The sequence below is a fragment of the Anolis sagrei genome, chromosome X (genome assembly GCF_037176765.1).
Source record: "Anolis sagrei isolate rAnoSag1 chromosome X, rAnoSag1.mat, whole genome shotgun sequence".
Classification (NCBI taxonomy): Eukaryota; Metazoa; Chordata; class Lepidosauria; order Squamata; family Dactyloidae; genus Anolis; species Anolis sagrei.
The window spans coordinates 26,567,602-26,711,780 of NC_090034.1; the positions used below are offsets into that span (position 1 = coordinate 26,567,602).

General features: G+C 41.9%; 3 protein-coding genes across 4 annotated transcripts; 1 reads left to right on the plus strand and 2 right to left on the minus strand.

The window, feature by feature from the left end:
* The first annotated feature begins 14,956 nt into the window (after nt 1–14,956).
* Nucleotides 14,957–53,399, plus strand: NLRC3 (NLR family CARD domain containing 3). The gene is made up of 17 exons (XM_060786250.2): nt 14,957–15,166; nt 16,722–18,465; nt 20,888–20,974; nt 23,139–23,222; nt 34,194–34,277; nt 35,080–35,163; nt 35,449–35,532; nt 38,244–38,327; nt 40,839–40,922; nt 42,312–42,395; nt 43,293–43,376; nt 44,905–44,988; nt 48,473–48,556; nt 49,897–49,980; nt 50,642–50,725; nt 51,965–52,048; nt 52,983–53,399. Exons 1-17 carry the CDS (start codon nt 15,160–15,162, stop codon nt 53,071–53,073), a joined length of 3,021 nt encoding a protein of 1,006 aa, XP_060642233.2. The 5' UTR covers nt 14,957–15,159; the 3' UTR covers nt 53,074–53,399.
* Nucleotides 53,400–53,481: 82 nt separating this feature from the next.
* On the minus strand, nt 53,482–108,825 carry CLUAP1 (clusterin associated protein 1). 2 transcript variants are annotated; one of them, XM_060786251.2, is made up of 13 exons: nt 108,682–108,825; nt 104,201–104,312; nt 102,677–102,761; nt 98,809–98,988; nt 96,836–96,931; nt 83,516–83,599; nt 80,666–80,799; nt 79,489–79,630; nt 72,172–72,244; nt 66,520–66,627; nt 59,316–59,371; nt 56,301–56,357; nt 53,482–54,868 (listed from the first exon to the last, which is right to left on the minus strand). In XM_060786251.2, the coding sequence occupies exons 1-13, from the start codon at nt 108,701–108,703 to the stop codon at nt 54,713–54,715; spliced, it is 1,305 nt and encodes a 434-aa protein (XP_060642234.1). In that variant the 5' UTR covers nt 108,704–108,825; the 3' UTR covers nt 53,482–54,712. The 2 variants fall into 2 exon arrangements, with proteins under 2 accessions (XP_060642234.1, XP_060642236.1); XM_060786253.2 differs by lacking the exon at nt 56,301–56,357 and having other exon boundaries at nt 108,682–108,823.
* Nucleotides 108,826–134,694: 25,869 nt separating this feature from the next.
* LOC137097968 (golgin subfamily A member 6-like protein 25) lies at nt 134,695–135,882 on the minus strand. Its single transcript, XM_067473480.1, has one exon. The coding sequence runs from the start codon at nt 135,880–135,882 to the stop codon at nt 134,695–134,697; it is 1,188 nt and encodes a 395-aa protein (XP_067329581.1).
* Between the last annotated feature and the right edge of the window lie 8,297 nt (nt 135,883–144,179).

The following is a 144,179-nucleotide window of genomic DNA, read 5'->3' on the forward strand; positions in this document are numbered from 1 at the left end:
GGCTCCTTCTCTAGAGGCCGGAGGGCCATCTGTCAGGATTGCTTTGGTTGTTCTTTTCCTGCATGGCAGAAGGCTTGGACTGAATGGCCCTTGGGGCCCCTTCAACTCTAGGATTCAATGACTTGACTGCCTCTGAAGGAATGTGGAATGGGACATTCCAGCAGTCTATCAATGCAGTAAGTATCCTGGACAGCTTGAAGTCCGTGCTTAGCATGATTGCGGCACCCCTCCTGCATGTTCACACACTGGTTTTGACAACAATGGTGCAGAAATAGGGCCTGTATTCTGGTCCATAGGTAAGACCTATGGACCAGAATACAGGCCCTATTTCTGCACCATTGTATTCTGGTCCATAAACTGGCATATCCACTGCATTCTGGTCCATAAACTGGCATATCCTTTCCACCTAGTTAGCCAGTCATGCCCTTTCCCCAGGGTAACTACAAGTAAATAGGGGCTTGAATCGATCAGTTCAACCCTTGTATCCCAGCTTAAGTTGTCAGTCTTTTTTCAAGTGAACCCCAGGAGGTCACTGCTCATGCTCAGTTCTCCTTGGGCTGTTTTCATAGCCTGTTTAGGATGTTTTATATTTTGCCATAGCGTGGGCAACACCCACATATGCTGATCCTTCTCCTTGTTTCCCATTTTTCCCCTTTGGCTTCGGTCCTCTTGTCAGGTAAACCATTTGAGTTCAGTATCGTATTTCTTCCATGTCAGATAATAATAACTTAATTTTTATACCCTGCCACCATCTACCCAAAGGGACTCGGGGCGGCTTACATACGGAACCAAATGCAGAGCAAACAATAGAGCTTACATCTAAAACACAGTTTAAAACATAACATATAACAATATAATTAATTAAAAACAGGGTGTAAAACAACATTAAATGTATCAAAAGCAAACTTCAACAACTAGTAACTAGGACTATAATGGACATGATCAGAATTAGAGAGGGCCAGGCAGGGACTTGTGGAAAAAGCAAACTATAGAACAAGGGCTGGGAGTAAAGTGCTGAGTACAATCTAGCGGTCAATTAGGGCTGGGTGTTCATGAACAGGGCTAATTATCATCAAATGCACACTGGAACAACCAGGTTTTTGGGTCCTTGCAGAAGATGGACAGAGTAGGAGTTAACCTAATTTCCCTGGGGAGAGAGTTCCAGATGCTGTTGACCATAAGACACCCCCCTCATTTCAGCACCTCCCACCAGCACCAAAAATACGTATGATACACATGAATTTTATGACGTATCCCATTTTTGATATTTTCTGGTGTATAAGACTACTTTTTAACCCAAGAAAATCTTCTCAAAAGTCAGGGGTTGTCTTATACTCAGGAATAGTCTTATACGCTGGAGTAGCCTTATGCATGGGAGTCGTCTTATATGCCGGAGTAGTCTTATAGAGGGGTGCTGAAACTTCCAATCCAGATTGGAGAATCTGTGGTTGCTGCATATTGTGGGCAGAGCTCAAAAATGGCAGTGGCCGTGTCCCTGCTGTATGCAGCGACTATGAAAGCATTCAGGGTGATGCTGTACAAGTACGGTAGAAGAAAATCCATTCATCAGGATTCATGGACAATGCGGTCCCGATGGTGCGGTGAAGGGGCGCCTCACTGGGAAAGGGGAAGTGAAAGGTGGAGAAAGCTGCAGGTATCCGGGGCACCCAGGGTATGGAAAAAAGAGAGTGGCTCTGGGCCCAGAAAAACACCTTTTACCTGTCTGGCCCACACTTGTATCTTATTACCGTACCTCCTTTGCCTCTCAGATCTTGCTCCTGAAGACTGCAGTGAAGCGGTGCAGGTGCGCATATGCGAGATGTGAGAGGCAGAGAAGGAGGTACAGTAATAGGAAAACTACCATATTGAAATCAAATCTGATGCTTTTTAAATTTTTATTTGGTGTGCGTTGGAAGAGGTGTAGTCTTATATGGCAAGTATATCCCAAACTACATTTTAACTGAAAAAGTTGGGGGTCGTCTTATACGCCCAGTTGTCTTATATGCGGGAATATATGGTATATATATATATATATATATATATACATACACACACACACACACACACGAAAAAAATGTGTCTTAGAATTGAAGAAATACACATTGACATTACTTGCAGTGTTGTAGCTCAGGCATGGGCAAACTTGGACCTTCCAAGTTCTGGTTCAGTAGCAGAAACAAAACTTGTCAATCACCATGTTTCTTTTGATTTTTTTTTTTAAATAGTCAATAGATTTCAAATGTTGCTATGGTTTTGAGTATTTAGTTGCTGTGAGTTATCCGGGCTGTATGGCCATGTTCCAGAAGCATTCTCTCTTGACATTCCCCCACATCTATGGCAGGCATCCTCAGAGGTTGCGAACTTTTGAGTATTGACTTTCATTTTGAATATTTTGGTCATTATTCATGTTGCCCTTATTCACTTGTATCCAATCAAGATAGCCACAAAAAGAGCCAGAAAATCATCCAGACACTGCTGAGCATCCATTGCATTGAAATCACTTTGTACAGAAATTGCCCATAATCTTCCCCCTATTTTTTTGCGGGCTCTCAAGTCCCTGCCCTTCCTTTTTTTGCGCATTGTGACAACCTGCTCCTGGAAGCCTGAAGAAATAGCAGTTTCCTTCTATCGAGTATGCCCTCCTATGCTGTGTCCCAGCAGAAAATCCCAAATGCTCCTCCGCATCCCAACACATGAAGAGAAATGATCCTCCTTTTCCCAGATTGGGAATAACTGAATTTATAGGACTTGGGAGACCCATGGAAAGGTCTGTCGCTGGACACAAAGCATTCTCAGCTTGCAGTGCAAATAATGACAATAAATAGGACAAAGGTAAAGGTTTCCCCTTGACATTAAGCCTAATCGTGTCCGACTCTGAGGGTTGGTGCTCATCTCTCTTTCTAAGCCAAAGAGCTAGCATTGTCCATGGATGTCTCCAAGGTCATGTGGCCGGCATGACTGCATGGAGCACCACTACTTTTCTGTTGAAGCGGGACCTATTGATCTACTCAATAGGTACCTGATCAAGTTTAGACTTACTGCACCCTTCACCTTCTGCAGGGGTGGGTGGAGGACCCATTAAGATGGTCCGCCCCAGGAGGCTTATGGATCCGAATGGATTCCTGATGGCTCCTGGGGATATTCCCGCCTCCCTGGTTAGTGATCCTGTCAATGCTCTTGTCACTCACTGGAATAGGGAAATGACTAGGGCAGCAGACACGATAGCTCTAGAACGTCCCCTCTCAAGTAGCCAGAGGGGGTTTGGCAGGGTGGGTGAAGGTGGTGGTTAATGCCTCCTTATGGGAGGTCAAGTTTCCAGCAAGCCTAAAGAGGCTGTTATAAAACCGCTTTTGAAGAAACCATCATTAGACCCCACCCAATTTGACAGCTTTCGGCCAGTTTCCAATCTCCCCTTTTGGGGCAAAGTCCTGGAATGTGTGGTGGCCTCGCAATTCCAGGGATTCTTGGTAGACACTGATTATCTAGATCCGGCACAGTCTGGCTTTAGGCCGGGAAATTGTGCCAAAACAACCTTGGTCACCTTAGTAGATGATCTACGCTAGGAACTAGACAGGAGGAGTGTGTCCCTGTTGGTTCTGCTGGACCTCTCAGCGGCCTTCGATACCATCGACCACGGCATCCTTCTGGGATGCCTCTGGGATATGTGACTTGGGGATACTGTTCTGCAGTGGCTCCAGTCCTTCCTTGAGGGTCGTTCCCAGAAGGTGTTGCTGGGGGACATCTGCTCATCCTCACAACCATTGACTTGTGCGGTCCCGCAGGGTTCTATACTGTCCCCCATGCTGTTTAACATTTACATTAAGCCACTGGGGGAGATCATCCGGAGTTTTGGGGTCAGATGTCATCTGTACGCAGATGATGTTCAGCTCTATCACTCCTTTCCACCTGTCACTAAGGAGGCTGTACAGGTCCTGAACCAATGTTTGGCTGCTGTGTCGGCCTGGATGAGGGCGAACAGATTGAAACTCAATACAGACAAGACAGAGGTACTCCTGGTCATTCGAAAGGCTGAACAGAGGATAGGGTTACAGCATGTGTTAGACAGGGTTACACTCCCCCTGAAGACACAGGTTCGCAGTTTGGGAGTGATCCTGGACTCATCGCTGAGCCTGGAACCCCAGATCTCGGCGGTGGCTGGGAGAGCTTCTGCACAATTAAAACTTGTGTACCAGCTGTGCCCGTTCCTTGGGAAGTCTGACTTGGCCACAGTGGTCCACACTCTGGTTACATCCTGAATAGACTATCGCAATGCTCTTTACATGGGGCTGCCTTTGAAAATTTCTCGGAAGCTTCAATTAGTCCAACGGTCAGCAGCCAGGTTGTTAACCGGAGCGGCGTAAAGGGAGCATACTACACCTTTGCGGCGCCAGCTCCACTTGCTACTGATCAGCTTCAAAGTGCTGGTTTTAGCATTTAAAGCCCTGAATGGTTCTGGCTCAGATTATGTGTCTGAACGCATCTCCTGCTATGAACCATCATGAAGCTTAAGATCGTCAGGAGAGGCCCTGCTCTTGATCCCACCACTTTCGCAAACGCAGTTGGTGGGGATGAGAGACAGGGCCTTCTCGGAAGTGGCCCCTCATCTGTGGAACTCCCTCCCTAAGGACATCAGGTTGGTCACCTCCCTCCTGTCCTTTAGAAGACAACTGAAGACTTGGCTTTGGAACCAGGCGTTCAATCAGAGGACAGCGGCAATTGGAAAGGAAATTTTGGACATTTGCAACATTGGATTTACCTGATCTTGGTTTTAAATGGCATGTTAATTTATTGTTGAATGAATTTATTAATGAATTTATATAATGTTTTTAAATGATTTTTATTGTTTTAATTGTAATTCTTGTGGTGTATGTGTTGATAGCAACATATGATCCCCCTTTGTGGGGAGAAGGGCGGGGTAGAAATGTATGAAATAAATAAATAAAGTAAATTCTCACCTGTGCATGTTTTCAAACTGCTAGGTTGGCAGACGCTGGGGAAAATCACGAGAGCTCAACCTATCCACAGATTCGAACCACCAATCTTCTGATCAGCAAATTCTGCAACTTAACCCGCTGCACCACCAGGGCCCCAAAATAGGACCAAACACATCTTTCAAAGCCCCTTTGAGAGGTATATGCTTTGGCAAAGCTGGCAGCGAATAAGCATGGCCATTAAGGCTGCAATCTCCAGCATTCCAGACAGTGGCGCTAAAGCCTGTGCGTAAAATCCAAATGTGTGTCAAGAGCAAAGAATTTCCCCTTTCAGGCACAGATTGCACTTCATTTTTAAATTTCCCCCTGTGTTCTAAGCAAAGTTTTTTAAGCTGTGCATTAAGACAAAAAATGATGAATCCCCAAACGCTTTAGACCAGTTCCAAGAATCATGTATCTCTTGGGGTAATCTTTCCTAGCAAACTTTCATCCTTTGGGTGTTGTTTTCCAAACTTTGGTCCAAACTTTCCTAGTCAGGAATTCTGGGAATTGATGTCCAAAATGACTGGAGCATTATAGGATGCTAATAGGGCTCCCATGCTTCTTTAATGGTTGCTATGGAATCTGGGATCTGTAGTTTGGCAGGGCCCTGGGTCACCGGCTTTGGCTGAAATGTTCATTGCCCTTCCCTCAAATGACAACCCCAGGATTCCATAGAATGGGCCATTAAAATGGAATCGAAGGGCTATAACAGGCATGGGCAAACTTGGGCCCTCCCGATGTTTTGAACTTTAACTCCTAACAGCCTCAGGCCTCTTCCTTTTCTTCTCCTTTTCCGCTTAAGTGGCTGAGGGGGAAAGGAAAGGGCCTGAGGCTGTATTGTGGGAGTTGAAGTCCAAAATACCTGGAGGGCCCAAGTTTGCCCAACCATCTCAATACTTGTTGTTGCTGTGTGCCTTCAAATTGTTTCCAGGTTACAGTTGCATAGAGGTGGACCTATCTCTGGGTTTTCATACAAACATACAGGGCTATTTTCTCTCTCTTTTACTGTTACAGCTAATAACATACCAAGAAACATTACCTTCCTTCCTTTGCTCCAAACATGTGGTTTCTGGCATCCTGTCTGCAGGTTGATCTGTCATGCAACCGTCTGCATGCAGAGCGCAACAGAAATTATTTAGATTTCTCTGTCCAGAAAGTATACTTGTGAGCCCGCAATTGTAGTTCTTCACAAAATATGGAAACCGGTATTGGGTTGCTATGAGTTTTCCAGGCTGTCTGATGGCCATGTTCCAGTAGCATTCTCTCCTGACATTTCACCTGCAGCTGTAACTAGTGGCATCTTCTGAGATAAGCATACCACTTGCCTCACTAGCAATAGAACCTCTGAGGATGCCATTAGCCACAGATGCAGGTGAAAAGTCAGGCGAGAATGCTGCTGGAACATGGCCAGGCAACCCCAAAAACTCACAGCAACCCAGTGATTTCAGCCATGAAAGCCTTTGACAACACAATAGATAACATAGGTTCAGCTTTGGTTGGCTCACCTTTTTAAAAGGTCTCTGTATCTCTCTCCTCTCACTTTCCCCCGTTGTCATCAGCTTACTTCAATTACGGCAAATCATGTTTCAAGTGCAAAAGTATTTTGTATTCAAGGGGTCAAATCTTGCCCTTCCCAGGAGGCTTCAGCAAAAGCAAACTGCTGCAGCCTTTCCTACTTTGGATGTTCAATAATTTTGTCTTCTTGACCATACTCTGATGTTGTTTGGGTCCTAGTTTTCACCTGGAACAATGTTCCCCAAATGGGTCTTCTGGGTGATTTGGCTCCCAGGATGCCCAGTCATTGGCCAAGGCGGCTAAGTCTTCTAGAAGACAAAGTCCATATTAACACCTTGAGTTTAAGAATCACTGTTCCAGGAGAGTCTGGTTTAAATACACAATGCAAGTGCCTAACAGCAGGAGAGAACAGCCCTTTCTTCCCAGCAAAGGATAGATGAGAAATGCTTAAACTAACCAATGTGTAAATGCTTCAGAAAAATGGCAGCCAGAGTACTAGCACACCTCCTCTGTCTCATATCTCTGAAGCAGAAGTTCTGCAGGCCTCTCAACTTTAGTCAGCAGCACTGCTGATGTTGTGGGTCGATAAGAGTTACAGCAACAGCAAAAGTGAAACAAATCCTCCAAATTAAGAAACTCAACAAGCCGTGATCTTTGACTTTGGGGTTAGATGTTTTGAAACTGGCACTTGATTCACAACGCTAGGACTCCAAGGCTGTGCCTGGAGGGTTACAAGTTGTCCAGCTCGGGTTTCGGTTTGCTTTTCCCTCCATAAGAAAGACGATCCATTATTTCCTAAGAAACATAGCAGCATATTCCAAATCACCTCTTTTCTGTTCTCCAATGTACATTTCCCACTTCTCCCTTCTGTCTGTGATGATTAACTTTGCAAAACTCAGAAGGCATCATTCACATGATAGGCCACCTGATCCAGAGTCATGTTTCCAGTTCCACCATCACCTCATTTCACCTTTCTGTGTCCTTTATCAGCAAAACACAATTATGTGAAATTGGGGGCTGAGGCAAGGAAATCGTTAAGTATGAAGTTGTTTGGATTTAATGATTTAACAGGGATTAGAGGGGAGGGAAGCTTCTTTGGGTGGCAATGCATACATATCTCTTCACTGTCTCCAAAAGGCAGTAATCCATCCATCAGATGGAGGAAACAGAACGACCTGCCTCAGGGGAGCGTGCTTGCGCCAACAATGTTTAACATTTACATAAATGATCAGCCACTGCCAGAAGAGACAGAGAGTTTCATCTGTGCTGATGATCGTGCCATCACTGCTCAAGCAGGGAGCTTTGAAATGGTTGAACAGAAGCTCTCCAAAGCTATAGGTGCTCTTACTGCCCATTACAGGGAAAACCAGCTGATTCCCCAATCCATCTAAAATGCAGACGTGTGCTTTTCATCTTAAGAACAGGTCAGCATCTCAAGCATTGCAGCACACCAAAATACCTGGACCGTGCTCTGACCTACAAGAAGTACTGCTTGACTATAAGCAAAAAGTGGGTGCTAGAAATAACATCATACTAAAGCTGAGTGGCACAACCTGGAGATCACAACCAGACACAGTGAGGACATCTGCTCTTGCGCTTGGCTACTATGCTGCTAAATATGCATGCCCAGTGTGGAATACATCTCACCATGTTAAAACAGTGGATGTGGCTCTTAATGAGACCTGCTGCCTTATCACAGGATATCTACGCCCTACATCACTGAAGGAATTATACTGTTTAGCCGGTATTGCACCACCTAATATCTGTCAGGAAGTAGCAGTCAGGATTCTCCCCTATGAACCATCAAGGTTGTTAAGATCTTCTGGAGGGGCCCTGCTCTCGGTCCCACCACCTTCGCAATCACGTCTGGTGGGGACGAGGGACAGGGCCTTCTCGATGGTGGCCCCTCGGTTCTGGAACTCTCTCCCGTTGGAGATTAGATCTGCCTCTTCCCTCCTGACTTTCAGAAAGCTGGTAAAAACCTGGCTTTGGAATATAGCATTTGCAGAATGATGATAGAGTCAATAACGGCTGATTACACTGGTGGATGGTGATGAATTTGTGATTTTATTCTGACGACCTGGTTTTTGTAATTGTATGATATTGTGTGATCTGTATTTCAATGTATTTTGTATTAATGTATTATGATGCTATTATGTTTACTATATTTGTGTTGAATTTTCTGCTGTTAGCCGGCCTGAGTCCCTCTTCGGAGGTCGAGAAGACCGGGTTATAAAAGCTCTAATTAATTAATTAATTAATTAATTATTAAATAATAATAAATAATGAAAGGACCAAGGCATTGACATCTCTGGCCCATCCTCTGTTCAAATATCAGCCAGCAAGCCAATGCCTTAAATCAAGAAACAGCTTTCTAAGATCTACAGAGACACTCACAGGAACACCTCAGCAAGCAAGAGTCTAAATTGGCAGACTAAAACCAGGAAACTCAATCAGTGGCTGAGACTGGATGATTAATTCCCTCCTGGGCATACAGAACTCTGGTTGACCTGAAAAGTGCTGAACAGCATGAGATGCAGAGCCAACCTTAAGAAATGGTGCTACAAAGTGTAGTCCACGACATGTGAGCACAGAGAAGAGCAAACCACAGAAGTTACATAAATCCTGAATTAATAGCTAAAATTGATAAAACTCAATGGGGGGAATGTTGGAGATGCAAAGCTCAGAAAGGAGCCTTTTTCCATGTTTGGTGGACCTGTAAGGAGATAAAAAATTCTGGGGAAAGGTGACGAAAGAAACCAAGAAAATGATCTCTAAAAAGATCAAGAAACACTCAGAAAGATGCCTATTGGGATTGTTTCAAGAGAAAATCAGTAAAGATGATATAGAAATTTGTCAATATTTGTGACAACGAGAACTACAATAGCAAAGTTGTGGAAAGGGGGAAAAGAACTACTCATTAAGGACTAGAGAAGAAAATAGGTAGAGTATCTCCAAATGGCCAAGCTCTCCAATGATTCAAGGGGAAGGAACAATGATGAGTTTGTTAAAAATGGGTCACAAAGCAAAACCCTGAATTTTCCCAAAATGGTGTGGATGCCTGGGTTAAACAATGGTGTCCAAGGTGATGGTGACTATGTTGAACTGTAGTTTTGTGAAGAGGGCAGTTCAGGTTATGACCTGGAGCAATTTCTGCTTTTATATGTATAAATATATACATTTTTATGACACAGGAGGCAAAACGTTTTGACTCACCCTAGTATTATCTTTATTTATATTTTTGTTAGATACTGGTTCCATAGGTTGTGCTATCGGTAGTTCATGGGTGGGAATGAGGAGGTGGCGGAATTGGGGGAATAATGTGTGTGTTTTGATTGATGAAATTTGGAAAATTGTATGTTTTTTTCTTCATATAATACAATAAAAATTTTATACCATAAATATATTGGTGGATCCCTTTTCCTGATATGTACTTCCACGAAGCTGAGCAATTCTAGGAAAGATATTGGCAAGCAGTAGGTCCATGGAGAGATGGATCTACTAAGAAGAAAGAGAGATGCCCGATTCTTGTGGCGGATTCGGCTTGCACTTGCCATGTGTGCCGCTTCGCTTCTCCATTTTAGGCACCCAAACTGTTGGAAATAGCAACCATCTCAAGTCTCCACTAGTGTTTGTTATGTATATAATTCAGATTGCTTACTGTATTGTATATGTGTGTATTGGTCTGCAGTTTTTCCTTAGCTCTATGTTGTGGGAGGGGGCTGCAAACCATGTGATCAGGTCTGGGCTTGCTCAGGACTCAGACTCCATTTTAGAACAGTTTGCTTTCAGATGCCAGCAGGAGCAGTATGCTTTAGATCTCAGTACGGGCAGTATGCTTAGAGACTCCATTGGACTTTCAGACAAGGCAGAGACTCTACTAGACTCGCAGAACAAAGAGATGCTTTTGATCAGGCATCCTCAAACTGCAGCCCTCCAGCTGTTTGGGCCTTCAACTCCCAGAATTCCTGACAATTGAACAAGCTCATTAGGGCATCTGGGATTTGGAGGCCCATACAGCTGGAGGGCCGCAGTTTGAGGATGCCTGATTTAGATTATGGACTGTTGTTTCTAAGAAAGATGCCCTGTGTTATCTACACAGAGAAACTACTTCAAATCCTATCTGTAACTGGACTGATAAGCAAAGTACCTGTATGCCGAATACATGAAATTTGTGAGTAAACCAACTATGTTATTTTTAAAGAAGTCTACTTATTTTTGTCTCTTGAGAGCATGATATAAAGGCAATTATATTTTAAGGGAGAGTAGATGTTTTTGGGCAAATAAAAAAAACACAATAACCCAGTAAAAAAAAAACACTTCTGAAACTCTGCTGAATGTATATACAGTATATGTTTGTGCATTGGCATATCTTTGTCCCTAACAGTTCAAAGACGTACCTAGGCACATCAGTTTAACAACTGAGAAACCTAGTTGCCTTGCATGGATTATTACTGTTGTTGTTCTTATGTTTTTATGATGTCTGTTGTTTGGTTTTACAGTTTTAATTATTGAAATATAATATATTTTAATTGTGCTTTATTTTATTCTGTTTTTGTTGGGCTTGGTCCTCATGTAAGCCGCCCTGAGTCATTTCGGGGAGAAGGTGGTGGGATGCAAGAATAAAGTAGTAGTAGTAGTAGTAGTAGTAGTAGTAGTTGTCATCACCCCTTCTGGCATCACTGCTGCAGTGTTCAAACCAGACAGGCGGTCTTGGGGCCTCCTCCACCATTGCCCCCTTGACTGTTGTGTTCCACCACTGGCTTATTTAACCACCATTGTTATTGCTGCTCATGGAGGAGATGCTGTGGCTTACCATTGCTCAGTGTTTGAACTTTTATTAGCATGCCACCCCCTTGCCCCCCTCCCTGGACCAAATGGACTGGTCTGGGCTAAAGAGACTGGACCAGCTGGATGCCTTTTGGGAATCTTTCATCAGGACAATTGGGTGCGGGGTAGATTGGACTAATTTTAGGTGGGGGTGGGTGGTGTGTGACAATGTTTTGGGGATTCTAAGCTGTTATTTTTCAGAGTTTTGCTTGTTTAAGCCACTGGACTGTAAAACCTGTATCGTGCTTCAATGTAATGTAAGTTTGATATGTTTGAAATGTTTTAGTATGTTTAAATAATTTGAAAGACTATCTTAATTGATATGTATGTGTTTTTACAGTTTTATAATATTGTATTCTAATGATATTGTTGTTATCTGAATCTGGCATTGAATTGTTGCCATCGTTTGTAAGCCGCCCTGTGTATCCCTTTGGGGTGCGAAGGGTGGGGTAGAAGTACAATAAAAAAAAGAAATAACAAGGTCATGCCTTTCCAAAGATCATAACATCTCCAAAAGGTTAAAGAGAGTTCCATTTTCCAAAACAAACAACCTGGTGAATCAGAATGGGTTTTTTTCTTTTCTCCCCCCCCCCCCCCGATGTCTAGCGGCACAAGGCAAGACATCGCCCAGGGCCAGCCATTTCTTGCAAGTGTGGGCTGTGATTGTCTTTCAGAGGTGACGATGCCTCATACTTCTGTCTTGCAGCTCCTGAAACTCACAGGAAGGAAGACCAGAAGGGACCCACAGCACAGGAAGAGGTGAGCGGCAAAACGTGAAGAAGTCAAGAAGAAAGCAAAGTGACTGGAAACAGTATTAGCAACCAAGTGTAGACAAGGAAACCGGCCACTGATGTCTACGTGGTTCAGTTTTCTCACTTCCTGTGGATTGAAAGATTCGAGTGAGGCTCCAACTTTGTAGAGGCTGCTTTAGCTTTCTCGGGTGACCTGCTTACAAAGTCCTCATGAAAGCTTCCATCTTTTTTCTTTCTTTGTTTGTTTCTGCCTAGACACGTCCATTCAAGATCCTCGAGAGACTGCATCCCCAAAAGCCACAGGTCATTAAGTGCTAGGAAACAGATTCCGGAGAAAAGGAATGGGCTATTTTCAAGCACCGCAGGGACAGCTCCAAATGTGAGACCCACTGAAGTGAGAACTTTGAGGATGCCACCAAAAAGTGGGTTTATGGAGAAGGTAGGAGGAAGGAAATGTGTGTGTTGTTGTGGGCCTTTCTGAGCTGAGCCTAGCCTTTTGTTGCATTTTCTTGACAAGATTCAGAACAATTGGATCCCATGGAAAGCAATGCTTTAAAGCAGCATCCCTGCCAAAAGGACCCAATGGGGTTGCCTTTGCCTTCCTCTGGGAGAATGTGACTTCCCAAGATCTCCTAGTGTATTTTCATGACTGATTTGTATATAGATACAGATAAAGCTTATGGAGCCCCCGGTGGTGCAGTAGGTTAAACCACTGAGCTGCTGAGCTTATTGACTGAAAGGTCACAGGTTCAAATCCGGGGAGTGGTGTGAGCTTCTGCTGTCAGCCCCAGCTTCTGCCAACCTAGCAGTTCGAAAACATGCAATTGTGAGTAGATCAATAGGTACCATTCCGGCGGGAAGATAATGGCACTCCATGTAGTCATGCTGGCCACATGACCTTGGAGGTGTCTACGGACAACGCCAGCTCTTCAGCTTGGAAATGGAGATGAGCACCACACCCCACAGTCTGACACAACTGGACTTAATGTCAGAGGGAAACCTTTACCTAAAATGGAAGTGGGTCTCAAACTTCCTAATGCCGCGACCCCTTAATACAGTTCCTCATGTTGTGGTGATCCCCAACCATAACATTATTTCTGTTGCTACTTCATTTTGCAACTGTTATGAATCGTAATGTAAATATTTGATATGCAGGATGTATTTTCATTCACTGGACCAAATTTGGCACAAATACCTGATACGCCCAAATATGAATATTGGTGGAGTTGGGGGGGGGGGGGGGGCGTGATTTTATAATTTGGGAGTTGTTGTTGCTGGGATTTATAGTCCATCTACAATCAAAGAGTATTCTGAATTCCACCAGTGATGGAATTGAACCAAACTTGGCACACAGAACTCCCATGACCAACAGAACATACTGGAAGGGTTTGGTGGGCATTGACCTTGAGTTTTGGAGTTGTAGTACACCTACATCCAGAGAGCACTGTGGACTAAAACAATGATGGATCTGGACCAAACTTGGCACAAATAATCAATATGCCCAAATGTGAACAGTGGTGGAGTTTGGGGAAAATAGACCTTGACATTTGGAAGTCGTAGTTTCTGGGATTTATAGATCATATACAATTACAGCAGCAGGAGGGATTTTGGTGGGAGGATTCGCCGTCTTGTTTCCAAAAGACGACGAGAGGCAGAGAAATCTTCAGCCTTTTCTGCCAAAGGGGTTCCTAAGACCATCAGAAATAGGTGTTTTCTGATGGCCTTTGGCGACCCCTCTGAAACCCCCTTGGGACCCCCCCCCCCTCCAGTTTGAGAAAAGCTGGCCTATGGTCCAGCACTACATAGCAGTAGCTTTTATACAGGACTGTATTTCTGTAGAATTCTTTTTTTGTAAAGGGAAAAAGAAAAGGAAATGCATTCTCTGCTGCTTGGTTCGTCAAGTTTGGAAGAAGACAGTGCTCGCATACTTCTTGGTGATTGCGCGAAAGCCATGCCGCTTGTAAAGCAAGAGGTTAAAAGCATTATCTGGTGTATTATCCTCTTTGGCACAGCCACATCACAGAGGCCTGATTTGCCTCCACCCGCTAGATTTCCTGGGTGTGTCACAGTTGTGATACAGGGTCAGTGTTTATATAGAGTCAACTTCTGATCCTTCTGTTTTGTGTGCATGCAACTGTTTGAGATCTTGATTTATGACACATACACACCAATGGTTTGGAGAATGGCTTTACTGTGGGAACTCCATTTCTTTGGAGGCTTTTAAATAGAGGCTGGATGGCCATCTGTCAGGGGTGATTGTGCTTTCCCTGCATGAAGGCAGAATAAAGGGGGTTGAACTGGATGTCCCTTGGGGGTCTCTTCAAACTCAATAATTTTTTATGACAGGAAAGTTATTCAAACCAAGCTGAATCTTGGAATGCTGAGAGAGAGCTTTTATTACACTATTTTCTAGGTTATATTCTAATATGGACCTATAGAATTTGGGAACTGATCCCTTCTTTCTTTTCTCTAAAATATTATCCAGTTCCAAGCTATGCAATAGCATCCGGGGATGAAGTAATGAAGACTTTGTTAAGGAACGGAGGCTTGCATTTGGATATCTAGAAAAGAAGACAAAATGTGTTGTCTAATTTATACATTCGTTTTATACTTGGTGGTGTTGGAAGTTATGGGTGGTAGAATGGCGTACCTGTATTTTGGGTATTCTATTATCATTCTCATAATCTATATTCCACTAAGTCAGTATGCATATATATATATATATATATTTCAACAGTTCCAGCTGTTGAAATGCCAGTGATTGAAACTCATAGAATGATCAAGTTGGCAGACATCCCCAAGGTCATCATCCTCCAGTCCAATGCCCTGGCAAACAGGAATCATCAAAGCCAGAAAATGAACTGATGGAGTGCTAAGCAACTGGGATATATACCGCTGATCCTTCAAGTCAATGCTATTTTCTCTCTTTCAGTTGGACACTCCTACCAAGAACAATGGATAAAGACTAGTCTAGAGGTCCTCCTCGTGCAAGATGCGGATGACAACAAAGAGGGAACAGTGGAGTCTTTCCTGGATCCAGAGCCTGTGATTGATACGGCACTTTTCCATCTGACTATAGCAAACCTCTGATGGATGGTGAGTGGAGTGGCAGGTGATCCTGATAACCTATGCTTACCTCCCCCTTTTAATTGAAAACGTCTAGGGGTGCATCTTCACTGCAGAGTAGGGTTGTGTATTCAGGGTAAACCTTGACTCGTTTCGTGTCCCAGCTTTCAGTGGGAGTCCCAATCCATTTTTGGGGAGCCTCCCGAAATCTCCTTGGAAAGAGAGTGTACGTGTGGTCTGGAGTGCATGAGTAAGAGTAAGAGGTGTTCAGCTGCAGGCACTGCAAGTGCGCACACTTTCTGTGCCTGCATGCCACGCCACACACACACTTTCTTTATAAAGAGAGGGCACGTGTGGCATGCAGGCCCATAAAGTACCCCGCACCTGCCAGTGCCTTCATGCCACATATGCTTTACTTAGTTACTTAGGCAATCCCTGGTTGTCCAAGTAGGATCATCTTCCAAGATCGGTGTACTGGCGGTGGGTCCGTAGGTGACTGTGGAGCCCGATTCTTGACCTGCATCTTTTCCAGCAGTGAGGGCATTGGTTTCCAGGTGGAAGGCGGTCCCGGTCAGGGTTGGCTTTCTCTCTTTCGCCCTCCATTCATGCCTCTTCACATTCTACAGCACTGCTGGTCACCACTGACCTCCAGCTGGAGCACTCAAGGATCAAGGCTTCCCAGTTCTCAGTGTATATACAAGAGTTCTTAAGATTGGCTTTGAGCCCATCTTTAAATCTCTTTTCCTGCCCACCAACATTCTGTTTTCCATTCTTGAGTTTGGAGTACAGCAACTGCTTTGGGAGACAGTGGTCAGGCATCCGGACACTCTCTTTCCAAAGCAAGGAGGCAAGTTCTGGGAGACACTCAGCTGCAGGTGAAAGCAGGCTTGGAGATGGAATCGGCTCCAGCTTGCTTTCAGGTCGAGCTGATTTTCATGTGGGGAGGTGGCTTACCGTTTCGTGCTCCTGATGAAATGAAAGAAACGGGAGAAATGAATTCAGTACACAACTCTACTGCAGAGTAAATACAGTTTGACAATACTTTCACTGCCAAAACTCAATACTTTGCAATCACAGAAGTTGCAGTTTTTCAAGGTTTTTAGCTTTCTCTGCCAAAGGGTTCTGGTGTCCCAATAACTACAACTCTTGTGATTCCATGCTGCAGGGAGACCATATCATTGTGCTGGAGAACCTAGACTCCTAGCAAGGTTTGTTCTTGGGTGCGGAAAGTTTGGATGGAAAACTCAGCACATTGTTGCAAACAGAAATCTTTTCCTGTTGCCAAATCTTTTGTGACACCAGCATTGATGTAAGGGGACCCCATTTGAGTTAGGGCCCACAGTTTAAGAAGCAATAATCTAGAAGGGTTGGAGGTTGCCCATTTTCTACTTGAGCCATAGGACCACTCTGATTTCCATTTCCCAGTGAACCCAAGGAATGATCCTTGAGTAGATTTCTTGTGAACCTTGTCTATTAGAAGTCATGAGAATGGGGAAAATAGTGACAAGAAAATTCTAGGATGTCCAAATAAGGTCCTTCTCTCTCTTGCCAATGTCTTCTTCTCTTCTGATTCTTTTCTTTGCAGAGGCGATGCTGCAGAAGCACATAGAAACCCTTCCGGCCTGGTGTGGCCCGAGCACCGAGTTTGTTCCCTTGGGGAGACTGACTGACCTCCTTCTGGTAGAAGGACTGACCGACCTCCAGCAGAAGCAGCATGACTTTGTCCAGATCGAAACCACAAAAGGCACGAGGAATGCCTCCAAGCAAATCTCCTTGGAGAAGCTCTTCTTGCCTCTCTCCAAGCTCAGCATCCCTCCACGGGTTTCGGTGACCATCGGGGTCAGCGGCATCGGCAAGAGCACATTGGCCAGGCTCTTTGTCCATGCTTGGGGGAAAGGCGAGCTGGGCAAGGACTTTGTGTTTGTGTTGCCTCTCACCTTCCGGGAACTGAATGCATATGATAGGCTCTCTGCCGAGAGGCTGATCCACTTGGCATCTCCCCGCTTAGTGGACCTGAGCCTTCTCTCTTTCGTGGACACACCCCAGACTCTTCTGATTCTGGATGGCTTGGATGAATTTAAAACGCGCTTAGATTTTTCCAACGCCGCTGTTTGCACAGACCTTCGCAAGGAGGTCCAGGTGGAAAACCTGATCACCAACATCATCCGAGGAAACTTGTTGCGTGACATTTCGGTTTGGGTCACCTCCCGGCCTACTGCAGCTAGCCAGATCCCAGGCGGCCTGGTGGACAGGATGACTGAAATCCAAGGTTTTGGAGAGGCAGAAATCAAGGACTATTTAGACCACATGTTCATCGAGGACTCAAACTTATCAGATGACGTGATGCATCTTCTCAAGGGGAACAAGCCTTTATATATCATGTGCACAGTACCAGCATTTTGCAGGATCTGTGGATCCTCCATCGGATACTTCTTAAAGAGTGCCAAGGGCTCTCCTGAAATGTTAGCTGTTCCGAAGACTTTGTCAGAAATCTATTCACACTTCTTTAAAATGGCACTGTGTAGCGAAGGGACAGGGAAGCAAAATGAAGTTCCCAGGATAGAGCAGGCGGAGCAAAATTGCAAAAAAACGATGAGTTGTTTGGGCCGATTGGCCTTCTACAGCCTGATCAAGAAGAAATACATCTTTCATGAGCAGGACATGAAGGCCTACGGTGTGGACTTCTTGTCTCTTCACATCAGCTTGAGCAACAGGCTCTTGATGAAGGAAGAGACTCCGCTCTCCACCCTTTACTATTTCCCCCACTTAACGTTTCAGGAATTCCTGGCAGCTGCTTATTATTATATGGCTTCCAAACGGGCCCTTTTTGACCTCTTTGTTGAGAGCGGGATGTCTTGGCCCAAGCTGGGCTTCCTCAACCACTTCAAAAATGCCATGCAGAAGTCCCTGCAGTCTGAGGATGGACACCTGGATGTCTTTGTGCGCTTCCTTGCCGGCTTCCTCTCTCCACAGGTGAACAAAGTCCTGTCTGATTGGTTCTTGGTGAGGGAGGAACACCACAGTTACCGGAGCCACGCCATCAGCCTGCTCCAGAACCTCCTGGGTTTGGACCAAGCGGTTTCCTGCCGGACGGTGAACCTCATGAGATGCTTCCACGAGATCCAGCACACAGAGGTCACTGGCATCATTGAGGACGCTATGAAGAACGAGAATCTGGCTGGAATGCTGACGCCAGTTAATTGCTCTGCCTTGGCTTATGTTCTGCAGACCTCAGAGGTGTGTGCGGAGGAGGCAAACCTCTCCAGCTGCCTCACTTACCATGCCCTCCAAAACCTTCTCTCCCAGCTGCTCTATTGCAACAAGCTCAGGTAAGTGACACCACAGATGAGGACATGGGCCAAGATTCACCATGGTGTGGTCCCCAAGTGTGTTCTCAGCAGTAGGACTTCATTCTGAGTGAGTATGAACCAGGAACAAAGTTGAGTGTTGGGGTGTTGTGTGGTTTCCGGGCAGTATGGCTAGTAGCATTCTAGTAGTGTTCTAGTAGCATTTCTCAGGACATGTCTCCTGCATTTGCCACGAAATTAACTGCAGAGACTGGTTTGATGGCAGCTGAGTCAGGATGGGGCTCTCAGAGCAGAATCCTATTGCTGACATATTACTAGATATCTGGTCCAGTTTCTCTAGACCAGGGGTTCTTAAACTTTTTCAGCCATGGAGCCCTTTTTGAAGCAAAAATTTCTCATGGAACACCAAGAAATGTATATATATATATCAGCCCTTGGTGGCGCAATGGGTTAAACCACTGAGCTGCTGAACTTGTTGACCAAAAGGCTGCAGGTTAGAATCCAGGGAGCAGCATGAGTTCCTGCTGTTAGTCCTAGCTCCTGCCAACCTAGCAATTCAAAAACATGCAAATGTGAGTAAATTAATAGGTACCACTCCAGCGGGAAGGTAACAGCACTCTATGCAGTCATGCTGGCCACATGACCTTGGAAGTGTCTATGGACAATGCCGGCTCTTCTGCTTAGAAATGGAGTTGAGCATCAACCCCCAGAGTCAGACACGACTGTCAGGGGAAAACCTTTACCTATACACACACACACACACGCACACACACACTATATTCTCTCTCTCTCTCTCTCTCTCTCTCTATATATATATATATATATCAGACATGGGCAAACTGTTTGACGCAGACACATTGCCAGTGGAAGATAGATGAAGAATGTTTGTGTGAACTAATGAATAAATCCCTATTAGGCACACTGCACATATCTCGTTTGTAGTGTAAAAGAAAAAGAAAGAAAGAACAATACAGTATTTAAAATGGCCTCCAACGTGCATTTATTGTCCTACATTACTATCCACCATAAGGGGAAGTGGGATATAATTCTGGGTGCTTGTGGTCTGTTGAAGAGGCGTAGGATCTTGGCCGTAGGGAGTTGCAATTATTCTTGAAGGGAAGGCACATGATTGTAGGTGTTTTGAAAATTACACGGAGGACTGTGGTGACTCAGTGGGCATCTGAATATTAGTTAAATGGAACTCTCTGTATCCATTGGTAGAGCCATCTTGAAAAGGCAGGATATAAATGAACTGAATAATAAATGTGACACTGAGTATCTGCTGCTGGGCATCCTGGTGGGAAAGCGATTACCTCTTTGTCCTACTTTCGTGTTTCCCAGAAACTTCGGATTGGCCACGATGATCTGAAATGAGGTGTACATTTCCATATAGCTTTCTTGCAGTCGTTTTCTCATGCCCTTCAGTTGTAAACTGTGAGATGCTTATTTAAAAGTGTTTGAATAAGTATTAAAATAGAACCAGATTGATCAGTTACCTGTTTTTCTCAGAGGAAGTGAATTTCCATTTGGCATGAACTGAACTATCAGGTACATCTTCCAGTCCTTTCTGCATCACCTGGATTTGAACAGCCCCCATCATCCACAGATTGCATGGCTTGGCCACTATGCATACTGTCCAACAGGATTCTGGAAACCCTAATTTAGAACTTTTATCAAGGTCTGAATTTGATGCAAAAAAGGAAAAGTTGGGTGTCATTCATCTATACATGGCTGATACAACATCCAAACCCTCTGACCCATCCATCTTGTGTTTTTGATCAGTTTTATGGACTTAACTGTTAATATATATTTTAATGCCATTGGCGTTTAATTCTTTGTTTTATGTTTGTATATTTGTGTATTTTAATCATATTGAAAGATTTTTAATGTAAGCCACTTTGGGTCTCCTTTGTGGAGAGAAAAGGCAGGGTCTAAATAAACACAATAAACATTAATAATAATAATGTTGGTCTCCTCCCAAAGAACAGTATATTCTTAGGTTGTGTGGTGGCCCATTTGCTCAAAATACATTTGGAAGATTAGAAGTAGGAAATTGAGACTCAAAGTGGGCTTGGCCCTGACAATAAAGATATAATATATATGTTTCAGATTTCAATATGAATGTAAAAAATATGTAGTATGATTTTGCATAGGATTTGTGCTACATTCGAACAGTGAAGGCAAATATCACTTCAGTAAATTGTGCCTTGTTTTTGTTTTTATGACAAAGCCAATCAGGGCTCCATGACTTGGCCTTGAGAGACACAACTATGGGAGAACCATGTTCCTTTTCTCTGCTCTCATTCTTTCCCAAACTCCATTTGCTCTTGTTAGACCATTCAAGTATTACTTCAGCCACATCTACACAACCCGACAGCCTGTTGTGATGTATCACCATAAGGTTGCTCTCTCTCTCTCTCTCTTTTCCTTTTATTTGATCCAGGCTGGACTGCAACCAATTTAAAGACAATGCCATGGACCTGCTGGGCAGTGTTTTGAGTGGAAAGGACTGCCAGATTCAAAAGATCAGGTGATGCATATGCACCAACCATTTGTTGTTGTTTTTGTTTCCAATGTGCAGTGACCCTAAGACAACCATGTCATGAGAGTATGTGATTCGCCTAAGGTCACCTGTGTTAGATAGAAATGGAACAGCATTTCTAATTACAGAAAAATACCATTTGATGAACATGTGGAATATTGATAGCAGCTGTGTATGACTCTGAATGTCATGATGTAATACCTAAGGAGGTGCTGTAATGGCTGGGTCATAACCATGTGAGGGTTATTGCAAAGAGGTTGCATCAATCAGTATCCCTTACCAATGACCTATCAGCAGGTGGCTATATAAGGAGGATGAAGGAATCCATCTTCCTCTCTCCTGTGTGACTCAATGTGAGTATCTCCTGATGTCGTATATGACTACCTGATGACTCTAATTGTTTGCAAGTACAAGGAGAGTGGATCTGCAAATCCTATTTGTATATATTGCAATGGTGAAGATATTTTGGATGAAAACCTGAATCCGTGAGTTTACTAAACAGTGCGTAGATAAGGTCAGATGCTGGCAGTTGGACTCTGCTGATAGATAGGCTGAAGCACATATTTGCTGTGAAAGGACTTGGCTGTATTTATGGTTGCTTCTGGGAGACTAACTATCTAGCTTGCAGCAGTTCAGGGAGGTTGTGATTTTGAAACTATAAATCATTTCACAACCAGCATCCTGCAACAACCCAGGGTTTCCCACAGCTGGTCTCCATACTCATAGTCCAATGCTCAAATCACTACACCATACATAATTTTAAAGAATGCATTCTGATTGCTGGCTTATTTATTAAATAAATGCAGGTAATTGAGTGCCAGTTATATCTACTTTGGCAGCTAGTCCACTCATGCTTGATTTGCTTGGGGATCGGATTTCAGATTTTTACCTGGTCCTTATGAGTCAAATATGTTGTGAAAGGAAAGGCACTGTCCATGTCCAGTATTGAAGTTCATGCAAAGGAGATGTTTGCATGTCCCCTGTTTCTCAGTGAGATGTCCAAAGGTAACATTTACAACTTTGGGTCTTATCCAATGGGTTTCCAAAAGCTTCAGCGGTAATCAAACCCTGCTTTCCAGAGTCATAGGCTGGATCTACACTGCCCTAAAATCCAGTTCAAAGCAGATGATCTGTATTGTATATGACAGTGTAGACAGGGCCATATATGGTCCAAACGCTCAAACCACTACACTACATAGGCTTGATTTGCAAGGTCTCATGGCTGCAGTATGTAACTTTCCAGGAAATCCTTTTGTTGGAAGGGAAAAGTTAATGGTGGGGGAAAACACTTTCCCATTGACATTCATCTAGTATGAGTCTGAAGAAATTAGAAACAAAGGACTATACTCTCAGAATCCTTAGTTAGTGTTGCCAAAGAGATTGGGGTGCTTGGCTTTAACATACTTTAAAAAAGAACTATCCTCTGCTCTGAAGTCAGGTGCTTAGTCTGTCCCAGGAGCACCTAAAAGAAGCATCTGCCTCCTATTTTTGTCCCTAATTTGGTGCCATTTGTGGCCTTGTTGGATGTCTAGAAAGGAAAATTATGACCGCCAAGTGTTGCTGCTCCCCTGAGATGAGGCTGCCACTTTCCTCTCTCTGCAGAACAACTCAATTTATTCATAGGTCATACTAAAACCTATACGTTTGGCTCCAAAATGCGCCCTCAACTTACACATGGGGTCAACTTATACATATAAATATATGGTAATTCCATGACTCTTACATCTCAGTTAGACATAAGACGGTGAACTGCAGATTCAAGGTAGCTTAGAAATAATAGGTTTATAGGGTTGTTGTAGGTTTTTTGGGTTGTAGGTTTATAAATACTTAAGTTGAAATACAGAACAAGGAACCTGGATATCTGTAAAAAGGAAAATGCAACATCATATAAACCTCACAAAAGAATCCTAAATGCAGTTTCTACCCACTGCAAATCCAAGCTATTTGCAGCTGACTCTGGCCCTCAGCTCAAACCCAGTTCTTAAACCCGTAAGTAGATTTGACTTTATTCCAGAAACATGGCTTAAAAAATTGCCAATTTTCCTTCCGTTGGGCCACAACAAGCCTGGAAGCTATCCATATTAAATCATCTCCTATAACAGCAGATAAGACAAACATATGAGATTTAACCTCTTTTTCCTCTTCTGGACAGCTTGGCAGAAAATCAGATTGGTGACAAAGGTGCCAAAGCTCTTGCCAGATCCTTGATGGTCAACCGAAGCCTGCTGGCACTTGAGTAAGTACTCCGTAAGAGAACTGCCCTGTTCAAAATGTCTTTGCTATGAATGGTCTCCATGCCCTGTGGCATCAACTACTGGCCTTACGGTAGAATTAAGGACATTTAGTTCATTTCATTTGCCCACTTAGGAGCCCCCGGTGGTGCAATAGGTTAAACCCTTGTGCCAGCAGGACTGAAGACCAACAGGTCACAGGTTCGAATCCAGGGAGAGCACAGATGAGCTCCCTCTGTCAGCTCCAGCTCTCCATGCGAGGACATGAGAGAAGCCTCCCCCCAAGGATGGAAAAACATCAAAATATCCGGGTGTCCCCTGGGCAACTTCCTTGCAGACGGCCAATTCTCTCACACCAGAAGCAACTTGCAGTTTCTCAAGTCACTCCTGACACGAAGAAAAAAATGCCGCCTTAAATGACTGCAGAGAGGAGATTGCATGCAGGGAGCAGTCTCTGCATCCATGAGTTATATACATTTCTGAAATCTTCAGTAGCTCAATGGAAGAATAACTGCTTTGCACATGCTAGTTTCGATGCCTGTCATCTTCAGATAAGATAGTTATTGCTCATATATCCCATATAGACAGTACAGGGAGGAACGGAAGAGAACTAACTGCAGAGATGGGAGGCAGAAGGGGATCCCATTGCAAATCCAGACTGATAAGGAGTTAGCAAGGAATCATTTCGCAAACATAAAGGATTTCAAGGATGCAAAGCCAGATCCTTAGCACCAAAGGAGCTTGCTGATATTTTCTGAACCATTACCATCATTTTTTGAGAATGTATGCAGATGATTTAGTACTCATCTCATTCTCTCTCGGTTGGGTTTTAAAAATCTTTTGAAGGCTTTCAGTACCTCCTGCCAAGAGGAATAAAAGGTAAAAGTTTCCCCCTGACATTAAGTCCAGTTGTGTCTGACTCTGGGGGGTGGTGCTCATCTCCATTTCTAAGCTGAAGAGCTGTCATTGTCCATAGACACCTCCAATGTCATATGGCCAACATGACTGCATCCAGTGCCATTACCATCCTGCCAAGGCGGTACCTATTGATCTACTCACATTTGCATGTTTTGAATGGCTAGGTTGGCAGAAGCTGGGCCTAACAGCAGGAGCCTGCCCCACTCCCCAGATTCGAACTACCAACTTTTCAGTCAGAAAGTTCAGCAGCTCAGTGGTTTAATCCGCTGCTCGCCAAGAGGAATATCTGTCAATAAATTACTCCAAGGCCAAGGTTGTGGTTTTTGGTATTATTAATAATAATAGACTTTATTTATATTCCTCTTTCTCTCCCCAAAGGAACTCAGAGAGGATTACAGTATACACACATATATAGTCAAACATTCAGTGCCTTTTATACAATGAACATCAACATATAATACACAAACAAAGGCAAATGTTTCCCTTTACATCTCTGGCAACTGGAGGCAATGCTCAACTCTGACCATGAGGAGGTGCTCTCATTCCATTTTCCATGCTGAGGAACCTGTTGTCTGTAGACTCTCCTGGCATGGCTGCTTCTGGGTGTCTTCTGCCTTCCTCCCGAGCCGGTACCTATTGATCTGCCCACATTACATATTTTCAAACTACTAGGTTGGTAGGAGCTAGAGCTAACAGCGGGAGCTCATCTGATCCACAGCTTCGAACTGCCAACCTTCTGGTGAGCAGTTTTTCTGCAGCTAGTGATTTCACCTGCTGTGCTACCACAGCCACAGGTAGGCACTGCCACAGGTATAAATGGATTTTAGACCAACATGTCATAGCACAAATCCACCTATTCAAATATTTGGGAATTGTTTTACTGAATCTCTCTCCTGGAAATGGCACAGGGAGGTCATGATTCTAAAAGCCAAGAAAACAAAAGGAGGTGCGATGAAATTTTACTACAATCAGGGCAGTCAACTGATTGAACTTGCTCTAAAAATGTTCAGTAGTAAAATGTTGGTGCAGATGCTTTATGGTGCTGAAACCTGGGGCTTCGTTACTCACACATGTAAAGCCTTGGAAATATTGCAGAACGAGTTTCTCCAAAGACTGTAATCTCTCTCCCAGCTGGAACTCCCATAGCATTTCTGCATATCGAATCTGGGTAGCCATCAGTCAAAGCAAAAGTAGATTGTGCCCAATTAAGGTACTTTAAACAAATTGCCACTCTACCAAACAACAATCTTCTAGCGTTGTGTTACTTGGAAATAGGTAACAATCAACTCTAGAAATCAAGCTGAGAAAATCTCCTACACAGCTATAATCTCCCCAAGTTGAATTCTACATTGGAAGTATATGAATTAGAGGCAATTAAGAGACTGGCTATTTTGGATTAATTGACGAAGGGCCCTGCACTCAATTTGGACCTCGAAATTCTCCCCATGGTTCTTCTTTTTGAAAACTGGATATTTTAGAGCCAGATATCCAACCATTCTTGAGATGAGGTGCCAAGGAACTGGAGAAGGACAAACATCATTCTTCTCTACGAAAAAGTAAATCCAGGAAACTGCTTACTTACTTACATACTTGGCCAATCCCTCGTTGTTTGAATATGATGGCCTTCCAAGTGTTGTGTCTTGGCGGTGGGTCCATAGGTGACTGTGGAGCCCTATTCTTGATCTGCACATTCTTCCACAGTGTAGACATTGTTTTCCAGATAGAAGTCGGTAATGGTCAGGGTTGGCTTGACACACTCCCTTACTCTTGGCATGCCCTCCATTCGTGCCTCTTCCTATTCCACAGAACGACTGGTCACAGCTGACCTCCAGTTAGAGCGCTCAAGGACCAAGGCTTCCCTGTTCTCATTGTCAATGCCACAGTTTTTAAGGGTAGCCTTGAGCCCAAGGTTAGCCTTTCACCCTCCATTCATGGCTCTTTGAATTCCACAGCACTACTGGTCACAGCTGACCTCCAGTTATAGTGCTCAAGGGCCAAGGCTTCCCAGTTCTCACTGTTGATGCCACAGTTTTTAAGGTTAGCCTTGAGCCCATCTTTAAATCTCTTTTTCTGTCCACCAACATTCCATTTTCCATTCTTAAGTTGAGAATATAGCAACTGCTTTGGGAAACTGTTATCTTTGGACATCCGGAAAATGTGGCCAGTCCAATGGAGTTGATGGCAGAGGAGCATCGCTTATTATTATTATATTATTATTATAACTTTATTTGTACCCCACTAGCATCTCCCGTAGGACTCGATGCGGCTTACACAGACCAAGGCCTCAAAACACAATACAACAATACAATACCTGAAGCAAATTAAAAACAGTTAAGCAAAATAAACAACAGCAATAACAATACATCGAGACGTCAAGACACTATAAAACTGGGCGAGGCCAGGGTAGTGGGTACAAGATTAAAAATGCTGATGTGGCAGGAGGTATGTAGGATTATAAGTAAGTGCAGTGTGCGGTGTGCAGTGATCTCAGTTACTAAAGTGCTTCTAGGACTTGGTATTGGGGTTCCTAATCTGAAAAGGCACATCGGAACAGCCAGGTCTTCGAGTTCTTTCTGAAGACTGCCAGCGAAGGGGCCTGTCTAAGCTCTTTTGGGAGGGCGTTCCAGAGACGGGGGGCCACCACAGAAAAGGCCCTGTCTCAAGTCCCCACCAAGCGCGCTTGCGACGCAGGCGGGATCACGAGCAGGGCCTCTCCAGATGACCGGAGTGAACGTGTGGTAGTTGATGTCATCCAAAAAGCCCTGGAGCTGGGAGGCGACCACCCACTCCAGCACCTTACCCAAAAAGGGAGATTGGAGATTGGCCTGTAATTGTTAATCACCGTGGAGTCAAGGGAAGCCTTTTTGAGGAGTGGACGAACCACAGCCTGCTTCAGATTAGATGGAAAAATCCCTTGCTCCAACGATGCGTTAATGGTCAACGCAAACCAATCAACCAACCTCTCCTTGGCAGATTTAATAAGCCAAGAAGGGCAAGGGTCTAGGGTCGAGGTGGTCGCCCTCACAGCCCCAAGGACCTCTTCCACGGTCTCAGGAAGAACAAGCCTAAAAGAATCCCACAAGATTGGACAAGCAGATACCTCCGTCACCTCTTCTGGCACTGTGATGAAATTGGAGTCGAGCTCAAGGCGTATCTGAGCAACTTTGCCTGCAAAATGGTGTGCGAAATCGCAACACCGAGCTGCTGGGTCGTCAGGGGCCTCCTTCACCACAGGTGGCTAAAGGAGTTCCCCGGCAACCCGAAACAGCTCCGATGATCTATTTGCTGCAGACGCTATGCGGGCGGTCGTGAAAGATTCCCTGGCCACCCGTATAGCTTTAGCCCGTGCTTGATCAGACACGTCCCGAGATCTCCTCCACTTACGCTCTAGCCCCCTTCTCGTATGCTTCATCACGGCCAGCTCCCCAGTGAACCAGGGAGACGGCCTGTCACGACGCAACGAGATGGGGCATTCGGGAGCGATCGTATCTATTGCCCTGGACATCTCCCTGTTGTAGAGATCCACCAAGGCGTCAATAGAGTCGCCAGGCTCCAAGGCAGGAATAACCCCAAGGTTCCTCAGGAATCCATCCGGATCCATCAGTCTCCTAGGGCAGACCATTTTAATCTGTCCTCCACCCCTGCGAAGGTTAAGGGACGCAGAGAGTCTAAAACTGATCAGATAGTGACACCGGAAGGATGTTTTGTTCTTCCACTCTGATCATTCCGCTGTCCGCCACAAAAACTAGGTCGAGTGTATGTCCAGCCTCTCTGCGTCCCTTAACCTTCGCAGGGGTGGAGGACAGATTAAAATGGTCTGCCCTAGGAGACTGATGGATCCGGATGGATTCCTGAGGAACCTTGGGGTTATTCCTGCCTTGGAGCCTGGCGACTCTATTGACGCCTTGGTGGATCTCTACAACAGGGAGATGTCCAGGGCAATAGATACGATCGCTCCCGAATGCCCCATCTCGTTGCGTCGTGACAGGCCATCTCCCTGGTTCACTGGGGAGCTGGCCGTGATGAAGCATACGAGAAGGGGGCTAGAGCGTAAGTCCAGATATAATTTGTGACAGTCCTATGGTCGTCATGGCGGCCATAAAGTCCTGAGCTGCGCCGGACAAGGAGGTCTCAGCATGGATGTTAAAATCTCCCAGCGCTGGGAAGTCAGGGCCGAATTGGAGACTACCTCTGCTAGCTCAGACAGAGAAACTGCTGGGTCGCGGGGTGAGCGGTACACCAGCAGAAACCCCACACAGTCACGGTTCCCCACCTTCAGGTGGACACACTCAAACCCAGGTGACTGCGGAACAGTGCATCTGACCACGGCGATGGATTGCCGAAAGACTACTGCAACCCCTCCTCCCCGCCCCCCTTGTCTGGCCTGCTGATGCACTCCGAAACCTGGTGGACACAACTGAGTGAGATTTACTCCCCCCAGCTCATCCAACCAGGTCTCAGTAATGCACGCCAGATCCGCCCTCTCATCCAGGATCAAGTCCTGAATGGCAGTGGTCTTACCATTGACGGATCTAGCATTAATCAGCAGGACCTTGAGACCGGGGGGACTACCATGGAGCCTACCACTTCCTACCTTCTCCAGGGTCGCAAGAACTCTGTTGCGCTTCTCCCTGGGGTGTTGGTGACCCGCAAATCTCCTCCCCCACACGACCTGAATGGCGCCCCCCTCCTCCGGACCCCCCTCCCCCTCTACATGGTTGGGATCTATGGCTAGTCAGCTCTCAGAAGAAGTAAGGCTGGAGTATAATCTCCCTTGGGTGTCAGGTAGGGATGCTTCCCATGTTAAGGTGGACAGAGAATCAGCGAGGGAACTGAGTGGGCTGAACAGGGGAAGTGTTCTTGGGCGGGAGAGTGTGGCTGATTGTGTGGCGACAACTGGGGCAGGTGGGGTCTCAAATTGGTACAAACCTGGAGGGGAGGCCCTAACCGGGGAGCTATCTGTGGATTTCTCACGGGGACCTGGTGGAACAAGGCGGGAAGGTACCCCTGTGTCAAAGAGGGGGCGTATATGAGGGTCCACAACTACCCTTCTGATGGTAATGCCCCATTTCTTTAGGCAGGATCGCATTGCCATTAGCTCGCCAAGCCATAAGTTGTCTTCTGGTGTGATTAGAAGATGAGTGGAGCGGTCAGGTGACTGGTAGTCCCTCCGCAGCCATATTATGGCTTCCAGTCTTATTTCCCGTGGTCTTTTTCCTAGGATTCGGGCCAAAGAGTCACAAACCGCCCTCCTAGAGGTCCATCTGCCTCTGTTTACCATTAGGTCAGCAATGTCTACCGCAAAATTGTCTGTTAGGAGATGTTGGTCCTGAGCAAAGACAGCGGTTGGCTGAGCAATAAGGTTTGATGTTATATTGTTATTCGTCCTCTGGGAGTCCATCACAGTCCGCTGCCACTCCAAGATGTTCTCATTCCTATGTATACCTGGCAACCCTCCCCTTCCCTCAGTCATCTCGTCATTCATTCCTCCTTCCACCCCAGGATCCAAGGTGCCTTTCTCTCCATTTGGGCACAATCGCTTCAATGGTGGTGGTCTTTGCTTCTTTCAGCACGCTGACATTTGTCCGCTTGTCTTCCCAAGAGATTGCAGGATTTTTCAGAAGCAACACTGATGGAATCATTCCAGACGTTGAGTGTGACATCTGTAGATGGTACACGTTTCACAGGCATATAGCAGGGTTGGGAGGACAAGTACCTTGGTATTCCTACAAGGTGGAATACCAAGGTATGTCCCGATCCTCAAACACTCTCTGCTTTATTCAGAAAAATGCTGCACTCGCAGACCTAAGGCAGTGTTGTATTTCAGTGTAAATGTTGACTTTTCTGGAGAAGTGGCTGCCAAGGTAGCGGAAATGGTCAACATTTTCTAATGTTACACCATTAAGCTGTATTTCTGGCATTGTAGAGGGATTGGCTGATGCCTGCTGGAAGAGCACTTTGGTTTTCTCAATTTCAATGAGAGCCAAGCTTGTTGTATGCTTCTGCAATGGTGTTTAGAATGGCTTGTAGGTCTTCTTCTGAATATGCACAGACTACATTATCATCGGCATATTGGAGTTCTATCACAGATGTTGCTGTGACTTTGATTTTGGCTTTCAGTCTGCTGAGGTTAAATAGCTTGCCATCTGTCTGGTAGATGATTTCTACTCCAGAGGGAAGCTTCCCATCAACAAGATGAAGTATCATAGTGATGAAGATTTAACCTCTACTTCATTAGTGGAAACAAAAGGACAAAGAAACCCTTCAAAGTGCCCTTACCTTCCCATTTGAAAAAAAAGAAACATATTCAGGTTGAGCATCCCTTATCTGAAATACTTGGCACCAGAAGGGTTTGGGATTTTTTCTGTATTTTGAAGTACCTGCATGTATAGAATGAGATATCTTGGAAATCGGACCCAAATCTAAATACAAAATGCACCCATGTTTCATACGTACCTTATACTCTGAAGGTAATTCTATTCAATATTCTTTTAGAAAATGGTATTCATGTCCTTTTAGAGATCATAACCTTTCGGAGAAGAGTCAAAAGCCCATTTCACTAGCATCTTCTCAAGTGGTATACAACCAAATGTAATTATGCAAGGCAATTGGTTTCAGTTGTTAGACTAAACAACCTGTTGTCTCTGTTAGGAACAGAGAATATGCCAGTACATAAAAATAGCAGTTCTTCAGAAGTGTTTTTCAGTGCCTAAAAATACATCCCATAAACAACTTGTTTTATATTATGCACTCAAGAGACAAAATAGACTTTGGGGAAAAAATAACATATTTGGTTTACTCATGACCTTCAGGTGTTCAGCATACACAGGTACACAGCTTATCAGTCCAGTTACAGATATGTTTGAGATAGTCTCTGTGCCATTTGGTCAGAACATCTCTCTTATAATCAACAGCAGGGAAGTGTTTGCAAGTCTGCGATTTGAGCAGTCTCAAAGTCTAAAAGAACTGTGCTTGTCTCAGAGCGGATCATGTGGTCTGCAGCCCCTCCCACAATTTCTCAGGAAAAAACATAGAGCAAGGAAAGAAAAGCTGCATACGAGAACATACATACAATAAGTAAGCCATAGGATTATAAACAAGTTACGAGAGGGGGCTTGAAGAAGGTTGTAATTTCCACCATATTATTCATACTTTTGTGCACAAAATAGTGTTTATACACACCGAAACACCCAATATCTTAGCCACTCAAGTGGACAATTTTGGAGAATTTCAGTTTTAAGGATTTTCGAATAAAGGATGTAACATTTATGGGAACCCAATAACTGGAATGAATGTGGACGTTCAAATATTCCTGAACCGCAGCTCCCAATATTCCTCACCATTTGCAATACTGGATGAGGCTGCTGGGAGTTGTAGTTCAGCAATATCCTGGAGTGCTGGGTGGTCCTCGCCTCTCTTTTCTGTCAATCCACAAAGAGCACGGCCACAATATTGTACTTTTTCAATGGGGAGCCTTTTTGGCTTTGTACCTTGCAGACAGCTTTGTGGGTTTCTCTCCATCTTGGCTTACTTTTTAATGAAGTCAATCAGCTAAATGCGAAAAAAAATGAATAGATGTTATTAATCTTTCTTTAGAATCCGTGTGCGATGTGTTAGCAGGTCTCGTTCCTAAGGAAACAGATGAAAGTTTTGCAAGAAACTCTCCTTTCCTTGGGTTTTTGAGGTGAACAAGAGTGCCTTTCAGGCAGCTTGTTTGTGATACAAAAGCACACCATTGGGAGCGAGTAGTTAGTGAAAATTGAGTTGTTTGCTTCTGGGCTTTAATGGGTTTGATCTTCCTTTTTGGAAATAAAAGGAAGAAAAGGCAGACCTGCAAGTTACAGGAATTATACCAATCACAAAACTATTCTTTGGCGGGCCAGACGCAGAATCCATTCCAACAAAATTGTAGGTCTCTTCCCCATTCCCATCTGTCTGGTCAATCAGATGTTTATCGTTTACATGTTCTTGCAGAACAATAGTGAAACAGGTTTGATTATTCCACTGCAGGAAAGTGGCCTTATATGCAACCATCACCCATTTATGCTGACTCTAATTTATGTTTTATCTAAACATCGGTCCATTTTGTCTCTATACCTTAGTGCAATATGTGAATATATTTTTTTCAGGAATTGGTTATTATTAGCACTGGCTAAGACAAACATTTCATTCCGCAGCAACAAATGGGAAGTTGTCTGCTGTGGTTGTTTCACTTCCTATGGGCCATATTATGGACAATAAGGGCCTTATGGGAGAATAATAATAATAATAATAATAATAATAATAATAATAATAATAATGAGGAGGAAGAGGGTCATATCCTCAGCTGTTGCAAGAAAATTGCACAGATGGACTACAAACAAAGACACAACTCTGTGGCCCAGATGATTCACTGGAACTTATGTCACAAGTACCAGCTGCCAGCAGTAAAGAATTAGTGGGATCATAAACCCGCAAAGGTCATGGAAAATGAACATGCAAAAAATACTGTGGGACTTTCGAATCCAGACTGACAAAGTTTTGGAACACAATACACCAGACATCACGATTGTGGAAAAGAAAAAAGTCTGGATTATTGATGTCGCCATACCAGGTGACAGCCGCATTGAGGAAAAACAACAGGAAAAACTCAGCCGCTATCAAGACCTCAAATCAAACTGCAAAGGGTCTGGCATAAACCAGTACAGGTGGTCCCAGTGGTCATTGGCGCACTGGATGCTGTGCCAAAAGATCTCAGCCGGCATTTGGAAACAATAAACATTGACAAAATCACGATGTGTCAACTGCAAAAGGCCACCTTACTTGGATCTGGACGCATCATTCGAAAATATATCACACTGCCCTAGACGCTTGGGAAGTGTTCGATTTGTGATCTGGTGATACAAAATCCAGCATATGTATCTCATTTGCTGTGACATAATATGTTTTTGTGTCAGTATAATAATAATAATAATAATAATAATAATAATAATAATAATTGAACCCTCCCTGCCCACATGGAAAATGGATTAAGACCAATCATTATATATTTACTTCATTTGTATACTGCTTTTCTCACCCCAGGGGGGACTCAAAGCGGTTTCCAACATATTCACAGCAAAATTTATTGCCTCACAAACATATCAAAACCTATGTATTGTCGAAGGCTTTCATGGCCGGAATCACTGGGTTGTTGTAGGTTTTTTCGGGCTATATAGCCATGTTCTAGAGGCATTCTCTCCTGACGTTTCGCCGGCATCTATGGCAAGCATCCTCAGAGGTAGTGAGGTATCAAAACCTAACTTAAAAGAACAATAACATATAACTATCAATTAAATCATAAAACATAACAACATTTAGACATTAAAACATGGAGTTTAAAACATATTAATATAAACATTTAAATCACATAATCCAAAAATCATAGTCCAAGGGCATTCCAAATATCAATTGCATATAATCCCTGTTCGTTCCTTGCATTGCTTACTGCTCAAATGCTTGGCCCCACAGCCATGTTTTTGCTTTTTTTCTGAAGGCCAAGAGGGAGGACACTGATCTAATTTTGTTGTGGAGGGAGTTCTATAGCTGAGGGGCCACCACTGAGAAGGCCCTGTCTCTCATCCCCACCACAGTCACTATCTCCACGCTCATAGAAATCCATGATCCCTATATCTAAGAAATGAGCGCCGATGCAGTCTATCCAATGCAATTTTCTGAATGGGCATCTGAAAGAGCCCAAAGAACAGGCCTAAAACCCAAGAGACCAAGGATTTTCTTTGTTGGGCTGTTTTGAGAGGCTGCACACGAGCTAGGACAGGCTGAGCGGTTTGCTTTTGCCTAGATTTACAGGGAAACACACCAGATTTCCCCCTCTTCCTATCTCCTTTTGCTGAATTAATCTGAGTGCAAAATACATATATTTTGATCTTAAGGCTTTACTGCATTCTAAGTATATAGCACTATTGGAGGATTAATTGGGACTGTCCCTGGAATGTTGGGCAAATGGAGGCTATGTGATGCTGTCTCTGTGTGTCTGGTTAACCATGCCCTTTTCCCTTCCTTCCTTTCTGTATATCCAGCCTTCGGAGTAACTCCATAGGACCCAAAGGAGCCAAGGCAATCGCTGATGCACTGAAAATCAACCAGTGTTTGCTTTCCTTAAAGTAAGTGAGCCTTGATTTCCTTAGATCTAACTGTGATTGTTTTTTCCTGTAGAAGAGAGAACCATGTAATCAAATCAGTGGAATTTGCAGCACTGTTGACTTGCAGGACTTCTACAGCTTTTGTAGGCTTACTCTAGTTTTGACAATCAAACATTGAGCCTTGAATCTTTAATCTGAGATTGGCAATTTTGTTCAGTTCTCCAGACGTTGATAAACTGCACCTTCGATCATCCAGTCGTGAGGAATGGAGAGGAGAAGCAGGAGGAATAAAATATAATAGATGAAAAAGTCAGCTCAGGCTCGACATAGCATTGTCCATGTCATGCTATGGGTGTTTATTGTTATTATTATAATAATAATTATATTTATTTATACCCCACTTTCTCTCTTCTGCAGGAGACTCGAAGAGGGTTGACGTAAAAGCATTAATATACAATTTAAAATATACAAAAATGCAAATGTTAAAATAGAATTAAACACAAGCAGCATTGAAAATAATTCCCAGTTAAAATCCATCAAAAGTCTTGGTCATACTGGCTGGGGATGATGGGAACTGTAATGCAACACGTCTGGAAAAGTGTTCGATTCAGGAAGGGCGATTTAGCATAATGTGGAAATTGGGTCATTCTGCACTGCTGAAGGTGAGAAGTGAATATGGAGATGAATGCAAATTTGGCACAGCTCTCAGCAGAGGTAATATCCGATTCACTTCACAGCAATCTATCACAGGGTTGGGAAAAACTTTGAAGTGATTTTTCTACTTCTTTTCTTTCTCTAGTCTTTCTTCTTCTTCTTCTTGCAGCCTCCAGAACAACACAATGAAGGAGGACGGGACCAAATGTCTGGCGGAGGCACTGGTCAGCAACCATACGCTGATGACGCTGCAGTACGTGTCTTCTCTACTCCATCAGTTTCCTATCCCCCCTTATGATTTTGGATTCAACCCCTTATATGTCTTTCTAAATTGGTTTCCTACCCTTGATCTGCAGAATTAGTTTGCTAAAGTTGATACAGAGCAGGCATGGGCCAACTTCGGCCCACCCTCCAGGTGTTTTGGACTCCAACTCCCACAATTCTTAACAGCCTACCGGCCCATACCTAATATAGAGACCGATACAGGTCTCCTTCTCCTCCTCCATGCCTATTCATGATCTCCTTCTTTCCTTTTCAGACTTCAGAAGAACTCAATTGGACCCCAAGGCTCTAAGAAAATAGCAGAAGCCCTCAAGAAAAACTGGACTCTAAAAGAACTAATGTAAGTGCTGAGTGGGACTCAATAGAACCATGGGTCCAAACAAAAGGGAGGAGAGGAGGAGGTAACACATGGCACACATAACACACGGAAGGAAGGAAGGAAGGAAGGAAGGAAGGAGGGAGGGAGGGAGGGAGGGAGGGGAGGGGAGAGGAGGGAGGGAGGGAGGGAGGAGGTGGAGAAGGTAACACATAGCACACACAATACACTTAAGGAAGGAAGGAAGGAGAGGAGGAGGTAACACATGGCAGACACAACACATGAAGTCGATATGGACTTTAGGAGGGTCTCCCCAGTAAGAGAAAGACCTAGGACCGCACCAAAGAGGGCCCATGACCTTGGCGAGCCGTCAGAGAAGCCTGATTCCAGCAATTTTATTGATATTAATAATTGAAATGAGACCCTTGCCAAGGCGAAGAAGTGGCACCGATGTTTATTGTGCGATTCAGCTGAAGCGGATGCATTTGCAGTGATCATTCACATGCATGCATAAAGAAATACATTTGATACAGCCATTTATATAGAGTTTTCAAAGTTGCAGAGTTCAAACTTCCTGCCCCAGCCTCCCTGCCGCCCTCCACTGCGATTGGACAATGGGCAAACAGCTGGGAGGTGGCCCTCCTGCCCCCGGTGCCTCCGGACCAATCAGGAAGCTCCAGCGGTCCGCAGGGTCCAATGGGGAGGCTTCTGCCATCTAGCGGCAATAGCAAATTAGAAAAGAGGGAGGCGGGATGAAAGGACACAAAGGAATCTATGAATGAATGTGAAAAAAATAATGCCATGTGGCCGGTGAGACAAAGGGGAAATCTCAAGCCAGCCTGATCTAGTGTGCTTTGAGTGGAATGGATCAACATGTGTAGACTGGGGTGAATGTTTCTTGGTGGAGATAGCTGAGTTAATCAGAGCGAAGGCAAAAGGTTTTTCGAAGACCTTTTGTCCTTCAGGAGGAAATATGATTAAGATTTTTGCCAAAGGGGCAATTCCTCCGAGGGCATGCAAAAGGAAGTTGTGGATAAAAAATTCCTGGAATGTTTGGGGCTTTGTAGTCCCTTTGGTGGAGTTTCTTCATGTATATAGGGGAAACAAAGGTCAGAAGAAAAGGGGAAAGGCTTCTGCCACACACAAACACTTTTCATACATCTAAAGTTCATAAAAGGCAAGATTTCATAAGGTTTGTCCATGTGGGGGGAGTGTCCATAGGGGATGGCTAAAACACAAGGGTGTTGTACAAAGGTCCTGGCAGGAGTTCTTGAGTGGCCCAAATGGACCTGGTGTCTCTGGAAACAAGCTTTGCTCCCCGTCCTTGGAGAACTACAGCTCCCGAGAGAGGCAGAGACCCCAAGGTCTAGCTATTCCCGAAGTTTCATGGGGTCCTCATTGTTGTTAAGGCCTTGGCAATTTGACCAAGACTTAACCCCTATTGTGCAGTCTGGTACCTTTGTCCTTTGCAGAACTATAAGTCACCATCCCTTGTTAGGGGGGGGCATGCTCGACGTCACACATGGGAGGGAGGGAGGGAGGGAGGGAGGGAGGGAGGAAGGAAGGAAGGAAGGAAGGGGCAGAGGAGGAGGAGGTGGAGAAGGTAACACATGGCACATGCAACACATGGAAGGAAGGGAGGGAGGGGTGGAGGAGGAGGAGGAGGTAGAGAAGGTAACACATAGCACACACAATACACTTAAGGAAGGAAGGAAGGAAGGAAGGAAGGAAGGAAGGAAGGAAGGAGAGGAGGAGGTAACACATGGCAGACATAACACATGGATGGAAGGAAGGGAGGGAGGGAGGAGTAGAGGAGAGGGGTGGTGGTGGTGGTGGTGGTGGTGGTGGTGGTAACACATGGTATATGCAACACAGAGAAGGAAGGAAAGATGGAAGTCTCCAGAAAGTGCATGAGACAGAAAGGGAACACAACATAGTGCCAATATTCCCTCTTCTGTGAGCAAAAAGGTGTAATGGTAGAGCTTTTTCTCAAAGGGGCATTTTGGCTCCTCCCACAAATTGCGTAATTGTATCATTTTAAAGCGGAGAATGACAAATACCACCACATGACAGAATTGGCCATTTTGCCCATCTCTAGCCAGATAATTTGCAAAAAAAGTCACTTGTCAAACAGCTTAGAAGGCGTCTGAACAGATAACCCTTTGTGACACTTTTTGAATACCAAGATATCTCTACACTACGCTTGAAGCCTATGTCATAGGATGAACACAGCAGATGGTTGTCTCTTACGTGAGTGGTTCAGTAGTATTTAATGAATGTGATGATGATGATTATGATGATAATATACTTTGTCAACCTAGCAGTTCGAAAACATGCAAATGCGAGTAGATCAATAGGTACCGCTCCGGCAGGAAGGTAACGGCGCTCCATGCAGTCATGCCGGCCACATGACCTTGGAAGTGTCTATGGACAACACCGGCTCTTCGGCTTAGAAATGGAGATGAGCACCAATCCCCAGAGTCAGACATGACTGGACTTAATGTCAGGGGACAACCTTTACCTTTATACAGTACTTTGCAGCTAATATGTCCAAAAACAGAAGCTTGCCAAAACTCGACACATTTAATATAAGTAGCAGTAGAAGGGATTTGTATGTATTCTACAATTTCCATCATCATGCAATGGAAACAAGTGTGATGCAGTAGAAATAATTTTAGCAGCAAAAGAAGCATTGCTGGTGTGCATTGAGTTGCTCTTTGTTGCTATTATCTTAGATTGTCCAGTAACTGCGTTGGAGACGTCGGTGCCATGGCCCTGGGAGAAGGGCTGAAGGTCAACTGCAGCCTTTTAACCCTGGAGTAAGCCACACTTTTGTTTCTCTCCATTTTATTGCTCCCTTCAATACGTCATCCCCCCCCCCCCAAAAAAAAAAAAAAGCTTTTGGAGAGATCCATAGCGCCAAGGCATTCTGGCAGAACAGCTTCTGCTCTGCTTCTATCATCCCAACTGTTTTCACATTGTCCCAGTTTCTTTCTCCTCCTCCCAGCTTATCTCAGTTGCTACAAACAAAGGTTCAAAGTAGTTTACTCTCATTTTACTCAGCCAAGCAGGGAAGAAAGGGTTGGCTGTGTTGAACCTTACCCTTCTCAGTAGGTGTAGGCAAAAGCACATTTCAGCTTGTGTGCGCTTCCTCATTATCATGTCATCTCGATAAATCTGGATGCTGCTGTTGTTTATGGGTGAAATATCAAGAGAGGATGGAACACAGTGTCCATTTGTTAGGACTGAGTGGCTGCTGCCTTGCATCAAGCCAGTCCCTAGTGGGCTATTTAGCTCAATTCTCTCTTCAGAGGGTGCTTTCAGTAAGAACCAATCATCTCTTTGTTTTGTTCCGACTGTCAAAGGATACTGACAGTTCCCAACCATTGTTTGTTGTTCAGAACATCCTTCAAGAAAATCAACTTCTTTCCTGAAGGTATTTGTGGGCGTAGGAAAGGATATTTTGGCACAGGAAGCAGCACATTTTCTACAAAAATACTCATGTTTTCACTTTAAAGAAATCCTTAGCTGGATTGCTACCCAGGCAACTTGCGAAAGAAGTCTTCTCTCAAGGAGGCTCTCAACTTGATTGCTTCTCCTCCATGTTGGGATGCCTTTTCTTTGTTAGAAGAGCAAAGCCGACAAAGCCCGGGGAGCCATGGACAACTGTAGCAGCCTTTGGGCAAACTGCATTTCCCCATTGGTTTTGCAAAGCAGCTTCGAAGACTGTTTTCAGGCCCGACCTCCGTGATCTTTGCCAACATTCCTGCTTTTCAGAGGTTTATTTATTTACGACATTTATATGCCGCCCTTCTCACCCCAAAGGGGACTCAGAGTGGCTTATAAGATATATATATACATACAATATATTATATTATTAGCATAGAACAGTATCAGTATCATATATTACTATATTGTACTATACCATTATATTGTAATATTATTAGTAATATTACATGTAATATAAATATATAATTATAATATCATATTATTAGTATTAGTATTATTCCCTCCCAGTTTTGCAGTTTTGTTGTCACCATCCTGAGGATGAAGTGGTTTGGCTTGATAGAAGCCAAGTTTGGAAGGTGTAGGGGAAGGACACCCAATTTGCTACTCATGCATTCCTTGCTCCATTGCATACCTTCTGGTTGTCCCAATTGTGTAGGGAGAGTCCCAGTTAATCCTCTGCTGTTGCCCTTTGAAACATCCCAGTTTCTTCCCCTTTTCCTCCTTTACCTTCTGCTTTTTTTCAGTTGCTGCAAACTGAGCTCAAAGTGTAAAAGTAGTCTGCACTAGTTGTGTGTTCTCCCCATTTATAACTTTTACCATCTTGAGCCCATTCCGATGAAACACGTGCCATGTAAAGTGGTGGAAATGCCATTTGTAAGAACCAGCATGGCATCTATAAGCGACCTTTTGTGGCCAAGTGATTATTTTCTAAGGGTAGAGTCTTGGCGGTGGGTCCATCCATGACATTTATATGCCGCCCTTCTTCTGGATCTATATGATCTTTCCATGGAAGAAGGCGATCCCAACAAGGGTTGGCTTGATGCACTTTCTTCGTTTTGACACATTTCTCCCTTCTGCCCTCCATTTGCACCTCTTTGAATTCCACAGCATTGTTGGTCACAGCTGACCTCCAGTTAGATGCTCGGGAGCCAGGGCTTCCCAGTTTTCTCTTGGTGTTTATTCCACACATTTAAAGGTTAGCTTCAAGCCCATCTTTCAATCTCTTTTGCTGTCCACCGACATTCCATTTTTTGTTCTTGAGCTGAGAGAACAGTAACTGCTTTGGGAGATGCTGATGGGGCCTTTGGGCAATGTGCCATTCTATCCAGAAAAGTGGATGGTGTGGGATCATGGCTTCGATGCTGGTTGTCTTTGCTTCTTCTTCCAGAATGCCAATGTTTGTTCCCGTCTTCTTCTCCAAGAGATTGCCAGGAATTTTTGAAGACAAAACTGGTGGAATTTTTCTGAAAGTCAAGAGTGATGTCTGTAGACCAGACATGGGCAAACTTTGGCCCTCCATGTGTTTTGGACTTCAACTCCCACAATTCCTTTTCCCCCTCAGCTGCTTATAGCAGAAGGTATTTGAAGGCATACAATAGAGTTGGAAGGCCAATAGCTTTATAAACAAGCAAGTAGTTTGAGTGTCAGACTATGACCTTGGAGACCAGGGTCTGAATCCCTGCTTGGCCATGGGAACCTACTGGATGATTCCAGCCTCGGATAACCCATGATAAGTTTGCCTTAGGGACACCATAAGCCAGAAATGACTCAAAGGCACCTGATGGCATGCCATTTGCCCTGTTTTTTCTCTGTCATTCCAGTCTGCAGAGCAATTCCATCAGCGACGCAGGAGCAACTGCTCTCACACGAGCCCTTTGCGCCAACCAAGGTCTCACCAGACTCAGGTAAGTTTCTGACCTTAACATTTGCTGTTTATGTTTTCTTCTTGGTTGTTTGGCAGTGATTCCTGGGGAAGGAACACTGTGGTTGCATTGCTTCTTTTCAACTTTCTAATTTTGAAACTTTCTGGACAATAGTTCCCAGTGTGACCCAACCAGGCGAGGCATTCTGGGGAATGAGGTATATAAAAAAGTAACTTTTCATCCATGAATTACCTGGCATAAAGAGTGTGTTATTTAGTGTTGCCAAAAAAGAAAAAAGAAAAGAAAGCAGAGCTTACGAAACATTCAGAGTCCTTCTTAGCATTTCCAGGTAAAGTAAACAAGAGGCTGAATTTCTCTGAAAAGGGAGTGGAACACCGCTGCTATCTGCAAGTATACAGCTTAGCAATTTTATTTTTCTTTGAACCTCACAAGGTGAATTGTAGCACACGACTGGTTGAACGCTGTGCTGAATTGTCACGGGGTTCTGCTTGTGGGTCTCTTCTCATTATTTTTGAGATAAAAATATCCCTTCTCTGATAGCAGCTCTTGGGTTTTGCAAAGATTCACCATTTCAGTGTCTTGGAGCCCCCTGTTCACTGGTATTTCTTTTCACATTTATGTATCTTTTTCAAGTCCTTTAAAATACGAATGCATATATGTGAATCCCTTACACATTGGAAGATCCAAGGGGTGGTGTTCTTTTGCTTGTTTTATCTTTGCAGCAAACCTGGGATATAGCAGAGGGTGTCTGAAGTCTTATTGACAAAGGGCAATTTAAACCAATTTAAATCTGCCTCGGATTTTGCACGTTTTGCTCTGAAGCAAAGGAAACATGGGTGCTATTTGTTCCCATTCCCTCTGTTGATGAACACAGGGAAAGATGCATAGCAACGGCATCCAGTTTGGTCCGAATGGGCCTGATCCCACCACTGCCCAGTCTGCCCCAAAGCCCCACGATACTTCCAGGTTCCCAGCAAATCCTAGAGTTTCCACCAACTTTGCTAAAAATGGGGCAAAGCCAGTTTAAATCGAAAAACACACTCATTGGAAGCCGCTGTGCATCCTGATAACAGCCATCATGAGGGTGCCCTTGTGGTACTTTTTGTTTTGGCAAGCCCTGGATAGTGAGAAGCCATGTCCAGTAAGATTTAACCCTAAATGGGAACTTCAATCTTTGTTCCAATGTGGACACTCTGAGGCCAATCTTCCCTGCTGCTCTGGTGCTGGACTATCACTCCCAGCATCCACAGTCAGTCTTGGCTGTCCTCGTCTTCCCACTTGCTCAACTCAGTTGCAAAAATAGCTGTTGGCATTATACAAAATGATTACGTCTCCTGCTACTTTCCAGTTTTCCTTCCACTTGGGCCAGCAAGGGATTTGCCACAAAATAATTCTCCTTTGTGTTTTTAGCCTGCGGGAGAACTCCATCAGCTCAGAAGGAGCCCGGGAGATTGGCATTGCCCTTCGAGCCAACCGTTGCCTGAGAAATCTGGAGTAAGTCATTTGCTCTTTGAAAGAAAAGAGGCTCTTTAACCTTTGGTGCTTTAGAGCTTCCTTTAAAAATAGTAGCATTGGATGCACCTGGCAGGTTAAATACCTGCTGTGCACCCAGATGCAGAAGCAGGTCCATTATTAGGAAACACTTCACGTATGTTTAATTGTTTATAAGCTGAAAAATTCTTCCATTGATCCCAACCCTTCTGGGATGTGCAATGATGTTTCTCCACCTTTTTTCGTTCGGTCATTTCTTGCATCCTCCTCAATGACAGGCGGACTTGCTGAATCTGTCGTCCTCCTGCAACAGATTCATTTGGGACCTAATGCCTCATTTTACCATAGGAAGGCTTTCTGGAAAGCTAAATGCTTTTCATGTGGAAAATCTGGGCATTTGCAGACTAATTATTTTGAGGCGCATTGCTTTGAAAACAAAAGAATTGAGGCTTAGAGGGAAATGACTTAAAAGCTGAATGAGATGCTTCTTCGATGAAGCCCCCAGTGCCGCAATGGGTTAAACCCTTGTGCTGGCAGGACTGCTGACAGATAGGTCAGTGGTTCGAATCCGGGGAGAGCAGGTTGAGCTCCCTCTGTCAGCTCCAGCTCCCCATGAGGGGACATGAGAGAAGCCTCCTACAAGGATGGTAAAACATCAAACATCTGGGTATCCCCTGGGTAATGTACTTGCAGATGGCCAATTCTCTCACACCAGAAGTGTCTTACAGTTTCTCAAGTCCCTCCTGACTCACACAAAAGAAGATTCTTCAATGTCTTCACACATTTTCTTATCTGTTGATTAAACAGACCTTTTGGTGGAAGAGTGGGAAGATTTGGAATTGTTTAGCTTGAGATGCACACATTGTAACATTATTTCCCTGCCTTTGGCTTTGCTTCTAGCTTGGCTGCCAACTTACTGCACGACGAAGGCATCCAAGCCATTGCTTTGGCACTGAAAGTGAACCAGATGCTTACTTCCCTCCAGTAAGTTTCAGTGGATTATATTTGCATTGTTAAAGTGTGTGTTGTTAAAGAAGGGGGGTGCGAGACCTGCACTGTGTAAGGTGACACATTCTTTTAGGGATTCCCACTCAAGAACAGGACAGTTTTGCAGTTGGCGATACTAACTTTGCTATGCAGAAACGAGAGAGCTAGAAAACTACTGGAAATTAGTCACTTACATCTACTTCGCTACCCATTTTCCTCTTTTCATGATCTAAGAACTTGGGGAAAAATAGTTTTCTGGACAATGTATTGTTGAAGGCTTTTATGGCTGGAATCAATGGGTTGTTGTAGGTTTTTCGGGCTGTATGGCCATGTTCTAGAAGCATTCTTTCCTGATGTTTCACCTGCATCTATAGCAGGCATCCTAGAACATGGCCATACACCCCAAAAAACCTACAACAACCCAGTTTTTTGGACAACTTCCAGGGTCTCCTCGCAATATCATTGTTAGGGAACACTTTGTATTACTTTTGCAAGAAACAGGAATGGTCCCACTCCTTGGGCAGGAGGAGCCTTGCCCACCCGACTCCCAACACTCATCCTATCCAGCAAGCACTGATAGCAGTCAGCTAGTTGAACCTACTCTAAAAATCTTCAGTAGTCATTGACACAGATGTTATATGGTACCAAAATGTGGGGCCTAGATAATAACACTTATAAAACCTTGGAAATATTACAGAACAAGTTCCTCTGTAAACTTTCTCTCCCAACTAGAACTCCCGCAGCATTTCTGCATGCCGAATCTATATGGTCATCAGTCAAGACAGAGTAGATTGTGCCCAATTAAGATTTTAAACTAATTGCCACCCTTATCAAGTAACCGTCTTTCAGCATTGTGTTATTTGGAAATAAGTAACCATCAACATTGGAAAATAAGTTTAAAAAATCTCCTACACAGCTACAACCTCTCCAAGTGGAAGTCTGCCTTGGACATGGATAAGAGGCAATTAAGAGACTGGCTATTTTGGACTGATTCAAGAAGGGCTTTGCAATCAGTCAGAAACACGAAATTCTCCCCATGGTCCCCCTTTGCAATTTGAACATTTTAGAGCCAGATATCTGACTAAACTGAAGCCATCCTCCTTAAGAATTGCCTTCACTGAACTGTGATTCCAAGCAATGCCCATCGCAGTGTTAGATGTGCGTTACCATCATGTGCCATTGGAAAATAGACTGCAGCTAGTGTCAGATGGAGGACATTGTGCACTACATGCTGAACTGCCCTTTTAACATTTCCCAAGAGAAAGATATTTAAAACCCTTCCTGATAAAAGACAACGGCAACTTTCTTGTAGAAATGTTTCAGTTTTTGATAAGTGGGTACAAGTCGAAGTAAGAACTTGAATGAAAGAGTAATCACAAAGTAGAGGTAGATGAAAATATGGATGCTTTTGTCAGTAGCAACCACATAAGCTTCAGGGGAACCAGCTGCCAGTGAGGAGCGGTGTTGTGTTCCACATCTGTACTGGGAGATAATGTGGTGCTCTCTCTCTTTCTCTCTCTCCTAGTTTACAATGGAACTTCATTCAGTCCAATGCAGTGAAGGCTCTGAGCCAAGCACTACAATTCAACCACAGCCTTGAAGTCTTGGAGTAAGTCCCAGTTTCTTTCCAGCATTTTTTACAAGAAATGAAAAGGAAATATCTAGCTTTGAAAACCTTTTTGTTAAATGGTTCAATCTCTGTCCCAAGCGACTTTATTACACCAGCCTGTGGTCATTTGACTTATCAGTTCATTTAAGCAAATGGAAAGATACCAAATAATTCTTTCCACACCTCGCTGCGATTGCACTCTGCCGATACTTTGGTTATGTGAATGTTCATGATTTGCCTTCTGCACAAACCCATGTTCATTCTACGCAGTGCATGGGTCTGTGCTTTTGCTATTTTGTCCCAATTATTTATTTATTTACTTTATTTGTATACCACAGTTTCTCAGCCCGTAGGTGACTCAATTATGCAGTTGCTCAATTTCAGTGCTCTTGTAAGACCTTCGTTCACTTTGCAATAATAGGATTGCAGTGGAAGGAAATGATTACATGAGAAACACTGGGGGAATAACAGAGATATGGTATTCATTGATGGGCTTTCTCCCATTAATGAAAAAAGATGGTCCACTTTATGAAGCAGACACAGTGTTGTGTAATAAGCTCCAACCAATGGTATTTTGAATCCTGCTGCAATTTTGCTTTATCCCTGGTGCTTTCTGTGCTCAGGAATAAGGGAGCATTAAAAACTCCATCTCTACCTGCCGCTCAAACTGATGTAGTTAATTCTCCTCAAATCCAAAATGCCTTCTGCTTGTGGTTACTCCTTGCTGGGTAATGGCTCTGGTTTCTGAGAAAAACAAGAGTGTCAGAAAGAGTTTAATGGTTTGTGGATTTCTTTGGGCCTTTCAAGATAAGGGACTTTTTGAGAAACAAATATGCATTTGCATTGCTCGTCTATTTTGAATTATTGTCATTTTCTTTACAATAGCCTATCCACGACAAGACGGTTCTCTGTAAAAATAATTTATTGTGCTTGGCAGAAATGCAACCTTTGCCTGCCATCCAGGTGAAATTTATTTGTCTGCTTGAGATGAAGAACAAAATGGTTTCTTTCCCCATCCCAAACTGGCTGACAGTTGAATCTTCCTCCAGCAGTGCTAATGGGACAATAAAAGTCCATACTCAGTGGGGTTCACTCCCAGGTAAAGGCAATTAGGATCACAGGCCAAATGTTGTTGTTTTATTAGAGCCACGGAGCTCATTCTCTGAGCTCGGAAGCAACATGAATGCCTTCCCTTCCCTTCCATGATGAGATTATGTGAAGAACCCTGCTGAGTGAAATCAAAGGCACTTGCGGTCAAGGAAAAAAGAGATCCTGCTGCCATTGGATTTGTGTCAGCGGAATGTCAAAGGCAAGGAAGCGCCTTCTCTCCCATTAGTGGAGCCCCTTGGGGGCATCCAGTGATGCTGAATGAATGGTGGCAGCAGGTTCGGGAGAGCCCAAGAGGAGGTTTTCCTCGTGAAACATTTCCCTTAGTTATGGAATTCAGTTCCACCACATGCTGAATTCCATAACTAAGGAAGCAGCTGAAATCCCATTAATAATTTGTTTAGTCCTTTGGATGGCTCCTTCGTTTTGTAAAGATTCTGAGGAGTCCCATTTCATTTTGCAATCTGAATCTCCAAAGCTTCGTAATGGTTTTGTTAAGATTTGTTCCATTAGTGGCAAAGGAGGAAATCTAGAACTCATTTCGCTGTCATTTTTTAAGGCCATCGGGATGGTCACAAAAGGGAATTAGGCAAGACAAAATTATCAATGGTTGATTGCTGTTTTTGTTATTGTTAACTGGACTTTGACTTGAAGGTTCATAATGATAGTTGCTTGAAAACACCAATGGGACTGCACTGGTGAAGTGGAAACCCACTGCCTGTTATAGTAGTAGTAGTAGTAGTAGTAGTAATAATAATAATAATAATAATAATAATAATAGATCACATCCTCAGCTGCTACAAGAAGATTGCGCAGACAGACTACAAGCAGAGACATAACACCATTGCTCAGATGATTCATTGGAACTTGTGCCACAAATACCATCTGCCTGTGACAAAGAACTGGTGGGATCACAAGCCTGAAAAAGTTACAAAGAATGTACACGTCAAGCTACTATGGGACTTCCAGATTCAGACAGACAGAGTTCTGAAGCATGTTAAAACAAAGTATGGATTGTCGATGTTGCAATCCCAGGTGACAGCAGGATTAAAGAGAAACAACTAGAAAAGCTGACACGATATGAGGATTTAAAGATCGAACTGCAAAGACTCTGGCACAAGCCAGTCAAGGTGGTCCCAGTGGTGATCAGCACACTGGGTGCAGTGCCTAAAGACCTTGGCCTACATTTAAACACAATTAGCGCTGACAAAATTACCATCTGCCATCTGCAGAAGGCCACCTTACTGGGATCTGCACGCATTACTCGGCAATACTTGCTTAAAATGCGAAGGAACCGCTAGACTAAGCTGGCCCACTACTATTCACTATGGATTACAGTCTACTATTTGCTATGGATTACAATCAAGCCAAAGCACTTATTAAACAACATATCACAGACACAGAGCGCCAACTAGATCTGGCCTTGGTTCCAACCTTCCTTATCAATGAAGACAGCCAATATCTTGCCTCCCCTATAGCATATTTAACAAACTTAGAGGTTCCTACTCATTGAAGGGCTTTCACCCTGGCTCGATGCCACGCTCTCCCATCACCTGTATTCAAAGGCCGCTACCAGAAGATCCCTTTCCCAGAGAGACTCTGCCCCTGTGATTCGGGTCATGTAGAAACAATAGAACATGTACTCCTTCAGTGCCCGTTCTACAGGGATATCCGTGCCAGGCTTATTTTACCTCTGATATACAAGCACCCAGGCCATTCAGGACAACTTTATACCTCCTTGCTACTTGCAGCTACAACTTACAATGTTGCAAAGTTCTGTGCAGCAGCATACAAAATCCGTCAGGGGATGACTAGTCCCAAAAGTTAACTGTGTGTCCAGGTATCTTCTTCCCTGAATCTACAATTTGGTGATGGATCTGTGCATTGTTTGTTTTTACCGTTTCCCCTTCCGCTCCCTCACCCATATTGTGCTTCAGTACTTACATTTATATTTTTAATGTACCAAACATACCAAGTTTGTATGAAAACGTGACTTCTATTTCCTGTGCTGGTCTATGACCGAAATAAATGATTTGATTTGATATTCGGCGATACATCACACAATCCTAGACACTTGGGAAGTGTCCGACATGTGATCCAATACAACAGCCGGAAGTGTGTCTGCTGTGGACTCTTCTTGTTGTGTTTCAAATAATAATAATAATAATAATAATAATAATTATTATTATTATTATTATTATTATCATCATCTATATTCTGCCCTGTCTACCCAAAGGGACCCACCCAAGGTAAAGAAGGGTGGACTTCTTCCTCTTATTCAAGGAACATGCAGTTTGCCTATGGCTCCCTTGTCCTGGACTGTGTGTTCCGGAGGAGGCAAGGGGATGGATGGCTCCTAATAGATGTTTTCTTCCAGTTTACAGGAGAATGCCATCGGGGATGAAGGAATGGTTGCCTTGGCCTCAGCTCTTCGGGTGAACTCAACACTCACTGCTCTCTAGTACGTTCCTATATTTATGAATGGGAAAGATTTCATCGGTTGTTTATGAAACTATTTATGTCTCAAGCTAAGTAAACAGCGCAAAACAATTTTAAAGAATAATCATAAAAGCAAATTAAACAACTTACCACATTAAAGCAAGGTGGTGTAAAGCTAGTTCAAGCAGTGCAAGGCAATTTAAAATGATTTGCCAACTGGGATATAATAAATTAGGACCCAAAAGGCTAAGAAACCATTCTTTTATTTGATACGAGGATGATACTTGTGTTGGTTGGTTCCAACTCTATATCCAAGGGAGAAAGAATATTTTTTATTGTATCAGAAGCCAACCAAGGGTACAGTTGTACTGGATTTAAAAAACACAAAGTTTAAAAAACTTGGTGTTATGTTAAATGTCCTTTGACCAGTAGCTGGCCACTTGGGAGAAGTGAGAATAAGGAAATTGGTTTTGAAATGCAGACACCACCATCATTTCCATGGTTTCACATCTCCGCTCGGCCCATCTGTGGGATGTATATGATGGAACTGGATGAAAGAGCAGGGCTATCTTTTAAAAAAAGTTAGATAGGAGGAAAAGACTTTGTCTCTGTCCTGTTGTTAAATGGGCAGAAAATCCCTGTAACCATAATTATGTTATAATTGTTGAAATTAATGTGGGTATCTCAAAAGGACCAACACATAGCTAGAGACATAATACTCAGGGCCAATTGAGTTTATTTGGGCATCTGAGGCAGGATTACCATTATGTGTTGACAATCACTGTGTTGGTTTGTTGTAGGTTTTTTGGGCTGTATGGCCATGTTCTAGAAGCATTCTCTCCTGACGTTTCGCCTGCAGCTATGGCAGGAACCCTCAGAGGTTGTGAGCCCAAAAAACTACAACAACCCAGTGATTCCGGCCATGAAAGCCTTCGACAATAAATCAATGTGTTGCTTAGTCACGACACCCCAGGGATGTTTAATACAGGGTTAGTCAAAATGAATAGGCCAATAAGAAAATTAATTTTAGACGAATGTATGTTTATTGTAACCAAACTACATTAACGTACATGTGTGTTGCTCAAAAAAAACTTTGATAGTTTATCTGTCGCTACGTAGCTGTGGTTTGGTTACAGTAAACATACATTCGGGTACAATTAATTTTCTTATTGGCCTATTCATTTTGACTAACCCTGTACAATGATATGAAGTATCCATGTTGGATTGAACTCTCACCTGGAACCGATGGAAAAATCTGTGTCCTGCCCTTGTCTCATGGGAGGACTGGCCCCACAGAACTACTTGGTGGCCCTTGGCGAGACAGACCAGGAATTGTCCTCAATGTGTCCTCCTTGGTTGCAGCCTTCAAGCAACACTCATTGGAGAGCGTGGGGCCATTGCTCTGGGAGAAGCCTTGGGTGTTAACAAGAGCCTTGCTGTGCTAGAGTAAGTATTAGACATGTGAAAAATTTTCATAAGTTTTGTAAGTCGGAAGGAAATTGGTTAAATTTGTACATCCCAAGTGATATAATAATAATACACTTTATTTATATTCTGCTTTATCTCCCCAAGGGGACTCAAAGCGGATTATGACATACACTGATAGGCAAACATTCACTGCCTTAATACAGGGGAAATAACAATGACATACAAATACACAAAACAAAGGTAAAAGCTTCCCCTTCCATCTCCAGCATCTGGAGGCAGTGCTCAACTCTGGCCAGTGGGAGGTGCTCTTGTTCCATTTCCAAGCCAAGGAGTCTGTTGTCCATAGACACCTCCTGGTTGCATTGTTGGCATGGCTGCATAGGCACCTTTATTACCTTCCCACCAAAGCGGTACCTATTGATCTACTCACATTTGCATATTTTTAAATGTTAGGTTGGCAGGAGCTAAGGCTAACAGTGGGAGCTCACCCCGACCCATGGCTTTGAACTGCTAACCCTTCGGTCAGCAGATTTTCTGCAGCAAGCGGTTTAATCCGCTGTGCTACTGCTTCCACCTATATTCCCCTTTGCACCTCTGGGTTGGGGTGGATTCTTTTCCCTATTTGAACATTGCAGGAAACAGCTTACCTCAATCCATTCTTCTTTGTTTCTCACTTCAGCTTAAGAGGAAATGCTATCGGTTTGGCTGGTGCCAAAGCCATGGCCAGTGCCCTGAAAGTCAACAGCACCCTCCGCAGACTGAAGTAAGTCAAGGAACAGAGAAATGATACCGTGTCAAAGTTGCACCAGTCTTTTGTTCTGTAAAGAGATGGACTTTCCCTTCGAGGGCCAGCGGTTGGAGAGGAAATGCATTACAAATGCATTAGAGTGTGTAGGGCTACATTTATTCAGTACTTCTTAAATTGGGGGACTGCAATTGCACATCTGGAGGGAGCATTTTCTTAACTAGTGGGTCACATCTGTTTCTGCTAATGAAACAGCAAGGCCACTTCTACTTTTCGGAATAGCAATTTTTCAAAACATTATCTGGTAATGTGCTCTACATGTGAACTGTGATTCTGAAGGCATTATTCTTGTGTGTGTGTGTGAAATGGCATCAGAGCATGCTATTGTAGCAGTGGCTTTCAATTGTTGGTGCTCCAGATGTTGTTGAAATCAACATGGTCCGTGCTATGACCTTCTGGGAAGTGAATTCCAGATCATCTGGATGGACAGTGAGTTTTGTGGGTTCTTTTAGGAAGTTTGTCCATTCCCTCCCAAAAGTAAATATTACGTTACTTTAAAATTTTAACATTACTTTGAAAATAGCAATACGTTTATGTTTATTTTAAATTTAATTCTTAAAGTAACAAATCAATTGCAATGGGCTCGTACAACCTTTTAAGGAATTGTTGCCAATTCCTAACGAATGAAACTAGTGAAGAGGGGAAGCCAGGAAAACAGTTCCACCTTGTCTCCTGTACCATCAGTCGAGGACCCCCCCCCCCCCAGCAACAATATAGTACTAGATAATACTAATATTGTGCTATGATAATATATTGTATATACATATAATATTGATAATAATATTATAATGTAATGCAATATACTACTACTAATAATAATAATACAATATAATATATTACAGTATAGTGGCATAGTACAATCTAGTTATAATGCTAATATTGAGCAATGCTAATAATATAATACATTGTATGTACATATAACTTGTAAGCCACTCTGAGTCCCCTTCAGGTGTTGTATAAATGTAGTAAAAAAATAAATAAATCTGCCTAAGTGTCAGGGCTCTTCATGACTGGACGGTTCTACTATGATGGGAGGGTTTTGGACAGAGGGCAAGAGAATAGCCTTTAATACCCTGAATATATGGGTAAACTGCACTGAGGTGGGGATAAGGCATTTTCCCTTCTCCTCCCCCCTCTCCCTTTACCCCAAACTGTGTCACAATGGCATTGAAGGCATTTCTCTTCTTTTGTTGACAGCCTCCAGGAGAACTTGCTGGGGATGGATGGCGCCATCTGCATCGCCACCGCTCTGACCAGGAGCCACAGCCTGACTTACATTAAGTAAGTCCCTTGGAACGACCTAATGGGGTCATCTAACAAGGATACACACAACCCATTTTGTATTGGCCCCACAACATTGAGAAAGTGCTGGGCTTAGTGCTTAACAGCTGCCATTTGCAGCTTTACTTCCAGGAAAGAAGGGAGGAATAAAGAAATAAAAAGGAGGGCGGGCAGGCAGGCGAGAGAAAAGGAAGAAAGAAAGAGAATGAGGGAAGAAGACAGGGATGGCGAAAAGGAAAAGGGGAGAAAGGGGGATAGACAAGAAGGCAAGAGAGAGAAAAGGGAGGAAGGCATGAAGGATGGGAGACAGGCAAGAGCAAAGGGAAGTTAGGAGGGAGAAAGAAAAAAAGAGAGTGGGGGAGAGAAGGGCAGGCAGGCATGTAGGTAGGTGACAGAAAAGGAAGAAAGGGAATGAGGGAGGAAGACAGGGAGAGAGGAAAGGGAAAGGAAAGGGACAAGGGGGACAGACAGGAAGGCAGGCGAGAGAAAAGGAAGAAAGGGAGGGAGGGAGGGAGGCAGGCGAGAGGAAGGGAGGGAGGGAAAGAAAGAAGGGCAAGCGGACAGGCAGGTGAGAGAACAGGAAGGAAGGGAATGAGGAAGGAAGACAGGGAGGGAGGAAAGGGAAAGGGAAAAGGAGGGAAGGAAGGAGGCAAGTAACAGAAAAGGGGAGGGGAGGTAAGGATGGAGGAAGGAAGGAAGGAAGGAAGGAAGGAAGGAAGGAAGGAAGGAAGAAAGGTAGGTGGGAACTGACCTTCAAAAAGCATGGCATAGTGGTTTGAACCTCGGACTGTGGCTCGGAACCCACTCAGTGACTTTAGGCAAGTCACACTCTCTGGATGGTCCCAGACAAATCTCGCAACCTGTGACTAACCCTTGGCGAGAGGCCGAAGAGAGTGACACTTTCTTAAGATGCACCCTTTCTTCCCATTCGCAGCTTGCAGGGAAATCGTATTGGGGAGTCTGGCGCCAAGGTGATCACCGATGCCATTTGCACCAACGCCCCTGGCTGCATAGTGGAGATGTGAGAGGTGGTCTGCCGGAGGCCTTCAGATGGCTTGGTTGAGCCATGCCTTGGGTGTGCGTGTGTGACGCCCCGATGCATTTCCCTGAAGAAGTGGTGAAAAGGAGGACCGCTGGCCAAGGGGATGCTGCTGCAAAGGAGAGTCCAAAGTTGTGAAGGCAGCTGTGGAAGACAATGGTTTAACTAGTATTTCTCATTCTGGTTGCTGGCGCCAAGTTGCTTGGAGAGAATAATCAGAAGTAGGTTACAATACTGCAGATGCTGTGACGTGCCTCCTTTAGTAAGGTCCAAAAGACTACCTCCTGAGATATAATCCTTAGTTATTCCTATCCCCGGCAAGTGGAAGATGAGATACTTCATCATAAAATGCCAGGAAGAAAATAGGGGGGAAAGAAGAAGAATGACAATGAGGGAAAAAAAGCACATTTATTTGTGAAACAGGAATGTCACCATCAAAGAAATGTTCAGAGTACCGTCTGAGGAATCCTTCATACAGAACTCAACTTGTGCTGGTGTTAGAGGACTGGATCATTCCTGTTTACCATCTGAAAAAATAAGTTATATACAGAAGCAGGGAGGGACTGGTTGGTGCATAAGGCTAGTGAGCAAGAAGAGGTGCAGCCAGGCCTGGAATAACACCTTTTGCATTTCTCCCCTGTAAACAAATTTGTTTTAAATCTGTGCGACAGTTACCCAAGGTCTGGGAGCAACGGCCCTGAATTGTTAATATTTTTTTCCATGAAAACATTTCTGGAAATTAAAATGCTCTCTGAGTCCCCGGGAGATCATTCTCTTCACCCCAGGCCTTTTGTTATCATGAAGTAAACTGGAAGTTAGTTCCTCATTTATCTGCTGGTTTTAAAAAAGCATATCCAGATGCAAAAATGCAGTAAAAGGGTCTGCCATGGTCTTTAAGGAGTGTTATTTTGTGTATATGGAAGATGGGCTATGAGGTTTAACAACAAATGTAATCTCTCCTATGGTTCCTCTAGAATTCCCAAGAGGCAGGGTTTTCCCATCAATGTGGTTTCATTCTGATGCAATTCTGGATTGAAAGCTATACTGGAGATTACACTGAAATGATACAGGGGAGAGCCCAAAATGAATGGGGATTGGCTTTCCTGAACTATTTTATGGATTCTGGGTCTCTGACAATAGAGAGACTGCTTTGCTGAAGGCTTCAACATGGCCAGAGAAGGGGTTCATACCTTCTTTTCTCTCAAGCATAACAGGCACTTGGTGTTTATTCTGGAATAAAGTTTAGAATAGAAAAGTAAACCCAAAGTGTTCATTTATCCTTAAATTAAAAGAAATTTGGAATTAAGTTTATCTCAAAAAAAGCAGCTCTTTTTCTCTCTCCAAGCTGCTCTTTGCTCCAGTAGACCTGGATCTTGCTGAAAATGTTTAAATCATTGGCACTATAGCACTTCAAGGCTTATGTTTCCATCACCTTCCATCCTGACTACTTGTCATAGCAGTGCAGATGTCACAATCTAACAAAGAGATGATTTGGTACTGTTTTTCACTGGGCACAAAGGTATGTTACTTTAGGGCACTCTTTTAACGGAACTCGTTATTTCCAGCTCCCTGAAAGATTTGTACCCCAAAATGTCTTTGCTCCTTCCTTCTCTTTGGAAAGCCCATCAGAAGTCATTGTCACTCTCCTCCAATGGCTCAGGCTTCCTGACCCTTCGACTGGCCTTATTTGGAGAAATGTCCATGCTGTCATCTTCCAGATCATCGTCATCATCGTCATCGTCGTCATCATCGAGATCAATTTCGCTGTCCTCCGAGTCCTCCTAGAGTGAAATATTTTATTCTTTTAATAATATCTAGGTTTTAAAAAATAAGCTCTTAACTGATCTAATAAGTTTAGATTAATAAGTCTGCATATGAGTAACAACAACAGTTGTACAGAAAAAAAACCCCTGTGTGATTGGATCCAGAGATGGGTGGACCTTTCCTGCTCTTCTCCATGGCAGGCCCCTACAGCAAAGCCTTTGCAATTATTATGATTATTATGATTATTATTATGATTATTATTATGATTATTATTACCTGCCTCTCCTCATGGCTCAAGCCAGGTTACAGAATAATTAAAACACATAAACATTTTAAAGATACTACAAATACACATATAAACATGTATTTTTATAAAAGATACATATTAAAATGTATTTCTATAAAATACGTATTAAAATATATTTGCAAAGCCTTCTAGGTACCAGAAAGGAAAGAGAGAGAATCTGGAGAAAAGAAGGGAAGAGCCCTTTGTGTGTGGTGGACTTCTCTTTGGGCAATGCCCTTTAAAGAAACATAGGCATGAGTTGTTGTAGGTTTTTTGGGCTGTATGGCCATGTTCTAGAATTATTCTCTCCTGACATTTCGCCTGCATCTATGGCAGGCATCCTCAGAGGTTGTGAGGTCGTTCAACGTCTGAGGATGCCTGGCATAGATGCAGGCAAAACGTCAGGAAAGAATACTTCTAGAACATGGCCCTATAGCCTGAAAAGTACAACCACCCAGTGATTCCAGACACGAGAACCTTTGACAACGTATTAAACATATGCATGTTCTTCAAAAAACAATATTTATTTTGAGCATGTATAGAGCATCTTGCTTTCCTGCAAATAGCCAGGGAGCGCTGCTTGTTAATTCTGGTCTCTGAAGCTGGTTGAGAACAACAGAAAAACTGTTCATAAAGGTACGATGTAATAACTGCTACCAGTAGAGGTTGAGTATCCAAAATGATTGGGACTGGAAGTGTGCTGTATTTCAGATCTTTGGGGCATTTGGAATATATATAGTACACCTATGGAACAACGTCACGTCTCATTCATTTGCTGTGAAAAGATGGAAATGGAAACTGTTTGCTGGCAGCTACCCACTTGTGCCTTCAAGCTGGAGACAGTGGCACTCTTGTTCGTTCATCTCTCCGTTTCTTAAGTCTCTCTTCTTACCTGCTTTTTCTTTTGGTCTTCCCTCAGATCCTCAGTCTCTCTCCAACCTTGCATCACATGAGGATGGAGAGAGACTGAGGATCTGAGAGACAAACGACTGGGAATGTCGCAGCCATCTCCTTGAAGGCAGAAGTGGCAAGCCATTTTGCTTTTTGGAAGATTTTAGATTTCCAGATAAGAGAGGCTCAACCTGTGCTGGATAGGTTGCAGGATAGGCAACAGTGGCCAGAGGCATGCATGGAGGCATGAAATGTGGAAGCACAACACCCACCTTCACTTTGGCTCTGGAAGCTCTATGTTTATTGCCTTGGGCATGGGCTCCCCCAAACTGTGAGGAGGAAGAGAAGTGGCAGCAACATGCAGAGACAAGGTGAGAAGGAAGCAGAAAGAAATTAAAGCCATAAACGAAACTGGCAGAAACAGTAAAATGAAAGAGAGCAAGCGAGGTGCTACACCAAGAGGGTCAAACTGAGTCTCCTAACAAGGAAGGGGGGGGGGGGCTAAGCGGCCAATGGAAAGCCTGTCGGGGGTCCATTAAGCAAAGTCTACTCTTGGACAACTCACACACCCCTCCGTTATCTTGTGGGGTGCCATCTTGCCAGCTACCTAGAAAAAGTATGTTAAGCTAGAAGGAGTGGGAGACAAAGCTTTTGTTGTAACACAACAGAAATGTAATAAAACACCCCATTGGGAGGCATGTCACGTGGCCTTGGATGAAGATAAATAGCAACACAACTGGAGAAAACTTTATGGGTTCACAGTGGTGCAGTGAGTTAAACCCCTGAGCAGCTGAACTTGCTGACCAGATGGCTGGAGGTTTGAATCCGCAGGATGGCATGAGCTTCCGCTGTTAGCCACAGCTTTTGTCAGTTCGTAAACACACAAATGTGATTAGATCACTAGGTACCACCTCAGAGGGAAGGTAATGACACTCCATGCAGTCATCCTAGCCACATGACCTCAGAGGTGTCTACGTGCAATGCAGGCTGTTCGGCTTAGAAATGGAGATGAGCATCACCCCCTGAGCCGGAGATGAGCACCACCCCTCAGAAGCCAGAAGGGGAAGCCTTTTTTTAAATCTGTGTTTGGTTGTTTCTAGGCACTGAATGTTTGCCTTCGTGTTTGTATATGCTGGAATCCGCCCTGAGTCCCCTTGGGGTGATAGAGCAGAATATAAATAAAGTATTACATTATTATTATCATCATTATTATTATATGGTTTGAAATCAAGAGCTAAGTAAACATACACTGTTTCAAATAAGCCGGCTTCCAGGCAATAGGAAGACAGGATTAAAAGAGCATCGATATTTTGGCAACACATCCTCAAGGTGAGCAACACTGCATGTATACAAAACCTAAAGGCCCGATTGGTGCTGGTTAGTCCCGCTGAGAGGAATCGGAGAGGCACATCAGACAACAGGTAGGTAAATCCCATTGACTGAACAGGCCTACTCTTGTTGGTAGTAACAAAAGGGTTCAGGCTCTCATTTTCTGCATAAGGAGAGAGAAAGATACAACCCTGATGAGCAGCTTCCCCACAACTATAGGGGATGCATATTTGAGTCTGTCATTTATTTATTTATTTATTTCTCGTATTTCTACTCCGTCACTTCTCTACCCCCGAGGGGGGACTCAGGACAGCTTACAATAGGCACCAATGATGCTGATACATAACAATCACAATAATACAACCACAAATGAACATAAGTCATAATTAAAACAGTACATAAGCACTAATGAAATAGTACAAAAGCAATAAAAACAGTCTCATTAGCCGTGTCGCCGTACCAGTCAATGTCCATCTAAAGTGCTACTTACGTCTGCTGACCAAAGGTCTGGTCCAAAAACCATGCTTTTAGTTTTTTCCTAAAAAGTCAGGAGGGAAGAAACTGATCTTATTCAATTTGGGAGTGTGTTCCATAGGTGCGGGGCCACAGCTGAGAAGGCCCTGTCTCTCATCCACACCAGATGCATTTGTGATGATGGGAGCAAGAGCAGGGCCTCCCCGGATAATCTTAGATTATAAAGTGGGACGTAGGGGTGGATGCATTCTGACAAGTAAGCTGGGCCAGAACCATACAGAGCTTTATAGATCAAAACCAGCACTTTGAATTGGGCTCAGAGATGGACTGGCAGCCAGTGGAGCTAACATAACAGGGGGGTAGTATGCTCCTTGTTTGTCACCCCAGTTACTAATCTGGCTGCCGCCCGTTGGACTAACCGAAGTTTCCGAACTGTCTTCAAAGGCAGCCCCATGTAGAGTGCGTTGCAGTAATCCATCCGGGATGTAACCAGAGCGTGGTTACATAAAAGGAGGTCTATGGTCTATGACCACATGAAAGGAGGAAAGGGCATTTGGCAAATAATAGACCTTGGTTATGTTTATAAATTAAAAATGGTTCCTAATAAATCTGCTGTGAATAAGATGTCACTTTAGAGACAATGAGGCATTCTTGGTTGAAAAGCACATGGAACGTTCAAGGAGAGGAATGCCTTGATCTTTAAAAAGCACACAAGACAAAATCCCAAAGAGGTCCTTCAGAGGGACAACTTTGAAAGCAATTAGATTTAACATAATGAATTATACAATTATTTCTTTTAGTAGGGCTTGGGCCCAAAGTAGCAATTATGAGAAGCAGATGGCCATGCCCTGCTGAGATCTCCCCAATGTGGCTTAGATATTAAAGGAAATGGATGCTGTCACTGTGGGGATGGATTAGAGAAATCATGGCCATATTAAACATCATTAGGAAGATGAGACAACAGGCATATGCTCTTCTTAATAGGAAGGCCTTTAATTCAGGCCCTGGTGCACCTACCTTACGAGCGCAAGACTAGGCATACAGTGCCTCCTAAAACCAATTAAAATCCCCCTGCAGTGAAACTTGCCTTTCAAAGTTCATCATTTAACACCTAATAATTTAATCAAAAGTAAACCACTATACAATAGAACAGCGTAATAGGGATGAAAGAATCACAAAAAGAGGGCCAGTCCACCTTGTGGCACTCTGAGAAATGGTCCTTGCCAGTCTCCTGCTCTCCTTCCTCTGCTTAAGCGCAGCAGCAGCAGCAGCAGAAGAAGAAGAAAAGCAAAAAGACACAAAAGGAAGGGAGACACAAAAAGACAGGACAAAAAGATTTGAAAGATGCAATGTGTGGGTGCTTTGATGAAAGGAGGGCACACAGCAGAGACACAAAGTACTGCAAGGCAGGTTTTGGCTGAAGGTACAGGCTCTTTGTGGTGGCATGAAAAGGTCTGCCAAAAGCACCACCAGTTATTACTCACATCATCCTCTGTGTCTCCGCCGTGCATCGTTCCTACAATCCGCTTTCTTGGTCTCCCTACAACAGAGAGAAAATTCATGAGAATGGGACTGCACAGATACAAAGGTGAGGAGGAAAGCAAACTGTTTTGCTAAGTTAAAAGCAGCGTTCAGAGAGGCTCGGGAGACACAGATACACTTTCTAACATTTCTCTTCTTAGTTCTTCCCCATCTTTACAGCAATTCAAAAAGCTGTTTGTTCTGAGACAAGATGTCAGAGGGACAAAAGAAGGGGGCCACAGTACACAATGGTGCTTCCATCACTCCGCCTTCAATGCTTTTTACTCTTCTAACAATCTGCTTCTAAAGTTGATGTCAGGTTGACAGAAATTTCAGGCTGACAAAAATACAGACTGCCAGCAGCAAACTATAGGTTTCCACTAGATCTTGAGGTTTTGGAGTCTGTGTTTTCAGTTGACACTCAGAAAGAGGTTGTGACCTTTCCTAACCAGTCAGTCCACTGGGATTTTGTCTTGTGGAAGTTCAAAAGAAAAGGACCTAGTGCTACTACTGTTAGCAGGAGACTACCATTAGCACAAGCTTACTGTGAAGAGTTTGTTTTGCATTTTCCAAATAGCAATGCTCAGTTGGGTTCAGACATGGCTGCTGTAGCTGATACAGTTCCAATGAATGTAGCTTAGATACCTGCCTATTATCATGCAGCCATGGCAGTGTTATTTTACTACGGCATTAATGGGTCTTGAGTATCCACAGATTTCAGTATCCTGGGAGGTCCTGAGCATATACAGAGGGCCCACTGTATTTGTAAAACAGTAAGTCCCCAAATCTTGCTGGAATAAAAGGCCTTCGTCTGTTGAAAAGGCAGAGAAAGAGTTGGCTAGCCTCCAGAGGAAAGGAGTGGATGGGATGTACCAGGCATGGGCAAACGTCAGCCCTCCAGGAGTTTTGGACTTCAACTGCCACAATTTCTAGCAGCCTCTGGCCCTTTCCTTTCCCCCCTCAGCTGCTTAAGCAGAAAGGGAAAAGGAAAAGGAACTCCCACAAGGCTGTTAGAAATGGTGGGAGTTGAAGTCTAAAACACCAAGAGGGCCAAAGTTTGCCCATGCCTGGAATATACCATTAACAATTAAACTATCTATACTATTGTTGTTTTAAAATTCCATTGTTAAATAATTGTGCATTATTAAAATGTGGCTTTAAAAACACATTTCAAAGAAATGTAGGTTGCTGTTCAGGCAGCTGGCACAGGAAATAAAGCATTAAAAGAAAAAAACAAACAAACCAGCACCTTGATGTTAAGGTGAATGAATATCAAAATAAGGAAAATAAATATTTCAAATGCCAAGACCTGGATGGACATCTGATTTGGACGCCAATCCTTCACAGGCCTTGGCAAACACTTCCTATCCATTCTTGGGCATCTGTTGTTTTCCACCATGGACCCAAAGGCTCAGCCAATTGCCTCATAAATTGGCAGCAGAGCTCTTTCAAGAGACCCGAAGCCATCGAAGTAAGTCTTGAGGGGACGCCCTTTCCGAAAATGCCACAGTAGCCAATTACAGAAGTGAGAACAGGGAATAGCAGAGTTGTACACAGCATTGTGGCAGTGAAAGGAGGGGTGACAGTGCAGGCGGGCAGAGGGAAAAGAGGCCAAAAAACTTTTTAGCCTGTAATAAACCAAAACAAAACCTTAATTTACTTTCTGGTACTCTGAAATTGCAGGAAAGCTTGCACATAGATGGGAAAGAGGTCCAGCTGTGGAGGAGCCCCAGAGGGATGAACCTACACCAGTTTCTGCAGTACCCATTAAAGGGAATTTTGACAGTTATGTGGGAGACCAAAGCAGCATTTAAAAGTCACCATTTGTCAACCCATCACACTTAGACCAGTTTCTGCAGTACCCGTTAAAGGGAATTTTGACAGTTTGGCAGGAGACCAAAGCAGCATTTAAAAGTCAGCATTTGTCAATTCATCGCTGTGGTAACCTTTTTAATGGGAGACCATGCGGAGTTCTCTTTATGCCATTGATGGAATATACTTCTCCCCCTCAAGGGAGCAGCTGGCTTTGGGGCTTTGCTGTGCAACCAGCAAAGGCAAGCGCTGAACTGTGGTTTAGTTGAACTCTGGTCCCAGTAAAGGTAAAGCAAGGAGACAAAAGATGAATGAATGTGCAGTTTGCTCCCACGTATTCTGTGCCTTGTCTCATCTTCAATTTCTAGAATGCTTTCCCTTCTGTGTGAAGAAATTGCAGATGTGCAATAAATCCAAACATGTGGTCAGAAAGAGAAGGAAAACTTCCAATAACTTCCAATACTCAACTCCATCAGGTCTCCCCAGGAAGCTTATCAAAATCGGCTACTCTAAAAACTATGGTGGAGGTATGTATCTAATTCCAAAGATGCATTAGATACATAAAAACAAACAAATGGAATGTTGAAAAAAATGGCAAAACAAACTACAAATTAATAGGGTAGATATACTCCCAATAGGGTTTCTACACAATAAAAAAGAACAGACATTGGGTAAAGTCATAACAAATTTGAAACAGAATGGAATGAATTTGATAAAAGACCTCTTGAACTCAGATGGGACAATCAAGGATTGGGAATCAATAAAGGGTAAATGTGGTCAAGGTAATTGGCTTCTTTGGAATGGATTAAAACAAAGGATCATTAAAGAGAAGAAATAAGAAGGCCCTGAAACAGCCCTAGATCAAATTCTAAAATGGAAACTAGAAAAGGAGAAAGGACTGATGGGGTTTATTTACAAGAAATTAATTGGAATACAATATAATTTGAAACAAGTTTTGATAGAAATATGGAAAGAGGATTTAAATAATAAAGTTTTAGAAATAGAAAACTGGATTGACTCAATTAAACATCTTAAGCATATAAAGATTAGAGAAACACAAAGGAAATTATTGACTAGATGGTACAGAACCCCAATTAAAATAGCCCAGATGACAAAAAAACACCACAAAACTTTGTTGGCATGGATGTGGGAAAATTGGCTCTTATTCCCACATGTGGTGGGAATGTGATAGAGTACAAGAGTTCTATAACAAGGTAATGAATGAAATGGAAGAAATAATAGGATATAAACTGGCTTTGAATAAAATAGAATTTTTTACACAGAAATTAGACAAAAAAGATAATAGCAAAGCCTGGGAGGAAATTATAAAATATATGATATTAGCTGCCCAAGCAACTGTGGCGTTGGGGTGGAAAGACTATAGAAAATGGGAGGTTAAAAATTATTTATTTATTTATTTTTATTTATTATTTGCACTTGTTAACCGCCACTCTCAGCCCGAGGGCGACTCGTGGCGGTGTACAGAACATATAAAAGACAACAATTTACAATAGATCAAGACCATAACACAACATCTAAAAATCCGCTTCGTCTAGTTTGGGGTCATAATCAATCTCATAGTCATAGTCCATTCCGGTGGTCATTCCAAAAGACATAGCACTTAGTTGAAGGCCTTTTCGAAGAGCCAGGTTTTCAGGCCCTTGCGGAAGGCCATGAGGGAAGGCGCCTGTCTGATTTCAGCAGGGAGGGAGTTCCATAGCCGGGGGGCCACCACCGAGAAGGCCCGCTCTCTCGTCCCCGCCAGGCGTGCCTGTGAGGCAGGCGGGACCGAGAGAAGGGCCTCCCCAGATGATCTCAAGGTCCTCGTGGGCTCGTAGGCCGAGATGCGGTTCGCAAGGTATTTTGGGCCGGAACCGTTTAGGGCTTTGTAGGATAATACCAGCACCTTAAATTGGGCCCGGTAGCAAATCGGCAGCCAGTGGAGCTGGGACAGCAAGGGCGTTGTGTGCTCCCTGCGTCCCGCTCCGGTTAACAACATGGCTGCCGCGCGCTGGACTAGCTGGAGCTTCCGGGCCGTCTTCAAGGGCAGCCCCACGTAGAGAGCGTTGCAGTAGTCGAGGCGGGATGTGACCAAAGCGTGTACCACCGTGGCCAAGTCAGACTTCCCAAGGTACGGGCGCAGCTGGCGCACGAGCCGAAGCTGTGCAAATGCTCCCCTGGTCACCGCTGAAACCTGGGGATCCAGGCTCAACGATGAGTCCAGGGTCACACCCAAGCTGCGAACCTGCGCCTTCAAGGGGAGTACGACCCCGTCCAGCACAGGCTGTAACCCTATACCCTGCTCGGCCTTGCGACTGACCAGGAGTACCTCTGTCTTGTCTGGATTTAATTTCAGTTTGTTCGCCCTCATCCAGACCGTTACAGCGGCCAGGCACCGGTTCAGGACTTCGACAGCCTCCTTAGTAGCAGGTGGGAAGGAGTGACAGAGTTGGACGTCGTCTGCGTACAGGTGACACCGCACTCCGAAACTCCGGATGATCTCACCCAGCGGCTTCATGTAGATGTTAAACAGCATGGGGGACAGTATAGAGCCCTGAGGAACACCACAGGTCAAAGGCTGTGGTGTTGAACAGGAGTCCCCCAATAACACCTTCTGGGTACGACCCTCCAGAAATGACTGGAGCCACCGCAAAGCGGTGCCCCCGAGGCCCATCTCTGCAAGGCGTCCCAGAAGAATACCGTGGTCGACGGTATCGAAGGCCGCTGAGAGATCCAGGAGCACCAACAGGGACACACTCCCCCTGTCTAGCTCCCGGCGGAGATCATCCACTAAGGCGACCAAGACCGTCTCAGTACCATGTCCCGGTCTGAAACCAGACTGTGCCGGATCCAGATAATCCGTGTCTCTCAAGAATACCTGGAGTTGTGAGGCCACCACGCTTTCCATGACTTTGCCCAAAAAGGGAAGATTGGAAACAGGTCGAAAGTTGTCAAATTTAGTGGGGTCCAATGATGGTTTCTTCAACAGCGGCTTTATAATAGCCTGTTTTAGGCTCGCTGGAATCTTGCCTTCCCGAAGGGAGGCATTAACCACCATCGTTACCCACTCAGCCAATCCCCCTCTGGCCTCTTTCAGAAGCCAGGATGGGCAGGGGTCTAGGATGGACGTGGTAGGCCTCATTCCTCCAAGTATCTTGTCCACATCCTCGGGCTTCACAAGCTGAAAAGAATCCATCAAAATAGGACAAGCAGGTGCTTGTGTCACATCCACAGAGACTGCATTTAATGTGGCGTCCAGCCCGGAACGGATCAAAGCGACTTTGTCTGCAAAAAAACGAGCAAATGCTTCACAGCGCGTGGCCGAGTTGTCAGGGCTCCCACCTGAGATAGGGGGAGTTAAAAGACCTCTGACAATCCGAAACAACTCCGCCGGACGGTTTTTTGCAGACGCAATAGTGGCCGCAAAGAAAGTTTTCTTTGCGGCTTTTATTGCCGCGGCATATGTCCTTAGAAAGGACACAAACCGTGCTCGATTTGGCTCGCTTGGGTCCGAGCGCCACACGCTCTCTAGTTCCCTCTTCCTTCGCTTCATCGCTGCCAGCTCCTCAGTGAACCAAGGAGCTGGTTTAGCTCGGTTACTCGAGAGGGGACGTTCCGGAGCGATCCTGTCAATTGCCCTGGTCATCTCCCCATTCCAGAGAGCGACCAAGGCCTCGACATGGTCACCTACCGAGGTAGCGGGGAAATCCCCAAGAGCCGTCAGGAATCCATTCGGATCCATAAGCCTCCTGGGGCGGACCATCTTAATGGGTCCTCCACCTTTGCGGAGGTTAGGGGGCGCAGTGAGCCTAAATCTGATCAGGAAGTGGTCGGTCCATGGCAACGGAGAGATGGACAGCTCCTCCACACCGCCACCCTGCTCCCATCCCTGGCAGAAAACCAAATCCAATGTGTGTCCAGCACAGTGGGTGGGGCCAGTTATTTGTTGGGACAGCCCCATGGTTGCCATGGCAGACATGAAGTCCTGAGCCGCTCCTGTGAGGGTTGCCTCGGCATGGATGTTGAAGTCCCCCAGCACAAGAAGCCGTTGGGACTCCACCACCAGGCTCGAGACCACCCTGGTATGAGTATTTAGCAGAATACATGCTTCAGGAGTACATCCATGAAAAAAGAAGCAAATACACAACAAGCCGACTTAAGAAAACTTGGGTGCAGAAATGGGAAAGACTGATTGAAAAAGTGGAAGGAAAAGAAAGATATAAGGTGCTAAACCATTCTCTTTTTACAATTGTTCAATTAAATTAAGATCTGAATTAAGGTATATACTGTTCCCTGAAGGGGGGTGGGTGGGGGGAGGAGGGGTGTAAAATCGTAAGACACAAGGGTAAGGTGAAGGGGAGACAGATAAGAGCATTAGGAAATTATAATGTGATATGTGGTATGTGATATGCTTTCAGAATGCAATTTAGCAACTGAATTTCTAACAACGAGCGGGTGTGATGGTATTATATTTGTGTCGGAAAAATCTAAAATAAAAAATGTATCTAATTATAATTAATACTTCTGCTGAATTGGGGGGACTAATTGCTCTTCTCCTTTAGAGCAGGCATGGGCAAACTTGAGCTTTCCCTCCAGGTGTTTTGGACTTCAACTCCCACCATTTCAAACAGCCTCAGCCGCTTAAGCAGCTGAGGGGGAAAAGGAAGTGGCTGAGGGGAAAAGAAATGGTGGGAGTTGAAGTCCAAAACATCTGGAGGGAAGCTCAAGTTTGCCCATGCCTGCTTTAGAGAGATCTCAGGAAGACTCCTTCATGGCACAACTGACCTCTAGCTAATCTGAAGTTCATGCTGGTGGGTGCAGGGCTACGAGGAAGAAAATATGGTTGTTTTCTCTGGCACAGTTCTTATATTTTGCAGTTAAGCCACATTTTGGATGAAAGAGTGGGAGTTTAGTCAACACCTATTCAAATAAACATTGAACTTTGTCTTACAGACAAAACAGCTATGGTTAATGAAAACCCAAGGATCAAAGCAGGGCTTCTAACCTGGAAGTGATGCATATTTACAGCACAGATGCAGATCAGCACACCACACCAATACAGTTCTAGCCTTGGGCCCCAAGGTATGGGATACAAAGATAGATTGTGTATACTTCAATCTTATCTGAGAACTGAGTCCTTTTTATTATTATTCAAAGAATCCAATATCCTAACCACCTGCATTTTCGTTTTTTAACAAGCATGATTCTAGTTCTCAAGGCCAGGATGATATAGCGGTGTGGATAAACAGTTTGCGAAACACACTACCAGTTTTCTTTCACGGATTGTGTGGCATGTACAGGAGACACTGTGTGCCAAGCAATTTGCAGAGAATTAGCAAAAGCAAGCAAAGGTACCTTGCATCAGCATCTCCATGGCGGTATGCTGCTTCATTAGTTGCCTGTCTTCAATGTCACTGTCCGATCCATCATCCTCGTGGATCTCTATATCTGAGTCATCGTTACCTAAACAAAAGGAAGAACACCCACAACAGTTAACATCCACAAGTGAGATATGCTCAGGCTATTAGACTTCTTTGTAGAATCATAGAGTTGGAAGAGACCTCGTGGGCCATCCAGTCCAATCCCCTGCCAAGAAGCGGTAAAATCTCATTTAAAGCACCCCAGACAGATGGCCATCCAGCCTCTGCTTAAAAACCTCCAAAGAAGGCTTCCACCACACTCTGGGGCAGAGAGTTCCACTGCTGAATAGCTCTCACAGTCGGGAAATTCTTCCTCATGTTCAGGTGGAATATCCTTTCCTGTAGTTTGAAAACACTGTATTCATTTCAATGAACAATTGTGAGCTGACAGGAACTGAAGAAGCCCTAAGTCCAAAATTCTGGTTTTGACCATACATTCTATTACCACCATATGTCAATTCTGTACCTGTGTTTGGTATACGTTTTCATATATATCTGTGTGTATGTGTGTCTGTGTATCTATAGAATTTAGTAATTTATTGTATTTTTATGTTCAAATGTTTTTATGTTTGTGGTAACCCACCTCGAGCCATCAAGAGAGGCAGATAATAAATAACATTTATTATCATTATTATTATTTAGTGATACAACTACATAACTGACTTGCAGAATATCCTGGACTGTGGCCTCAATTCAACATCCACACGTAGATTTTATTCTATGCTGACCCTATACCACCCACTTTAAAGTCCTGAAGTTGCCTCACACAGGTATTCTTTTAGGTTCTCCCAGGAAGGACTAAGCTCTTGCCTTACTCAGAGAAAGGGAACCTGCCTTTTTTGATAAGACTTAAGGTACAGTAGTTACATTACATTTATACATAAGTATATACAGTACACATGTAGAAGCCACTTGGTTTTCTTGAAACATACAACTCTTATCAGATTGGGCTCAGTCAGCATAGCTAATATGCGCTGAAGGTTTATGGGAGCTGCAGTCAATCCATAATTAGATGAAAGTCTTCCTTTATTACTTAAAGTGGGAGGAAGGAGAATTAAGTATGGTCTGAACTTCTGTTGGTTACAAAAATTATGTTCCCCTTTCCATGTTCCTGTTTGAAATCATCGGTTATAAGTTCCATTTGGGATAGATGCAAAGCAAGTGTGATATGGCAGCTCATAGTAGCTTAAGAGAGGATGATTTCAAGTGGAGTAGAAGAATAAAACACTCCTTCCCTGTTGTTGTTCCTCCTCCTTATTTATACCCTGCTTTATCTCTCCCACAGGAGACTCAAAGCAGCTTAACATAAAAGCATTAGCATACAATTTAAAATATACAAATATGCAAACATCAAAACAATATTTAAAAGTTCCCAGTTAAAAACCATTAAACATATTCAAAGTTAAAAACCATAGCTCCCCCTGAATTGATCTTCCCCTTTCCCCAGAGGTTTTTTTTAAAGTCTGTCAAAAAGGTTAGGTGATCTGATCATGCACCAGTCTGTCAATATTTGATCTGTTTAGGGCTCTGAGCTGCTGTTTCACCCACGCAGCTCACAAATCCCAATGAGTTAGGCTGCCTAAATATCACCAACTTCATTGGCCTTTCGACTGGGCCAGGTACAAAGCCCAAACTGCAGCAGACTCACGTTATACATTTTGATGAAAACTGACATGTTTGTACAAACAAGTGGAAGCAGTGAAGGAGATCCCCCAATCCCATTTCCATGTCTCTAACTGTTAAAGATCTAATTCCGCACAGCACGAAAGTCAGGAGAGGCTGTGAGATATCACAACCCACATTTCTGATGTGCTCGCTGCAGTGATCTCTTGAGGATTGCCTTATCAAAGCTTCCCTCTTATCACACCAGCCAGTTATTTATCAACAGGAGATGAAGGGGGTGGAAAGTGAGGAGAGAAGAACCCACAAGCACTGCTCATTTAACATTCAGTTCAGCCTCACAGGAAGCCTTGGCAAAACTTTGGAATAGCTTCCAAACCTTATCTCATGCAGATAAATGCAGCTGTTGACCTACATGCCCATCTTGAAACATAGATAAAGAGTTGATCAAATCACAGGTCTATCAAAATGTGCACAAATAGTCAAGAGGATTTTGCAGGCAGAACGGATTGTTGTCCAAATGTTTACAACTTCAGTCATGTAGTATATTAAATACAGGACTCAGAACATTTTACATTTTCTCTTGTTATTCTTTTAACAAGGCGTTTGAAGTTTCTTTGGGGCTGGGGAAATGTAATGAGGTCAAAGAGAAGTTCACTATATCCAATACTGCTTTGAAGCAAAGAGGTCCACTGTATTCCTTATTCTTGATGACTTCCAGATAATGAAAGATCTTTTGCTCGAGACAGTTGTCAAACTGACATTGCACAGAGAGGAATGGATGGATTACAAAATGGGTTTTCTGTACACTTCAAACTGCGTTTGGTTTTACGGAAGTTCAATTGGAAACCTTCAAGGGAGAGGATAAGACAACGCCAACTATGTTTTCATGTGAACAGGATCTTCAAAAATTCAAAGAATGCAGCAAGGAGAAGAAGAAAAAGAAATAGTGTGCGGCTTTGATAATCCAAAGTATCTTTATTCTGTCTTCACTCCTGCAGGCTTGAGACAGAGAAGGCGCTCAGAGGCCTTGTGAGCAATTATGATAGCCTTACCTTCCATGCCTCTAACCAAGGCAAATCACCTGTGTTTGAATTTCACATCCAGGCAGTGCTTTAATTAGAGTTGAACAGCAGACTTTTGACCCCCTTGTTGCCATTTGAATTTTGAGGAGGGCAGCTGCGTAATCCAACAAAAATATATCCCACTGTGTTCCAATTTCCAGGAAAGTAAAACACCCATGAAAATAAATAAATTATAATAATAATTCACTGCTTTTGAGTAGAGAAGTGCTGTGAAGCGTGACCTTCCTGATAAAACCAAATAATGAAAGGCAGCAGTTTCCCAAGTTTCCCACGGCTCAAGGCTTTATCTAGAATTATAGCCAATGAGAGATTGCCATAAAGCCCAATTATCTAGAATTATAGCCAATGAGAGTTTGCCATAAAGCCCAATTCTGTTGCTTCATTGTCACATGAAGGCGACCCTGGAATCTGCACACAGGGAAGGTCAAGCTGGTAAGATTTGAGCATGGCCTTCACAGCGGACTGTATTTTAGTCTCACAACACAGACAGATGCGGTTTGAAAAGCCCCCATCTCGGCTTCAAATGTAAATTACCCTTAATGATCCACGGGGATTAAATATTAAGTGCTTATGCAGCAATACTGAAATCACAAGTTGATGTGCCCAGGGGGTTTCTGCTGCTGATGTCTTAGTTTCAAAAGAGTCAGAACTGAAATATCAATACTACTGGTTGCTGGGCAAAATGGGTCACTACTTTGTTTTAGTCAAATTTCAATGTTATAACAGTACCATCCTAATAGTCTTCACAATTATAGTACACATAGTGCCAAAATATTTTTGCAGAGGGACTTCACCATAAGATGCAACAGAGAAGGAAGTACTGGTGCAAATACTCAACTACTAAGCTGCCTTTAAATCCAGGCTGGTACATTTTGTCCAGGAATCCACCTTGCCACTTGGCCTTGTGTCTGACTAAGGAACACAGCCATGAACTGCCACACTTGTAACATATGAATAAAGTTTAACTAGTGGTGTTTCATATCCTTAAACTCAATGTGGCTGTCTGTTTGAAGAAATCCTTTCTGCTCAATTAAGAAACATCACTGTGATCTAGGTCATCTTTACAGCTTTATTTCTATTCCACCATTCCACCACATGAGAGGGACAGGTAAGACAGTACGATCTGCGCAATAAAACCAATTACTCCTTGATTCCTCTCCTCCCAGAACTGCCTCTGCTAGCAAACGCTGGACCAGACTTCACCAAGGAAATGAGCGAGACCAGAAGGCTCCCTTCGTCATCTTGGCTGGGACACATTTCCATTTGATTTTCTCAGGATCCCTATGCTCTTTTGTTCTGATCGTTAGGCAACTGTGCAGCGAAAGAGCTGGTATCACTTAGAAGAAATTCCTTTTTCATGAGCACCTCTTCTTTCTCTTTGTACTATGCCTTTTAGACTGTAAGTCATGTACAAATCGGCTGGACAGAACTGGCAGAACTGGCAGCAAAGACAATAAGTGTAGTGGATGTTGTTGTTTCTCTATTTAATATGGTTTAATTACATTTATAGTTATATGTTACCATTGTTTTATACTAGATTTTTTTATATAGTGTAAGGCACTGAATTTTTGCCGTGAATTTGTTGGACACCTCTTTGAGTCCCCCTGGGTGAGAAAAATGGTATACAAATTAAGTAAGTAAATAAATAAATAATAAATAGTAAGGACAGGTTGTTTATCTGTAACTGTGGGTCTATGGGTGATCATCTTTGAATTCACAAAATGAGCCCAACTGTGGGATTTTGCCCCTATAACTGATGGACAGAGTCAACCCACAGCTGCCCTGAGTCTGCAAAACCAGAGCTGGCTGTTGATGATGGGGTTACTTCAAGCTCTCCCATTCATGGGCTTGCATAAGCCAAAACAGAATTGATGGCATTTAACAATAAATTAGCTATGTTTCTTTAATCAGGTCTTAGTAGCCATAGACAAAGTCTTCACTGTACATCAAAAGCAGTAGATGAAGAAAGACATTGATATGCAAAGTGAAGAAAAATAGAAAAATAGCTATTCAATGATTATTGGAATAAATTGTGCCAGGTAAACCAAAAGAAGCAGAAGACTTAGAAGTGGAGAGAATAGCTGGACGCAATGCAACATGCTTATAGGCAATGGGGGAGAGAACCCATCAAAAAGCCGCTTTGTTCTACACCAGGCGTGGGCAAACTTCAGCTCTCCAGATGTTTTGGACTTCAACTCCCACAATTCCAAACAGCTTTAGGGGAAAAGAAAGGGGCCTGAGGCTGTTTGGAATTGTGGCAGTTGAAGTCCAAAACACCTGGAGGGCTGAAGTTTGCTCATGGGTGTTCTACACTGTTCCCAAATAGGGCTGCAGTGCAGGTGCAAACCCATTTGTGTGAGTCACAGAAAGGATAAGTAAATAATTCCCTGTTACTAGTAGATACCAAAATAAAACAGGCCCAGTAAGCTTCTTTCACAATATTGTTCTACAATTTCTGTAACCAAGTCTAATATAATATTCATCTTGCAATAATGATTTCACACCTGCAAACCATATTGTTTATATAAATGATGCCCCCAGTGCCATTCTTCTAAGAGCGGCTAATGGATTGGATACTACATGAGTAAAGTAACCATGGTTATGTGCTCTGAGCAAGAGCTGAGTTTGTCAATGGCTCTTCTACAATGTAGGCTTTTTCAGCAGAAAACTTCCACCTGGTGCTCCCATCACTGAAATGGGGAAAGGGAGGAATATGGAGTGTTTCTCCGTATTACTGAGAAACAAGTCATATATTTCTGCCTGACATTTGGGTCTCTCCACCCAAACAACTACAGCATTTCAGAAAGAGAAGTGCCTCTGGCAATCAAATCACATGGGGGAAATGATTTAGCAAACATGGGGGGGGGGGGGGGGGAGCTTACTTCCACTCTTCAGCAAGCGTTTCTCTTCTTCTTTCAGCTTATTTTGCATCAGCCGTAAGGTGTTCTCTGCTTCCTGTATGGAAAATAAAAAAAAATCAGATTGGCAACTGCACCACTGACTGAAGGAGAGAGTAACAAGACATGTCTTTAAGCTTGAAACTATGAGCTTGGCACAGAATGAGACTTCACAAGGAGAAATAGTATATTCCCCAGTCAGAGTGAAGCAAGCCAGTCACAAGTACTACACAAGAGTTGATTCTGTACATGATCCTGTTTTAAAAGTCTATCTCATCATAGACTCCTATTTCATTCTTGTTCTGAAAGACTCATGCCAGAAAGCTGCCTTGGAAGATTTTAAAAAAACACAATTTTTTTTTTGTAAAACCTGTTGGTCTAAAAAAAGGACAAAAATTGTACAAATATATACAAACATATATGGCCAGATAGGTTTTGATTTATATTTTAGTTGTTAGCTTGAGTTCTAACCAGAACAGTTGTTAGAAGGGGGAGACTATATGTGGTGATTTAAAAAGTTACCATTGAATTAGGTTAACTTGTGTTACTATAATGTAGATATGTGGATCATTATTTATTTATTTGTTTGTTTATTTACAGTATTTATTTATATTCTGCCCTTCTCACCCTGAAAGGGACTCAGAGTGGCTTTTACAGAACATACATACGACAAACATTCAATGCTGATTGCACAATTAACAAGGACAGAAAACACAAAAAGAGGTAAAGGCAGTTTTCCCCATCTTATTTCTGGCATCTTGGGGGCTGTGCTTAACTCCAGCCATGAGGGGAGGGGAGGGTACCTCCCTGCTAAAAGCTGCACTTATTTTATCTACTCGCATTTCTGCTTTCGACTGGCTAGGTTGGTAAGTGAGCTGGGGCTAATGGCAGGTGCTCACACTGCCACACTCGAACTGTTGACCTTACAATCTGCAGGATTTTTCTACAGCACAGCAGTTTAGCCTGATGTGCTATGCCCGGCCCTATATAACAAATTATAGCTTTGTGATAATGTCACACTAGATGCAAAGAAATCTGAACTTGACAGAAGGTTGTATGACACACAAGAAAGCAGAAGGAGAGGAAAGAGGGACTTCACATTTTATATAATTTTCAAAGGTTATAACTTTATATAATTATATAAAGTACAAGCTGCCTTTATGAGTCAGTTTAGCTCTGTAGACAAGCATCCTAAAATCCTTCAATATGACAACCTCCTCCAGTTGCTCTCCAATGTAAAAAGGGGAAATTAACAAAACAAAACCAAGTCAGGGTGACCAGTAAAATTGGATAGACGTCACTGAAAGTAATTTTCTTCCTATCTCACTCTTGCTCTAATTGGCACAACAAATGGGATTCTGTACCGAAGAGCGTCTTTAACATGATAGTGGCAAGATGCTGCATTTAAGTGCTCCTTCTGCCATTATATATCCATTTATTTCTATCAATGGATGCCATAATCAATAACTCACCAAATATCCCAAACTTCACTTAGAAAAGATGTAGCAACAGTAACTGGTTTTGAAAAAAGCTACAATGAGGTGTGTGTGTTTTGAAGCATGGTGCTTTTGAAACCTTAATTATACTGAGAGATATTTCTCTTGAAGGTGCTAAAAGCCTCAAATTAAAGAGAGGCAGTAAAAAAAATTGTTAAAAAAAAGAACTTAACATCAGTCAAGAGGTTCAGCTCAACAAGGTTCCAAGTTAACACTTAAAATCTTCCCATTTCAGTTTTACTGGGCTTGAGTGTTGGGTAGCGTTTGGGCCCCAGCTTGGTTACAGAAATCCACTTTGAGCCCTTCCAGACAGGCCCTATATGCCAGGATCCGATCCCAGTCTTTCTGCTTGAAACTGGATTATATGAGTCCACGCTGCCAGATAATCTGGGATAAACAGAAAATCTGGGATCAGATCCTGGGATACAGGGCATGTCTGGAAGGGCCCTTTATCTCAGCCTTGGAGAAAAGTGGCGTAAGTCTTCTACAAGAGGGTTTTGCCAAGATAGTTTTACTTTTGGTCTGCTGTACATAGGAAGTGACTTGAAGTCAGTAAAAACAATATGAATAGACAATCAAAACTGGATGGCCATCTGTCAGGGATGCTTTGAATGCGATTTCCTGCTTCTTGGCAAGGGAATGGACTGGATGGCCTATGAGGTCTCTTCCAACTCTAGGAGTCTATGATTTTATGAAAACGAAGCTTTAAAGTTTAGATATTACAACTTTCCAGTTTATATAAATATAGGGGGGGGGGAGTGTTTTGTTTGGCTTCTCCTTTGGTCATCTTAGCAATAATCCAAGGCTTGATCCTAACCAATAGGGAGCAGTTGATCATTGCTTTAGAGGACAGTGATCATTACACAATCATAACCAATTTCATGGAAGAAGAAAAATGGGAAACATCTGAAAAAGCCAATGTGAGAATGGGTAAGAGGCTAGAGGACTGGAGACAGACGAAGACCGTCCCGCTCTTCAAAAAAGAAAGAGGAAAAAAGATTTGGGAAACTATAGGTGGACATCAATTGTACACATGAACTTGCCATAGCAGCTCAGAGACCAGGGAAGATGATGGAAAAGTCATGTTCTGCTTGCGTGGGCTCAAAATCACCTTGCTGGAACACAGTGTATCTTTAGCAGTGAAAAGCCTTAACCAGAATATTATCTCTGGGAGGGGAGGGAGAAGCCAAAAGGGAAAGAAATGTGATGCAAATATTGGGCAAAAGGAACAATCTATTATGCCAAAAGGGACCCACTGAGGAACCAGAGTGTATTAACAGGGGGCCATTCAAAGCAAAGTATTCCCACTTCACCGGATGGCTCTTCAGGGCATTGTGATCAGTCAAGGACATCTCCAATTAAATCAAGCATGCTTTTATCACAGCAGAAATCACCTCAACAGGTCTTCTGCTTTTGTGCGCACTGCTCTCTCAGGACCCAGGGAAAATATGAATTCTAATGATTCAATAACAGTTCATTTGCTGTTCTCTTGATGTATTACGGTTCTTTAGTGCTCATTTACTCTCTCGACTGGTTGGATGTGTGCCCTTTATACTCATCTTCGCTGATGATGGGGATAACAATATCGACAGCTCGGCATCTCATTTATTTCTTATACATAAATACATCATGAACAGGCACCAGATCTCACAACTGGGCTCCTCCAAACCAGGACAGTGGAAGAAAGGATCACATCTGATCTGCCTCATATGTTATTTTCACTATTATGTGTTGCCTTTTCGCAATGGATCCCCCCCCCCCCTCACCCAAATCTGAAATTCAGATTTCCAAATTCCAGATACTCAACATGTATATGTCTGGCTCACAATCACATCTAAGGCATTAATTTCCCCTATCCTTATTTGTTGTCCCCCCCCCCCCCCTTGCATTTATAATTTAACATTTAAATGCACAACGAAGTGCCAACCAAAGCTGCCTCAGTCCTGTTTTTGTCAAGTTTTGCACTTGTACCTTTTCACAGAGTCAAAGCACTTGTATTGACTAGCCACACTCTCACTAGAGCTTAGTCTTAACAAGGACTGAAAGAGCCCACTGCCATGAAGCTATTTAAAAGTGAAGCACAATCGAAACTAATTGGGAGAGTATTGCTTCGTTGCTGCTATTCTAATACCAGAACACTTCCTTAAGAGACCATAATAAGGAATAGCAATCCTCACTTCCCAGAAGAGTAAATCAGGTAATGATTGTATAATCGCCAGTGGTAACTTCTATTCCGACAAGCAGCATAGGTTGGTGTTTTCCAAGGTTCTACAAGAACAATTTGTACACAGGAATGTCATTGTAATGAATTATTCTCAACAGAAGTGCAATTGAAGGGAGTTAATAATCATTTCAGGATGGATTGAGCAACTCTGAAGCCTCAATTACGGCTCTCGCATCATACCAAACGCAAATGGCAGCGTGCTCTGTTCCGCACAGATGTTCAGGTGTTTTAGGCAAAGGCTGGGGTAGACTGACATTGATGGTTCTCTAAATGCCTTAGTCATAAGATAGAAAATATGAACATCAACATCAAGCCCACACTTCTTTCAATCATCCATATCTATTCAACAATAATTATGGGATGATATCTCTATGGGATGAGATTTAAAAAAAAAACATGCAGGGGTCTCATGGGCTAAAAGATATGGGTCAAATTTCAGTAATTAAGATGAACGCATCACCAAAGATGTTGTTTTTACTCCAATCATTTCCCACCACATAAATTACGTTCCATTGAAACAATGGGAAAAAGACTTGCGAACTTCAATCTGGCAGGGGAAGAAACTTGAAGTCATTGCACAACATTTGTGAGTGCCTAGGCACCACAGTACAATGTGTAATATAGGGTGCACAACAGCAATGCACTACACAACAGGGACAACTGCAACGTACAACATACAAAGATGCAATTGCAAAGCACAGTGTGAAACTGCACCATGCAACTGCAACACCCAACAGCAATGCTGTTTCCGACACTATCAGAAGAGTAGGCTCACTGTCAATTGTTGATTTTTTGGTATTGAACTACCCAAATGTACAGCCAGAATTGGATGCCAGCCAGAGTGCGACTCTAGCAGAACACCACTGAGCAAATTAATCAATGGAATGATTTCTAACGAAGATATCAAGAGCTTCTTGTTCCATTAATCTTACATTACTCCCTTCAGACTAAGGCTCTCTGAGATATGAAAAATCTTTTGCTGTCTATCAAATGCATGAAGCAGCTGGGTAATAGCCTACTTAGCGGAGCTACTAAACTGGAAAATATGTGCAGGACTGCTTGCACAAGGCAACGTCTGCTGTACAGCAACAATGGAACAAAGGTATCACACTCATGTCCCTGTGTGTCAACAATATTTCAGCCAGAGAAATAGGGAAAACACCCCATCATTTTTCATAAATTGCACAGACTTAGAGAATTAGAGTTGTAAGAGACCTCAAGGGCCATCCAGTCCAACCCCCTCCTTTCTGCCAGGCAGGAAAAGCACAATCAAAGCACCCCCAACAGATGGCCATCCAGCCTGTTTATAAGAAGGAGCCTCCACCGGACTCCAAGTCAGTGTCAACATATACCAACTGCCAACACAGACTACATGAAAAGATTGCTAATTCCTATGTACCAACAAACAAGAAAAATCCTTAGGTCACACTGGGGAAATCATATCTAGTGCGGCTACAACATGTACCAAATGCATCCACATTTCAACTATGGAATCATAGAACTGTTTTAGAACATTAGTCTCTTGGACTTGCTTCATTTCAAAAATAGGAATGAAGGGCAAAATCCTTCTATATCAACACATCTAATTAAAAAAACACACACATCAGAGATTAAAAAGCAACAGCAGTCGTTATGTTACCCTGGTTGTAATCCCCCACCCTGTAAACCCTCTGCATCAGTCAGGGGAGAACTTTCAGGAAACCTTCATGTCATCTAAAGTGCCGCATTAATTAAAAAGTCGAACGCTTTGTTCAGCTTTAAATTGCTTTTTCCAATTAAGAGACACAATCAAGTAAATGGCATCAGCTGCAAAACAGCGGTAGAGACCAAAAACCATTGCAACAATTACTGCTTACTCAATCATGCTGTTTAGACTGTGCACAGTTTCACCTAATAAATAATCATTTGTCTGCAAACATACAGGTAGAACTGTTTCTTTACAAGGCATTTAGAGAAGCAAATTAGGCTTACCATAGAACACATAGCTATTCTTTCAGCAAAACTCCAAGAAAGGGGTGCAGGTGGCACCATTTCCTCTCTACCAGAATTGCTGAAAATTTGTTAATGGCAACCAATGGCAAATTAAATTGATAAATTCTTCAAAGATCCCACTATTCAGGGAAAGGTTGGAATGCAGTTATCTCTCATCTCACTGCATACTTTCTTTTGTGAAGACTGGGAAAGACAGTGATTATGAGGTACAAGAAACAGTAGGCTTCCCTAAATGGCTGAGCTAATCTAACATTGGATCAGCTTCCTTGCAATAACAGTATAATCAACTGCCCACCATTTGTAGTTCACTAGATAACATACTAAAGGGACAGTCAACACACATGGAAGAAAGAATGAAACTGCCCTTTCAGGAACATGCAACCAGGTTCCTGGCTGAGTAAAGCACCCTCATTTTGTTCTCCTTCATGAAACAACCACTTAAAATAGAACCCCATTGTCTCATTCAAGAAGCTGAAATGCTATTTGGCTATAAATAACGTATAAGCCTATGGCATCTATTCCTACAAGAGACATGGGGATTCACCTACACTGTAGGATGTATGCAGTTTAATATCACTTTAAATGTCATGGCTCAATGCTGTGGAATCATGAGAGTTGTCATTTTACAAGGCCTTTTGTCTTCTCTGTCAGAGAGACTGGTGCTGCACCAAACTACAAATCCCAGGATTTCACAGCATTGAGTCACAGCAGCTAAAGTGATGTCGAACAGCATTAATTCTACAGCTTAGATGTAATTTGAGTCACTGTCACTTCGGATCTGAAATCTACTAGGCCTTACAATATCCACTGTGGTTCAGTGCTTAGCTCCCTTCTCTGTTTTTTTGTGAATTTGCCAAAATCTTTCACAAAGCCACCTCAGCCAGTGACATGTTTGTGACTGTGAATTCCATTACAGGAAGGATTATTTTCTTTCCTTACCCAAGCCCCTTGCCAAATCAGTATCACTGAATGACCTGAGTTCATTTAATAACAAGAAAAACCGGATCAACCTCATTGTTTATAACTGACACATCCATGGATAAAATGACTGGAAGGGACTTTGACAGGTTGTTCCATCTTCCTACTTCGATGTCCAGCTAAATTACTGCCATCAATTGTTTGTCAAAACTCATTTGAAGGCTTGACAGTGATGTTATGGATTTCTCAGTATCCACAAACAACCTTTAACAGAACTATGGATGCACTTGCCTTCTGAAAAGCAGTTCACTACTTTTTTTTACCCATTGCTTTGCAAACAAGCAAACTTATTAAGCCCACGTGTGACTTGCTGTTATGAAATAGGACTTTAAAAGGCAACACAATCAAGCCTAAATTCTTTGAAAAAAAGGAGTGGCACTAACTTCTGCTAGTGCAACGGTTCTCAACCCGGGGTTGCAACCCCCAGAGGGGCCAACTGGCTGTTTCCGGGGGTCACAACACCGCCTCATTCGGCCCCACTTCTGACATAATAAATAAATTGGTGAGGTACCCTGGAGGATAAATCTAGATGACCAGAATAAAACTGAAGATAAGAGAAACAAGACAGAAGCTAAAAATGAATCAATGTGATACTTGAGAACAAACCCTCACCTCAAATCTTTCCTGCTCCATTCGGTGTTGGTCATCGAGTTGCTGCTCCAGATACGTAAGGTTGCGAAATTTCTCCAAGTAACAGCTATATTGTTTCTGCAGTTCCTCCTCAATTTTTTCATATTCATCCATAAAGGCTGGTCTGAAATATAAGGGAAAGGAGCAGGGTAAAAAATGTATTTTTACTTATATGATCTTGGGAAGCCTCCTTGCTCAGATCCTCATTATTTCTAGGCTGATACTAAGCACCCAATTCACAAAAAGGAGCTTAGTAATAATGCTGCCACTCAGAGGAGTGAACCATTCCTTTGAGGATGTCTCTATACACCTAATCAAACAAAGGAAATTCCTAAAGACAGGCAAGTACTGAGGAAAGGAACCAAATGACTAATTTTAGAAAGTCAAGAAGGTACGGAGCATTGGAATATAAGTTTTCTTACACAAATGAATGGCATGCATGAATACATACTTATAACGACAATTCAGCTGGAGGAGCAGATTATTCCGAAATAATGGTTCAAGTCAACAAAACTTTAAATTCAAGTCATGTTCCTGAACAAGCTGAAACACTGTCAAACACGGGAACCCCTCTGCTCAATAATTTAGAACTCTGCAAGATTAAACCAGCATGGAATAGCGGTTTGAGCATTTGACTATGGATCTGGGGACCAAATTACTGCTCAGCCATGGAAACTCGTTGGATGACCTTCCAAAACTCACATTTTCTCAGCTACAGAGGAAGGCTGAGAAATCTTGTAAAAAAACAAAACAAAACAAAAACGCCTGGCCATATGGCGAAAATGACTTGAAGGCATATAACATCAGTGCTTAAACCAAGTGATACCTTCCTTTATTTCAAGCGGCTGGCACAACTTGTTAAAGCCAACAAGAAAGATTTAAGATGTTTAGTCTGCAATAATTCATGCTAAATACCAGACAGAAGTTAGCTTGCATGCATTTAAAAGATCTATGCTTCAGATAGACCTAATACAAAATGCCTGTTGATTTTCTGTAAGCCACCAGGAGTTTTTCTTTGTTGAAGAGCAGGATAAATATTCAATGAATGAAAAAGCAAATGCCGCAACAACCGTTCTTCAAAATACAACAAAAGTGTCAAGGGACAACTTTGGGTCTCAATCAAGAGAGAAAACCGGGGAATAAATAAATAACCCCTTACCGAACACTCTGCAGAGTCTGGAGCCGCTTGTGATTCCTTTCCAACTCCATTTTCCTTTTTTCAATCTTTGCCTCCAAACTCGCTTCATCCGAAGCCACGTTATTCAACATGTCTTTGGTTTTCTGGACCTGCTCCTACAAGAAGCAGAAAGAGAAGGCTGTTTCCATTTATAATTCTGGGAGGTGTGGAGGAGCTGGGAGTCCACATGCACACGTGCCAAACTAAGAGAAAGGGGCAGAAATAATGTCACGGAGTCCTGTGCATGATAAGCTTTTAGCGCAAACAACAGTTGCAATCCTGGAATGGTTCCCAAGGTACAAAAGGAAAGAGAGGAATCTTGATTGCTTCACTATACAGTGGGAAAAGACCCTGCCCTTCGTTTTGACAATATCACACAATTGTTATGGTGAAATAAGACAAAAGAGAATCCTGTATTTTCCACAATGGTGGTTGGGATAAAAGTGTGGATAACTACAATAATTTAAAATGGTCAGTCAAGCATATCTAATTTCTTCACAGAGAAAAGTCGAATTCTGAAGCCAATTTCAAGTGGAAGGAATCCCATAATTTTATGTAATTGGTTATGTAACACATTATTATTGCATAAAGCCACAATTCTAACTACTGGGAACTTCTATCAGTTGCACAACTGGTTTGACTCCTAAACTTTTGTGGGAGGTGTGTATATTTGTGAGTCACATGTATACGAAGAAGTCAAGCACTTACAGGGATGACAAAATAATTTTTTGATAGACTTTGTGGTTAAAAGACCATGACCATTTCAAATTTCAGACCACAGTCCTGTCATTTCGAGAAGGACAAGAGTCACTCTCTGTTCTGACAATTTTAAAATATTCCTTACGCTCACTGGTTTGAGCCCTGTTCAACAGCAATATAGCATTAAGTATTAGATCAATCAAGAATGATACTCTTTAAAGCTGATGTCCTATTTTTGAATGATAGGACTTTCCAAATATCCAAAGGCTCTTTCCCTATTACATTTGTTAGTCTCTGATGACAGTCTCATGATAGTTGTAAATGGAGGGCTTTTGGTAAAGGCTGATGGGACCCATCACAACTGCATTAAGACTAAGGAAAATTTTAATTTAACTGGGCCAGGTCACTAAGAATTAGAAAACATCATCCATCTTAATTGGTTTTTAAGGCTCTATATGGTTCCAAATTGGGGATAACACTTACTTAGCAATAAACTAGCAACCTTAAATGGATGCAGCAATAGATAGATTGGACTATACCATTCATTTTTGTGAGTCACCATATCTGACCCATATAGAGCTATGACTATGTATAGATGGAAGATGATCAACTATATCAGAGGCATGAGCAAACTTGGGCTCTCCGGGTGTTTTGGATTCCAACTCCCACAATTCCTAACAGCCTCAGGCCCCTTCCTTTTCCCTTTCCTTTTCCACTTAAGCTGCTGAGGGGGAAAAGGAAAGGGCCTGAGGCTGTTAGGAATTGTGGGAGTTGGAGTCCAAAACACCTGGAGTTTGCCCATGCCCGAACTCTATACTCTTTTCACATTAAACTAGTATTAGTTAAATTGTTATTTTGGCTGACTTAAGAGCATAACTGATTTAGAAATCAAGGAAATGGAGTCTGGGAATGACAGCCAAAATGCGTCACAAAAGATGAATGCATTAATGACCTTCTAATCTTTAAAACTGGCTAATTAGGCAAGAGGGAATAGCTTGACATTTAAGCACCTAATGGATTTGTTTTATTAGTCTGCTTCATAAATTGTATTGAACCAGCTAACTTTAAGTAATTTTGTAAAACATAAAATGAAGTGTGGTAATATTGCCGTTTCCTGAAGCAGCTGTTTGTAATATCAACTGCTGTTGAAATACATTTGGAAGTTATTTAGAAGTATTTTTGAAGTTAGCTGACTTTAAAGTGCTTTTCCCAACTTTCTTGCAAACATTGTTCCCACTCTTTCCATGTAAATACTGTATTTCAACTTTTCTGATTCATTTATTCTTTTCTCTTTCTATCCGCTCTTTCTAAGGAGCAACATATTCCAAATAAAAACTTTTTTTAAAAAAAGAAATATATTTGGGATCTGGATTCTTTTCAGCAGGTGGACAGAGAGAGAAAAACAAATCTTAATTACACAATGTTTTTATTTATGATAACACAGTGGAATTCTTCTCTCGGGAAATAATTTTGCATTCACCCAGCAGCTTAAGGTTAATTATCTCAGCCCCAGCTTAAATTATTTAAAACACAGGTACAAGAACAGTAGTCTGTAAAAGTTACAAGGTTGTTATGAAGAATGCTGAGATCAAACAAGATATGGCAGCAGCAGTCACCTTTGTTTAATTTATCATCTGTCTTGTTCATATAGACATTTTAACAGCAAAAAGGACATACAAGTATGGAGAACTGATGACACCAAGTCCTAACTTTGCCCCCAAATTCTTTCTTTTCCTTTCCCCTCTGAGATTCCCATTTCAGAAATAAGATGTCTTGTAGCAATGTGTCACCAAGGGGGTTTGAGAGTTGAACATTTGCCTTATCTCATTAATGTAACAGTCTGAATATAAACATTGGACTGCTTCCTTAAGCAGACAATTGATAGAAGAAGCATGGCTGTGACCCATCAGTTCAGACACACCTCTAAAATAAATGATCATTCCAGCTTTGCCAAAGATCTTGTTTCGACCAGGAATGTGCAAGACACAAAAACAAGGAAGCACTGAAAGGACAGCATATTTGACAGCAGAAGTTCTAATCTAAGGTAACTGCATTTAGTGAAAAAGGAATATTAAAAACCTTGAATACTGAATGAGGAAACCTATTTTCAACTATATATATATGTATACTCACCAAAATGTCTTTGATGGCAACTCTCATCACCTTTTCAGTCTCATTTATCTCCAGAGGTCTGGCAATTGCTTCTGTTCTCATTTCCTGAAAGATGAAACCACAAAAGAAGCCGTCAGAGGCTGAGCCTTTAATTAATACCCGCTGAATTGCAAGGAGCTGGGCTGCTCTGACAAAGGAATTTGAATAACAAATGGAAAGTAGTCTAATATTTATGCAGCCTGAATTAAGAACCTTCAAAGAATGGGAGCCCATTAAGGTTAGCAAAAGACTTTGTGCTAAATGTTTTCAGGTTTGACACTTTTTGAGGGTGCCAACTAAGTACACATATGTGATAAAACAAGTCTCGATGAACCTGATGGGATCGACCTGAGAACATAGAAAAGCCCTGCCAGATCAGATCAATGCCACTCAATTTCAACATATTGTTCCCACGGTGGCCAAGCAAATGTCTCCTGGCATCTCACAAATGCACTTAAGTGCCATGGTAATTACAAGATTGCATGAAATAAAAGCCATCGTAACTGCTTGCATGCTAACAGTTAACAAAAGGGAAAAAACTGAGAAAGTTAAGAAAGAAACAAAGTGAGGAAAGAATGAGAGGGGATAAGTAACATGTGAAAAATGCCACACATTTCTTTAGGACTTATTTCAGTTGCAGATGCAGAGATGTCCAAATGCCCAAAGATCACCGTCTCCCAAAGCAGTTACTCTAATCCCAACTCAAGAATGGAAACCGAAATGTTGGCGGACAGGAAAAGAGATTTAAAGATGGGCTTAAAGCTAACCTTAAAAACAGTACCATAGGAAGAACTGGGAAGCCCTGGCCCTTGAGCACTCTAACTGGAGGTCAGCTGTGACCAGTAGTGCTGCAGAATTTGAAGAGGCACAAATGGAGGGTGAAAGGAAGAAATGTGCGGAAGGTGCTTCAAGCCAACCCTGAGTGAGGCAGCCTTCCACTGTGGAAGAACATGCGGGTCAAGAAATGGGCTCCTCAGTCACCTACGCATGCACCGGAAGACACTACACTTGGAAGGCTATCATACTCAGACAATGAGGGATTGCCTAAGTAAGTAAAGTAAAGTTGCCTTATTCATATAAAGTGTGATGTGGATGATTATAACTTGGCTTATAGAGCTGAGATATGTGCATTTGCTAACACCATGCAGCCCCTTCATTCTTTCACACACACATAATGTTCTGATGCTAAAACATCAGCAGTGTCTTTGCTGAATCAATATTTGGCAACCTGAATCAATACTTGGGAGTACAGAAGAACCTCAGGCAGAAATCATCAATGCAGGTATTCTAGGACAAGCCTAGGATAAGCTTTGCACATCTGGAACCTATCATTTTTACCTATTATTCCTGACAAAATTGCTCTAGTCCCGTCAGTTTGAATGAGGACTATTGACGAATAGCAACTTTCAAGGCCTGGAAGAGATGATCAGTCAGACTGAGGTCTCAGCTTTGACTGGGCCTGTCTAAGACACTCTACATTACTTTAACTCTATGTTTGGGACCTAGCTGTTCTAGAGGTTCCTTCTAGAATGGTCTTGAATTTGTTTCTATTCCAGCCTGTGTTGAGGAAAAGCATTCCCATTCCAAAACCACAACACTACTATTATGACGTGCTTCACTGGGGGGACTTTGTACCACACACAGCTTTTTTTTGTGACAAGGTCTTAACTGAGAACCTTTTCCCACATGCTTTCATAGGGTTATGGTTCCGCAATGGCTTTCTTCTTCCCGCTTTTCAAAAACCATCTGCTTGATGGAGCATCCAAGTGACATCTCTGCTCTGCAGCTGTAAATCTCAGGCTACATGGTATTTACCAGATGAATGTTGTGCTACTGCATGAAATATGCAAACGCAATGTACCTTCCACTGCCTGGCAATTTATAAAAAATTGGGCTATTTATTCCCAAGGGAACAGCTAATATGCCCTCCATTCCATATAGGTTTGTTACTTTGCAATTCAGATTGATAATGCAGCCATGCAATAAAGAGGCTGTATATGGCTTTTTTAAATTGCTGCCTTGTATGGCATTTACAATAATTGAGTTGGATACGTAACATTTTAAAAGGAATTAGGATTCTTCCTCATGAACTCAATATGCATGTTCAAGTCTTCTTACATGAAAAGAGACCTGCCAAAGATGATTTTTGCAACTGTCAGTAGACGTGAAACACCAAAAGTAGTCAGACAGTCAAAGAAAAACTGGTGAACACTGCTGGCAGAGTTGTCTAGGTCTTTACCTGTTTAAAGACTGTTTTATTTATTTATTTTACTGTATTTGTATACCACCTTTCTCAGCCAATCGGCGGCTCAAGGCGGTTTACAAATCAGTACATATAAAAACTTAATACAGATTAAAACATTAAACAATATAAAACACCACAAGCAATAAAAACAACATCATTAGCGTCTCATTATTATCCAGCATTGTCCAGTTCCATTGTCAAATAGTTCGATTTCCTATATTAGCTACTCTGCATTGGTAAACGCTTGCTCGAACAGCCATGTTTTAACTTGCCTCCGAAACTGTTGTGTTTCTATGGTCTATAAGGATTTAATCATGTAGTTTACTCTATATGACTGAACATCATTCAAACGATATAATGGATTCTAGTATCCACTAAAAATGTATTGGTTTGACAAAGTCTGATGGTAAAGATTCAACATGTTTTTGTTTCCTTATGCAAGGTTTACATGATCTGCCCCACCCCATTTCATGTTAATACTATTTATTTTTGTACTAGGTGTACCCGCCACGCGTTGCTGTGGCCAACCTTCCCTCCCTCTTTCTCTCCTTCCTTCCCTCTTTCCTTCCTTTCCTCTTTTTCTTTCCCTATCTCTCATCTTTCTTCCATCTCTACCTGTTTCTTTCCTCCCTTTCTTTGCTCTTTGGTTACATCCTTCCTTCCTTCCCTATCTTTTTCCTTTCACTTTTTTATTTCCTTCTCTCCTTCCTTGCTTCTCTATCTTTCTTTCCCTCCCTGCTTCTCTCTTTCCTTCCTTCCCTTTTTCCCTCCTTCTCTCGTTACTTCTTGACTGTCCCTTCCATTTAATATTGTATTTATATCTTAGAAAGAAGGAAAGAAAGAAGGAAGGAAGGAAGGACAGGAAGGAAGGAAAAGAAAGAAAGAGGGACAGGAAGGGAGGGAGGAAGGAGGGACAGGAAGGAAGGAAGGAAAAGAAAGAAGGAGGGGCAGGAAGGGAGGGAGGAAGGAAGGAAGGAGAAAGGAAGGAGGGGGATGAAGAAAGGAGGGAGGGAAGGAAATGAAGCGGAAGGAAATGAAGCAAGGGAAAGGAGGAGGAAAGGGAGGGAGGGAGGAAGGAAGGAAAAGAAGGAAAGGAAGAAGGAAGGAGGGAGAGGAAGGAAGGAAGGGAAGGAGGGAAAGAAGTAAAGGAAGGAGAAGGAAGGAAGGAAAAGGAAAGAAAGGAAGGAAGGAAAGGGAGGAAAGAAGGGAAGGGAGAGAGAGAGAGTTGGTCCTTCATTCAAGCACCGTGGACCTTCCTCGCCTCCTCCCCCTCCCCCCTCCTCCCCTTCTTCCTTGCGTGGATGCTCCGTTGCTGCCGCCATTGCTGCTGCTTTCCCAACAGGGAAAGGAGGAGGAGGAGACTGCTCTCCTGACATAGGAGGGAAAGAGAAGGCGCTGAATGCGGCGCGCCTCCACCTCCACTCCACTCGCTTGTGTGTGTGTGTGGCCGTGCACGTGCGCCTGGCTTTAATGGCTGGCTGTTTCCCCGCGAGGAGGAGGGGGGCGTGGCCATGGGTCTCTGTAGACATGCAGTTTCCCCTTTGTGGACATGGAGTTTAGAAGTCCTTTCTGCTTTTTGTTTCTGTTGTTTTTTTGAGTGGAGAACATACATTGGGTTGTTAGGGACATAGTGTCCAAATTTGGTGTCAATTCCCCCAATGGTTTTTGAGTTCTGATGGTATCAGAAATGAACATTACATTTTTATTTATATAGATAAAAAGTTTGCCATAACATGTTGAATTGCTCTTCATTTCTGTAGTTTAGGAATGTATTCACATTCTTTCAAGATGGTTTTTTTTGCCCTCTGGTGCCACATTTCCAGTTAAAGAAGTAATTCCCAGGAACACATTTACTTCATTAACATGGGGGCAAATATATGCACTTCTTAAAGTAAGCGATGGAAGTTGACAAGTCCCCAAGGAATGACTGTACAGAGCACAAAGGCTCAAAGCTTAATAAAGAGAAAAACTTCATTAGAGAAAACAGAATCAGCCACAAGGCGGCAACACAATGAGAAGCAGAAAATTAGTAGTCTGGAATGGAAAGACGGATGATGCTCACAAAAATAAAACTTGAGAAGGCAGACCATGTTTACAATGTGTGGAGTAATCTGGAGGATGAAAAGTATCTCAGGTGAAGGATGAACATCTCAACATGACCATTGTGTGGAAATGGGTGGAAATGGGTCTCCTGCCAAAAGACTTCGTTATCTCTTGATGTTTCCAAACTAATTCTCAGCACTCATGAAAAACAACATCCATATGAGTCATTGAAACCTCAAAGAATGTTTGTCAGGTAAGAAGCATGCCCTCCTTGTTGGACATTTTGCTGAATGCATACCACAGCAAACAAGCTATTTTAGCATGAGAGCTGCGGATGAGAAAAGGCCTCTGCTCTCTGAAATTTCTATACAGCATTCAAAATTATCATATTTTACACAGGTAAGTAGATATCAATAGGTGACAGATTATTGACAGACATGTAGGTAAATAGATAGACAGGAAAATTGATTAGGTAAGTACGTAGACAGCTAGATCTTTTAAAAAAAGTGTTGCATCTCAATTTGTAGTTTTGAACATACACATACTTAGCCATCATCATTATAGTAAGTTTCAAGATCTATTAAAGCCCATGGTATCAAAACCTTCGCTATGAATGTTTCCTTCCACAGGATTGAGAGTAGGTAACTCTCAAGACTCAGAATGGCTGTCAATAGGGACCTGGATTGTTGTCATTCTTTCAATATTTGTGCAAGACCAAGATCTGCTGTCTTGATGTAGATCAATGATGGGGAATAGAGGACTCCAACGTCTCTTTCCAATAGTCCAGGCATTTTGATTTGAGTACCTGAGCCTCAGCTGAAACGCTAACTTCCTTGTTATTTGTCAATGGCTGAAGCCCATTATTCACCACTAACGTCTGAAGCACATATAGACCCTAAAAGCTTTTGTGCCTCAGGCACTGCCAGAAAGAGATTTGTAAGAGGAAGGAATTCAGAATCTGAATTCTGGCCATAGTATAATTACTGCTTAATAATTTCACCCAGAGACTTTTTTAAAAAATTACAAGAAGGAAATATTGCACATTAATTCAAACCCCATTTTGTGCACAGCAGGCAGAAGGAAGAAGCAAGTCATCACGTCCACATTTACAAAGAGCAGGGTTTATTTTTTGAAAATTATGGACTTACTGTGCTCTCCGTGTACCTTCAAGCTTCAAGAACAGATCAAGTGACAAATTTCAGGCAAGTTCATACTACTTTGCAACAAATATTTCAAACAACAGTAAGCTGTTAATTGCATATATTGCACATTCAAGACAAAATCGACCATGCAATTTAATTTTTTTTCAGCTGCTCAAAACACTTGACAGCTGTACTGTTGAAAAAAAGCACTAAATAATCTGGAGAGAGAAGGTCTAGGCTCAATCCATTGTGCCCCCAAGGTAGGGCTGGGAAGGATTCATTGGTTACCTGAACCTCTAGCAATCCATCCAGCAAGCTTAAAAAATACAAGAGTAGATGGAACAACCGTCTGATTATCCTCATGTTTATGAATGGATATATATTGAGTTTGGACTGGGAAGACATAAGTTCAATTCCATAAAAATCACTTCACCGTCTTGATCTAGTTGCCCTCTCTCTGTTTAATCTCCATCAGACAACAGAACAACTTCCATGTAATACAATACAATACAATATAATATGAGCCAAGGTGGCGCAATGGGTTAAACCCTTGTGCTAGCTGAACTGCTGACCTGAAGGTCTGATAAGCCTGCAGAAGAGAAGGCTGAGAGGAGACATGATAGTCATGTATAAATACTGTATGTGAGGGGAAGTCATAGGGAGGAAGGAGCAGGCTTGTTTTCTGCTGTCCTGGAGACTAGGATGCAGAACAATGGCTTCAAACTATAGAAAAGAAAGGAGATTCCACCTCAACATTAGGAAGAACTTGCTAACTGTGAGAGCTGTTCAGCAGTGGAACTCTCCGCACTGGACTGTGGTGGAGGCTCTTTTTTTGGAGGCTTTTAAACAGGCTGGATGGCCATCTATCTGGGATGCTTTGAATGCTATTTGCCTGCTTCTTGGCAGGGGGTTGGACTGGATGGCCCACGAGGTCTCTTCCAACTAGGATTCTATGATTCTATGAGATGGGGTGGGCTCTGGTCTGTCAGCCCCAGCTTCCCATGTGGGGATGTGAGAGAAGCCTCCCATAGGATGATAACACATCCGGGCGTCCCCTGGGCAATGTCTCTGTAGAGAGCCCATTCTCTCACACCAGAAGCGACTTACAGTATATTCTCATTTCGCTTCTTATATGATAAAAAAATGTAACATACATCTATGCACTCTCAGTCTTATAATGCATCAGCTTTATTTTTAATGAGCCAAGTACTTGAACATTTCTAAGATGTGGCCACTGTTTGCTGCCGAAAAGTATGTGTGTGGCATTTTAATGACGAAGAAGTTTATTTGGCATGTTTCAAAGAAATGCAGCTCAGTTCATCAGATGTAAATGATGAAATGGTCTTCCATGCATGAAAGCTTACACTGAATAAAACATATTCTTTAAGGTGCTGTGAGACTCCCTGTTGTTTAGATAGAATATATGGTGATGAAGGCAGCATCAGAACACAAGAATTAACTTGGCAAGTTCAGACCCAGGGGAAAGAGCCTGAGAACAGGTATCAGGTGGTAACAATTAAATAACTACATATGAGCATTTATTAATGGAAAAGAAGCCCTTTCCCAGTCTATTATGCCAGGTGATATTTGCCAGTTACCAGGAGTCAAGAGCTTAAAAGCCATAATGATGGAACAACTACTCATTAGAAATCAGAGAAGGGAATAAATTAATATTGATGAACCAAGTTAGATTTCAAAAAACAATTAGAAGACATACAGTTTTCTAGAGATGACATTAGAAAGAGTTGTTAATGTGAAATTATATTCTACGCAAAGAAATGATATTCCAAAGGAGAAGATTCCATGTGTAAAGGTCTGAAGTGGAAAATCCAGAATTCCCCTCATGCACTTGAATAAAGAGGCAACATGACGTTTTACTTCTGTGATTACTATATATACTCATGTCTCAAAAAAACGACCCCCAAAATCTGGGTCGACTTAACCATGGGTCAGTGGAAATAGCAAACCTTTGCTTTTATCAAAAAAGGAACAATCTCTTTTTCTGGTGAAAGATGCAAGTCTGTCCCGGGAGAAGTATAAAGGAGTCATTACTGCACAGAAGGCAGCAATGGTAACCCAGTCCAGAATGCTTTGTGCCTCAAAATTTCTATGATGACAAAATCCAAAAAAGAAAACAGGAGATAATGCTGGAAGCTGAGACCTCTGGGTCAGAAGTCACTGAACCTGCTAGTGAGAAAAGAGAAGTATGTGTCTAATGATCCAAGCCGAAAGGTCCTTTAGCTGCTGACCTACACAGAGATAAAAAGGAAGTCTAAAGCTGGAACGCATACAAATATGAGGAATGTGGAACGTGCCAAGCATGAATTGCACTCAGTGAGACAATTTTTGTTCCTGGGTTATCAATGTCATTTCCTAATTGGCTCTATCATCAAAACATGGAAAAGGTTTATTAAACTGCAAAAACGTTTCTGTAGGAGGGACATACTGCAGAACATTTTGCTATATTTTTTTCAATGAATATCTCATTGAGTCTCAACCAATTCAACCTAGTTAGTGGCAGCCACAAAAAAATGAAGTTTCTGGAGTAGAACAACTACTTTCAAATTAAGTACTGCACAATTAAACAGGAAATAACATCCATAGTGTTATTGATCAGAGAAAGTTCAAAATTGTAAATCAGGAAGGACTTGGACACAGCAATACTTGGTGTGAGTCGCCTTTGGCCCACCACTTTCCTCTTTTAGGCATTCAAAAAGACCAGAAATGACGGTGGAGAAAACAGTAGGGATTGGTGCTTCTTTCCAGTTCTCCTGGGAAGGTCTAAGTTCTTGCCTTTTGCTACTCTACTCAAAGAAGAAAATGGTTCTCTTTTTTGACAAAAGTTGAAGTACAGTACTTACACTGATTAGTGGCTTTTGAGTTTGTTTACTTTTTACTAAAATTTCTAGTGTTATACATTATTATTATTATTATTATTATTAAACTTTATTTGTACCCCGCTAGCATCTCCCGAAGGACTCGATGCGGCTTACAAAGGCCAAGGCCTCAACACAATAACAACAGACAATAACAACACAATGCAAAGCAAATTAAAAACATAAGCAATAACAAAACAGAACATTACACTATTACGCAATAAAACCAGGGCCGGGCCAATGACGGGTACATTAGTATATGAGGTGACCGGATGGCTTATTAGCCAAGCTACAGTAAAATCATGAAATGTTAATCAAACACTGGGGGAAATTAAGTACGTAGCTATAAAATGTTTGTAATAAGGTCAAAAGAGTGCAAAGGCAATCAGGCAGAAGAAGATAAGAAAGCTAAGAAGCCAAATGGTCAAGATTTCGGTGGTTAGGCTGTAGACTACAAACAGCAAAGTAATAAGGGCGGGGAAAAGGCAGAAGGTGGAGGAAAAATAGGACAGGAAATCACATCTAATGAGAGAACACTACGAAAAGAGAGAAAAGAGAGCACCCTATAGAGGAACATTTTATATCGATAATAATGAGACAAAAATGGTTAATAAGCTTCTCCTTGCCTTTTCTTTCTACAAAGAGATGTGCAACCTGCCCAGAAAAAGCTGTATGCCTGTCTGTCTGTAATTTATTTATTTTAACATAGAATTAAATCAAGGGACTACTTGTAAAGGTGCAGTCTCGTCCCATATGAACAATTATCTGATTTAAGCGCAAAATACTCTTTCCAAAATGAAATGATATCTTTCCACATAACTTCCATTTTAAAGAATAGTCTATATTTTTTCTGCAGAACCAAAGACCTCATACTGTAAGAAAAAAGTGCATCAAGATAGTTCACAGCTGCCCTCCTCAACTAATTCAGGGTTCTATAATTGAGAAGATATCACCTTTTGCAGATTTCTTTCTTTATAAAGAGTCCACACACAACAACAAAGCACTGCTAGCATTGCCTAGGTTGTCGCAGAAAGCACTTCTTTATAAGTAATTTACAGAGGGTTCTTTTGATACCTACACTGGTTTATTTCCATTGCAAGGGATGTAAGAGACACCCAAACCCCAAAATACAATTTTGTATTCTATCAAGATTCCAAACTCCCTGCTCTTTTACAAAATTGCTAGATATCTTGACATGTTTACTTTCAACACAGGTCATGCCCCATTTCATGGTCACCCAGTGACTCAGTGGAAGGAAACTGCCAACACAATTGGTTCCCTGCTTCTCCATTAAAGAGTAGACTGCTATCAAAAGTCACCTATACTTATACTAACAGCAGGTGTCCTATGGATAACTGGTCCTAGACTGACTAAGACAAGCAGATCTCACATGTCATCTTTAAAAATATACTTTCTGAAGAGAGAGGTGCTTTAATGGAAACTGAGGATGATGGGCTCTGATATCCAACAGTATTCCTTCCTATATACCTCCCCCTCCTCCTCCTCCTCCTCCTCCTCCTCCTCCTCCTCCTCCTCCTCCTCCTTTTTTCATGTCAGGAGTGACTTGAGAAACTGCAATTCACTTCTGGTGTGAGAGAATTGGCTGTCTGCAAGGATGTTGCCCGGGAACGCCCGAATGCTTTTTTGATGTTTTACCATCCTTGTGGGAGGCTTCTCTCATGTCTCCACATGGGAAGCTGGAGCTGACAGAGGGAGCTCATTCACACTCTCCCCGGATTCGAACCTCTGACCTGCTGTGGTCTTCAGTCCTGCCGGCACAAGGATTTAACCCATTGCGCCACCGAGGGCTCGTATATGACTGCTATAAATTTGTTCTTCTAATTCCCAAAGATTTTAAAAGCATGTAATCTCTCCTGCTCTTAGAAGAAAAAATAGTTGTCTTCTTATCAACTGGCTGCTAAACCCTGTCTAATGAAGAACATCTCTGGACTAGCAGTAGAATGGACTAGACTGCACTGGAGTGGACAGTCCTTGGGCTCCCTTTCAATGCAAAGATTTTAAGGAAGCCCCTCAACAACCCGCTGGATGTTATTTTACTATATGATCTCAATAACTTTTCTGTCCCTATCCTCTGACACTTCCATGCTGTAAAATATCTGAATTTTGAATTTCTCTGCTAATGAAATCTCAGTGCTTTTAAAGTGGGGGAAGTTAATGCACTTCTTTCTCCCCTTAAGCTATTCGATGACAAACCCAGTGCAGGCTGTAAAGCACCTCTAGGCATTCAACAGGACCTATGAATAAAGGTAAACGTCAGAGGTTTTGAGAATTGCAAGGCACTCTTCCAATGGTCTGGATTGGTATCCTCCTACCACTTCAGAATTGCTGAAACATTTTCTCTAGAAACATTTTTTTCACTAGCAGAAAAGGTTTCATTTGCTAATATTATATGGTGGTGAAAGTAATTTATTTTATATCTCAACTAATAATGAGTCACCATTTTTATCTGAAGTGTGTAGGCACTCTATACTGCTTTTTAGAGTACCCAGACTATTCAGATGGAAAAGGAAGACATGAAGTTCAGGCTCAGAGAAGCATTTGAATTTGTGAGAGTAATACCTAAGTCTGTCCTCCTCTGCTTCTATTTATGACCATTACTTTCCTGCTGTGTTAGAAACTTCTAGACTTCCATCTATATTGGGTTTAGCTTTCACAATCCCTTTCTAACTTTCATTCTGGGTAGAGGTGATGGGAATTGTAAGTGCTATCAATCTGAAGCCCAAAGTTTTCCATCTGTGCTGCCAGGAGTTCTCTGTTAACTTCTCCAGGTTGTCTCAAAGCTTATGGGTGCATCCTTTTAAACAGGGATCAGAACTGGTTCCTTTGGCATATATACAACAAAAATACCACTTATATATAGAGTAAACAATAATAGAATTCAACAAACAGTTATATAGACATGTTGTACTGTTCAATTTCACAGTGATGTCAAACAATATTGTGTAAATTTTGGTACAGTCTCTTTAGAATAATATCAAAACAATAATGGAATTCAACAAGCAGTTATATAGACATGTTGTACTGTTCAATTTCACAGTGATGTCAAACACTGTTATGTAAATTTTGGTACATCACTGTGAAATTGAACAGTACAACATGTCTATATAACTGCTTGTTGAATTCCATTATTGTTTTGATATTATTCTTAAGAGACTGTACCAAAATTTACACAATATTGTTTGACATCACTGTGAAATTGAACGGTACATGTCTATATAACTGTTTGTTGAATTCTATTATTGTTTACTCTCTATATAAGTGGTATTTTTGTTGTATGTACTTATTCAGGAACCCATTTATGTTATATTACCCTTTGGCATATGGACACAAGGTCTCTACTGCTGAGTGACTGCTCTTTCTAAAGAGAGAAAACTCAAGACAGAGCTTATAAACATATGACTAGGACAGATTTTCAGTATCTTGGGTATGTAGTAGCACATTATGCTCATTGCCATCTCCTCCTTTCTCCTGTATTACTGAGTGGTTGCTTTATAAGTATCTGGGGAAGATATTACAGTGAGAAAACCTTGGCCTGTTCTGCACCAACAGAGATTCTGGTGAAGCGGTTGGAGTCCTGCAGAAAACTATTGTATTTCCAAGATCTCCCTTTATATACATGCCACTCATCATGAAATACCAGAGCTCTGGTATCCTTTGGTGTCATGGTAATTATAATGACCATGACACCAAAACTGATCAGCTAGCACTGCCAGAAAGCCTATCTAGATTTCACCGAGAGCAATGACAAATTAACATTCACACCCACAACTGGGTCGGGAGCTGGGTCGGGAGTTTCAACTAATTGCCAAGAAAGCAAAAAACAGAGATCATTAGAATAGTGCATGAAAGGCTGCTTCATGTTTTTGGAGAGATCTGCACTTAAGTAGCCTTCACAAAACTTTGTACTTTCCTTTACAGATGTCCTGCTGGCCCCAATGAGGCAGAAATCAAAGGCCTTCCTTCTGAATCAGGCCACAGCAATGTCAATCCACCAACTGTTTTCATCACAATAGAAAATTGCTCCAAAATAACCTCTACCATTTAAGGCACTAGTTCCATCATGTTATGAAGCATTCATACTTCAGCATACAACATTTCCTGCTGGGATATGCAAGGCTTTCTGGTAAAGGGTAGTTGAGTTTTCATCACTATGTCCATAGATACTATTTCTATCAAAGTAAGCTCCATCCTGCAAAGATATGGGTTTGTCAGAATACCAGATATGGGGGACATTGTGTAATGCTAAAAAAAATCCTTATAGAAACCTGTCCTTCAACATATTGCAGGCCAGACCTACCTTCTTTCCCAGGCTGGACAAACTGAAATGTGTTGAGGAACATAGGACAAGCACTCAACTACAGAATCTATGCCAGAGTGGGCACGACAGATTTTTCCCTGCAAAACGTCACGGAAATTCTTCACAGAGAACTCTTGTATGATATACAGCCTCTTATTGAACGCCCGAGTATAACGCTTAAGTCTGCTCCATTGGATAACCATGTGCAGAAGAAATGGTTGAAGAAAATAATTATTTCTTCTCTCTCACCACTACCATGGATTTGGCTTTCTACTGCACGTTGGTTCAAGTTCAGTGTGATTTGCTCCAAATTTTCCATTATCAATGTTCCAGTCTCCATCCCACATAGTTAGCGCCCCCATAGTTAGCGCCCCTTAGTAAACCAGAAAGATTGAAAGAAATGGCTGGAAAGATAAATGTCAGGGAGAAATAATTAAGAAGTGGATATAAAGGCATCAGGGAAAAGAAAAGGAAATTGCTGAAGAACAAAAGATAAAGCAAGAATTGTAGATGGCCAGGAACCGGAGGAACAAGGAGAACAAAAGTTCACTTAAACTATTGCTGTTTTCCAAAGAATCAATCTAACTTCAAGTGTCTAGAAATGATCAGAAAGTTACAGCACAGAGACTGATGAATTAAACATGTTTCGTACTTCTTTTTTTTTTTTTGCAGACTTACCCTTAACTCCACTTCTTTGCCCAGCAAATCATAAAGAGATGCTCCTTTTGAAGTGATTTCTGAAGCAAGCTGCCTGGCAGTCTTCAAATCTCCAATCTAAACAAACACCAGAAGAAGAGCTTTATCTTCTGTGACAAAAGACCAAGGAGGAGCAAAGAGAGGAGGAACATATTTCTACTTATAACGATGTGTTTTAAAAAAGAAAATATGAACAATACGTTGGCATAAAAATAGTCCTATATTCCTAGCCTAATCAGAAATACTAAATCCTACCAATGTGTGGAATGTATACAGTCATAAAATCAAATGCTCTTTAAGTTCAAGGAACCATTCTGACCTAATGAGTTGTAGCATCCATGCACAACAGCATTTTTGCAAGACACTTAACCATGGGCAGAAGACAGTTTTACACCAAAAATGGAAATGAGTGAGAGAGAAATCAAAATTGTGGAGATTCATGGCACAGTCTTGAGAGTTGCAGCTCTCACTGTCTCCAAGGGCAACTGCCAATTATTCTCCAGAAATTAGATATTATCATTTCAAACTGCTTACTCTGAATCCTTTTTGCCTTAAGGTGCAGGATCTTTATGGCAGAAAGGTGACTGAGAATTTCACACTCGGTCTGAGATGAAAGGGTTATCACTACTGCCATCATTGTCACAGGAGCTAGGAGACTTCTACCCCAAAGACTACAAAATGCGGGAAAATCAATGCCTGCATTAACCCTTGCACTGAGAGGGAATGGCACATGCAAAGGACTGGTGATGCCTAGGATTCTCTCTTAGATTGGGATCAGCAGAGCCACAGAATGAGGTTACAAGTCCAAATGAAGTTGGGGCAATGGGAGAAAAAACAAAAACAAAAGAAAAAGTGGGAAATGGGAATAATTAAGCTGCAAAGAGAGATGGTCCCATTTATGGATCCCAACTGTATAATATCCAGTTCCTTTCACAGGTCAGGAAAGGATGCTTAAGACATAAAAAAATGGCCAAAAAAATCATAGAAAGAACAGTTAGAGTTTTAACAACACTTTGGTAAAAAGTGATGCCTTCTCAAAACAAAGGAGAGAGAAGACAGATCATTTTCAGTGAAAACTGGGTCACTCTCACTCAGAAAAGTTATTTTTGGACTATAGTCTTTAGAATTCTCAAGGTAACGTGTCTGAGGGATTCTGGGAGTTATGGTCTAATTGTTCCAAGTTCTGGTTTCTCAGCTTATTTGGATCATAATCCCCTTGTGTTTGGATCACAATCCAAACGCAGATATGTATATACTAGGAGCAGAAAATCAAACAATCCTATTTATTATTGTAAAATCAAAGATATTTTCTGTGATTTCTTTACACCTGTGGCTTTTATTTTTTTTAAAAAAAAATCACACACAAATACCAGCATAATTAAATATCAAAGAATAATATGGGTTCAATTCATAAAAGGAAATATGATCAATGACTTAATATATCTAAACTGAATGAAAACATTCACAATTAATTAACACCAAGTAATGCAGTTTAATCTAGTAAAGATTAAAATAGCCTAGAGGAAAAGAAAATTATTTCAGGAACTGCTTAAAAACTACAAGTCAATTGGATCTGATTGAATAGCAAGTTCCCTAACATTTTGGCCTAAATAAAGCGAGCGCTCAAAGAAAATTAAGCCACAAAGGATCAGTCATAGCCAGTCTTTGTGATGCACTTTCTTATCTCCACGGATTGACTATCAACCTATCCATGGCTTGTATCAAGCTCTATTATTTTGGGCCTCAAAATCTTCCTTGACTTATGTGTAGGGTCAACTTATACATGAGAATAAATAGTGTGTTCTCTAAGGTGCTCTTTGCAAAGCACTCTTGCAAAATAATGGTACTTCATGGGGAAGTGGTAAGGCTAAAGGAATACTCTGGTCTCTCAAAAGGATAGAAATACTATAAGCACTTTCTCTAATTAGTTTTTGAAAAAGCATGAGATTTCATACTTTTGAGCCGAGGTCAAATTTGAATTTCCCTGTATCCTCTTCACCCACAGCAGTGGCTTCCATCCCTTTGGACTTCATGGCATTGTAAAGTACGGAAGTGATCTTTAAAAGCTCCTTCACTGCATAGCCATCTGCTTGGTATAGCTTTTTAGTGTTGAGCTTTATGTGAGCCTTTGTTGCCTGTTGGAGAGAAAAGAAATGAGTATCTGATATTTATGTTCTGCTATGATAGAACTTTAAGGAAATCCCTCAAGCAACAACTACCTGAAGCCAAAACTGCTTGAGCTTCCACAAAGTTGCAGTAACAAATGCCTTCATATCACACTCTGGAGGCTCTGGAGAAGGGCTTTGCTCTTAATGCAGGTTCTATATGTTAGTGACTATTGACCACTTAAAAACGTAAGTGCTTTCAGCCATATTGTGCAGCTACAAAATAGAAGAAAGAAGGAGAAAACCCAACCCATTCCCCAATGCTATCAGGAAGAAACCCTTATGCAGCAGATATACTTTGCACCCCTCACAAGGGATTCTCTAATTATGTCAAAAGAAACTCGGCGCAGCATATTTTTTTTGCTCCAATTCACTCCAGATGAAATGTACCAATGATTATGCTTTCACTTAATTGGAAATGAACTGCTGCCCATACCACCTTTTCAGCGGGGGTCAGCTGTTTTCCCCTGTGAATTGCCACAATGGGATCACTTACCTTAATTAACTCTTCTCTTTCAACAATCCTTATGGACCAGCTATTAGTGCTTGCCTGTTAACTTACTCTGTTTTCATTTTTCTCCAGTTTTTACCCTAGACAATCTAGCTCTTTAAACAGAGGAAAGGCTCCACTTTAGTCCAGAAATGATGAGAGAAATGTCAGGAAAGAGGAATTTCCACGGGTGGGGCCAGCAAAAGAACAGATGCAACTGGAAATAGATGGGGCAAGTAGCTCTCATATACCCCAAAGCTTGATCCGAAGGAACTTTTGTGCAGCAGTCTCACTTTTCAAAACAAAAATGGCTTCCAGGTTTTAAGGAGCTTACTATGAAATCACCAGCAAAAAGCAGAGGAAATCCTCAAGGTAACAACAAGCCAAACACTGTCTCCTTGGCTTTTGCAAATGGCATCAGTTTCATGTGTCCTAAGACACAGACAGCTTTACCAAAGCTAGATGAGCACCAGGCAGTAGCTGTTGATCCCCCAACACCTGCTTCCATCTCCTCATGCTAAGCCCAGCAATGTTTGTTTACTGATGGCCTTTGCTGGGTGGCTTTTTCATCTAGTTGTCACCTACCGAAATGTCACAGGAAAGATTTGAAGGCCCTGGGTAAGCGAACAGGAAAACAAAACTTTCTGCATATTTTTGCTTCACTCTAATCACAACGATACTTGAGACTTGAGACATTTTTTATTGCCATGGCATTCAGGGAGTAAAATCACAGGTAGAATGGTGAGGAATAGGGTGGTTGGAACAAAGGCCTATTTCAGGAAATTCTTGGTCAAAAGATGGTAAATCCCCCTCCTGAGTAAAATACAAACATTTCATATCACAAAGCCAGTGATATGAACATTACGTTTTTCTCTAAAAAAACAAGAGGCCACCATATAATTTTAAGATACAAGAAAATAAAAATCCTCAAAGCAAACCTCACAAGGACAAAACTCAACAGTAAATATCTGTTTGCGTTAGTTCTTAATGGTTAATTTCAAAAATTATGCCAAGTCTGCATCACAGTCACACCAAGATCCTGCTAAAGTGAAAATGGATTCCTCTTGGGAAGGACTGTAAAATCTTCATTCAATTGTAATTGTTTTAATAAATTGTTTTAAATGTATTTTCTATGAATGTAGAGGGCACTTAATACTGCTTGTTGTGAAGCCGCCCTGAGTTCCCCCTCAGGGGTGAGAAGGGTGGGGTACAAATGTTTGAAACAATAAATAAATAAACTTCTTCCAGCTATTAAAATGCAGTTTTCAAAAAGGAGAAGTGAAAATGGGTTGTTGTAGATTTTTCCGGGCTATATGGCCATGTTCTGGAGGCAATTTTTCTCCTGACATTTCGCCTGCATCTATGGCAAGCATCCTCAGAGGTAATGAGGTCTCATTACCTCTGAGGATGCTTGCCATAGATGCAGGCGAAACGTCAAGAGAAAAATTGCCTCCAGAACATGGCCATATAGCCCGGAAAAACCTACAACAACCCATGGATTCCGGCCATGAAAGCCTTCGACAATACATTGAGGAGTGAAAGGTTCATCAAATCCCCAAAGAAATGCAGTGTTGCTTTATTAGAATATCATTTCCATTGAGTCTGTTGCATAACAAATTATCAGCTCTGGGTGTTTAGAATTTACAAAACAAGCGATAGCAAATGGAAGAGCTTGAAGGAAAAAGGAGAGATGACTAGACACCAAACCGACTTAATGTTTAATGCCATTGGTTGCAATGTCCTGCTGAGGCAAACAAAATAAGACAACAAAATGTTATGAAAATATCACATTGAATGTGTTTCCTTCCATTTCTCTTGATAACAGGGAAACAGTGAGGACAACGTTTCGAAAAGAACAGCTATTTTCTGCCTTGGAAGAAAACCAAAAATGTCAGCCTCACCAGGAGGCTGATGCAAACCATTTTAAAGGTATTGTTAAGAAGAAAGTATTTGAGAGCCATTTAAAATATGAAGCAAAAAATCAATGATTGTTAAGGGAACGGAGGTGAAGTGAATACAACAGAAGATAATGTACTTCCTGTACTTCCTAAAATAGCAGAAGTCTAGCCTACACACAATCAAAGTTCCTAGCAGTTCTGCAGTTGCTATCACAAATGCCTCTGCAAACAAGGTTAATAGCTTTTCTATTGCTTCAAGACAAGTCCAACATATTAATTAAAGAATCATCTTAATCTTATCCAGTTACTCACTCTTGTACATAAAACTTCAGCTGAATGTACCCTACACAATGACAATCAAATAAAGCTAATAGAGAGAACAGAAACAGTATAAGATTTAGTTCAGAGAAAATATACTTTATAGCACAGTACTGTATCTCCAGTGAGGATAAAATACTGATCTGCCAATGCAATGAATTGGGCATATTTCCTTCTTCACGCCTTCTGATTCTGCCAACTGTATATGGGAGGGGGAGTACCATTCAAGGACTGATGTGCCCAACTTCTTTCTCCTCTATGTACTATCTAGCAAGATAACAAAACGACTGGCAACAACTATAACCTTCACCCCAGGGGAATAAGTCGCTATTTAAAAGTCCATTAAAAATTCTATGTTTTTCATGACTGAATTATATAAGCCTAAGAGCAAATGCAATTTGAAAATTTGGCATCCATCTTTAGCCCCAGTCTCATGATATTAGATTTGTAATCATTTGCTCATTTTTCATCTCTATGTATTCTGTTGTTTGTTGTTGTTATACTTACTCATATGAGAACTTGTACTTGTTCTCGGACTTTTAAGTGACTTACAAGAGTTTAAGCGTATATAGCTAGAAATATATATATATAATGCAACAGTTAAAAATATAATTAAATAATAAAATGAAAGTGTTATACAAATTCTGAATAGACCTTTCCCACCTTCAAATTGCTGCTGAAAGAAAAAAAGCTCTTTTACTTGCCTGCACAATTACAGTGCCTGTCTAAGGTCTCTAGGAAAGGACTTCCAGAGCCTGGAAGAAACCATGAGATGCCCATGTGAGGGTGCTGGGACAGAAGATCTGAAAACATGGGCAGCTCTTATACGGAGATAATGTCCTTCAGAGAACCTAAGTCACATATACATTTGGTATTTTAAAAAGGTATATAAGCTATGGCAAATATATCAAGCACAGTATTTCATGCTAAATTCTAAAATAAAATGACTCACCATAAATTGAGCAACTGCCTTAATGAAAAAAACCCGGTCTTGCTCCGTCTCAACATCTGAAGGTATATCAGACTGAGGCTCATATCTGAAAAAGGAAATATCTGCAGAGTTGAATAAATGCTTATTTTTATGGCAGTGTTGCATTTTTACTGCATTTCCGCCACTGGTACTGTTTCTCTTCAAAGTGCCTTGGAGTAGAATTAGGGCTCATTAAAAACATAAAACCCAACACGGACCAATCCACAACAAGGAACAGTAAGATTTGCAACACAGATTGGCAAGAAAAAACATTAAAGGGATCCCCTTCTAGCAAACTCACAAAAACTTGGCAGTCTCCCATCCAAGTAGCACGTACAACTGACCCTGCTTAACTTCCAAGATAATAAATAACAACAACAACAACAACAACAACAACAACAATTTTATTATTGTATCCTGCCACCATCTCCCGGGAGGGACTTGAGTTGGCTTACACGTGGCACAAGGTGCCTAAAAACAGAACATAAAATGAAAACAATTTTAAAAATACAATTAAATACAACATATGGACATTTAAAACATCAACTAATACCCAATTAAAAACAACATTCATCAACCAATGGCTGTAAGCTTCTATAAATATGGCCAGGAAGTAAACAATCAAACTGGAAATGGGATCTGATGCCTTTAAAGTTTTTAAAGCTTGTCATAAGATGCTATTATTTTTTATTAAAATGTGGGCATTCTAGCAGCATCTTTCATCTTGAAAGATCAGTTCACAAAGTTCAATTCAATGCAACCCAGCTTATATGAATATGACTGGACTTGGCAGCACACACAACAAGGCAAGCCATTTCAGGTTATTATGGAAGGCAAAACTTGGGTCAAGCTTACATATGTTGTCACCAGTCTTTATTATTGAAGCACACCAGGATGAAGGTTTATCTATTTTATATTTACCTAGATTAGATTCAGTCCTGAGAAATTCTAACACAACTAACTGCTCAAAAAAGTAAACTACTTGGATGGAGAAAAAAAATCACTATGTTTTACGATACTTTCTGGTGGAAACCAAATCCCAGTAACCTATGCTTGCCTTTCATATAATAAAAAGTCTGACTTTCAAAGCAAAATTGAAAAATGTGCGCTTTAATTCTTCATACTAATAACAAATTAATTCCTCTTTACCAGATAAGTAGTTTATCATCATTTTCAAAAGAAATGTGTTACAGAGTACTGCCATAAAATTACTCTGATGTCTAATTTTAAATATAAGGCCATATTAGAAAGCAATTTTAATCTGAAGAATATGTTTGATTTAAAATCTTGCGAAGAGCTAAAAGTTATAAAATCTCAGTATGCTGAGACTTCGTGATCATTTTAAAATTTGAACCTATTAGAATTACATTTTGATCCTGGAGGTCTTTTAAGAGACTACAAATCTAAAGTTCATATTGAAGAAAAGCACTTTTTCACAGACGGAGGTATTTAACAGAAATCACTGTCACATTTCCTCTGATATTCAATTGAAAGTTAATTACCAACCTTTTCACCAGCCAAAGAAGTATCTCTGAAACCAGCATGAAGTTTGGCGTGCGAAAATTCTCCATTGAGATAAGCCGGGGATAACCCAGCGCCCTCATCATCTCAGTGAAATCTTTAGAAACAAAGATATTATTTAAGTTCATGCAGGAATCATACTCAATCTCACGCACACAAGTCTTGGTAAGGTGAGTTAACTAGGATTTAATCAGAGGGTTATAGAAGCATCAGCACCTCATTACTTCTTTAAACTTTTCAGCAGAAACAGAAGAAAAAGGAGGCCAAAAAGAGAAAACGAAAAAGAGAAATATGTACATAAAAGTGCAATGAGTTCCACATTGCTATTAAAGATGGATGCAATGTTTGTTAAGTACAACACAGATTTAGTATCCCTTATTTGAAAGGCTTGGAACCAGAGGTATTCCATTTTAATTTATTTTTTGGATTTTTTTCAAATACTTGCAAGCACACAATAAGACATCTTGAGATGAAAACCAGGTCTATGTTTATGTTTCATATGCACATCATATACATAACTTTAATGTAATTTTATACACAATATTTGTAATAATTTTGTGAATGAAAGAAAATTTGTGCACATGGAAAGATAAATAAGATAGATAGATAGAATAGACAGATAGATAAAATAGATTGCATAGATAATATAGTATAATATAATATAGTATAATATAATATAATATAGATAGATTACATAGATAGGCTATATAGATTAAATAAATGTTGAATTCCAAAATGCAGAAAAAGATGGATAGATAGATTAGATAGACAAATATAGAATTTCAAACTGTGGGAAAAGAGAGATTAGATAAAACAGACAGATTACATAGGTAGGCAGATTACATAGATGAATAGATGAAATAGATTAGATTAGATTAGATTAGGATAGATAGATCGATAGATAAATAGATTACATCAGTGGTTCTCAAACTGTGGTCCATGAATCACAAGTGGTCCACAAGAATGAAAATATGGTCTGCAGCCTCACCATTACTACAACGTTGCCTTGAAACCACACAGCAAAAAGAGCTGTTGCTGAAACCCTCTTAGGCAAGGCAAGGGGAATATCAAGAGGGGAGAGGCTGACTATCCATGAAGATTACTACTACCACATCAGTGCTAGATTATTAAATATGGTTTTCTGTGGGTAAGCAGATGATGATGATAATCATCATCATCATCATCATCATCATCATCATCATCTTTATTTATAACCCACCACCATGTCCCCAAAGGGGACTCAGGGCGGTTAACATGAGGCCAAGCCCAAAAATAATACAACATAATTAGACACAAAACAGCAACAACAACAAAAAGGCGACTACTGAATGGCATATGTTCTGTATCAGGGACTAGAGCTGCAATTTTCTGATTCAACATCTCAAATAACCAAACCAAATCTAAAGTTGACCAAAAACTGATACATAACCCTTTTGGTACTAATCGTAGAGAGTTGTCCCCTGTTCAAAGTGGTCCCTGGTCAAAAAAAGGTTGAGAACCACTGGATTACATAGATAGATCACATAGATCAGTGGTTCCCGACCTTTTTTTTTTATTATCAGGGACCACTTTGTTGTTAGCAGGGACCAAAGGGTTCAAGAATAATAAATAAAACTGTGTAATCTAAAAATAAATTTTAATCAAAACTTTTAACATATTCATTAAACTTAATAGTAACATGAAATAAGAGTACTATTACAATATTTTAAAAAAGAACATTTTAAATAGAAAATTAAATTTAGTTTGCATCAATGTGATTTTTGAGCTTGCACCTTCCTTACAAATAGGGTACTCCTGGGGCTAATATTATTGCTCAAAACTACAACCACATCATTATTTACTTTCAATCGATTCCTGGACTTGTTTTTAATTACCAGCAAAGCAGAAAACCCTTGTTTGCATAAAGTTGTGGAGAAGAGCATAAGATAGTGCAAGGCAATTCCTTGAATTTTAGAATAAAAAAATCACTTTTTTGCACCAAAACTCCTCAAGAGAATCAGATTCAAACACGTCCTTGCAGTTTCTATCATTTTGAAATTCAATGAGCTCTTCCTTGATTTCTTCTTAAGCCTCTCCATTTCAGTCACCATTAAATAAGTAAAAAATTAATATGAATATTGAGGGTTCACAGTCAGTAAAACTACTGGAGCCGTTGAATCACTAAACAGCAAAACAGAATCACTGACATAGTCGAGCAAGACAAAAGAATGTGTACGACTGACTGAACGATCACTTGCCCTCCACCCCAGACTCCTGACTGGCCTGATGTCCTACTCGCTGACGTTGCCCACCTAGCAACAAATTCATTAAAATGAATAAAGGTTTAAAATTTTAAATGTTTTGCGGATCATATTTTAGTTCTTGTGGACCACTGGTTGGGAACCATTGACAAAGACAGATGGACAGACAGACAGATATCTATACATCCATGTACTGGACTAGATAGCCCACAAAGTCTCTTCCAATTCTATGGTTATATAGATTAGACAGACAGACAGACAGACAGATAGATTACATAGTCAGTGGTTCTCAACCTGTGGATCCCCAGGTGTTTTGACCTACAACTCCCAAAAATCCCAGCCAGTTTACCAGCTGTTAGGATTTCTGGGAGTTGAAGGCCAAAACATCTGGGGACCCACAGGTTGAGAACCATGGACATAGATAGATATAGATAAATAGATACATTACATAGATAGATAGATAGATAGATAGATTGATGGATGGATGGATAGAGACAGATTACTATGATAGATTTTTTTTTCATGTCAGGGGCAACTTGAGAAACTGCAAGTTGCTTCTAGTGTGAGGGAATTGGCCGTTGGCAAGGACATTGCCTAGGGGACTCTCGGATGTTTTGATGCTTTATCATCCTTGTGGGAGGCATCTCTCATGTCTAAACATGGGGAGCTGGAACTGAGATGGGAGCTCACCCCATTCCCCAGATTCGAACTGCCAACCTGTCGGTCAGCAGTCCTGCCGACACAAGGATTTAACCCATTGTGCCACTGGGGGCTCCACACAAAGATAGATTACATAGATCTAACTATTTATATATATGTAATCTATCTGTGGTATATCTCAATGGTGGCCCCTCACCTGTGGAATTCTCTACCCAGTGACATTAGATTGCCCCCCTCCCTCTTGTAGTTTAAAATGAAACTCAAAACCTGGTTATGGGACCAAGCGTTCAAACAGTAGAGGAAGCAATTTAGAATGAGGCCCAATTTGTGTGAATGACAATGGACTGACCTGGACTATGATTTCAAACCTGTGTAATTTAAACAATGTTTTAGTAATTTTAAAGCATTAACTAATTGTTTTAGTTACTTTTATCATTTATAACTGTTGTTAGCATTGGTTGTGAAGCCAACCTGCGTCCCCCTCCAGGGGCAAGAAGGGCAGGATACAAATATGCAAAATAAATAAATGTGTAATCTATCTATTTACCTCTATCATCTATCTATCTATGTAATCTACCTCCTACAAAGATCGATTACATAGATAGATTACATAGATAAACTATATATAGATTACATATAGATAGATAGATTACATAGACAGATTACATAGATATCGATAGATTACCTATACCTACATAGATATTTATATAGATAGATTACACACACACACACACACACATATATATATTTCTCTCTCTCTCTCTCTCTCTATATATATATATATATACTAGCCGTCCCCTGCCACGCGTTGCTGTGGCCCACATGGGGGTTCTGTGTGGGAGGTTTGGCCCAATTCTATCATTGGTTGGGTTCAGAATGCTCTGTGATTGTAGGTGAACTATAAATCCCAGGAACTACAACTCCCAAATGTCAATGTCTATCTTCCCCAAACTCCACCAGTGTTCACATTTGGACATATTGAGTATTTGTGTAGTTTGTTCCAGATCCATCATTGTTTGAGTCCACAGTGCTCTCTGGATGTAGGTGAACTACAACTCCAAAACCAAAGGACACTGCCCACCAGTATTTTCTGTTGGTCATGGGAGAATTGTGTGCCAAGTTTGGTTCAATTCCATCGTTAGTGGGGTTCAGAAGGCTCTGTGATTGTAGGTGAACTATAAATCCCAGCAACTAAAACTCCCAAATGACAAAATCAATTTTTTTAGTGAAGGACATACATTGTGTTGTTAGGTGTCTTGTGTCCAAAATTGGTGTCAGTGGTTTTTGAGTTCTGTTAATCCCACAAACGAACATTACATTTTTATTTATATAGAAGATAATCTATCTATCTATCTATCTATCTAGATAGAGGATTCGAAAATGCGGGGAAAGAGACAAGTTAGATAAAACAGGCAGTGAAGCAGATCCGGGGCGGGCCTCCTTCCCCATTCTCAGGCCTCGGGGCCTCTAGATTTCCTTTTTATACCCTCCAGCGAGGAATAATAACAATAATAACAATAACAATAATAATAATAACAACGATGATGATGATGCCATGGGACTCACTGCGGAGGTCGCGGAAAGACATGGTCCCTGTAAGGGCGCCAACTGGGTCTCTGTGTCTGTTCGTTTCTCTCTCTCCCTCGGCCAGGCTTCCCCGCGTCGCTTTCCAGGACTAGGCCGCGTCGCTATGGCAACGTCGCAACGGCGAGGCGCCGGGCTCAAACTTCGGCGGAAAGCGGTGCTTTGCAATGCCAGGGCCTGAAAGCAAGGACATTTTTAACACAGGCTGGACAAACCCAAGACTGGAAAGGAAAGGCCTGCCTGGTGTTAAAAGGGATAAAAAGGCCAGTGTTTAAAATGGGTTGTTATGTACATTTAAATATAATGATAATAATGGATATATAATACAGTGATAATAATATATTATCTGTATATTGTAATCTGTAATTGGTTAAATGGACGAACCCAGAGGGTGATTCTCCCCAATGCTTCCTCTTCATCCTGGAAAGAAGTGACAAGCGGAGTGCCATAAGCAGGGTTCCATCCTGGGCCCGGTCCTGTTCAACATCTTTATTAATGACTTAGATGAAGGGCTAGAAGGCAGGATCATCAAGTTTGCAGACGACACCAAATTGGGAGGGAGAGCCAATACTCCGGAGGACAGGAGCAGGATTCAAAGGGATCTTGACAGATTAGAGATGGGCCAAAACTCACAAAATGAAGTTCAACAGTGACAAATGCAAGATACTCCATTTTGGCAGGAAAAACGAAATGCAAAGATACAGAATGGGGGACAATGCCTGGCTCGAGAGCAGTACGTGTGAAAAAGATCTTGGAGTCCTCGTGGACAGGAAGTTAAACATGAGCCAACAATGTGATGTGGCGGCAAAAAAAGCCAATGGGATTTTGGCCCGCATCAATAGGAGCATAGTGTCTAGATCTAGGGAAGTAATGCTACCCCTCTATTCTGCTTTGGTTAGACCACACCTGGAATATTGTGTCCAATTCTGGGCACCACAATTCAAGAGAGATATTGACAAGCTGGAATGTGTCCAGAGGAGAGCAACTAAAATGATAAAGGGTCTGGAGAAGAAGCCCTATGAGCAGCGGCTTAAGGAGCTGGGCATGTTTAGCCTGAAGAAGAGAAGGCTGAGAGGGGATATGATAGCCATGTATAAATATGTGAGAGGAAGCCACAGGGAGGAGGGAGCAAGCTTGTTTTCTGCTTCCCTGGAGACTAGAACGCGGAACAATGGCTTCAAACTACAAGAGAGGAGATTCCATCTGAACATGAGGAAAAACTTCCTGACTCTGAGAGCCATTCAGCAGTGGAACTCTCTGCCCCGGAGTGTGGTGGAGGCTCCTTCTTTGGAAGCTTTTAAACAGAGGCTGGATGGCCATCTGTCAGGGGTGATTTGAATGCAATATTCCTGCTTCTTGGCATTTGCAGGGCCACCCGTCCTTTGCCTCAGTCACTGGGACAGTACAATGCCACCCATCACCTGGCATGACTATCTGTACACAGGGAGGTCATGCTCCACTGTCCAACAATTTATTTATTTATTTATTTATTTATTTGCAACATTTCTACCCGGCTCTTCTCAACCCCTGGGGACTCAGAGCGGCTTACACTGGCAACAATTTGATGCCGCAAATATAACAAATTACAGCAATATAAAACAATAAATAGAACAATAGATTAAAAACAATTAAATATTATTATCACAGTCATATAGTCATTTCCATTATTATCACAGTCATATAGTCCAGTTCGATGTCCAAAGTGCTATCATGCCTGCTGGACAAAGGCCTGGTTCCAAAACCATGATTTCAGTTTTTTCCTAAAGGAAAGGAGGGAAGAAGCCAAACTGGTTTTGCTGGGGAGTGAATTCCACAAGTGGGGGGTCACTACTGAGAAGGCCCTGTCCCTCGTCCCCACCAGACGCATTTGTGAAGCTGGTGGGACCAAGAGCAGGGCTTCGCCGGTTGATCTTGAACTACAAGGTGGAACGTCGAAGGAGATACGTTCGGACAAGTAAGCTGGGCCGGAGTCGTATAGGGTTTTATAGGCCAAGACCAGCATATACAATAACAATAACATTTCCCCTTTCCCAGGAACAAACTGCTTAATCCTGTCAACATGGACAATATCTATGCTTTTGACTCAATGGACAGCAGGGCCAAAGGTGCTGGACTTATTCGCTGGGGACTCATATCACAATTATCTTTATAATAAAACACATGGGACCTGATGACCCCCTTTGTTTGTCCCATTAAGACCTCTTCACACTTCCTTTGTCTCCCAGACAACCCTGCCCCCCATCAGCCATTGGAGAGCGGGAATCTGAAGACTACTCGGAAGCTTAAGCTAGTCCAATGCTCGGCAGGCAGGCTGCTCACAGGAGCAGGGTACAGGGAATGTACAACTCCCCTGTTAAGCCAGCTCCACTGGCTGCCTATTAGATTCTGAGCACAATTCACAGTGCTGGCCTTGACCTATAAAACCCTAAACGGCTCTGGTCCAGCTTACCTGTCCAAATGTATCTCTCTCTACGAACCCCCAAGGACCTTAAGATCGTCTGGAGAGACCATGCTCTCAGTCCCACCACCATCTCAATCACGGTTGGTGGGAACGAGAGACAGGGCCTTCTCAGTGGTGGCTCCTTGGCTGTGGAACTCCCTCCCGAATGAGATTAGATCTGCCCCCTCCCTCATGGCCTTCCGGAAAAAGCTAAAAAACCTGGTTATGGGATCAAGCATTCCCTAGATAGAGGGTTTTAATGGACTGGTTTTGCGGATGGCAATGGACTGAAGATGATTTTAATTGACTATTGAACGAATGGCTGTGGATTATTCGGAGGATGATATGAAATGGCAACATGTTTTTTATGTATTTATAACTGTTTTTATTGGCGATTAAATGTATTTTATGTTGTGTATTGTTTGGCACCGAAGGGTGCCTGTTAGCAGCCTGAATCTCTCCTTGGAGATGAGAAGGACGGGATAGAAATTATCTAAATAAATGGAGCCCCCGGTGGCACAGTGGGTTAAACCCCTGTGCCAGCAGGACTGAAGACCGACAGGTCATAGGTTCAAATCTGGGGAGAGTGCGGATGAGCTCCCTCTATCAGCTCCAACTCCTCATGTGGGGACACAAGAGAAGCCTCCCACTAGGATGATAAAGGATCAAAACATCCAGGCATCCCCTGGGCAACGTCCTTGCAGACAGCCAGTTCTCTCACACCAGAAGCGACTTGTAGTTTCTCAAGTCACTCCTGACACGACAATATATATATATATGAAGCAGGGAACAAAATCCTATTGGCTACAAACCCGCCTCTGCAGGGAATCCTCCTTCAGCTGTTCATGACGTCGACAGAGCCTAGGTGGATTACCGCAAGCTGGCATCACTTCATCTGATTTTAATAAATTACCTCGGTGGCGGCTTCTTCAACTTGGTGAGATTTATTTGGGAACACTGGGTAGCTTCTATGTCTCACCAGGCACACAGATCCACGGGTGGCCTGCTGCCAATACCAGCATTCGCTTATTGGATCTCGGTATCCACCCTTCAGGTTTTGCTATCCAAGGCCCTGATCTTACTATCTGCGGTTGTCTTAAATTGCTCAATTTCACTTGTGTGCTGTGTTGCTATGTACATATAAATTTAATAATATATAATATAATAATATACAATGCAATAATAAATATATATAATAATTAATATAATATATAATAATATATTATATTATTGAAATGGCAAGGAATAGGTTTTGAGGAAAAGAGACAAAGAGAGGTCCGGAGGTTTGAAAGCATGGATTTTATTTACCAGCTGGGGCCTGGTGTGGAGTCAACTCCCAAAAAACACCAGAGCAACTGAAATAGGTGTGGACTGTGGCTTTTATAGTTTTCCAGGTTCAAGCAAACAAAGAACATGCTACAACATACAATCATCATCATCCCTACGTCATCTGAGCATCATAAGAATATCAGGTTCTAACTTCCACATGCAAAAAGGCATGTCTTGCTGCAGAGCAAGCATCTTACACTCATCCATCAAAGGGGCCCTCTCTGACCTGTCAAGAGGTGCTCCTTAGTACCAGCCCGTTGCTCCTTAGTATGGGCTTCTCGGACAGGCTTATCTCTCTTCTCTGGAATGTCACCCCTCCCTCTTCAGCCCCTTCTGAAGACAAGCAGTTTGCTTGTCCGTTAGCATTCTTTCTATACACAGAGGGAACTAGATTTTTCTATGCATTTCAGTGCTTATAAAGTACATATGATTTTATGCATAAATCAATAAATATCTATATTTCTAATATCTCCTCATCATTATAATAATGTTTCTAATATCATAGGACCTTGGGAAGAGCCCAGTATTCAGAGGCAAATCCCAGACACTTGGACCAAATGTGCATGTGTGCTGTGTTATGATGTACATGTTAATAATAATAATAATAATAATAATAATAATAATAATAATGTAATAGTACCTCTAATATCCCAGGCGCTTAAGAAAAGCCCAGTATTCAGAGACAAAGAACACACACTTGGACCTAGCGCGCATGTGTGCTGTGTTGTTATGTACATGATGATGATGATGATAAAAATAAATAAATAAATCATTCAGCTGCTATGGATCAAAGCTTTTGCATTCCTTTTGCAACAAATTGGAAGGATAGGCTTTAAAGTTTCCAAGAGCCCCAGGATTCTCTGAATTATAAATAAGATGATGCTATCCTTCATAGGTTTGAATCCGGCTGTAAATTTCTCTTCGTTTGCAATCAAAGTTCTAGCTGGCCTTTTCTTCCAATATAGCCCAGCTTCATCTATAATACATTGAAAACTTTTTTTTTTTGCATAGCCACTATCAATTATTTTTGAAGCACTTTAAAATACACTTCTATAGAGACATAGGTTGAAATAACTGAAATCTGTGATATTTGCTTAACAGTATTTACTAACAATAACTTCTATGATGCTTGCCATAGATGCAGGCGAAACGTCAGGAGAAATGCCTCTAGAACATGGCTCTATAGCCCGAAAAACCCCACAAGAACCTAACTTCTATGATACTTGCTAACTAACTCTCTCATTTAATCGTATTATTAATTTTGCGTTCTTGTTTTTAATTTCGTTTGACATTTGGCTTTATACTTAACAATTGTACTTACTGTTGAGCAAGATATGCTTGGTGTGCAGTCTATATGGATATGCCTTCCACAACAACAACAACAACAACAACTTGGGATACAACATAGTACAAACTAAATTGGATTCTTGCTTTACTTGCAAATTAAGAATCGTATGAATTCTTGTACTACATTTATAACAGCATCAAAGAGTTGTAATAAAGTTAAATTACAACTGTTTGATACGGTTATAAATGCAGCACAACTGCTATACTTGGCGGGGATAAGTTCCCAGATAATAATAGCCACATTGAGCCCCCTTGGGAGAGAGGCAGAATATAAAAAAAGAAAATAATGACAACAACAACAACAACAAATACATGGGCATTTTGAAAATGCACGAACTGCTTATATTCTTAAACCTAGAGAATGTCTTTCATACCCAGCCAGTTTTTAAACACAAATTTTAAACTTGTGTCCTTTGTTTATTCACTGTTTTGTGTATTTTAACATATATTTTATAGAAATACATTTTCATATGTATCTTTTGTAAAATACATTTTAATATGTGTATTTATGGAATTTTTATAATGTGTATGTGTTTTAATTATTCTATAACCCCCCTCGAGCCATGAGGACAGGCAGGAAAGAATTATTATTATTATTATTACTACTACTATTATTATTACACAATCTATCATTTAAAAGATTTAAGTATTTTAGCTACACATGAATATTTTGATTCATAACAGCTTAAAGAACATATGTATGTATGTTTTATGATAGCTTACCTTCAGTCATATGCTACATGCTTTCCCACCTCTTTATCTTTTTGCTCCCCTCTTCCTCCTTTTTTTTTTTTTTTTGAATGTATATTTTAAGCATCACTTGAAAATTCAATAATGGATAGATAGATGGATGCAGGAGTAAGATTGGGGTCTATGGCCCCATAAAGGACAAAATCCAGCCCGCTCGGCCCGACTATCTTTCCGAAATGTTATCACACTTCTTGTGATGAAAAATGTATTGCTTGGGGTCTCTCACACTCTCAAGCTTTCTGAATTATGCAGGAGACTTGGAATAACCTCCTCCTCTATGGGATCATTACCAGTCTACTGTTTCTGGACTTTGCAGGAGTTCTGCAAATCTTGCCTGCCTTCTCTCCGAAGGGCAAGCAGCATAAATGGCAATATCAGCTCTCATACGTAAATCTTGAATTTTGACAGCAATCTATGTGGATTGCACAAAAGAGCTCGTCTTCTGTACTAAAATATCTCAGGTCAGGACAGCGATACTCACACCATTTGAAGCCAAGGCAGTTGCACAACTCCTATATATGGCTTTTCGCTCAGATTCTTAAGTTGATTTTCTTAATGTCCTAACAATGGTATGCTTATTTTAAAGTTTGAAATCTCTTAACCCTTAACTCTGATATCCTTGAACGCTTTTCTTGAACTGGTCACTGAACCATAATAAAGTGAACTTGACTTGACAGCAACCTAACCCTCTCGCTAGCCTTGGGAACCATAAGGGGTAGTGAATATGGGGTCATTTTATGGCCTTCCTGAATAAATAATAACAACATCAGTAATAATAATAGTAATTTATACCACACCTTTCTCCCTGTGGGGACTCAAGGTGGCTTTTCTGGTTGTGTCCAGTCCTAATATGTGGCGTACAAATCCAAAAGTCAACCCTTCCTTTATTATTCTCTATTGTTGCTCCTCCCTGATGTCAAGAAAAAGGTGAACTATACTTTGTAGGAAAGCAGACAGACACTAATCTTTCCTATTCCAGGTGAGCTACATTCCCAAAATTTAAAATTTAGAAATTTTGGCATAGACCTCCATGGTTTTATCCAGCTTGCCTTTCTGTTGCCCAATTACACTTGTAACACAATTTTTGTTCCTGGGTTATAAATGTGATTTCCTAGTTGGTTATATCATAAAACATGGGGAAAGTTGATTAAACTGCACAAACTTTGCTTTTGTGCAAGGGACATCCCGTAGCATTTTTTGTTCTAGTTTTTCAGTGAAGATCTCATTATAGAGTCGCAACCAAATCAACCAGGTTTGTGGCATAAAAATTAGGTTTCTGGAGAATAGCAACTACTTTCAAAGTAAGGACCACACAATTAAACAGGACATTACACTTTCCAACAGAAACAGAACATTTTTTAAATTTTGTTACATAGTGTTATTGCGGTTTTACGTCATGCACTGACTCATATTTTTTTGTGCATTTCTTCTCCCAGAACTCACTGGATCCTATCCATTTGCATTAATAATTCGGCTTCTGTCCCCCCCCCCCTCCCCCCACACTTTTGAACGATTGCTCCTTTGAAATATTCTCTGTTCTTTCCTGCAGCGTCAGTATTCATTTCTGGCATTACATTAAAGGGCTGGGTTTTTTTTTTTTCAATGAAAGAAGGCAATGCGGGGAGATGAGTCGGGAAGGTAACTTGGAATGGAGTTGTTCTCTGGATGAATGGAGTTTGTGCAAAAGGCACAAAGAAACAGATCAAAACCAATCCATGAAAGACACGTCTGCATGTGATCCTCAACATGTTATGTATACCACTAGGAGATAGGATTTGCAAAGACTTTGGATAATAATGTGGTTGAAACACAAAGCACTGCCAGTGGCACTGAAATGCTCATTCCTGCCTCACAGTCAAAGGTGCAAATTGTTGAATATCCTAATCTCAATATCCGATTGTTCCCTATTTTACAACCCAATGCACAAAGAAGGTACAAAAAGAGGAACAGGCATGTCATTTCTCCTGGAGAGCACGCCTGGGATATGCCACAGAATGCAAAGTGGATGACGAACTGAACAAATGAAACAAACTTTACAATGAACTTTTGAGTGTTCTTGTGCCCTCCAACACTTCATAGGTGAAAGCTTGTCACATTGCCAGGGCTCTGCCGTTATTTGCGGCAGAGGTGAATCAAGGAAACACCCAGTTTGTGTTATTTTTTTTAAATTAAAACAGCATTTACTTTCTGGCTGTTTCAATAGTCTAAAACATAAAACATAAAGATAGCACTCAGCCACAGAATAAACAAAAACTGAAAGCAAATGCTACACCGTGGTCAAAGGGTCCAGTCCAGTGGTCAAACGCTGAGAGTTCAATAAACAAAGCCCAGGGATCAAGAGTCTATACCGTAGTCAAAAGCCAGTCCACAGGTTCAAGTTTCCAGGGTTCCAAGATTATAGGAGACTGGTCAGGATACTGAAAACCCAACAAATCTGAGGTAAAACCAGCAGCATCTGCCACCAAAATAAGACAAATACTTTTCTCCCAAAGATTCATTCCAAGGCTCGCTCCTTATACCCAGAAACACCCAGCTGCAACCTATCTCTTGCATACCTCCACCCTTAATTGCTTTCACCCATGAACTCTTACTTACAGATTACTAAACCCTTTAGAATTAATACTTACATTCACCCTTCCTTCACCAACCACCATCAACTGCAGAACATAATACATGACAAAGGTAAAGGACACAATTGGCCAAGCAACACCAGAGTGGGGCCAAGATGAGAAATGTTATGAATGGACAGGACAGACAAGTGAGGAGAGGCTGCAGCAATTTGCTCTTGCCTGAGACTAAGCAGAGGCTAGATGGCCATCTGTCAGGGCTGCTTTGAATGCAATATTCCTGCTTCTTGGCAGGGGGTTGGACTGGATGGCCCATGAGGTCTCTTCCAACTCTATGATTCTATGAGGCAATGGTGAAGAGCATGTTTCCACTGCTTCTTCTTCTTTCCTTCTGAGTTACCATATTTTTTTTTCACTTTGAACTCAATTTGCAGCAACTGAAATAAGCTGAGGACAAAGGAGGGAAGTGGAAGGAGCTGGGAGAAACTGGGACACTTAAAAGCAGTTGGAAAAGTGGGATGACAAAGATTTGTTGAGACTGTCGCTGCCAAATGGGGACATCTATGTGCCCTTGCTCTGTCCAAAGCTAAGATTAGCTTTGGTTATGTTTTCATGGTTTTCAACTATGAATTGTTTTTTCACAGGAACATGTTTTTATTTTCAATTTACATATTCATAAAAAGTCTCCTTGTTGGATAATAATAATAATAATCAGCTGCATTTGAAGCTTTATTCTGCTGAGATCTACACTTTTTTTGAGAATTATGATCTTTGGAAAGGCATGACCTTGTTAGAAACCATAACTTTTGGGAAATGGAAATCTTCATAACCTTTTCAAAAATAGCATTCACCACCATTTTGGGAAAATCAGGAATATCCCTGAGAAGAGCTAAAAACTCGCTTGAGTCAACCTTCTCCTTAGTGGTTGATATCCACTAGTATTAATGGAAGGCAATTAGGTTTCTCAACCATCAAACTAACATACCTAGATATCTCTTTGAACTGTTAGGGACAAAGAGATGTCAGTGCACAAAAACATATATAGCATAGTTTCAGAAGTGTTCTTTTATTTGCCCAAAAACATCTTCTCCCTTAAAATATATTTGCCTTTAAATCATGCTCTCAAGAGACCAAAATAAGTAGATTTATTTAAAAGTAACATACAGTGTGTGGGGGGGGGGGTATTTAGTCAGATGCCAATTGTACAAGTTCTCTCACTTAAAAAGATGAGAGAAGCCTGCAATTGACATCATAGGTAGACCTCAACTATGAGAGACAACATGAGAAAACACATCCAGAAAATTTGGTTTTTAACAAATTTTAACAAATTTATTTGCAAATTATGGTGGAAAATAAGTATTTGGTTCATAACAAAAGTTCATCTCAATACTTTGTTATATATCCTTGATTGGAAATGATAGAGGTCAAACGTTTTCTGTAAGTCCTCACAAGGTTGGCACACACTGTTGCTGGTATGTTGGCCCATTCCTCCATGCAGATCACATAGTCTTCAGCCCCTCCCACAACACAGAGAAGGAAAACTACATACCAATACATACATATACAATACAGTTAGCAACCTGAATTATATACAGAATAAATAAGTAGTGGAGGCTTGAAGAAGGTTGCTATTTCCAACAACACTGCTAAGTAATCCAGTTTCAGAAATACACATTAATTGCTGTGAACTAGATAATATGAATCTGCATTGCCACATAATCCAGTTCAATGCAGTCAATCTGTATTTAGAAACAGGATTATATGGCAATGTAGATGGAGTGTGATTCACTCTTGCTCCTCTTCGTCCTTGCTGTTGGCACCACAGTTGGCTAACCATGGCTGTGTGGGAAACCAATGCAACTTACACCACTTGAAATGCCACAGCTCAATGTTGTTGAATCATGTAAGCTGGAGGTCTGCAATGTCTTTTGGCCTCCCCAAACTACATTTCCCAGGATCCCATAGCATTGAGACATGCAGTTAGAGTGGTCTCATCAAATAACATTAAGTCTATAATGAAGATGCACCTTGTGGCTCTCTTCCTGCTTTGGGGCTAGATTTCCAGAATCCCTCCAACTACTAATGATGGGTTACGAATAGTTTGTAGACCGAATCAATCAAGGAACTCATCTACACTGTGATATAATGCAATATACAGCCAGTGCAAGCATATAAAGCAGTTTGATGCAGTTAACCCGAGTCTACACTGGCCATATAATGAGTTTCAAACTGCTCTATATGACAATGTAGATGGGGCCCAAGACAGCTGAATCTTTGCTACTTCCGGGCACTCTTACTCTCCAAGGACTTTGTCAGATGTATTTTTTAGTGAATTGTGAGAAAAAAATTGTTTCAGGGATGTTTCATGTATTTAAATTATAAATCTCAAGTTCTTTCCCCTTGGCTTCAAAGATTAAGAACCCTGAAATGTTTGATACTTACATCAGAAACCATTCTGGAACAACATCCACTCTATTGTGTACTGGCCAACTTCCTTTGCCAGGCTCCTGTAGAACATTATAAACAGACAACACATGAATACATAATGCCACATTATATAAAGAGTGAATACATAATTGCCATGTAGCATTTGGTACATTGCCTATGGCCTCGACAAAGCTATTCTGAATCAAACTTGAATGTTGTTTGTATTTTTCTGTCATCGGCTTACAAGCAAACCTTCAGTGTTTACTCACATGCCTCCCTTGTATATTAAATAGTTTGAATGTTTTCTGGTGAAGAAAAGTCTTTTGACTCTCAGTAGGTCTATATAGGCCATGGGCAATGGACCAACATCATGTGGCAGGATATTATGTATTATATAGGGCAGGGTATATTTATTTTATTTACTTTGTTTTATACCCTTTCTCCCTCACTGAGAGACTCAGAGCTGCTATAGTGGCATAGACCATGAACAAAAGGCAACCGACTAATATGTCGATTCATGAACTGGAGACCAAGAGACCACGAGCGGCGCTTGGGCAGACTTCGCATTCGATGGGATAAACCAATGGTTAAGCTATTTGGCCAGAAATGGAAAACAAACGCACAGGACAGTATATTTTGGCAAATGGTAGATTTGTGTGAGGCCCAAAGGAGTGGATCAACGATAAACTGAGTTAAATAGGATAGGATGGAATCCAAAGTTTCATAGCTGAAAACTGAGACATACACGGCACACCAACCTCAATGTGGTCAGTGAACGGAATGCAAACTACTTCTGCTTCTGGGTGTTTAGGAACTCATCACATGGATGTAGAGAAGCATCTGTTACCACCTGTCTAGCAAGCAATCATACTATTAGATCTCCAATCATCCAGTTTCAAGTTCTGCCTTCCCATCACATGTGTTGCTCTCTTCAGATTTTTGCCCATTGTTGCCTATTGGGAACCATCACACAGGGAATCCTTTTCACCACCCTCTCCATAATAATAATAATAATAATCATCATCATCATCATCATCATCATCAGGGAAAACGTCAATATCCAAAAATTCTACCCAAAGCCCCGCACACCAGGGGAGGCAATGTCTTCTCCCATGTCATGGTTTTAAAACACTCCTTTCAATGGGTTATTCCTCTCTTCTCTTTGAATTCCTCCCCTTGAGTCGGCCAACTCCACTTTGAACACTCTTTCCAATTTTGTGGTTTTCCTCTAGAGGAGATCGGCACATTTTTAAAACACTGCTTTCAATAGGACCCACATTGTCTTTAAATGTCTTTAAACAACAGAATGATTGTGGAGGAGAAGTTCATATAATTGAGTGTAATGGAGGAATCTACCACTTCCTATGGAGCCTCAATTACTATTAGGGAGAAAATGCAGTGGAAGGAAAGTGGTGAGGAACGTCCATTCCTCCACGTCAATGAAACAATTCAATGTGATTAATATGTCAGATCCCATCCCATGTATTTTTCAACATTAGTGACCATTCTGGCGTGCGCCAGGGGCCCAGAACACAATGTATGTGTATGAGTGCTTGTGGAACTTATACGTCCAAGTTAAAAGTCTGCTGTGGACGTTAGCCCAAGTTAGATTTCTAGGTAAAAGCTTGACTCGAGTATGGAGACTTTTCTACGGCCATAGATTTGGAGATCTTCTTTGGGGTCCTGGGGTTTTAATAACAGAATGATCAGTGGTCCTTCAGCTTCTCTGTGTCACATCTCTCCAAATGCCTATCTCCTGCATTTAGGAACCAACCAATTCAGAGACACCTCTTGTATGTTCCTTCTCTGGAACAGTCTCTTCTACTTGATCTTTGAACAGACCCCCAATCTGTTCAAGAGTAGCCAAAGAAGACCTTAAGATCATGACGGGGGGGGGGGGGGTCTAGTAGGGTGTATCATGATGCTGTTATAATAGTGATGGACTGTGGTGCTGCTACTCAACCAAGTGACTTGAGAAACACCACTATGCAAGTTTGACGAGTGACAGAAATGCAGTCTAACATCCTATCACAACAGAGTTAGAAATGAAGCAGCCAAATTACAGTTAAGGGATAGGCGCAATTAGTTATTTGTGTATGGGGTTCTAATGTTTTAATAATATGTTTAATGGGTTTAAATTGTATTTATATGGCCACTGTTTCTAGTGATTTTATGTTATGTTTTATTTGGTTTGCAGTATATGTATGTTGTATGCCGCTCTGAGTCCCCTGCGGGGTGAGAAGAGCGGGATAGAAATGAAGTAAATAAATAATAATAACTAGATATATTGGTTCCAAGTTGCTGAACCTTCTCTTCCAAGAGGGCCACCAACTTGTATTTGCTGCAAGTGTAGTTATGCACATCCTTTGGCAAGAACAAAAAATGTCATAGCTGTTGTGAGTCATTGCTCAGTCACCACCCATAGTCAATAGCCTCAAGTAGACACTAAACTCAGGACTTCCCACTCAAAACTTCCCTACTAAATGCCTTCGCACAATTTGTGTTGGCCTTGCCTATTTACTTTGAAGGCACATAATAGCAGCAGCAACCACAACAAACTTCTAGTTGAGATGAACAATTGTATTTTGGCCTTGAAAGTATGTATCAAAAGTATGGAACTGAAAGATTATATATACATACATTGTCATGGTTCTTACAGGAGAACAACAGCCTGAATCATGGCTTTGCTCCAGTTTTAATTACTTTCATTTACCATATGGCTTGAGATGAGTCTCTGTCTTCCTAGCCATGTGCAATATTGGGGGGGGGGGGGGGATACTTCCAAGCTCCCATTTATACTGATCACACACCAAAGCAGTTCTTACACTAAATATGCTGATTTTTTTAAAAAAATACTTATACATTTGTACAATTTTCCCCTTTTGGCAAAATGGGAAAAGGCTCCAAGCCAAAACTGCAAGAAGTCTTGCCAATCCCTGTATTCCCAGCTAGATTTACTTCCCAAATTACCAAGACACCAGGCATGTCTTGGAAGACTCCCTCTGCAACCTAGAGATGTGGGTGGTACCTACACTGTAGAATTAATGCACTTTGGTACCACTTTAAACTCCTTCTCCAAATTACACTGGATTTAATTTGGAGGAGAGGAGGAATTGAAACTGATAGTGATTGCTGTCCATTCCTAATATGGGTTACTGTGAGTTTTCCAGGCTGACTGGCCATGTTCCAGTGGCATTCTCTCCTGACATTTTGCCTGCACCTGGTATCCTCAGAGGTTTGTTCAAAGGTCTTCTGGAAATGAGCAAGTGGAGTGTCTATCTATCTATCTATCTATCTATGGAATGTCCAGAACCCTTGTCTGTTTGAAACAAGTGTGAATGTTGCAATTAACAAGCTTGATTATCATTGAGGAGCCACGAAGTTTGCAAAGTCAATCAGTGAGGGTATTTGCATGGATGAAACAAACCCATTTTGTTTCCTTCTGCTTCAGGGTAAGCTTTGTTTAAATTTAGCTGCTTTCAGCACAGCTTTGTTTGAGAGGAGGGGCTTCCTGAGTTTAAAAATTAACTGCCTTGTTTGAGGAGGCGGGGCTTCCTGGTTATCCTATATAAACCAGTGTCTGAACCCAAGGGGCAGCTGGGCTTTCCACAGAAGTTGAGGAAGCAGGAACCCTGACGGCGCGCGCGAACTCGTACACTCAGTAACCTATACTTTCACCCCTGCATACAGACAACATCAAACACACACCAAGAGGAGGTCATTAGCAACCTCCAGATGGAACAAACACGAAAACTTCCCGTCTCATGCACAAGCTGTGGCATGTTCAGCTTTTTCACACTACAATTACGCAATTACATCTGCCCCAAGTGTACACAGATCACTCGCATGGAACACAGGATACGACAACTCGAGGACCGTATTAACACCCTTAAGGACATTCAGGAACTTGAGCTGTTCTTAGACACCACACACCACACTGGCCTAGACACGCAGCCCACATCACACCAACATTACGGGGAGGCTCAACAGAACAGCACCTCAGATGTCGACAACCCTCAGGCTTGCAGAAATGTCACCCTTAGAAGGACACATAGGACCCGGAAGCCTCCTCAGAATACTTCCGCTCAGCTGCACTTACACAATAGATTCCAAATTCTCACACAACTACCACCTGACCAAGAAACACAACATATTGGGGAAGACCAGAATGGCTTAGATACTGATCAGTGGCTCATCCTTGATCAGTGTGCAGGGGATAGCCCTGACTGGGACAACACTTCACAACATTCACACTTGCACAATCCTGCAGGTGTACCATCCCCAACCATAGACCAGAAGCAACAGGAACACATACAGGAGAACCATAGGCTCTTGGACGAATCTCAATGGATTGTCCTTGACGAATGCACCGGGGATGTCGAGGAGGAGGACAACACTTTTCACCTACACAATTCACACCAACAGGATCACTTTTCTGGAGACCTACACACTACATTGCACAAAAGGGGCCCTGTCATTCCTGAAAGTAAACAGGTCTTGGTAGTAGGCGACTCCCTCTTTAGAGGAACGGAAGCTGTCATTTCCAGGCCGGATGGGATGGCTCGAGAAATATGCTGCCTACCGGGGGCAAAAATACACCATATCACTCAGAGGCTCACCAGGCTCCTCAAGCCCTATCACCTTCCTCCCCTCATGTTGATTCATGTAGGAACCAATGATACTGCAAAGCATACGTTTCAAAAGATCACAAATGATTTTCGAGCTCTAGGAGCAAAGCTAAAAGAATGTAATGTACAGGTGTTCTTTTCATCCCTCCTCCCTGTTGTAAGACAAGGACCCACAAGAGCCAGAAAAATAGTACAGGTCAATGACTGGCTTAGAAAATGGTGTCAGGAGGAACGCTTTGGCTTCCTCGACCATGGCCTGCTTTTCCAGGAGGATGGCCTACTGGCAAGGGATGGGGTGCATCTCACACAAGTAGGAAAACACCTTTTTGCTCACAGACTCACAAACCTCATTAGACGCACTTTAAACTAGGTCCACCGGGGGAGGGGGACAACAGCCTTGCGAACACTACTTTACCCATAATGTCTGGGAATCGCCAGAAGGCTAAACGGAGGGCTGCAAAAACACAACAAGGACCAAGTACCAAAAGCACAATAATCCCAATTAAACAGCTCAAGGGAAGATCCCAGGGGCTCACATGTCTTTACACTAATGCACAGAGCATGGGAAATAAACAAGACGAACTCCAACTTTTAGCACAACACCACAAATATGATATCATAGGGATCACTGAAACCTGGTGGGATGACTCCTATCGTTGGAATGTAGATATCGAGAGGTATAACCTCTTTCACAGAAACCGAACAAAGGGGAGAGGAGGCGGAGTAGCCTTATATGTCAAAAACTCTTATGCTGCAGAAGAGATTCAAGACAGCAATCTGGGAAACCATCTTGAAATCATCTGGATAAGAATCAAGGGAACTGGGACTCAAAAAGATGTCGTTGTAGGCGTCTACTACAGACCCCCAAGCCAGGAGGAAGAACTTGATGAAGTCTTCTGCCAACAGTTGACCAAACAGGCACAGAGAAGAGATGTAGTAGTCATGGGCGATTTCAACTATCCCGATATTTGCTGGAAAACAAACTCGGCCAAGAGTACAAGGTCCAACAAATTCCTCGCTTGCCTTGCAGACAATTTCATGGTCCAGAAGGTAGAAGAGGCAACAAGGGGATTGGCTACTCTTGATCTCATCCTAACAAATGCGGAGGACCTGATCGATGCGGTCGAAGTGGTAGGATCCTTAGGGGCAAGTGACCATGTGCTCCTGCAATTTGAGGTACAAAGGAAGGCCGAAACTAAGACAAGTCAAACCCGCATTTTGGACTTTAGGAGAGCTGATTTCCAAAAAATGAAGGAAACGCTGAGCAGCATTCCGTGGACACAGATACTAAAAGACAAGGGAGTTACGGATGGATGGGAATTTCTCAAGAGTGAAATACTCAAGGCGCAATTGCAAACCGTGCCAACAAAGAGAAAAAATAGGACAAGTGCAAAGAAGCCAGAATGGATGTCCAAAGAACTTCTAACTGTGCTAAGACACAAAAGAGACATGCACAAGAAGTGGAAAAAGGGAGAAATCACCAAAGAAGAATTCAAACAAATAGCCAACACCTGTAGGGAAAAGGTCCGCAAGGCTAAAGCACAAAACGAGCTCAGGCTTGCCAGGGACATTAAAAACAATAAAAAGGGCTTCTATTCTTATGTCAGTAGAAAAAGGAAAAACAAGGAGGCGATAGGACCTCTTTGCGGAGAAGATGGGGCAATGCTGACAGGGGATAGGGAAAAGGCAGAACTACTTAATGCCTTCTTTGCCTCGGTCTTCTCACAAAAAGAGAGTCTTCAACCTCAGCAAGATGGAGTGGATGAGGGATTGGAGGACATCCAACCCCAAATTGGGAAAGAAGTCGTCCAGGAATACCTGGCCGCTCTTAATGAGTTCAAGTCCCCAGGGCCAGATCAACTACACCCCAGAGTATTGAAGGAACTAGCGGAAGTCATTTCGGAACCATTGGCAACCATCTTTGAGAGTTCTTGGAGAACGGGAGAAGTTCCAGCAGATTGGAGGAGGGCCAATGTGGTCCCAATCTTCAAGAAGGGAAAAAAGGATGACCCAAACAACTACCGTCCAGTCAGCCTCACGTCGATACCGGGCAAGATTCTGGAAAAGATTGTTAAGGAAGCGGTCTGCAAACACTTAGAAACAAATGCAGTCATCGCTAATAGTCAACATGGATTTATCAAAAACAAGTCATGCCAGACTAATCTGATCTCTTTCTTCGATAGAGCTACAAGCTGGGTAGATGCGGGGAATGCCGTGGATGTAGCGTACCTGGATTTCAGTAAGGCCTTCGACAAGGTCCCCCATGACCTTCTGGCAAGGAAACTAGTCCAATGTGGGCTAGGCAAAACCACGGTGAGGTGGATCTGTAATTGGTTAAGTGGACGAACACAGAGAGTGCTCACTAATGCTTCCTCTTCATCTTGGAAAGAAGTGACAAGTGGAGTGCCGCAGGGTTCCGTCCTGGGCCCGGTCCTGTTCAACATCTTTATTAATGACTTAGATGAAGGGCTAGAAGGCATGATCATCAAGTTTGCAGACGACACCAAATTGGGATAGCCAATAGTCCAGAGGACAGGAGCAGGATTCAAAACGATCTTGACAGATTAGAGAGATGGGCCAAAACTAACAAAATGAAGTTCAACAGTGACAAATGCAAGATACTCCACTTTGGCAGAAAAAATGAAATGCAAAGATACAGAATGGGGGACGCCTGGCTCGAGAGCAGTACGTGTGAAAAAGATCTTGGAGTCCTCGTGGACAACAAGTTAAACATGAGCCAACAATGTGATGTGGCGGCAAAAAAAGCCAATGGGATTTTGGCCTGCATCAATAGGAGCATAGTGTCTAGATCTAAGGAAGTAATGCTACCCCTCTATTCTGCTTTGGTTAGACCACATCTGGAATATTGTGTCCAATTCTGGGCACCACAATTGAAGAGAGCTATTGACAAGCTATTGACAAGGAGAAAGGCAGGGAGTTTCAGAAAAACATCTACTTCTGCTTCATTGACTATTCTAAAGCCTTTGACTGTGTGGATCATAATAAATTGTGGCAAGTTCTTAGTGGGATGGGCATACCAAGCCACCTTGTCTCTCTCCTGAGGAATCTGTACAAGGACCAAGTAGCAACAGTCAGAACTGACCACGGAACAACAGACTGGTTCAAGATTGGGAAAGGCGTACGGCAAGGCTGCATACTCTCACCCAACCTTTTTAACTTGTATGCAGAACACATCATGTGATGTGCGGGGCTGGATGAATGCAAAGCTGGGGTGAAAATTGCTGGAAGAAACATTAACAACCTCAGATATGCAGATGACACCACTCTGATGGCCGAAAGCGAGGAGGAGCTGAGGAGCCTTCTAATCAAGGTGAAAGAAGAAAGCGCAAAAGCCGGGTTGCAGCTAAACGTCAAAAAAACCAAGATTATGGCAACAAGAATGATTGACAACTGGAAAATAGAGGGAGAAACCGTGGAGGCCGTGACAGACTTTGTATTTCTAGGTGCAAAGATTACTGCAGATGCAGACTGTAGCCAGGAAATCAGAAGACGCTTACTTCTTGGGAGGAGAGCAATGTTCAGTCTCGATAAAATAGTGAAGAGTAGAGACATCAGACTGGCAACAAAGATCCGCCTAGTCAAAGCCATGGTATTCCCTGTAGTAACCTACGGATGTGAGAGCTGGACCTTAGGGAAGGCTGAGCGAAGGAAGATCGATGCTTTTGAGCTGTGGTGTTGGAGGAAAGTGCTGAGAGTCCCTTGGACTGCGAGAAGATCCAACCAGTCCATCCTCCAGGAAATAAAGCCCGACTGCTCACTGGAGGGAAAGATACTAGAGACAAAGTTGAAGTACTTTGGCCACATCATGAGGAGACAGGAAAGCCTAGAGAAGACAATGATGCTGGGGAAAGTGGAAGGCAAAAGGAAGAGGGGCCGACCAAGGGCAAGATGGATGGATGGCATCCTTGAAGTGACTGGACTGACCTTGAGGGAGCTGGGGGTGGTAACGGCCGACAGGGAGATCTGGCGTAGGCTGGTCCATGAGGTCACGAAGAGTCGGAGACGACTGAACGAATGAACAACAACATTGACAAGCTGGAATGTGTCCAGAGGAGGGCGACTAAAATGATCAAGGGTCTGGAGAACAAGCCCTATGAGGAACGGCTTAGGGAACTGGGCATGTTTAGCCTGAAGAAGAGAAGGCTGAGAGGAGACATGATAGCCATGTATAAATATGTGAGAGGAAGCCACAGGGAGGAGGGAGCAAGCTTGTTTTCTGCTTCCTTGGAGACTAGGACGCGGAACAATGGCTTCAAACTACAAGAGAGGAGATTCCATCTGAACATTAGGAAGAACTTCCTGACTGTGAGAGCCGTTCAGCAGTGGAACTCTCTGCCCCGGAGTGTGGTGGAGGCTCCTTCTTTGGAAGCTTTTAAGCAGAGGCTGGATGGCCATCTGTCAGGGGTGATTTGAATGCAATATTCCTGCTTCTTGGCAGGGGGTTGGACTGGATGGCCCATGAGGTCTCTTCCAACTCTTTGATTCTATTCTATTCTAGGTAGCCTAGCTGTTGTGCCTGGAGGCATCCTCTGTTTGGGAGTTCTTAACTAGCACTTGATCATTTGCTGTTTGGAGTTCTCCTGATTCTGTGTGGTGTTCATTATTTACTGTCTTGGTCCTGGTGTTTTTAATATTGGTAACCAGATTGTGTTCATTTTCATGGTTTCCTCCTTTCTGTTAAAATTGTCCATGCGCTTCTTGTGGATTTCAAAGGCTTCTCTGTGTAGTCTGCTATGATGGTTGTCAGACAGGTCCAACATTTCTGTGTTTTCAAATAATATGCTGTGTGCAGGTTGGTTCATCAAGTGCTCTGCTATGTCTAACTTCTCTGGTTGAATCAGTCTGTAGTACCTTTTGTGTTCTCTGATTTGTGTCTGGTCAATGCTGCTGCGTTTGGGGGTCCCTATGTAGACTTCTTGTCCACAGCTGCATGGTATACAGTAGACTCCTGCAGTGGTGAGGGGATCCCTCTTGTCCTTTGCTGAATATAGCATGGATTTTCTTGATGGATCTATAGATATAGATGGATCTATAGATCCATCAAGTGTTTCTTCATCAGCTTCCCTATGCAGTCAGTGGTTCCCTTGATGTATGGTAAGAATACTTTTCCTCTGGGTGGGTCTTTGTCTTTACTCTCGTGGCTTGTTCTTGGTCTTGCAGCTCTTCTGATACCTGTCATAGAATACATTCCCATTGGCCTGTAGAGGCCATTTGAGGTGGTCCAGTTCACCTTGAAAGAGGTGGGATTCGCAGGTTCTGTTTGCACACTCTGCCAGAGCTTTAATTGTGTTTCTTGTTTGACCTGGGTGATGGTTGGAGCTTTTATGTAGGTATCTATCAATTTCCGTGGCTTTTCGATAGACTGTTTGACCCAATTGTTGATTTAGTTTGCAGATGACTAGGACATTGTAGTTTTCCTTCGTTTTCTTTTTCCAAGGTAAATTGGATGTTTGGCTGGATGTTGTTGATGTGGTCCCGGAACTTGTTTAGTTCTTCTTCTCCAAAAACTCGCAGCAACACAGTGATTCCGACCATGAAAGTCTTCAACAACACATTCCTAATATGTTGGCATCTCACAAGGTTTCTCTTTAGCTTTTAGACAAAGAATGACAAATTATTTGCAACAGCTGCTCACGGAACAATTGTTCCCAAGGGATCTCGCCAAAGAAACTCTAGAACATTTTGCCCTTAAATGAATGGCTGCGTGTGCTGTTTACCTGTGTGCATTTTGGCATCTTTTCTTGTGACACAATGCAACTCCACAGGAAGCAACACTGGTGAAGAGGTAAGCCTTCCAGGGCTTTCAAGGGAATTGGTGTCATTATGTGCCTTCAGGCCGCTTCCAAAATCTTTGGAAATAACAGAGAGACCAGAGTCTTCTGAAGTAACAAAGTGAATCATTTTAGCATCATAGCACATCTCAAATCTCCAGCAGGATTCCTGGTAACGGCTGCTGTTCTGTATCAGATGCTGCAGAAAAGCCATCAACTAATATTTTAATTGCTAATGCAGTAATTGTTTTTTTGCTCTTTGTTGGCATTTTTATGTTTTCTTGCAAACTTGAAGGACACTTTTCATCCTTGATTTGGTTATAAAAATATTTGGACATAAGGTAGTGTGTGTGTGCATTTAAAAACTAGACTTTTTTTAAAAAAATATTCTTTATTAAGGTTTTCATACATTAAAAACATAGTACGACTTTTTCCCCAAGGGGAAGGGGAGGGAAAGTGGGGGGGGGGGGGGGGGAGGGGAGGAATATAACATAAAGACATGCCTCAAAATATAAAATATATAAAAAAAAGAAAAAAATCGACAAAGTACAAAAAATACAAAAATCAAAAATGAAACAAACATACAAATATGAAATAAAAATGTTGACCTCCTGGTATCATCATGGAATCTTTCTTGTCAGTTCCTTTCCTGCACATTTCTTCAATTGTTTTTCTTTCCCTCTTTTAGTCGTATTTCAGTCTATCTAGTTCATATTACTATTTCTTTATTCTTGTTTTTCAAGTATTCTGTAACTTCACTCCAATCAGTCTCTTTCCTTTTGATTTCCTTATTCTTTAGCAATAGGAAGGTGAGTTTGTCTAAGTTCCTGATGTCTAGCATTTTCGTTATCCATTCCTTCTCACCCGGAATTTCTTCTTGTCTCCACATTTTAGCGTAGCACATTCTCGCCGCTGTCAATGCCAGGAAAAGGATTTTGTCTTTATCCTTATCTAGTGTTTTATCATACATTCCTAGTAGGAGTATCTCAGGTTTTAGGGGTAGCTGTATTTTTAGCATATTTTGGATTTCCTTATGTATCTCTCTCCAAAACTTTTTTGCTTTCTCGCACGTCCACCATAGGTGGAAAAAGGACCCCTCTTTACTTCTACCAACCTAGCAGTTCAACCTAGCAGCACTTCTGCCAACCTAGCAGTTCGAAAACATGCAAATGTGAGTAGATCAATAGGTACTGCTCCGGCAGGAAGGTAACGGCGCTCCATGCAGTCATGCTGGCCACATGACCTTGGAGGTGTCTACGGACAACGCCGGCTCTTCGGCTTAGAAATGGAGATGAGCACCACACCCCAGAGTCAGACATGACTGGACTTACTGTCAGGGGACTACCTTTACCTTTACCTTACTTCTACACTTCCAACACGTAGTGCTTGTGTTATTATAGATCTTCCCCAGTTTTTTGGGTGTCAAATACCACCTTTGTGATATTTTGACCCAGTTTTCTCTGAGTTCAACTGCATAAGTAAACTTCAATCTCTTTTTCCATATTCCTTTCCATTCTTCTCTTCTGATGTTTCTGTGTATATTTTCATTCCATCTTCTCATGTAGTTTTTCTCCTCCTTCTGGTCCAGATACCAGTCTAGCAATTTTTTGTATATTTTGGTAATTAGCTTTTTATCTGTGTCCATTATGCCATCCCAAAATTCATTGCCCTGTGCAAATCCTAATTTTTTGTCTAGTTTAAATTTCTCCTTAATCTGCCAATAGTGAAACCATGATATATTTTTGTCCATTAAGATTAGCTCCTGTTGTTCTTTTAATTCTTTCTTACCAAGTTTATCTTTTAGGATTTCTTTATATATGGGCCATTCAGTCCACCCAAGGCACCTTCTTTGTGTCGCCTCGAGGGGAGAGACCCAGAGGGGTGTTTTATTATACAATTTTGGTTTAAATTTATCCCAAACTTTTAAAATTGCGGACCTCGTGAAATGATTCCCAAAGTTTTTCTCCTTTTCTTTTCCCTTGTACCAAATATATTGATGCCACCCTGCTCTTAGGTCTATCCCCTCCAGGGTTAGTAGCTTTTTTTTCCTTAACATGGTCCAGTCTCTGGCCCATGTTAGTGCCGCCGCTTCAAAGTATGTTTTCAGGTCTGGGGCTGCCAGACCCCCTTTTTCTTTTTGTTCTATTAAATTTTTATAGTGAATTCTTGGTTTTTTATTATTCCAAATGTATTTCGTGATATCCCTATTCCAACTTTTTATCAGTTCCATGTTCCTAATTATAGGTAAGTTCTGAAATAAAAATACCATTTTGGGTAAAATTTTCATTTTAACAGAGGCGATCCTCCCTAATAGAGACAAGTTTGAATTTTTCCATCTGTCCAAATCTTTTTTAATTTCTTTCCATTTGTTTATATAATTATTTTGTAGAAGTTGTAAATTTTTCGCCGATATCTGAATCCCTAAATATTTAATTTTTGGGACAATTTGGATCTTCCATTTGTTTTGTATTTCCTCTTTTTCCCTTTCTCCAATGTTTTTGACTATTGCTTTTGTTTTTCCTAGATTCATTCTAAATCCTGCCACCTCCCCGTAATTTTTTATTTCTTCCAGCCAAATTCCTGTCTTTTCTTTTGGGTTCTCTATGACGCAGATAACATAATCTGCGAAGGCTTTATATTTATAGTCAAATCCCTGTATTCTAGCCCCCTCCAAAGTCTTTTCTTCTCTTATCCTTTTTAGCAACACTTCTAATGATGGGACAAATAATAGGGGTGATAAAGGGCATCCCTGTCTGGTTCCCTTTTGTATTTGAATCGTTTGTGTTTCATGTCCATTAATTATGATTTTGGCCTCCTGCTTTTCATAAATTGCTTCCACCGCATTTCGAAAGTAGTATCCTACATCAATCTCCTTCATTAAAAATTTAAAAAAATCCCAATTAACATTATCAAATGCCTTCTCGGCATCGATCGCCATAAACATAACTTTTTTTTATGATAAATTTCATAGTATTCAATCAGGTCTATTACCGTCCTTACATTATCTTTCTGTTGCCTATTAGGTAAGAAACCCGCTTGATCTTCGTCTATGTATGATTCAAGAATTTTTTTTAATCTTTCCGCCATAATACTACTAAAAATTTTGTAATCCACATTAAGTAATGATATTGGTCGGTAATTTTTGACATCCTCCGGGTCCGAATTTTCTTTATGAATTACTGTTATATTGGCCTGTCTCCACGAATTTGGTATTTCTTTATTTATTCTTGCATTATTCATTATTTTCTTCAAATATGGTGTGAGTTCTTGTTGGAATATTTTGTAATAGCCTGCTGATAGCCCGTCCGGTCCCGGCGCTTTGTTTGGTTTTAAGTTTTTTATTGTTGTTTTTATTTCTGATTCCGTTATTTCTCTATTTAATATTTCCCTTTGTTTGTCTGAGATCTTTTGAATTTTTTGCTTTCCTAAATATTGATATATCTTTTCCCTATCAATCTTCTCGTCCTGATATAGTTTCTTATAGAAATTGAAAAATTGTTTCCTGATCTCTTTTTCTTCTGTGTATATTGTATTTTTATCCTTTATCTTTGTAATATGGGATTTCTCTCTTTTTTTCCTTAATTTATTCACCAACCATTTTCCAGATTTATTTGCGTTCATAAAATAATTTTGCCTTGTATATTTAAGTTTTTTTTCTTTTTCTTCCAATTCCAAGTATTCTATTTGTTTGTGAAGATTCTCTAATCTGTTTTTTATTTCTTTATTTTTAGGGTTCTTTTTGAGTTTATCCTCCTCCCTCTCTAATTCTTTCATGATTTCCTCCCTCCTTTTCCCTTTTTGTTTATTTTTATATATTTTCTGTTGTATGAAGTGGCCCCTCATTACAGCTTTACTTGCTTCCCACAGAATTGTTGTGTTTGTCTCCCTATTATCATTCAATTCGAAGTACTCTTTTAATTTGTTTCTAATTCTCTCAATATCTTCCTCTCTTTTTATCAAATTCTCATCTAGCCTCCATCTTTTTGTTTTTTCTCCCAATTCTATCCTTAACTCTAGAGGACAATGGTCTGAATCAATCCTTGGTAGGATCCTTAAACTCTTAACTTTCCCTAATATTACCGTTGTTGCCCACATCATGTCGATCCTCGACCAATTTTGAAATCTTGCCGAATAAAATGTGTAATCCTTTTTATTTCCATTTTTTAATCTCCATATATCTCTCAGGTGTAGTTTTCCCATCATTTTTATCATTGTGATCGGGAGGTTTCCTTTATCTTTAGATTTCTTTATAATGTAATCTGTCTTACTTCTGTCCAGATCCCTGTCTAAGACCCCATTGAAGTCCCCCACAATTATTAAGTGATCATAATTTTGGTCCTCTATCTTCTTTTTTAATTTCTCCGCAAATTTTATCTTGGAGTCATTGGGTGCATATATATTACAGATTAATAATTTCTGATCTTGTATTTTTATAATTATCCCCAAAAATCTTCCCTCTTCATCTTTAAATACTAGTTCAGCTGGGATATCTTTATTAACATAGGTTACCACCCCTTTCTTCTTTTCTTGTGCTGAGGCTATGAATGCTTGGCCCAGGCTTTTGTTTTCTAAATATTTTGTGTGTTCTTTCTTTATATGTGTCTCCTGTAATGCTATAATATGAAACTTTTTCTTTTTCAAGTTGTAAAAGACTTTATTTCTTTTATTTGGGGAATTTAACCCATTAATATTGTTAGAGTATAATTTTAATTCCTTCATTGCTTATATTCTTCTTCCCTTCTCTCTTCTTCCCTTTCCCCTCCTTCTTCTTCTGGTTCTTCTCTCTCTTCCTCTTTCTCTTCCTCTCTCTCCTCTACTTCTCCTTCTCCTGTCGTTTCTTCTTGGGGTTCGTCTTGTTCCATACTGTTTGGGTTTCGTCCATCACTATTCCTTTTCACAGCCCTCTCCTGCTCTTCCTTCTCTCTCTCGCTCTCCTCCTTCCCTGTTTCTTCTTCTGGGTTTTTTGTCTTCAATTTACTTTTGGTAGTGTTTTTATTCTTTTCCTTTTCTTCCCTTTTTATCTTTTCTAGAAATTCTTTTGCTCTTTCTGTATTCTTGATCCAGTATCTCTGGTCTCCATAGGATGCCATCAGGCCTTCCTCTCGTTCCCATCTATACCTTATCCTTCTCTTCTTTAACTCTTCTGTCAAGAAATTATATTTTCTTCTTTTCGTCAGGACCGTGGATGGATATTCCTTTAGAATAATGATTTTTTTCCCTCTGAAATAGACCGTTCTTCTGTTATTTGTTTTTAGTACTTCATCTCTTGTGGATTTCCTCACAAAGTGCACCACAACATCCCGGGCTACTCTGTTTCTTATTGCAAAGTTTGTGTTCACTCTATAGACTCTATCTGTTTGTTCCTGCATTTCCTGGTCCGTATATTGTAGGAATTCAGCCAAGATTTCGATTACCTTCTCTCTTATGTTCTCTTTTGGGTCTTCATCTACATTTCTTAATCTCAGCTGAAACTCCAATTCCTTCGCCTCCATCCTTTCACATTTTTCTTCCAGCCTTGCCGCTTTCTGTTCTAGAGTTTTGACTTTAACTTGTAGAACTTCCTGTGTTTTCTTGATTTCTGTCTTTTCCATCTTTAACTCTTTGAATTCTTGTTGCATTGATGTCAGTTCCTTTTTAACTCCTCCAATTTCTTCTTTTATTTCTCTTTTCAGGTCAGCTATCTGTTCTTGGGATGCTTTTTGTGCCGCATCCTGTTTTTCTTTAACTGACTGCAGTTCCGTCATCATCTTCTCTGTCATCTTTTCCAACATATCTTTTATTGTTTGTTCCTCTGCTAGAGAGATTCTCCTTGTATTGCTTTTTCCTTCCTTCTGCTCTTTCTCACTCTTTTCGTTCCTCTCCCCCTTCTCCATTTTCTCTGTCTTGTTTCTTGTATTATACATCTTCCAAGTATTCACCTGGCACTTTGTCTTCCCTGGTCCTCCTTGCCTCCACTTCCTTGACCTTCCTGTGTATTCTTTATCTGGTTTTTTTGGAATAATAGTCGCAGTTATTTTGATACCAAATGATAGCACTCCTTTTGCAGGCCTGCTTCCTTTTGGGTACTTATTTCCCCTCTCCCCTTTAGCTCCTCAAGCGAGTGGAGTAGAAAAAAAACTAGACTTATGGCAACCATTTTAATTTCATGGGATTTTCTTTGGAAAGGAATCCTCAGAGATGATTTTTCCAGTTTCTTCCACCTGATATTGGTTGGCGATCCCCCATCCAAATACTGACCAGGGTCACCCCTGCTTAGCTTCCAAGATCAGACAGGATCTGATGACTTTAGGGTTCATAGAGATGGATTATAGGTGTTTTAAATTGTTTTAAAATCACAGTAAAATAATATGGAATATGATTACTAGAAGTGGGAATCACGCAGACCTCCAAGTGATGGTGAATGGCAATTCCCATCAGTCGTGGTCAGCACAGGCAATGGTAAGGATATTAGTGATTGGTGGAATTATAGGCCAGTAAAATAATCCCAAGACATGTGCCAGATAGCAGGGGTTGACGTTTACACAGAGCATGGAGGAGTCAGACCAGAACGACATATCTGGTCAGAAGGAAAATGAAATATCCAGAGGTGTCGCCAAAAGATAAGGAAATGAATGTTAACTATAAAAAGTAGTGACCATGTGCTTGATTCCTCTCTTCCATTGTGATCGCCTCTCTGTAAGTAACTGTATACAGAGTTTCAGTGTGCTTGATTTAAGAAGCACAGAGGCAGGGGAAGAGCAGATAAGATGCCGTGCAGTGTGCATGTTACAGGTAACGCTTGTGTCTGTGACAGCAAATTCCAGGAGCAGCTTTAATCCCAAGTACCTTTTTGGGGACCCCTGATGAAAGAAAGAATGCTGGGGGGTACAGTTCAAGAAAATTTGTGGAACGGCAAGATTCCTGGCAAACACAGTTCTTACCTTATATGTAAGTTGTATATACTGTATTTCATCACAAGGGGGTTACAACATTCAGCTAAGAGATTGTCTCTAGCCCTGGCCACCCAGCCTTTGTAATAATAGAAGCAGGAGTAATAGTAATAGATGCAACCCCAGAAACCATCCAGACCAACCACCTTCTGCAATGCAATAAAAGCATAATCATAGCACCCCCAACAGATGTCCATCCAGCCTTTGTAATAATAATGGGTCTGGGCCCCCATGTTGTGATCTGGTTATTGACCGTAATAATAAACTTTACAACTTTAATAATTAACAGAAACCCCAGGGGCCATCCAGCCAATCTCCTTCTGCCATGCAGGAAAAGCACACTCAAAGCACCCCCTACAGATGGCCACCCAGCCTTTTTAATAATAATAATAATATCTCATTTGCTGTGTCATACTGTGTTTTTGTGTCAATAAAATAGTAATAACAACAACAACAATAATTATACCAACCCCAGAGGCCATCCGGGCCAATCACCTTCTGCAATGCAATAAAAACATAATTGTAACACCTCTAAGCATCAGATACTCACCCAGGATTTATAATAATAATAATAATAATAATAAGAAGAAGAAGAAGAAGAAGAGGAGGAGGAGGAGGAGGAGGAGGAGGAGGAGGTCCAGCATATGTATCTCATTTGCTGTGTCATACTTTGTTTTTGTGTCAATCAAATAATAATAATAATAATAATAATAATAATAATAATATCAGCAATCCCAGGGGCCATCCAGTCCAACTCCCTTCTGCCATGCAGGAAATGCATAATCATAGGACCCCCAACAGATGGACAGCCTTTGCAATAATACTAAGAAGAAGAACTGCTGTTCTGGAGGATCCAGAGCTTCTTAGAGAGAGCATATTAATCAAATCTGTGAACAATCAAATCAGCAAATGTGGAGGGTGAATTGCACTTCTAGTTTGGCAGCTAGGTCTTTGGAATGAGTTTTGTTGGAAACAAGCTATAGAAGATCACAGCGATGAAAAGTTCTTGACAACAATTCCTAGAACTCTTCCCTGCTGCCCACACTTCCCGTTGCCACCAATTGCACAAAAAATACCTAGAGCAAGGAAGCCAACAATGAAGGGCCTTGTGTCCTGGGGTGTGAATGAATATTTTCTTTTGTGCCACTATTATTTCTGAACCAAAGGAGGCTTGGCTGGTCCTATCAAAAATTATTGCACACTGATCAATGATGATGTCAGGAGGAACGTGTGCACTGCAGGAAATGGCAGCACTTCAGTTTTCAGGATGCAGGAGGCCCATTGTCTGTTCCAAGCAGACCTTCAGCATCCACAATTTTCTACCTTGCTTGAATGCACCGGTTTAATTCTACAAAGCCTTGCATGGAGTTGAAGAGTTGAGCAATTTGGAAGAAAACAAGTCCATTTCGCGCCTTCCACACCAGGCAGATCAATAGGAGATGGAACTCTAAGGTGCCTCCGAACTTTGGAAAGGTGCCTTTTGGGAATGAGAACTCCTAGAATGGGGATGACTGCGATCCTGAGCTCTGAGCAGAATGAAACAAAGTGAAGGAGACAAAGAGGAGGAATTATCTGCTGAGTGAGTGCCAGAGTAACATTATTTTTATTGATTAGCCCATCGACCGTATCAAAACACTTGACAAACACATTTAACATGTACACATATAGCATACAACCCACAGTACAACCAAAGTTTAAATAAACAAGTGTTAACAATATCTCCATCACCCCTACAGTTTACCTCAATCAACTCCAAATGTGCAGTTCTCAACTGAGTTGCTTTATATAGTAAAAGGGCCATTTTGTATGTTATTTCAGCATTCTGGCCGGCCAATGAAAATGTAGTTTTAATATAGGGATCCCAGTGTGGCTTTTGTATAATGTATGATTCGAGGTATTGGTTTCTCTCTTTCTTATACAAGTTACAGCTAAACAGTACATGTGTGATATCTTCTACCTCTGATGCTCCACAGATACAAAGACATTCATTATGTGGAACTTGGTTAAACCTTCCATGCTTGACCATTGTGTCTAGCTGTTGAAATCTAGTTCTGGTCAATACCCTCCTAAGGTGTTCAGGCATTTCTGTTTTTAGATATTGGGTGGTTTGAAAAGTGTGTTTAAAACGACTTAGCCATTTCAATGAACCGGCTTTAGTGAGAATAGCAATGTCTTTCCGAGCTTCTATATTCAGGATTCCTTGTGCAACCATTTTTGGATCTAGTTCTTCTAGGAGATTTAGGTACAGAATCGGAAGTCCACAACTCCTAATGTGTTTTGTCAGTTGAACTAGCCAAGAGGTCTGATGTTGATTTTTTTTTTGTCTGCTCTAATAGTCACAGTTTTGGTAGTCTGTCATTTGCCATGGCATTTGATTTTGCAATGCACTCTATTGCAATCCACTTTACGTGGGGCTTCCCTTGAAGACGGCCCGGAAGCTTTAATTGGTCCAACGTTTGGTGAATTACAGGGAACGGTCAACCTCCCTGTTTAAGAAGCTCCACTGGCTGCCATTCATCTTCTAGTCCCAATTCAAGGTGCAGGTTATTACCTAGAAAGCCCTAAATGGTTTGGGACCCGCCTACCTTCATGACCACATCTCCTACTATCAACCTGCATGATCCCTCCGATCCTCTGGGGAGGTCCTCCTTTCGTCTCTTCCTCTATCACAGGAAAGACTTGTGGGAACGAGGGAGAAAGCCTTCTCCACGGTGGCTCCTCGACTTTAGAACTCACTACCTGGTGAGATTAGGCAAGCCCCCACCTTAGCAGCTTTCAAGAAAAACCTGAAAACTTGGCTGTTCCGATGTGTCTTCAGAGAGTGACCATTTCTCCCATTTCTGTCTGCTCCATCTATAGTGTTGTCACTATGGTGCACTTTCCCCCGCCCTAAACTGAAAGCCTACCTCACTGTTTATCCTTTTGGGCTCCCCTCAATTACATATTTTATATTCCTATATCATCCAGGGTTTTTATCATTTTACCTTGTCCACTTGGCCTGCCCATTCTGTTAGATTTTATTTTTGTTAATTTGCTTTATTTATTTTGTTTTGCTACTGTACGTATTTTATTCTGATGTAATTTTTGTTGTCTGCATTTTGTATTTTATTTTGCTGTATTGTACCTTTGGGGTTGGCCTCATGTTAGCCGCCCCGAGACCCCTTTGGGGAGATAATGGCGGGGTATAAATAAAGATTATTATTAGTATTATTATTATTACCATTATTATATTTTACACAGTAGTTGTATGGCCTCATTTTGGATAAACCATCAACTCTACATATTCTCAGTTCTGCTCTTACTGCAGCCACTGGAGTCCTTTTGTCCACTCCCAGAAAACTTTGCAGGTGCTGTGCTAATAATGTTACCTGGTTTAGGCCCCAAACTTCTGCTCTGTATCAGAGCATGGGGGTAACCTTAGCCTTATATACTTTAAGAAGTGGGTCTAAAGATCCTGGTTGGCTATGATTTGTTAATTTAAGCAGGAGATTTACATGTACTCTCACTCTGGCTGAGTACCTTTGACGTGAGCTACCAGAGTGAAAACTGGAAACTGCTCCTATCCTTTGAATGGTTGCAAAGAAGGAGTTTTTTGGGTAACCAAGTAACAAGCAACACCATGAAAAGCACAGGAGTCATATCCAGGAAGAGTAGATATTTATTCATGTCATTTCTCTCTCAACATTGCTCCCTTGGAGTTGAGACAGTGTGCAATGCTCTCTCTCTCCTTGGGTGCAGCTATACTGGATAATCCTGCAAAACTACATTATTTATGTAGCATCAAATGGCCTAGTTTTGGCTCACGGTGGCCAGCGAATGGCAGCTTTAATCAAAAAGACATAAGATCGATTTTAAAAGTGAATACAATAACACATCCAGATCAATACCAGGCACGGGCAAACTTTGCTCTCCAGGTATTTTGGACTTGAACTCCCACAGTTCCTAACATCCTCAGGCTCCTTCCTTTCCTTTCCGCTTAAGTGATTGAGTTGGAAAAGGAAAGGGCCTAAGGCTGATAGGAATTCTGAGAGTTGAAGTTCAAAACACCTGGAGGGGCGAGGTTTGCCCATGCCTGAGCTATACTCTCAAAGGAATGAAGTTTGGCACCACTTTACAACTACAACTCCCAGGGTTCCATAGCATTGAGCCATGGCAGTTAGAATGGTGTCAGACTGCATTTATTCGACTGCGTAGATGCAACTTGAATGCACCTAATGATAATCAGAGGAAGAGGACGAGGGAGAGGCAATTCCTATTAAGTCACTTTCAGAGGCACTTGCTTACCTGACAATTAAGGTTATATTTTGGAGCTGAAAAGGAAGCAATGTGCCTTTACAGAAGATGTGCCAAGCCTTGGAACACCGGTGGTTATGGATGCCACCCTAGCTCATCAATTCAGGAATTGACACATAAGAGAGAAACGCAACATGATGATTAAATGTTCCAATTGCCTAATAAGCCAAAGATGTTAATCTATCAAAATGCCTCACCAGGTAGCAGCTGTGTGGGTAACAGATTGGATCATCTGACCTTTCGTGCATAATGTTAAACGAAACCAAATGCCAGTGGAAGGAAGACAACAATAGCTGAGAATCAGCGTCCGCACTTTCTCCTGCTGAGACACGGACCGCTGCCTTGCTTCATATTCCCTGTTTCACATACAAAGGTATCAACCGAGACCAAAGGCTATACAATAATTATGACAGGATAAAAACATCCAAAGACACATCTGTCCCATGAAAGCAGAAGTGAGCTGACATTTCAAGGTGGCCTTTTTAATAGAAGCAGCAGTACCATATGTGCACATTCATAAAACTAGCCTGATTCATAGGACCATCCTATTTTCAGGCACATGTTGCTCCAAAAACACCTCCAGATATGTTCGGTTACACCCCTCATTTCTCCTCACCTGTCATCTGGGGATGATGGGTTTGGTAACCTATCACATCTACAAGGTACCAGGATGGAGGAGGCAGCATTAAGGAGTACTGGACAGAGTCTCCATTCTCCACTCCTTAGAATAGAATAGCTTTATTGTCGTTGTGCTATTGTACAATGAAATTAAATGCCTGCCCAGCACACACCACAAAATAACACACCCATCCCTCTACACTCCCACCTCACTGCACAGCCCCAATGCCACATCAATGCAAAACCATGGAGTTTAATATAGGTACAGCTCTAGGATGAAAGCTCTTTCTCTCAGTCTGTTTGTCCTGCCTTTGTGACCCTGTACCATCAAAAAAAGAATATGCTGGGTGAGATGGATCCCCAATAATTTTCTGAGTTTTCTTATGTCTACGGGAACTATAAAATTCTTCCAAAGAGGGGAGAAAGAGGGCAGCCAATGCTTCTCTGCGCAGAAGTGGTGACCCTTTGGAGCGCCTTCCTATCTGTCACTGTGCAGTTACCAAACCATGTGCAGATGCAGTAGGTTAGGACACTCTCTAGAACACAGCAGTAGAAAGTCACCAGCAGTTTCCCATTCAGTTGTTGGTTCCTTAGGAGTCTCAGGCCATCCAGTCTCTGCTGGGCCGTCTTCACCAGCATTGCTGGGCCGTCTTCACCAGGAGTTCCGTCTTCACCAGGAGTTCCCGGTGGTGCAAAGGGTTAAACCCTTGTGCAGCCTGGAGTGGTCAACCGACAGGTTGCTGGTTCAAATCCATGGAGTGGGGTAAGCTCCCATCTGTCAAGCTCTAGCTTCTCATGCAGGAACATGAGAGAAGCCTTCCACATGATGGTAAAATATCAATAATCCGGGCTTCCCCTGGGCAACATCCTTGCAGATGGCCAATTCTCTCACACCAGAAGTGACTTGCAGTTTCTTAAGTCACTTCTGACACACACACAAAACAACGCTGACACATGAACACTGCCCCAGGTCAGATCCTCCTTCACAGGGACACCCAGGAACTTGAAACTGGCCACCCATTCCACTTGGTCACCATTTATGACCAAGGGCTGGATTCTGATCTGTTCTTTCTGTAGTCCACTGTGACCTGCTTGGTCTTATTGATGTTAAGAACCAGATTATTTTCGCTACACCACAAGAATAGCCAATCCACCTCATTCCCATAGGCAGACTCATCCCCTTCAGAGAATTTGGTAATGATATTGCTATGGTGGGCGGGGGTGCAATGAGATGTGTATAAAGCAGAGGACTGCATTATTTAAACTGTTATGTTTATTCATATCATGATCTGATCACCATAATCAATATATCCCATATGCATGGGGGTATTGGGGTAATGATACAAAAGGTTTGCTAGGCTAGACCCTCTTTCACTCAGACTCAGCCCCCCCCCGAAACTCAGCCCCCCCGAACCCCCCCTGAATTTTTTTAGCCCCCCCCCCCCAAAACGAAATCCTGGCTACGGGCCTGCTCTAAGCCATATCTATAAAAGCTTCACACTATCTGTAATCCATTTCTTTTTCCCTTGTAGTTTCAGTACTAACCCTTTTCTAACTTCCTTTCTTAATCTATAGTTACTTCCAAAGCTCATTTGCAAATTCAAAACATTTAAGTTTTGAAGATCTCATCTTATTTTCAATTTCTTTCATCAACAATATAGATAGTTATGCAATCGAGCAATTTAAAGCAACCGTGGATAGTGAATCCTGGAGTGCGGACACCAAGTTCTGATATGTGGATACTGGCACTGGCAGGAGGCCACCTGTGGATCCATGCACCTGGAGAGGTGAAGAAGCTACCCAATGTTCTCAAATCAAGATATCTCGGCAAGTTGAAGAAGAATCCATCAATATAATTTATTCAAGTCAGCTGAAATGGATACCAGCTCACGGTAAGGTGCAGAAGGAAACTGAGATGCCGTACAGTACAAAACATACATTTTTATAGTCAGACATCCTTTGAATTTCCCACTCCCACCCCAGCTGGAGCCAGTTTCACCATGATTGGCTGAGCTTCATTGACTTCACGGCCAGCTGAGGAGGATTCCCTGCACAGGTAGGACTGAAGTACCTACCAGCCGATCGGAAAGTGTTCCCTGCTCCCGATGCAGATTTCTGCTCTCCAATGGCTGAATGGATTGATTACAAAAAAGCCTTTGAGTCACTCCCACACAGTTGGATCATCAAGTGCCTAGACACCATCGGGATTTGTAAAAATTTTGGCACTTTTATTGAAAATATGATAAAGTACTGGAAAACTGAACTGTTTGATGGAAATGAAAACACACAACCCTGTGGCATCCCAGTGTTGAGCACCAGAGCTGACGATGTATGATCACCTAATCTCACCCTCTGGGAAC

Coding starts and splice junctions, on each gene's coding strand:
- NLRC3 (XM_060786250.2), top strand. Junction 35,164..35,448: donor CATACGCTGATGACGCTGCA/GTACGTGTCTTC, acceptor TTTCCTTTTCAG/ACTTCAGAAGAACTCAATTG. Junction 52,049..52,982: donor CACAGCCTGACTTACATTAA/GTAAGTCCCTTG, acceptor TCCCATTCGCAG/CTTGCAGGGAAATCGTATTG.
- CLUAP1 (XM_060786251.2), bottom strand. CDS start 108,703: ATGTCTTTCCGCGACCTCCGCA. Junction 104,313..108,681: donor GTCTTTCCGCGACCTCCGCA/GTGAGTCCCATG, acceptor TTGTTTCTAAAG/ATTTCACTGAGATGATGAGG. Junction 83,600..96,835: donor GCAAAGAAGTGGAGTTAAGG/GTAAGTCTGCAA, acceptor TTCATCTTTCAG/GAAATGAGAACAGAAGCAAT.
- LOC137097968 (XM_067473480.1), bottom strand. CDS start 135,882: ATGTATAATACAAGAAACAAGACAGAGAAAATGGAGAAGGGGGAGAGG.